At 41.7% G+C, this 113476-nt stretch overlaps 4 protein-coding genes across 4 annotated transcripts; 2 read left to right on the forward strand and 2 right to left on the reverse strand.

Annotated features, from left to right (window-relative positions):
• Positions 1 to 779: 779 nt before the first annotated feature.
• ABCC10 (ATP binding cassette subfamily C member 10) lies at positions 780 to 14587 on the reverse strand (the record flags this gene model as incomplete). Its single annotated transcript, XM_079532762.1, has 21 exons — positions 780 to 915; positions 2280 to 2392; positions 2583 to 2680; positions 3139 to 3284; positions 3592 to 3845; positions 4255 to 4415; positions 4725 to 4894; positions 5065 to 5408; positions 5573 to 5768; positions 6161 to 6296; positions 6733 to 6924; positions 7295 to 7372; positions 7739 to 7928; positions 8141 to 8239; positions 9197 to 9368; positions 9515 to 9594; positions 9792 to 9931; positions 10618 to 10774; positions 11018 to 11245; positions 12161 to 13529; positions 14427 to 14587. 21 exons carry the CDS (start codon positions 14585 to 14587, stop codon positions 780 to 782), a joined length of 4620 nt encoding a protein of 1539 aa, XP_079388888.1.
• Positions 14588 to 20963: 6376 nt separating this feature from the next.
• On the forward strand, positions 20964 to 45296 carry ZNF318 (zinc finger protein 318; the record flags this gene model as incomplete). The annotated part of the gene is made up of 10 exons (XM_079550808.1): positions 20964 to 21299; positions 25995 to 26140; positions 30972 to 31611; positions 32651 to 34078; positions 35750 to 35849; positions 36557 to 36843; positions 39698 to 39901; positions 40378 to 40477; positions 41357 to 41475; positions 41913 to 45296. The coding sequence occupies 10 exons, from the start codon at positions 20964 to 20966 to the stop codon at positions 45294 to 45296; spliced, it is 6744 nt and encodes a 2247-aa protein (XP_079406934.1).
• An 8306-nt stretch (positions 45297 to 53602) lies between these two features.
• Positions 53603 to 68411, forward strand: FAM98A (family with sequence similarity 98 member A; the record flags this gene model as incomplete). The annotated part of the gene is made up of 8 exons (XM_079550903.1): positions 53603 to 53661; positions 55907 to 56055; positions 57578 to 57712; positions 60506 to 60690; positions 63111 to 63191; positions 64457 to 64573; positions 66513 to 66680; positions 67626 to 68411. The coding sequence occupies exons 1-8, from the start codon at positions 53609 to 53611 to the stop codon at positions 68409 to 68411; spliced, it is 1674 nt and encodes a 557-aa protein (XP_079407029.1). The 5' UTR covers positions 53603 to 53608.
• A 9275-nt stretch (positions 68412 to 77686) lies between these two features.
• On the reverse strand, positions 77687 to 101425 carry RASGRP3 (RAS guanyl releasing protein 3; the record flags this gene model as incomplete). Its single annotated transcript, XM_079550302.1, has 16 exons — positions 77687 to 77695; positions 78091 to 78455; positions 78840 to 78965; positions 80383 to 80419; positions 83675 to 83822; positions 84876 to 84991; positions 86851 to 86967; positions 88914 to 88991; positions 94152 to 94427; positions 94727 to 94843; positions 95252 to 95425; positions 96379 to 96526; positions 97776 to 97907; positions 99158 to 99214; positions 99759 to 99897; positions 101356 to 101425. The coding sequence occupies 16 exons, from the start codon at positions 101423 to 101425 to the stop codon at positions 77687 to 77689; spliced, it is 2109 nt and encodes a 702-aa protein (XP_079406428.1).
• Between the last annotated feature and the right edge of the window lie 12051 nt (positions 101426 to 113476).

The following is a 113476-nucleotide window of genomic DNA, read 5'->3' on the forward strand; positions in this document are numbered from 1 at the left end:
TGCAAGGCACTGACTCAGAGTGCTGGAGAGCAAGGAAAAGACAAGACTAAGTGCAAGGGCAAGATGGGAAGAGTAAGCTGATTCTCTAATTGAAAGAAGCCAAGTGTTTGTGCAGCTGGGAGCAGGGGAGGAGTCAAGGGGAGTTTCCCTAGGAAAAATGGTGTTGGAATAAACTAGCCTTAAGGGGCCTTTAATGTCATTGCATTCTGGCCTTTGGGAAGGAAGGGTCTCCACTGCAAGCCAGAAAAAGAGCAGTAAGATCCCTGGTTGCAAACTTCTAGGGTATCTGGAGAGGTCAAAGTTCCCTGGCTGTTCTAGGAAGAAGGAAGGGTTATGTTAGTGCAGAGGGTACCACTTCTGCAGCTCACAAGCAAGTCTATGTCTGGAGGGCAAAGGGGAAAGGAACCCAAATAACACAACTTCACAAGAATGTTTCCATTTTATTCTAAATTGTATACATGAGACTGAGCCTCAGATTAGGAGTCACTGATTCTTCAGTGAGGAGTAAAGCCCTCTGTAATCTCAAAGGGAAGCTTTGGAGGGCAACAGTGCCCCACCAGCCAGGCTCACATGGCCCTAAGCACCAGTTCGCTTTTCCCTACTATAAGAAAGGCCATGCTTCCATTCCTGAGATACACAGTCATTGTCAGCAGGAGGCAATGACCCCTCCTCTCACTTCAGCAGCTCCTGGCCCTGCAGGGATGGAGCTGCCAGCTGAAGCAAGAGGAAAGGCAGACACAGACCCAGAAGGACTGCCTGACCTCAGCCCCAGAAGGAGGTCACTGCTGCCCACTGTGTAGCAGGCGCTGAAACAAGGAGCCGTCCCTTTTGCTTAGGCAGGCAGGTGAGTCCAGCTCCACCACTCTTCCAGCCTGCATCACTAACACACGATCCGAGTCCAAGATGGTGTTCAGCCTGTGGACAGCAGACACCAGGACACATTAGTGGAGCTGAGGAGGAAGAACTCTACCCACTGCTTTACCTGCTGTCAAGAACAGGCCCAAGACATGCCCAGCACTAATATTCACAGAGCCTCTCCTTATGCACTCCGAGGCATGCTACAGTCCAGTTCACCAGGCAACTTCTGTCCACCGCTGAAATACAAGATGTTTCCATCCTCACAGCAGAGTTATTGAGTTGCTTCTGTTTGCCCATCCAATTAATGGCTCACTCAAAACCGAATGGTGTGGAACAACCACAGATACAGAATCCCATCATTATTTCTCCCTCCTTAGTGCTCTACCCAATCTCAGTTCTAGTGGAAAAGAGGCTGGGGCCATTTCCAACCCAGTCTTGCTTTACCTTCTGTCACTCCCTCCTCTGTTGGTTCTCCTCAGTAATTGTCTCTTTCAAAGAGAGCTTGACCACACCCCAAACACACACCTCAGCCCACAGTGTGCTTACTTTTCTACTCTAGCTCTGCATTATCTCCCTAGCATTCAAATCCTATTCCCATCTCCTACCTCCTTATCTAATCCACTTAACAAGACCCACTCAATTCCCTTGCAAGGTCTGGCCCACCCTGCCTGTTATCCACCACTCCCACTTGACAACACCCCCTGTCACCTGCTTGCCTGATTTTTATTTTTGTGGTAAACCCGGTGCTGGGAAGCATTTCCCTTTAAAACACCCTACATACTACTGCATGACTTTCCTCCAAATTCTCTTCCATTTGGCAACAGTGGGAGCATTCAGGGCAGAGACCACTGCTTACCCATCCCTTCTCAGTATCCACAGCATTTGTGTTTTGTGCTCCTCTGTCACTGCTTTGACTCTTACATTAGCTCTCTTGGCTGTGGAGCAAGCACTGCTGCAGTGTACTGTCTGGGGAATGTCTAGCCTGTCAGGGTCAGATGCAGGCTGGAACCAACACTCGGAGGACTGGAAAACAGAATTAACAAGTGCTCTACCTCCCCTGGCCAGAAGCTGCCTGCAGCCCTTCACCTTTGGTTGTCCTGCAGTGCCCTCTACTGAGCCAGAGCCACCTGCTTCACTCATATGTCCAACTGCTGTTTTTGTGTAGGGTATTTCCCCACTGCTCCTTGCCCCATTAGCCAGAACCTCACGCCCAGTTCACCCCCTGGTCCCAGCAGGCAATGCCCAAGAGAGCCATCAGCCATACAGTATTTCCCTCTGCTGTCACCCAGTTTCTAGGTACAGCATTTTAACCGCCTTGTTCTGCTCAACCTTCAGGCATGGGAGGCACAGCCACTGCTTCCTCTGAGGGCATAACACTGCGTCAAAACGAATTTACACATGGAGCGATGGTTTCTCCCTACCTGTGAGCAATGGTCAAAACAGTTTTGTCAGCAAAGCGCTGGCGGATGGTTTGCTGCAGCAGCTGGTCTGTCTTCTGATCCACACTGGCTGTGGCCTCATCAATGCACAACACCTGCCAGGGACAGAGAGAAGGGGACACCCAAACATCACTGAGGAGACCCCAGTCTATGTCAAGGGATAGTGTGACAAGGTAGCACAGGTCATCCATCACCACCACACCCCACTCCTGGAGCACCCTGCCCTGTTGTGCCAACACAGCCATCAGCAACTCACTCCTCGCTTTGATGGAGGCAGGCACTCACCTTGGCCTGCGTCAGGAGGGCTCTTGCCAGACACACCAGCTGCCTCTGACCCACAGATAGACTCTTTCCTCTCTCTCCCAGCTCACTGTCCAATCCACCTGCAGAGGTCAAACTGAGCAGTTATCACATCACGCTCTGTGTAGACAGCTCTCCCAGTCTGCTTTTTTTTCCCCCGCAGCACTCAAAATTCCAATCCCAGTCAGTCCCAAGCCTTTGAAATCAAAGCCTTTCTGCTTGGATGCAAGCAACATCTGCCAGAGACATGAAATGTGCTGCTAGAACCAGGGCTATGGCATCTCTCTGAGGCTCTGCCTGAGCATCCACTGGTGCCTAGGCTGATCAGCAAGATTCTGCCATCCAATCCACCACCTGACTGTTTCTTGATACTAAATCTCTGGGAATGTCACTGGGCTCTCACTGGCGCTAGTGGGGCCTCATCTAACCAATTCCCTACCACATCTACCTGATCCCTTTTCATCAGCTTTCTGACTGGAAGCTTTCTTTCTACTCCCAGTAGCAGGGCCCACCAATCTCTCCACACTGACTCCAGACTCACCTATCTGGGTAACAGCATCCCGCAGGTGGCACTGCTCTAGCACTTCATGGAGTTCAGCATCTGTCCATTTTCCCTGAGGGTCCAAATTCTCTCGGATTGAGCCACTGAATAAAAACGGATCCTGGGGGATGATAGCCAGTCTAGATCTGCAAGCAAAGGATAGCTGAAGGCACATGGGGTAGGTTCTGCAGAAAAGCAATGGCCTCTTCCCCCCCCCCCCCCCCCGGCATGCCTTGGCTGCATATCTTAAAGACACAGAGATAGGGCTTAAGTCACATATTCAACTTGGTTTCCTCAGTACAGGTCTACAGAAACAACAAAGCAACTTATGAGAAACCACTACAGACAAGAGAGTAAGCCTTTTCCTCCTGACTCTTCTTTTTGGTATCCAACCAGTGGCTTCCAGACCCCCTCCACCCAGGCTGGCCCTTGCTCTGCTCAGACCCTCTGTACCTCAGCTCCTCCAAGCCCACCAGCTGGCTGTCAACACCATCCAGGAGAATACGGCCTGCTTTCAGCTCCAGCATGCGGAATAGTGCCAAGAAAAGGGTGGATTTTCCAGATCCTGTGCGACCCACAATCCCCACCTTCTCTCCAGGGTACACTGTGAAACTCACTCCATCAAGTGCATTGGGAAGGCCTGCTCGGTAGGCCAGGATCACTTGCTGGAACTCCACAAGCCCTTGGCTTGGCCAGTCAGCAGCAACCTAAGAGAAGCACCAGAGAAAGACAGAGGATGAATGTGACTGCCATCTTCAGCCCCATCTCCACATAGGCCAAGAGTCACACATCCTTTTGGATAATTGCTTGGCTTTTGAACAGACTGAAGGTGCAGCTCAGATCTGTCTCCTTCTACAACTTTTTTCCCCTCTCACAGTTTAGCCCTAACACCCCCTTCTGCTTTTCCATCCTTTTCCATCACTCTAGCCTTCAACAATTCCTGCCTGAGGTTTATCCTCCTGGGGGTGTATTGGTAAAGGATGAATAACTGAAGCAGATTCTCTGAGTGAGTGTTTCCAACCACTCATTGGAACCTTTTGACCTTCCCCAGGAAGAAACCACAAGGCACAGGGCCAGCAGATGGGCTGATCCCTGAAAACATACTTAAGGTTTTACCTGGACCAGTTTATCCTGGGGCTCCATGGGGATGTCTGTGGTATATTCCTCTGTCCGCTCCACGCTCACCATCATGGTTTCTGTTGTAGTGAAGCTGGAAATGAGGCCTGAGAGCAGGTTTGTAACAGACAGCGCATATGAGAGTGCCAGACCCACAAGTCCTGAGAGGACAAAAGCATACACAAGGATGTTAATGGCAGGGAAGGAGCTGGGATCTTGGAAGGACAAAGAAAAAACAACACAAAAGAAAAGAGAGAAGCCAGCACTCTGGAGTCTGGGATCTCACTGTTGCACAGGGATGTGTAAAAGCAGCAACAGGAGCCAAAGCATCACAATGTGGGCAACATACAGAGTGACAAGGAGCAGGAACTCTGGATTTTACTCTGGTATACAGAGACATGCAACTCTGGGCTGAGAGGAATCCCTGGACCACAGTCTCAGGGAGGCAAAGAAAAACCCCGACAGCCTACCTGGATTTCCTATCTGCTTCTGGTGCTGGATGATGGCAATTCCTGCAATAGCTGTAATCACAGCAACTCCAATCATTTGCAAGCGAATGTCCAGCCACTGCATTGCTGTGTTGCTGGCAAAGAGGCAGCGTTGATTGTGTTCTAGGCGCAGCTCATTCTCCAACTCAAACCTGGTGGAAGCATAACAGAAGTTCATAAAGGCTGTGCACCACTCAGCCCTCATTGCTACTGCCCAAAATCATGGGCATTCCTACCACCATGTAACTAGCTCCATGTTAGGATGACCCTGATCTATAAAGCCAAAACTCTGCCTCTCTAGGTGCTCTTTCCTTCCACTCACCTTTGTGTGGCCCGCATGGCTCTAATGCTGCTCAGTCCTGAGAGAGTCTCTGAGAAATGAGTGTAAATGGGAGACAGGGTGACACTGTAAAGACGCTTGAGTTCCCGGGATGTGCGCCGGTAATAGCGTTGGATGGAGAAGTAAATAGCAGCCAGAGGAAGTAAGACCAGGCCAATCCAAGGGAGACCGTAAGTGATTATCACCAGCATGCCCAAAAGCCCATACATGTTAGCCAAGAAAATGTTAAGGATAAATGGCAAGCTGTCATCCACACAGTACAGATCTGAGGAGAAGCGGTTCAGGATCCGGCCTGTTGGTGTGGTGTCAAAGAAGGTGACTGTGGCCTGGCAACAGAGGATTGAGAAAGCAAGTCAGCCAGAGGCAGCTAATCAGTTCATCAGATAAACACAGCAGAAATCTACTTCTCACACCCTTACTCCAAACTATTAAAAACACACCAGTGCAGAATGACTTGCAAGAACTCTGTACTGTATTTTCAGACCATTACCTTTATAACTCTCTGGAGCAGTCGTTTGTGAATGACAATGGCAGCACGGATAGTGCCATAGGCAAATAGGAAGGCCCGAAAAATGGTGAAGAGAGAGTTGGCCCCTGCAATGCCCCCATAAACTGCCAGGTAGAAATTCACATCCACCGAAGCATTGGAAGGGACTGGGGCTGTGTTCAGAACTTGAATCGGGGAGCTAGAACAGAGAAGGAGGAAGATTATGAACCTGCTTAGGTCCCCATAGCAGTAAAGTTACACTCAGGGCATCAGAACTGAAAAGCAGACTTGAGGGAAAATTGGGATACTTGAGCCGGATACTCCTCTTTTGCCCTGCTGAGATAAATACTGACTACTTATGCAGCCAGAGGCCTTCCATCAGCCTCTGGTTACAGGCTCTACAGACACCTCATAAATTCCCTGTCTGGCCAGAGATTTCAATTTTTTTTTTTTCCCTTTCTCAAAGCAGTCTTACAGATCCCCTGCCTGCAATGAGATGGTCTCAAGAAGGATACTCACAGGAAATGCACAAAGGCAAAATGAGTAAATGAGTGTGTTTCCTTCAGCATCTCCTGCTCAGCATTCACTTACACAAGCCCAACAACGGAGAAGAGAAGCAGCTTTGTGGAAGGTAGGGAAGCTGAAGAGACCATCACAGATGTATTTGCTGCTTGGGATATGCTGGAGATCCAGTGTGAGAGCCACCAATCTGAGATATTTCTGGATGCTACAGAGAGAGACAGACTGCATAAAGGATTCAATCTTCAAGTCAGCAAACACAAAGCAGAAAAATTGGAAGGGAAGCTGCTGGGAAATTTCAGTTATTGCGACTCAGCCTCATGCAGTCCCTGTCCTCATTCTGCATTGTTACTAGTAGAACAGAAGCAAGAGAACTGCCATGATCTGCAGCAGTGAAAGGAAACTGCTAAACAAACAGACACACAACTACAGCAGCAAATGAGAGGCCAGATCCTTTTTCCTTTTCCCCACATAATTCCCCCCTCATTCCCAACATACTATACTAGTTTGTGGAAAAGGGCTCTTCTTGGTGTGGGGAGAGCGATCAAACCTCTTACTATTTTCTTTCCCTGGACTCCACACAGCCAGGAAAAAAAAGGACAGGAACATTTAAAGAGAGATGTGTTCTTGGATCATTGCCTCACCTTGCATCAGGAGCAGTGAGAGAAGGATAGATAATGCTAAGCAGCTTCCCATTGCCAACCAATATGCCTTGTAGACCTGAAAATCCAGAGCCCCTTCTTTCTTTTCCTCCTCCTTGTGGAGGAGACATTTGTCCTGCGATGATTCTTCTGCCTCTATCTCTATAACTTCTTCCTGGTCCTGCTCATCAGAGTCTGTTGGGACAGAAGGAAACACAAAAGTCAGTGTGACGTTGGTACCTCCTGCAGCTGCTCCTTGATGACAACAGAGCAAGGCCATGAGGAAGATTTATTTCCTCCTCTCTGCCCTTTTGCGATAGGTGCACCAATGCTGGCAGATTCCTATCCAGATCTGAGCCACGAATGGAAAAGCAGATCCAAACACTGTATCAGACCAATAGCAGATAGCCTTCTCTTCCCCTTTGAACACAATACCCATAGATCAGCTCTGCCATAGGTAGTGAGAGCTCTGCTTCAAGGCCAAAAGCCATCAAATATAGGTTCTCTCTGGGTGCTCGGATGATCCGTACTGTCCCAGCCACCCCCAAGCTTGCCAGGTGCAGACCTTTATCATTCCGCCTCTTGTTCATATCCTTGAATTTGGGGACAGATTCCACAAGAGGCAGGATATCAGCTGGTGGGCCTGCAAAGAAACACACGCACATGTTTCAGAGCCTGAGATAAATAGATGATTCTTCCTGATTATTGTTATGAAATGGACCAGGTTTGTTCTCATGACATTTCCTATTTTCTCCCACAGCAACTGCTTTCTTTAAAGTTCTTCTTCATCTATCCCTGCCATGGCCTTCTGTGTTATCATCTTTCTATGTCTATATCTGTGAGTCTGTATGCTCCCTTCCACACAGTCTTCTTCACTCACCTGCAGTGTCCTCAAACTCTTTATCCTTCCTTGTGTTCCCCACTAGTTACTCCTACTCCCTAACGGCCGTCTTTGCTCCAGCCACTCCAAACTGGCACAAATGGGTGCCTATGAAGACAGCCACTGTACCTGTCTTGATTATCCTGCCATTGTCCATCAACAACAAGGCATCGGCCTTCTCCAAAAATTCTGTCCTATGGGTGCAAAGGATTCTGGTCTTGTGTTGGAGAATTCCAAGAATGCACTTCTGCATAAGATGATTAGCTACATCCGCATCAACTGCAGCCAGGGGATCATCAAGAAGGTAAAACTCTTTTTCCTAAGAAAAAGACAAGAGACAAGGATATAGCTGTTGGCCCTGCCTGAGCAGGCAATGCTGGAGAGAAGTGTCTCAGCGTGGCACACTGCCAGAAACTTTAGGCCAGCATGAAGTGGTTTAAGGCATGCAGCCAGAGCACACTGTACATCTGCATGCTTCCAACTTTACAATCAACTTGGCACAAGGCACAGCAGAACTGCTTTGCTATTTACCTGGTAAACAGCCCTGGCAAGGGCTATTCGAGCCTTCTGACCCCCACTGAGTGTCACACCATTTTCACCCACCTCTGTCTGGTCACCTGCAGGTAAGACCTGAAACATTCAAGGAAATCTGTTTAAAAAGGATAGGAAACCACTGTGGACTAAAGATGAGAACACTGAGATCCCTCTCCTGACTCTGTCAGCAACTCTTTGGATGATAACTTACAAAACAATGAAACAATGCAACAATACATACAGTGGTTCTGCAGGCAACTGGCAAGCTTGGCAATATTCATGCCACTAGACTCTTATATTCCAAAATAGGTGGCCACATATAAACTACCCACTGAGTGACTTCTGGTCCGAGACAACTCCAGAACTGTGCCCAAGGTTTATCTGGGAAAGCAATAGCTGTGCCTACAACAGAATAATGCCAGGGCCCGTTCCCAGCTTAGCAGGAAGAAAAAAAAAAAAAAAAACACTAAATTTCAGCAGCCAGAAATACTTCCCATAGGCATAGGCTACCACTTGTCAAATAAATACCTTGCCCTTGTACAGTACTCACTGCTTCTCCTGAAGCAAATAGGAGCTTCTAGTACCTGGCACTTCAGAAATTCACTGTCTAGGTTATAAACTCAGAAGAGGAGGCTAGCTTCTCACCAGGTCTAACAGCAAATTTATTGGCTAATATAGCCACGAGCTTCAAACGTATAATACATGCATTATTGATGGAAGGACTCAGCATCTCTGATCCAAAAAAGCATCAGCTGCTGACAGATTCTGTTGAAAAACCTGGCAGTCAATGTTCTGATAGAATATCTTTCATCAGAATCAAGAGTTTTTGGCTTAGCACCAAGGAAACCATCCAAAGTGCTAACGGAGCGATCTCACATCTTAAAGAAAACTGGTGCTGAGTACAATCTCGGACTGCTAATCATAGTAAAGCTGAGTGACTGTGACACCAGAAAAGCAGGTTAAAGCCTGCAAGAATGAGAACTCCTCCCAGTGAATATCAGGCAGAATGTATGGCTGAGGAAGCCCAAGAAGTTTTGCAGTTCGGGCACTCACATTCAGGTCCTCAGAGAGGGCACAGGCCTCTACCACCTCCTCATACAGCCTGGCATCATATTGTCGCCCAAAAAGGATGTTTTCACGGACAGTGGCAAATTGGATCCAAGGCTCCTGTGTGGCCAGGCCAAATCCTTGCTCCAGGTCACAAATATATACTTGCCCACCTTGTCTGCAACACACCAGAGATAAGCAGAAAGACAGCAAAGGTAAACTGTCAGTAGATCAAAATGACCAAGAAATACAAGTAGCACTCAATGGTCCCCTCCTGCCATGGTGTGGGAGGACTAGGCAAGGAGAAGTCTTAATATTACTTACTTAATGAGTTCTCCAGTGATAGCTGCAAGCAGAGAGCTCTTTCCAGATCCAACCTTCCCAACAACTCCCAGGAGCATTCCCTGTAAAGGGAATTGAAAAGGACCAACCTGATATGTTAATACACAGCACAGACTTCCTCCAGTCCATCTCAACTCTGAGAGACATTATATGTGTCCTGTACCACTGAGCCAAGAGAAAATCTTCACATGTAGCTCGTAAAACCAGGAAAATGTGCCACTCTAGTGCCATCTTTGTTTCCTCCTGCATTCCTGCTCACCTTTCTCACTGAGAGGTTCTCAATGTGCAGTTGCAGACTGCCAGTAGATAAGGGCTGGCTGGTGCTTCCTTGTATGGCTGGCACCCATGAAAAATCTGCACCTCTTATATCTATGGCAGAAGCTGTTCCTGAAGTGCTACCTACAAGGAAGAAGTAGCATTACAGTGAGAATGCCATAGGGCAACAAGAACCTGGCATCATGAATACTATCAGCTTGGCTCCCAAATGCAAGAGGCAGAAACAGAGCATGGCCAGAATGCCCTGAACCCAACCTCAAAATAAGAAAGACACTTGCTTACTGACTTGTCCTTAAACTTACACCTCATTTTCTCCAATCCTCCGTTCTCCAACTCCCAGAGAACACACAGGCTGACCTGCTGGCTCTCAGTGAGACACTGTGAGGATAATCTGGTTTTATTGTTGAAGGTGAAACAATGGCAGAGAACTAGCATAAGGCAAGGAAGGAGAAAAATGGAACTGTGATGACTCAGGAGAGGTACTCATGCCTTCTTGCCAAGGCAAAATTGGGGTTTTTGATGGCTTCATTATCAGAAGACTTTGGATGGAGGAGGGAGCAGCTTCTTTTAAAGGCACACTAGCGGTGGGATTCTTTGAGGACAAGCAATGGCCTATGTTTGGTAAAGAAAAATGTTGTAGCCTTGTATTCTGTTTTTACAGAAATGAAGTGCCAGTACTCTGACAACTTGAGTGGTGAGTCATGGTGTGACAGATGGCTGCCCTCCAGCGCTGCCTTTCACACCTCAGCTCTCTGCTCCAAATGTCTCCTGCCCAGGGTCCCAACCCTGCCAGCATCCTTTGCCATTACCTAGGGCATAATAAGCTTCCAAATCCTGGTCCATGAGTTCAAGGAAACGCTGAATTCGATCCAGGGAAACTTTGGCTTCCAAAGTCCCATTCAACACCCATGGGAAGCTGTTGAGGGGGAGAATGAGCATCCCCACAAGGGCCAATGCTGTGAACACCTGCATGGGTAAGAAAACAACCATGAACCAAAGGCAGTACCTCCTCTGCATCTTGTATTCTCCAAACGGCTTCAAGAGTGAGAGACAAAAAAGCTATGGAGAGACACAGGGTGAGATCATTTCCTAGAAAAGATGTCTCAGGGATGCAGTCCCACTGCAGACTGTCCTCTGCAAGAGACAAATTTGAAGCTCTACTACCTACAGTGAGCAGTGCTGTCAATTGGGACCTCCTCCTTCACTCACCTTTGTGGCAGTGAGTTGGTGACCCATCAGGACATAGGTGATAAAGATGACAATGGAGACAACAACCGGCAGTGCTGCCCACAGATAAACACACACAGCATCCAAGTACTTGATGGCTCGCAACTTCTGCAGCTCTTTAGCTCGGCAGGCATTTATCCTGGTGCTGAAGTGCTTCTCCCAGGCATAAAACTTGATAACACGGATGCCACTTAGGAACTCCGTCATTAGCTGCAGGCATAGAGAAAAAGCACACAATATCTGCTTAACACACCAAATGCCAGTTAGGCATCTGGGCTGTGCTCAGGTTTGCATTTGACTCCTGCTTAAGGGCCAGGCTACAGATACCAGGAGCCATTTTTTGCTAACAGAAATATAAACTCAAGTGGCAGCTGCTGAGAACTTTGCTCTCATTCATTCCACCAGCTTGCTCAGCTACCTGTGCCTGAAAGGCTCACGAAAAGACAAAATACTATACAACTTCCCAGTTAGCCTGCGTCCAAAGCCAAGCAGGCTCACATCTAACAGCTCAGGTATCCCTGCAACATGTTCCCCTTTCACTCTTGCTCTCACATCAGCATGAACAGAGCAAGCTGAAATATGCCTGTGCCTGACATGAAAGGCAAGAAAGATGCCTAGCAAACTCATCTTGAAAGACCTGGAAGAGGTCCAACACATCCTGTACTACTACATGCATCTTCTGTCAGGAAGATAAATATTTCAGTAGTTCCAAACAGCTGTGGAAAAGCTGACTGAGGGTGCCAAACTAGAGTGAAATAAAACCACCACATCCACAATCACTGCATTTGTCCAGACTGCAAGATACCTCAACTACTGACAGCATTACCGAAGTAATGGGATGGAAGCATCTCTAAAGGAAGCAATCTTCTGCATGCAGAAGAGGAACCTTGCAAAGGAACTTCAGTTTGCCCAGAGGGCAAAACAAGCATTAGAGATTCACTATCTTGCGGGTGGGGAATGTACTTTACACTGAAACACTTTCGAACCCTCTAGCACTTTTCCCAACACTGATTATTCAGTACAGCCTCTTGAAATGCACATCAAGTAGCTAAAAAGCCAATGTTCCAGGGACAAATGGGGAGAAAACCTAACAACAAATTCATAAAGCCACCACCTTCCCCTCACCTTGACCCGTGTATCCTTGTGCTTCAGCATCTCTGTGTTGCTCATCATGATGCGGTTGGCTATGACCTTGTTGATGGGCACAAGCAGTAGTGCCAGGGCCAGGCCTCCCAGAAAGGCTACACCCACTTGCTGGTAGAGAAGATAGAGCGTAATGGCAAACTGGAAGGGCAGGCTCCACACCTCGTGGAAGCTGAGACAGAAGTTGACCAACCTACTGGTGTCTGTGCTCATGAAGTTGACGATTTCACCCACAGTGAAGCGGGAAAGGCTGGTGCTGCCAACACGCAGAGCCTTGCGGTAAATGGCAGAGATGACAGCAGCTCGCACCATCAGCATCACCTTCTGCACCTCGTAGCTGAACTGGTTCCGTAAAAGCGCACCCACAAAGGAGCCAGCAAAGAGCCCAAGAGCATAGAGCACTCCGTGGCTCAAGGGCTCCTGCTGTGACTCCATGAAGTTCACCAGCAGGTTCAGAAGCAGAGGGCCTGAGAAGCCGAGCAGGCTACCAGCCAGCTTGAGAAATCCCAGGGAGTAGAAACGAAGCCCAAATGCTGCATGAAGCACTGAGAGGAGTCGCACGGCCTCCTGGGCATGGTGCGACCTGTCCAGGGCATTGCTACTGCCACTGTCTCCAGCAATGATTGGGCTAGTAAGAGACACTGTCTCCTCCTCTACTTGGTGCACAGTTGCTTTCTTCTGCCAGCAGGCATAGAATTGATCGCACACCCTGGCAGCCTGAAGCTTTCGAGGAAGCAGACAGACATCTTGTGGTTGGTTCAGCTTCCACTGATAGCCACGTTTCATAAGAGGGTTCATCCAAGCATAAAAGAAGCGTGAGAGCCAGCTCTCACCATCTTCTGCCACTCCCTGCTGATCTGACACTGAGATCCCAGGCTCTGAAATGAGCTGATCCTGCTGCCAGGAGCTGTTGATGGAGAGGAATTCATGCCTATCAGCAGCAGGTAAGAGATAGCTAATCACATACGTCAGCAGAGAGGCCAGCTTCAGACAGAGAATGGTGAACCTGGAGGAGACAGCAGGGTGGGCAGGAGACCAAGCTGTCCCACTTTGGCAATACCACACCAGTGTGATGAGGAGGGAAGGCAGCGGTAAGAGAGCGAGGAGAGCCAGGGCTGCAGGGCCCCTAGCAGAGCCGTGAATGGACCTGCAGAGCATGATGAGTGCGAGGCCATGAGTGAGCCACGTCAGTGCAGTAATGCCACTGGCTAACACTTCCAGGTATACAGGGCCCAGCTCCTGCTGAGAAATGGCGGCTGGGATTATATCAGCAAGGAGCAAGCCAGCAAGTACAAATGACATGGCAATTCTGCATCTCCAGCCTCGCCTGTGAGACATCCCAGAGCCAGATCTAGAGGAGGAAAGAGCAGATAAAATCTTCACAGTTGATATTCCATCATGTCTCAGTCAGCACTCACCTTTCTTCCTCTGCTCATCCTTCCTTCATCCATTCATTCTTACTTCACCTCTTTTTATTCAGTTCCCTAGATATCTAACTTAGGCTGTGGACATTGATGAACTAGATCAGGTCAATAAAAACCAATATCTGATCAATACCAGAGGTTCAGATGCTATAGAAAATAACTTTTCTCTGCACAAATTTGTTTGCAAACTGATATTTTGTGGTCAAATGAGGCTCCATCCTTGAGGATTAACAGAAAAGTATATTTAACCTTTGGATGATCAAATTCTGTTAGATTTCCCTCATACTTGTGATACTTTCTCCGGAACAATTATCTTCTCAAATCTGCTTTCAATAATGCTGCCTAAGTAAAGTCCAATCTCAGTTGCTTAGCAAAAGATTTCATTATTATTTGGGGCCTTTCAGTATCAGTGAACATTGACATACTTACAAATTCATGATAACAGTAAACAGGAAAACTATTTTTGATTTAGCTGAACTCTTTATTACCTCACATACATCTTCCATGCCACCTCGTATTTAGATCCCTGTCAAGAAAACTTCCAGTTTTCACAACCCTCATTCACTGAAATTCTTTTCACTTTTCTCTGTTATTTTATTCTCAATACCCTCTGTTCTTTCTGGATACCTTTCTGCAAAGGATCAATCAGAGCTAAACACAGTACTTGGAATTAGGACAGATACTGACAAATGTAACGGCATCATAACATTGTGTCTTTCTCTAATGACATATGTGGTACATTCCAGGAGAACTAATTTCCAGCCCTTCCATCCTGCCTCCAGTCCTGCCTAATAATCAAGTGCCAGACAAGTGAGTTGTCATACCTTGGAGTGCCAAGGAAGCAGGCGCTGACCGCAGCAAGGATCACATGAGGAAACACATTCAATGCCAGCTGATTAAAGCAATGGCCAACTCTGCCATGAACCCACACAGGGAGTGGATCTTCTGGGCTGGTCCCACACAAACCAGCCAGGATGTTTTCCATCCTTCAGTGGGAACTGAACACGAGAGATGGAGCTCCTGAGGTTGAAAAGAGCAAACAGCATGAGGCACGGGACAAGCACAGCCCCGCTCAGGGTGGACTGTGATAAGGAATGAACATAGGACCAGAAACAGCTTCCTGGATCAGGCAGTCCAGGGCTATTGCACACCTGGTGTCTTATCAGCTGCCCTGCAAACCAAGCAAGCTCCAGCTGGAGCTACGCTGCCTCCTGCAGCCACCCCACAGCCTCACTGCTCTGGGAATGCTGTACTTGCTGCACCGCCAGGTCGAGCGCTTGCTTGGCCAGCTCATCCTGCCAAATTAACATCAGGAAACAGTGGCATGCTTGTATCCCGCCTCAAAATACCTTGAGCTGCTTAAACTACCACATACCAGTTATACTTCTACACATCCTCAAAGGGGTGCGGACAAAGGTGCTCCTTAAAGCAGCACGTAACGCCACGCACCCTCCAGCTCACACAAGCGTGCCGGCGGGCTGGAAAGCGGCAGAATTCGGGGGCTCCGCGCTGTGCTTTGCAGACTGAAATACACGCGAACCGTTTCGAGCCTTACACCGTCCGACCAAACTCAGCCGAGCACCGAGTCTTCCGGGCCTCCCCCGGCCCGCACCAACGCCGCTCCGAGGCAGGCAGCTCCCCCGAGGGGCCGGCATAGCGACGCGCTGCTGCCGCCGCATGCCCAACTTTGACCCCTACCCCCCGCCGTACCTCGGCAAGGCTCGGCCCTCCCCCGGCTCCGTGCTGCCCACGTGGAAGAGAGAGGCAAGGAGAGCCTCGCGCGCCCCCTTGCGGTCCGGAGGACGCGCTGCTACCGCTGACTTCGCAGCAGGTGCTCGAGATACTCAATTTCCCCAAACCGTCCCTCAGTACTCCCTCTTACCAGGGAAAATTAGCGCATCTCTGACAATAATTCATCACCGGTAGCCAATTTTACTTTCAACTCACAGCTCTTCAGAAAGGCAATAAAGCATTCTCTGAGCTAGCAAGCGTTATCAGCAGGGTGCTGAGGTAGCAGAATGCCACTGACATTCCTGTCCCGGAACACAGAGCAATCTGGCCAGAGGAGTTAGGCAGCAGAGATAAGAGCACGTACTTGGAGGACACAGTACTCTCTAATGATAGTTTCCTGGAAAGAAGTATGAGGAGACAAAGACGTAGCAGCTGGCATCACCACAAGGATTTCTGCTGTGGGTTTATGAAGAAGGACAAAGCATGAGAAGACCCATCTGAGTGTCTGCCATCCCTACAGGAATCCCATACAAGTTCAGAAACTCCTTCCATGCCACACTGTTCTCTAATCTTCTTGCCATGTGAGAAAAGATTTTTTTTTTCTTTTGGTCAAGCTTTACTGGCTCTCTGTCCTCTCTGCAGATTTCAGGACCCTCTGGTCTCTGTATCCATCACATCAGAAAACTGGCTTCTGCATGGAGACTGAAGTCAGTGCTGACATACGGCTCCTGCTCACAGATGCACAGACTTAGCTGGAATGAAGACTGTCCTATAAAGCAGCACAAGGCAACATTCACTCTAGTATTCATTACTGAGAGTTTTTATTGCTTTAGAACATACAAATCCAAAGAGGGACAAAAATTTCTGCTCTGGTTCAGATCAACTTCTTGACATAGCACTATTTTCCTAAATGTCTGTACAACATTGTTTAATTTTTGTTTTTGAGGATTCTTATTTCTTAAGGTCCTTAAAGTGTCAGAGTTGCAAGGTTGCCTTTTCATGTCCAAGCAAGATACTAATCTGTACTGGTTAGGTACCTTTGGTCAAGCTGTGGATCCTCCCAAAGGCCATTTAGAGGTTTCTAGAATAAACTTTTCTGTAGAGGCCTTGATAATTAGTTTACATCCTCTGCAGTCAAGGAAGCTTCCCTTCAAAAAATGAAATAAGCACGTTCTCAAGACAGCAAATAGAGACACAAGAGGCTGAAGCATGAGCTGCACCCAAGTGAAACTTTCAGATTTCACAGTTCAAACATCTTATTTTAATTTCAAATTAAAAAAATAAATAATAACAAACTTTTGTAAGACACCAAACAAGTCCTCAGATACCAGGAAAAAGGATCATATTCTCTCCTTTGAATTTTTCCACCTGGGCTGAAAGACTATCAGCTTTCAGATGCCTCTGAGAATACTAATCCACCCCAACTAATCTGAAATCACTGGTGCCTGCTCTGCCTAAGCACATTTAAGTAGAAGCAAAACCAGAATCTAAACATTCCTCCTTTTCATGCTTCCTTTCAGCTATTTCACCTTCCTGAATACTGCTATGTGTTGGACTTGCTTAAAATATGTATGTGGAATATAGGCCTGTGGGTGTACTGCTCACAAGTACTTCGTGCTCTATGGAGATACACCTGACATATGTGATTATCAAATAACCACAGCATTCAAACAAACAAGTCAGGCTTAATAACCCTCCCCACAGGCCAACATAGTCCAGATTTTATTAACTGTATATTAGTCAGTTTTTCCAACCATCTAGATTGAATATTTACAGTGAAGAAAAATAATTTGGCCAATAGAGACTATCCCCACACCTTTTCTTATGAGTTCATTCTGTAACAGATTATTTAACACATTATTAACCTTTCCCAGGACTTGAGTCAGAGAAAGAGCATAGGCTCCATATTTATTCCACTACCCAGCTAAAAGTAAATACTGAACTGAAACAGAAGCCAGTCTAGACAAGCCTTAAATCCAGAAATACCAACCTTGTGATTATAGACGTAAAATCTCTGAAAACAAGTTATCTATTTGGATGCTTTTTCTGTGCTTGCAGCCAGGACTTCTGTATCAGCTGAACTATCTTCAAATTCCATGACATAGGTTGATTTGGTTCAGACCAAAATCTTCCAGGAATGGGTTACTTTGCCTGGACACGAAGATAGAACATACCTATTTCACACTGCTTTCCAAGGGAAAAATTAATGCAAAGTTCAAAAGACAGAGTAATATTATCCACTACAATTTCTCAAAAGGAAATATTCACAGAACTGCCTCTCTTCTTAGTAGTAACTCAGAATTTTAGCATTAGAGGAAGTGCTGTACGGCTGCCTCACAGACCTATATCTATTCTCAGCTCAAACAAATGAAGGCAAAAAACAGTAATTAAGATATGTCTTTCTCTACATTGTTTTTTACTTGCGGCCTAATCTGAATTAACATCAGTTCTGACTTGTTTACTCATTCATACACTGCTACTGCTGACTTTTCTTACTCTGTTGTTTCACTTCTCAATGTCATTTGCTCCTGTGACTTTGAGGCTTCACAAGAATTCAGACACCTTATTACCTCAACTTTGCCCTCAGCATCCAATTAGCTAGCACCTCACCAAGCAACAGCTAATTGCAAGTTCCTCTAACCAAGATGAGTTCTATAACTCCAAATCGCAGTTTGGGAGCTGAACTGGTAGCAGAGCAGACTGGTACCTCCTTTATCCAGTATGGGTCTGGACCATTCATCACAGAGTACTACAAACCTTTAAGAAGCAGGTCAACTCTGCTCAACTTTTGCCCTGAATGCTTTCTCTTGCAAAGAGCTGAGAACTTCAAATTTCCTCTGACCCAAACTTCAGCATTAATCTTAATTTAACTGAATCCTACCATGGGTGCCCAGTCTCCTTAAAAACTTGCTTCACTGAGGCACATGACTGTAAAGTGACACTACAGTAAATACAGAATGAGTTCAGAAGGTGTAAGGTTACATTCAGTAAAATATGAGGGTGCTATAAAACATTATTAAGCACAAGTCATGCATTACCCACCAATCAATGGATTTTTCTCGTTTGAACTTGTTTTTAATGCCATAGTGAATATCCTGTTTACTTTTTTCCCTTCTCTCCATTCTTCCCTTAAGCAGCTTACTTGCTAACTTGAAGTTTTAGTGAAATTCTTGACCAGTTTGTGGCATCTGGATTCCTTCAAGGTCCAAACAGCATTTAAATCTATCACTATAAACCACCAGGCTGCTCTTTAGAGCTCTTTTGGATACGAGGTCAAAAGCAAGCTAGCAAATATTTTAATGTTTTAGAATTATGCAAAGTTTATTAAATATTATACGTGAAAAATTGTACCAAAGCCTGATAGAAACAAAAAATGACACTTTACTGGGCTTCTTGGTTATTTATTTACCTTTGACTGTTTTGAAACTAAAGTTAAAAGCATTTTTTTTTTTTAAACTGATGTAAAGAAAGCAACAGTACAGAAAAGGTGTCCAAAAGCAAATAAGTACTTTTTCTTTTTTTTTTTTTTAAGCTATTTTCACTATTTCAGTTAACGCAACTGAATGCTTGACACAGACACTCAACACTGAGGCAAGAAGGCTTGCTATTTCTTTCAACGAAGAATCAGAATGTATCTGAGACAACAGTATACTCCTTATAGTAAGTAACTAGTTTTATATTATGTCATCCAAACAGAAGAGAGATCTCCAAATATACATCAGCTCTGTAGTTATCAGGAAGAACAACCTTGTGTCTCTTCAAGTATAATGATGTTTGCTGCTTAGGGGTACTCAGCTGGAAGAAGTTCAGCATTAATTACCTCTACTACCATTATGCCCTCCTTGCACAGGAGGCAGACTTGCAGTACCCTGGGAATCTTCAAAGAAATCTATATCCCAAGACACCTGTAATCCAATTAAGGTCACAAATTAAACATTATCAACCATAGGAGAGAAGGAAAGGAGCAAATAACAGTAATGCAAAGTAATAGCTTCCGCTATTGATTGGCATTAACTGAGCATATTTCCTTAGTGTGGTGGTTCAACTGTCCCCCACCTTTATAATAGGCCTCTCCATGCTTGGTGCAATTCCTTTCCTTACACAACAAGCCAGTCTTGGCAATAAAATGTGAAAGGTAGAGGACCAGCACATGAAGGCATTCCTTGTGCCTGGCCCCTGCTATCCTGTAAACTGCAATAAGCAGCAGATGACAGTGCAAAGGCATCCCCTTACTATATCCAGGCACTTGCTTTTTCCTCCCACCACCTGGGAAGGATCATCTCCTGACAGCCCAATCCATCTGTACCTAGGTCAAAGCCTAAAACAGGTAGTGCAGAACTCACGAACCCAACAAGATCTGGGGGTTACATAACTGGTGAGAAGTACCAGAATATTTCTGCCACCCAAGGGGGTGATAAGGAAAAGTACCTTACAAGAGTCAAAATAACTACTTATGCTTCCAAGATAAGTGAAACCCTTAGAACTCTTCCTGGATCACAACAAGCTGTGATCAGCATCTCCCCCAGATTGGGTCCTCCAGATCCTCAAGACCATCCATGGATGGATACAAACATGAAGTCATCCTGCTGTAGCCAGCCTCAATTAGTGCCTGTAGGAGAATAACAGTATATTGCAAGTATTTGCTCTAAATTTGAGTAGAAGAAAGTTTTAACTATAAGCTAAGCTCATTCTTCTTCCAGCCACCTCATTTCTTATATATGTTTTAATGAGACATTTGTTTCACAAGCATGGGTGCTGAGATATTTTACAGCCACATACTTCATTGCATCTGTAAGAGCATGCTTTGCCCCTTACACACACATCAAAGATACCCTGTTATTTAGTGTGAATCTTGTCATCCACAAATCTATAATCAAGTCACTCTTTAGTTATCACATATTTCACTAACTCACTTCATTAATCTTCAAAGTGAGTAACAATGAAGTTCTGTTAAAATCCAACCCTTTTATTTACCTAATGGCACCAAGAAATCATAAGCTGCTGCTCAACATAACTTAAAGTCTATTTTTATTTGCAGTGACAACACCGAGCCTGTGCGGTGGAGCACTCCCTGGGAAAACCCCAAGGCTGGGGAGTCAGCTGTGGCTGCGCCGACCCACTGCCAGCAGAAACGCACAGGACTACCAGACAGACCTCCACCCGCAACAGAACCCGTGCTCTGTTTAGCTGCTGCCTGTCACAGGACATCAGCACTCCTCCTGAGAAATTTCTCCTCGTACCCAACCTGAACCTGGTGCGACTCCAAGCCGTTATCTCTCATCCTACAGCTGCCACCCGGCAGAAGAGGTAAACTCACGACACAAATACCTGAGCGCAGCGCCACCCCTACCTAGCGCTACCCGCCCCGCCGCGGGGCGCACGTGACCATCGGCTGGCGGCCGCCATTTTGTGGGGGCGTCCCTGGAGTCCCGCCTCTTGTCCCCCGCCCCCTGCCGCGCTCACCCCGCCCCCCCCCGTGCCCGCGAGACTGGGAGGTGGGGGGGGCGGCTCGGGAGCGCGCCCAGAGTGGTCGGCGGCGCGCACGCGCGGGGGACGGGGGGGGACCCGGGTCAGAAGGAGTCGGGGCGCCCGCGCAGGCCGCCGGGACCCCCCGGGCCGCCGCCGCCATCATGTACCGCTCTGGCAGCGGCCGCTCCGGCCCGTCGTCCTCCTCGTACTCTCACCGGCTCAAAGAGAGTGGCTCGGCGGGGTCCCGCGCCTCTCGCTCCAGCACATCGGGGCCGGGGCCGGGCCGCGGCCGGCCTCCCCCGCCGCCGTCCCCTACCGCCGCCGCTACCAGCGCTTCGCCGCCGCGCCGCCACCGCTCTCCGTCGGGCCACCGCGGCGCTTCCCGCCGCTCCCCGTCGCCGCATCGCAGCCGGAGGCCGCCGTCGCCGCCGGGAGGAACGGGATCCGGCGGGACGCGGGGCCGCCGGGGGAGCGAGCACGGAGACAGCGGCAGCCGGGTAACTGCCGCCGGGCTGCGGGCGGGCTGCGGGCGGGGGGCGGCTGTCAGGCCTCGGTACCCGATCCCGGCACGGCAGGGCCGCGGGGCAGGGCCTCACCCCGTCCTGGGCCGGGAAGGGAGCGGGGCCCCCCCGCGTCCTGAGGAGCTCCGCGGGGAGATCGGTTATGTAAGTTTTAAATAATGGGGTTTTTTTTCGTTTGTTTGTTTGTTTTCCCCCGTTATATCTCTCTTTTAACGGCCCGAGCCGTTTTAGCTAAGTCTGGAAGATGATGTGTTCACTAAGGGAAGGGATGCAGCTGATCTGTTTCCTCCAGCTGTCACAGTGCTGTGTTATTGTGTAAACCTTCTATGGGTGGGAAGGTAACTTTCTTAGTAAGGTGTTGAGTGAGTGTTTTGTCAGAGCGCTTTCTGCTGTCACTAATGTACAAAGGAGGCTCTGCTATAGCTACTGATCTTGAGATAGGCACTGTTTTGTGGCTGGGGCTGCACCACCAGGTGTGCCACTCTTCTTATTCAACCCACGCAAAATCTGACGTGGATATGTGAAGCTGTGATATTGCAGCTGAAATTACACCACCTTGGGTGCTCATGGTTGTACCTTGTTCTTTGCAAATGGCATTCACTCACTCAGGCTGTCTGTTGCCTTTGGTGCAGCACTTGTCCAATAGCTGCTGTCTTTGTAAGTCATAGCTTTGCTGTGTGCTCGCGTTGCTCTGAAATAAAAGACTTCTGTGCTGTGATGTTTTAGGTTCCCTGGTCACTTAACCTGGCATATGTACAATTAAATGGAAAGGTGCGCTTAAGTTTTCCTTTTGCTCTGCAGTATATTCTGTACTCATACTTGTGTTTGTGAAGTTGCAAAAGTGAGTTGCTTCAAGAGATTGATTTGGCTGAAAGTTAATTCAGCCAGCATCTGTTGTCTGCTGTGACTGATTCACTGCATGGTAGGACCCTGAGAGAGCAGGATTGCCCTTTGTGATGGTGGTGGTTGTTCTTACAAGATTTCCTTGGAGCTGCATCTGTGGAAGAGATGGCAGGTGACTGTGGTGGAGTTAAAAGTCAGCTGTTGGTAGGTGCTGGAGTAACCCATCCTGAAGGCATGGAAAGATAATACTGTGTTTGACAGTGAAGCTGGGCTGAGAAGCTTGCCTCTGGCCATTTACTTTTAGGTGTTGTTCACTATTATCTTAGCCCTATAGATTGTTGAGGGAGTAGCCTTGCAACTTATCTTGCTAATGAGATCCAAGTGGAAAAAGCTATGGTTTTTTTAGTAGAATGTATTTTTAGTATGATTCTTGTCATTTTACATCGTAGCCTGATGTACAGTGACACGGTCACAACAGAGGCGATGGTAAATAGGAATACCGCAGTGGGACTTTGTAAGCTTGGCATTATCATCACTCAGTCTGTCTTTTTGCTGTGTCTGCAGTAGGGTGGCAATGTGAATGGGCTGTCACAAAACTTCTGATGCTGAATGCATTGGTTCAGACTTGGAGAAATTTGAATCAGAAGTGTTTGATTTGCAGCTTCTCATTTCTCCTTCAGAAAGCAAATGAGCAAAACCTTACTTTATACTAACACTGAAATAAATAGTGTTCATCAAGAACAGTGTTATTTTACACCCTTCTGGCTCAAGTTGCAGGAGTCATTGCAGCAAATTGTTACACATTCATGATGTTTTTCTTGCCTGTTCTAATTTCAGGGAGAAGGATTGAAAAAATGATGAATTCTAGAAATTAGGCTCCAGTAAATTAGCCAGTGCTGAACTGATAATCCCAGTAGGTTTGTTGTTTGTTTACAAGAATGCTACTGTGCTTAGGGAAAAAAACTTTCTCTAGGAGGCAGCTCTCACTGTATGAGTCAAAATGAGATGATTTAATACAACTCTTTAACCCGAATCTGTCATGTGCTGAAGCACAGTGTAGCTAATTCTCAGAATATATAGCGTGATTATTTTTTCCGTTGAAGTTTTTGCTCTCCAAGAGGTGTTCAGCCAGCACTCCTCCTTATCTAAAAGTGATGTTAATGCATAAGATGTATGTCTGTATTCTTTTTTAGAAAGGCTATTTACAAATTCAAAGAAAGATAGAAGCTGGGATTATGCTGATGTTTTCCAAACAGTGGAGCTAAGTGTAATCAAAATAAAATCAACAGCAGATTCATTGGGTCAGCATGCTCTGCTAAAGTTTTAACAAAGTGTTTCAACCCGTATGACTTGAGACCCCCTCCACAGAAGCTGAGGAAAAGTGGAGAGATACACAGTAGTGTTAACAAGTGGCATTTTGGAACTGTCACTGAGAGAAAGAGAGGTTTAAGCTGCAGTGAGGAAGGAGGACTTGAAGGAGGGGAATGTAAGTGTAGAAAATGTAGTACATGAAATGTAGACATTGATAGGATAAGGGCACAAGGTTGAAGAGTGGAAAAGTTACCATCCCTATGCTTCATATGAATTGAAATATAAAAGGAGCATCCTTTGAGATTTCTTGTTCCCTTGTCTTGATTCTGGGCATTGTGTTTTTGAGATGATGGGCATGCATTCCCAAGGTATCAGCATTGGTCTTGTGTGTAACAGAGATGCTGACTGCGTGTCAGATGCTGGAAGTGTGGATGTTGTAAGTTTCTTAGTAGCTGGGGTATGGGAATTGGAAGAGCAGAGGATGGAGTGACAGGTAAGGCTTGGGTGAGTACTGAAAAATGTAATGAGGGGAGAGGAAGGTCAGGGCTGTTCAGTGAGAGTTTGGCAGACTGTACATCTTGCATGGCTGACACATCGTAGTGTTTGTATTTTTGCCACTGACATGCGTGCTTTTCTTTTTATAGTCTTTGTCAGCTCCTTTGCTTTCATATAAGAAAGTTAGCTGAAAGTGAAGAAATGGGATATTTTGGGTCAGCAGAGAAAGAAGAAATTAAGAGCTGATATGCAACTGGTGTGTTTTGTATGGTAATGGTAACTGCTGTTCTAGAGCCTGAAGAGGAAGGGAAGAAATCACAGTGCAGGGCTTTGGTAGGAGTGACTGGTGGTGGCACTCCACCGTGCAAGTGCTCTTAAAACTTGAATTTTTCTGTCATAACAAAAGGTTCAAATACCTTATGTACCTCCAGTGCAGTCTCTAGATGGTGGTCATATACATCCTGAATTAACTAAATGTAAACTATTTCCTTCTTTTGTCCAAAAGTTCCTTTACATAAGTAAGACATAATTGTCACTTCTCTGTCTCCAGTTTCTGGAGATATTGTCATATACGTGCCCAACTTACAGTGAGCCTTGATGGTGAAAAGGTGCCTTTCAAGATAATTGCATCTCCAGAAAACCCTCAGAAGTTAGTGTTAAACAGGGCACATTTGAGCCTTCCAGGTGCATTTGTGTGAGATGCATGCAGCTTGTTTGTGTTGTATTTCAGCCTGACTGGTCCTGGATGGTGTTGTACTATATAAAAGAGAATATCATTAGTGTGTTCTGATCAGTGCTGGGATTCAGATTAATGGAGAAAAGCAAAAATCAGTTTGATTTTATCTTAGAACAATGACATGCAAGAGAGTTCTAGTCCACATTTGTACTGCAAGTAAATTTTGTTAGATGAATTTGTGAGGCAATCCTACTTTTTTGTTGGAAGTTATGTAATGTTCTTCTTTTGTTCTCTTGGAGGATTGAGCTCAGTCTGCTGCACCTTCCCAGGGCAGACAGCATGGATGCAGCCAATGTAGTGCATCTGCAGCTTGCTACTGCTGTGAAAGCAATATGAAGCACATGAGTGGTTTGGCAGAACTGAAGCAGGCTCTTTGTTTTCTGTTAACAGGAATATAAACCACGGTTGTTTCAAAACACGGATAAAGTACCTCTGCTTTTAGTCGGCTTCTTACGGAACTCCCCTTACTTTGATCATTCCCAAATTTTAGTACCATGTTCTAAAAGGATACAAAGCACAACTTAACAGTTATGGCATTTGCTGTATTGGACATGTCTCCAAATGGAGATCTGTGCTGAGCAGTTAGCTCAGGTCTTCTCTGCTGTAGTTCTTTGAAGGATAACTTAAATGTGGTTTGGTTCTACTGGCGATAATGGGGTGATGGAGTTTCTGCAGCCACTGACATTTTTAGTATTAGGGTATGCATTGTATATGTATTAGGTTAGTATTAGGTTATTGGGCTATTGCACTGAAAACGTCATGAGATGAGGAAAACTACTGAAAACATCACTGTGAGGAAAATCTGTGTTTACACTGGTATATTCTTTGCTTCGTGCTGTTATTAGAGCTGCAAAGGGCCAGAAATCCAGGCACTTTTATTAAGATACTCCTGGCTCTGTTTTCATGCGCTGTTGGTTTAGCTGCTTCTGCTCTAATGAAGAAAAGAGCGCAGGAGTGAATGTGGGACTTACTGAACTTATTGATTTTCCACTTTCCGAAATGGTAGCTTATTAAAGGTAATCTTTTCCCTTTTAGATTATGTAAATATAGAGCTTATTGTTGGCAGTTGGGGTGAGAAATTAAATGCATTTAGTACCCTCCCTTTTCTTTAGTGGCTATTAGCAATTGAAATACTTGGAACAAATGCTCGTCTAATTTTTGTTGTTGTTTTTTTTAATCGATCCATCCACCCCACTTCTCATGTATTGAGCAGAGTCTCTTGCCTTTCTGTAGCTGAGATTAAAACTCCCTGATTGATGGGCTTGCACTCTTTCTTCAATTTACAGAGACGTTCACCGAGTCTCCGCTCTGAGTCTTCACTGGAACAGAGTTTGCGGATTACTGTTGGTAATGACCGGTATTGCATTGGCACACCAGAGAGAAGGAGGCTGCCTGATAGACTGGGCTCACCAATTGATAACCTGAGTGACAGGTATGGTCCTCCACAGATGGGAACTCAAGCGTGTGAAACAGTAAGAGTATGAGAATGGCTGTACTGAGTGAGGCCAAACATCTCATTGGCCCAGTAGTCTGTCTGTAGTGGGGACTGACAGCGAGTGTGTAGGGAACAAGGGTAACAGGGTAACGTGTAGTGACGCCTCCTTGGAATACTTCCCCAGTCTCCAGCATGTTTTCACATGGGGAGTTTCTGAAGAAGCATTGTTGCCTGTGTTCACATAGTCCTGGACTGAACAAACAAATGTTTGTTCTCTGACTTTTGTCAGCTGTTTCTTGAACCTATATCAACTAAAGTGCCTAGAGGATCTTGCAGGAAGGAGATGCTTCATTTGACATATCACAGCTTCAGTCACCTTCTGTTTCTTATGAAGCAACCTAGTCTTGACATAAAGTAAGGTTGTTTATGGATAGTGTAAATCTTTGATTTCCTAATTTACTGGGAGGAATAACATATTTTCTTGATTTTAGAGTATAATCCAGAAGACAGCACTAGCATAGCTTGTAGAAAGCCTATTATTTTGGCTTCAGAAATCCTGCGGAGGGGAAGTGAGCACGGTTATACAATCTCATACATGATAAAATGTTAGAATTCTTAGGGTTCCTTCATTGGAACTGAAGTGGAACAGTTAATGGAGAGAAGTCAGTTGTGTTATAAGTACTGCTGTGAACACTGAAGTTTAAATATTAGTAGGTACTGTTAGAAAATCTTTGCCTTCAGTGGAAGAACAGGTAGAACCTGGCAGAAGAAGTAAACTAAGATCATCCTGTTGAGCAGAAATTGTTTGCTTTACCTTGAGTTGCAAACTCAAGCTGGAGTAGCTTGTGCCTGAGAGCAGCCATACTGTAATTTTAAATCAAGCTCAGGTATACAAAACAAAAGGAACAGTAACATCACTTTTTGATGCAAAAATCCCCCAGCTGTTTAAAAAGAAAAAGTAAAAAAAAGTGGGCAGAATAAGTCAATTTCCTGTCTCAGGGGTAAGGGTAAGTTTCTGCAGGTGCAGAAAAGCAAATGAGAGTTTAGTTTTCAGTACTGTCACTTTTATGGCTTTACTTCAGTTCTTCTGAAATCAGTTTTGACTTGTAAATTCCTTGTACGGTCTGCAGTCTTCAAAACAAGATGAGTGAATATGCCTGGGGAGAGTACGGTGGTTGGAAGGAGCAGGAAATTGTATATAGGAGAACTGGCACTGTGCTGCTCTGGCAAATTAAAAACCTGGTGGTGGTAGAGTTGTCCCATTGCTTCATTTTCTCCAGTGAGGTTTTATATGTAACCTGTTTTGTGGTTATACTTCCTGGTTAGGAGTAGCACAGCAGAGTTTATTTTAAGATGAGAAGGAAAATCACTACTGTGGGCATCTTTACGCTCTCGATAAGCAAATCACTTTCACTTTATCTCTCTTACTGGATGAAAAATGGTAGCAGAATAATTAAAGAAAAAAAAAACAAGGTCAGAATCAACTCCTAAGAACGTACTGAGGTACTGAAGTGATGAATTGGAATAAGAAGTCAGACAGTGTAGATGTCGGTTTTTAAGTGACTTGCCATTTAAGCATACGTGTGCAGGAGCTCCATGTGGTTAAGTTTACTTTTTGTTTCATTTTGTATTTTATTTTATTTTTTTCCTTTCATACTATTTGTGTTGGCTGTGCTTGACTGAGTGGTACAACTGTCCAGAAGCTTAGCATGACAACATCTGTTAGCTTTCCTAAATCTTACTTCTTATGGTTTGCAGATTTATTTACTATTTGTTATTTTGGTTGTTTTAAAAAGGTGGTTGATAGTTGTTTGCTAGGATATTGTATATCATGTATTTTTTCCTTCTGTGGTATTGCCTTGGTTCAGAGACACTGACTTTATCACTGCGCTTTAGAGTGTGGCCCTTACTGGTGATCATCATTTGCTTTAATACTGGCCACATCAGATTCTTATTGTACACACAATCCCTTCTCTTTCTCATTAAAAGAAAAAAAAAAAGTATTTTGTGAAGTTGTGTTTTTTGGATTTTGAAGTAATTGGAACAAATAATTCTGATTTTTGTTATTCTCAGCTATTTTTCCTACCTACTTGGGTTTGAAGCAATCACTTCTACGAAGGGTTTCAGAATGGCAGAAAGAGTCATTAAAATAAAAAGGAAATAAAATACCAGAGGGTAGAAATCAGGTATGCTTTTGGATTCTCCTGCAGACATAGATTTTTATGATGCCCTAGGAGAATTTCCCGGGCTGTGTGTCCATGTGCAGGTCCATCCTGAAACATCTGTAAGAATTTGTTCCAAGTTTTTAGGGCAGCTGGCCCCCTGTGCATGTCTAAGTAAAATGGCGGAATGCTGCTGGTCTGTGACTTTGAGGTGACTAAAGCAGTTTGTCTTCTTTATCAGATTAATACTTTTTTGTTTCCTGGAATCTTGCTTTATCAAAGTGAAGTGTGTATCTTGTTTACCCTCCCTACCTTTCATCTCTTTTTCTGTCAGTGTTGTTAAGATATTTACTGCTATCTGAGCTGGCATAAGCTATACAGAGCATCCACCAATTCTTTCGTCTGAGATTAGTGCTGGGGATTAGAACATATCACTGCAGAGAGTTGGTCTGCATTAAGCTGTGTTCTGAAATAGCAAATTTTGGCTTAATATCAGAAGTGACAGCTGGCTTGAATGTAAACAGCTCGTCGAACTTCCAATTCAAAGGCTGTTAAGGCGGAGCCCTATTGGTTGCTCACAGCAGAATACCATTGTTTATTTCTGTTTCAATGTACATAAATACACAAATATGATAAAAAGTAAACTTCCTTACTTCAGTTTTCATTCTTTGAAGCATCATCTCTATGTCATCTATGGTCTGTTCTTCTCTGATACTGCGATTTCCAGTAATTCTTAGATTCTACAGCAGGGAAGGAATTGGGATGCTCAGCGTGGTATCCTCTGCCAGGGATGCAACATACTTAGTAGACTTTGCTGACTGAAAATTGAATTATGTTTACAGAGTACATATTTCAAAGAGCTGTAGTTTCTATAAGGCAAATAAGTCTTTTTCTCATACCTGTATTTAATCTTTGGGTTTTAAATCTGTGTCCTTGCTATTCATGGTGTATTTAGAACATTCTTTTTGTTTAAAGTATAGTAGGATTTGCTGTTCCTGTATTTCCAAAGAATGATTTAGTACTCCTTCCCTTTGTTACTACAGTCAGAGTGTTTGGCAAGCATGGGTGCAAACTATTTGCTCAAAAATCAACTGAAGGTGTATGGTGATATACATCTGTTACTCGACCAGCATGTTTATGTATAGCAGGCTCTAATGGAAGCTCATGGTGACACTAAAGAGAGACATTTGCTTTTAAATAAATTGTTTTATGGACAGCAACATTTATGTACAAAACTTAGTTAGGTCATATGTAGATGTTTTTGTGTGTTTAGAAGAGTGAAGGTGTATGGTTTGTTATGGAAGAGGTAACATCTGATATCACAGATACTGGTGTATGACATATCTTTGAAGACGTGTCAGGTCAGTAAAGCATCTAATAATTTAGAAATTGCTTTGCAATGATGCAAGTCAGAGATGCGGTGAAATTTCATGTTGGTTTTGTTCTTGAATATGCATGTGTAAACTATGAAGATAAAAAAGAAAAAGATTTATCTTGTCACATTAGTTATTTCTTGGTCTGGTGACTTAAAAAATAGAGTCTGTAAATTATCTGCAGGATTGTTATTTTGGTTTTGGTGGATTCTTAACATTTATTTATTTATTTGTTTGTTTGTTTTGGAAATGTTGTCTCTTAAATCTGTTGAGGCTGTTTTCTTAGGAGGAGGATGAAGATTCAGGCAGACATACCTAGTTTATCTCATGCTGACATCTTAATCACGCAGGGGAGACATTTTCTAAGGTTCTGTCTCATTGATTTCCCTTAATTGAGCACATTTGCTTCCCGTTCTTGGAGGATCTTGCTAGATTTCTGAAGTATCTGAAAATAAAGACAGCAGTTGGCAATTTTAAAGTGGTTTGGTTTGTTTCTGTCTGCTGTAAATGACAGTGGCAGAGAAGTTCTCAGGGGCTGAGGGGAAAAGGAGTTGGTTAAAATAGTACTCCTGATTGGAAGTGTCTGTTGGAGTTGGTCCAAAAAAGGATAAGCCAAGAATTATAGCTCGCTATTTCCAGGTTGTGCTAGTTGTAGTTCGCTGTGTATAATAATGCAGGGGCTGACACAAAGGAGTGATGCTCTTACATTTACTGTTCCTGATTCGTAGATACCATGTAAAAAAAACTGTGCTGCTTTTTTAGGTAAAGGAGATTGTGATTTCGACAATCCTGTCTACAGATCTTTTGCAACAAAATACATTGCTAGAATTCGTGGTCTTTTTCCACAACTGAAGTTAGAAAGAGGATCTGGTTACCTCTGCTAGCCTGAAACACATTGAATAATTCATATGAAATGGGACCGTAGCATCTTGCTGGGAGAGGTGAGGAAAGGGATTGTGGCCTGAAATACAATAGTAATGTTTGTTTTTTTTTTAAATTGTGCAGTCTCTCTGCAGAAATAAGTCCATCCTGTCAATTTTTCAAGGCTCGGCTGCAGTGTGAATTGAATTGTTTCTGTATTTGCAAGTGACTTCATAGGAGAGAAGCGTAACACTGTTAAAAACAGCAATCCCTTCTGTCCCCTGCTGCTTGAATATTTAAAATGTTGCTTCTGTTTAGTGATGGAGATCACTATTCTGAATTTGATTTGGAAATTTCTTACTCTTGAGTGAGAATAAGACACAGTTACTCTGACTGAAGCACTTATGTTTTTGCTGTGCTTCTCTTATGCAGGGATGATATGGCTGATGGTCCCATATTCACCAGAGGCCTCTCAGGCCCTCGGGGCTTAGAGAGATACCTGTCACATGAAGATCAACCTTCAAGTCCCTTCAGCATGAGACACGATGAAGACTACCGCAACCGAGATGTTTTTCTTCATCGTTCAGATTATAGCCCACATTATGGTCGTCGAGAAGAGCTGCCTCGCGGATCTGACAGAGATGGTGACAAATTTAGGAAATCTTTCTACCCATCGAGACCAGAAGAGAGGGGACGAGAAATAAAGCGTCCATGGTATGAAAAAGATGAGAAATTGCACTGTATGAGTGGAGAGCATCAAGGTTTCTCATCAGGAACACGAAACTATCGCAGACGAAGCCGCAGCCTTAGCCGCAGTCGAAGTCCAAGCCCGTCATACCTAAATGAAGAATTCCGAGAGCTCGACCGCGCCAGGAGAAAAAGAGAAGAGGAAGAACGTAATAGAAACTTGAATCATGATGTTTCAGACAGTGGTTATGTGATCCCGGGCTTGACTAATGCACTACAGACTTCTGAGCCTCGTTATACATATAGGCCTGAGGAAATACCATCCATGCCTAAAAAATCTATCTTGAAGAAGAGAGTAGAGATGGAAGTAGAGTCTCCTATTCAGGTTTGATCTCTTTCTATGTCTGTCTCCTCATTACTCCTTTCCAAAAGTCACTTCCTGATACAGATTTCAAAAATAGAAAAGTCAGATGCTTACATTCTCCTGTCTTGGAAAGGACAGGTATCTTTTGGTAGGCCTGTACAATTTAGAATTGCATTGGAAATTTTAAATGGTGAAGGCAATCAATCAAGGATTATATATGTATAAAATCTGAGGCAGAATGAAATGTTCTTGTTGAAATTTGTCCCAAAACGCTGAGATTGTGCTGAAAAGCTGAGTCTGAGCTGAGTACATGCCATCAGGGCACTGATAGAAGCTATGACTGTCACAGTGCCTTTCTGCTTCTTTATAGACTAAAAACTGCCTGATGAATCCTCAGTGTCTTTGACTGCAAATTTCTTTCTTTGAGTGTCCTTAATTTTTCTCTTTAGACTGTAGGCTGATGTTAACCATACTTAAATTGTACCCAAGCCATACCTCTTGAGTTTGAAAATCAGAGTATCAGCAAAGTTGGGACTGCTGCAATAAATTTATTTTCTTGTGTTTTAGCACATTGCTTTTGGTCTGCTTAGTTGACAGTGTCATCTTTGTATCACAGGGCACCAAAGATCCTGCTCAATGCCCATGTCTATTTCATATGATATTAATTATGCATATCTGAAGAAGTGACTGGAAATATTCCCAGTACAGTTACTCTTACTTGTCTTCAAGTGTTATATCCTAATTGTCTGTGATTAAACTGAAAGCATAGCTGAATTTATGTCAGTGTTTCAGCTTAAAAGTTTCATTTATTAAGTTTGTCAAAAAGTTGGTTAAATATAATTCTGATCTTGTGTGTTCTCTAGGGTGAGCTTTCATTGCTGGACGTTCTAGAATCACAACTTTTTTTTTTTATCTTCTCTATTTCTCTTTCAACTGTGAACTGTCTTTTTTAACTCTTCAAATATGATCTTGAAGAGAAATGATCATGTTCATTTGTTCTACAAGGTACATAGTCCCCTCAGAGGGTGCTGTAGTAAATAATAACTTCTCTGTCTTTCAGCCCGAGGAGTTTTCTAGCAGCCCTGCTCCCAGCAAGGATCTTCCTCTTCTTTCTAGTCATTCACCTTTGCCCCAGAGCAACAACACAGCTCCGTTTTCCTCTGAAGTGGAGAACTTTCTCAAGCGGTTTAACAAAGACTCTGTGATGGAGCCTGCAAACAAAGAGTTACATGATGGTTTATATGAGTGGAACCCACTTTCTGCGGTTCCCAAAGACACTTTTACCTATGAAGAAAAGTTTGGAAGCTTCTTAAGTCACAAGGAGAAAATAGAACCCAAATCAGAGCCTGCTGATCGCCATACTGACTTCCTGCTGCCTCATGAGAGGGCCAGTCAGGATGGCAGTGGTTTCTCCCGAATTCTGGGCATGATGGCTGATTCTGTCAGTGCTCAGGAGAAGAGGAGGCGTAGCTTTCCTGACATCGAGGATGAAGAGAAATTTCTTTATGGTGATGAGGATGAAGACACTAATAGTGAATCACACCTTGTTCAAAAGCCTCCTGTGAGTTGTAGCAGTGAGGTAATGAACCAGAAGGTGAGCCTACCTCCTCCTTCTCCTGCTCCAGCTGTCAAGCTGGATCCTTTAGAAGAGCCTAATGCTGAGTATGCCAAGATCCATGACTTACTCAAAACCATTGGACTTGACATTGGTGTTGCTGAAATTGGGAGACTAGCCATTCGTACTCAGGAACGCCTTCATGGCAAAAAGTTGGCATCCCGTTCTCCCGATCGTCGCTCTTCAGATACTCGCAGAACAGACCGCTGGGACTTACGTCGCAGCCGAAGTGACACTCGTTCTCCAGAGTCAGGCCAGCAGCACTCAGCATCACCTCCCATTTCTTTCCAGCAGTCTAAAGATCCATCCTCTCTTCAGAAATCAGAATATACGAAGAACAAGCCAGGAGGACAGGACGTACCTCCATGTGCACCAGAACAACCTCTTCCTTCCGTTTCTCTCATTCCCTCAGTTCCACCAGCTCCTGCTAGTTTGCCACCTACACCTACTTCTGTTTCCCAATACCAGATTCCCAACTATTCCCAGTTCACTACCACTCAGATGCCCCCGAACTATCCACCTCCCACACTGGCCCCTCCAGGATATGATGCTTATGGGCATTATATGGCTTACGCAGCTCCTGGCTGGACCATGTATCCCCCTACCCAGCAGCCTAATCCTGCATTGCCAGAGGCTCATGGGCTTCTTACTATGGCCATGTCAGCAAACCCTACGCGTCCCAACCTCCGGGTTATTGAGACAGTCTCTATGAGAAAGGATGCCACTGATGTAAAAAGAGACGGTTCTGTGCTTGTTCGTGTCCCTACTACTCCTACTCATTCCAAAGTGCCCCTTCGTCCATCTTCACACCCTCTCAAAAGTACCCCAGAAAAGATATCAGATGAAAAAAATCGAGCAGCTCAAAAGCAGAAGGTATGCTGTATATTCTAATGTATCCAAATATGTCAGACTGCTTGTCTACTGGGCTAGAAACTTTTCCTCTTTAAATGCACTGATTTTAGCCTGAGTGGTTCCGGTTTAGCAGTAGTTAGATTTGCTTTTGTTAAAGATTTCTAGGCACCTGTCTGTTTATTCTGTAACAGTTTAAAAAATATATTAAAAATCCCCCCAAATCACACATTAGTAGGTTATTGATTAGGGCCAAACAAAAGCTTACAGAAAGATACTTGGTAGCTACATCTCAACTTTATTCCACTGAGCTTTAGATATTCGAATCATTGAAGATTTGTAGGTACATAGATACCTGAAAGGATGGTGTGAAAAAGACAGAGCCAGTCTCTTTTCCATAGTGCCCAGTGACAGGGCAAGATGGTCACAAACTGAAAAACATCTGAACATGGGAAAATGCATTCTTTACCGTGAGAATGACTGAGCACTGGCACAAATTGCCAAGAGAGGTTTTGGGGATAAACAAAGTTATAGTCTGATATATTCCCTTTGCTTTTAGTTTGAAATGATTTAAATAGAAGTACTTAGACAAAAAGCTATTTGAGCAGATGAGTACATTTTAACTGTTTGCAGGAATAATAATTTCTTCAGCTGATGATGTTGAATTTTTGTTGTTAATGGAACTTAGGTACTTCTGAAAGAGCTGTTAGTTAAAGGTGTGGGGGTTTCCTCCTGTTCTGACATGCACTGGTAGCTCAGCTATGTGTCTTGGCTGGACTTCCAAGTCTTTGTCTGCACTGTGGAGTTCTTTGGTATGGGTTTAGTCCAGTTCTTTGCTAAATGCCTTGGAACATGGCAACCTTTGTGCGTCATTTGATGCCCTGTGCTGCCAGAAAAGCCCAAATGATAAAATGATGCTTTGATAATTTAAAAATAATAAAAATCTTATGACATTCAAGAAGCTGCCTGGCTGTTGGTAGAAATTCTCCCATTGGTGTATGCAAGATTTATTCGAGGCAGGAATCCTGCCAACACTTACACTGACATAGTAGTAGTGGTTCTCTAGTGAGGACTAATTTCTGGATCAATTTTTGCTTGTTCAAGGGAGGAGTCAGTAGCAGTGCTCATGAGTATTGTGAAGGTAAGAAATTGGGACTTGTGTCTTGGAAAATTAGTTAGAAAAAATTTAGGGTGGAAATGGAAAGAACTTCTCATGTTTCAATTCAGCATATTGGCTGGTTTTCTTCAGTGGGAGTCAGTTCAAACTAGTGAAAAGCAAATGTATGAGCTCCTCCTGCTAGACTTGACTGAGCAAGAAACAAACTTCATGCACGTTTAATTTCAGACACTGATGCTTGCAGAATGTTCTTGGTGATACAGTTAAGATCACATTGAGGCAGAATCCTAAATGATGGCTAAAATTGGGCAAAGTGAAATTAGGAGAGAAGCTGGTGGGCTGTAAGGTCTTTTGTCAGTTATATGCTGTCTGTAGAGGTTATGTGTGAGTTTTGAAGAGCTGTTCAACATTAGACTTCATGAGCTCTGTAAGAAGATAGTCAGCCAGTCTCAATGCCTTGAGAAATGATCAAACCAGGCAGTTTTGACTGACAAACTGAGTTCTTGCTGTCTTTTCACAAGTCTGATTAACTTACGGTAGGTGGAGAAGAAAATCCAATCTTCTTGCAATCTGTTTAGGTGATAGAAGAGAGAGAAAAACTGAAGAATGAGCGAGAAGCACGGCAGAAGAAGCTTTATTATCTGAAGACTGAACTGGACAGGCTTCGTAAACAGCAAGGTATGGCACATCTCCCCCACTTTTTTTTTTTTCCCCCCACCAACAGTACCTGCTAAAAGTGAAGACCAAAGTATATAGGCAGAACTCTTGAGAAAGCAATGACCTAATAACTATACTAAAATTAATTATGTCAAAATCTGACTGTTACACTGAAGCAAACAGCTGCTCTTCAATCTTCTTTAGTAGCTTGGTAGGTTAAAAGAATTGCAGTTTATGTATTCTAGTGTTTTTTTAGAAGAAATGAGAAATAGCAACTGGAGACGTCAACATGTCTTTTAATTTTTATGAGATTTATAATTTTTATGGAGAAGAACAAGTCCTCTCTATCTTAATAACTTACGTTATTTTAAAAGTTTTGTTTTTATCAGAAGTAAATACCTTCACCACTGGAAAGTGATCATTTCAGATTATAATGTATGATTAACATGAAAAATAATTTTGCTTGCTTGATCATACAGTAATTATTAAGTTGATTCTTTCTCTTGAGGACTGTGCTGCCTTTGAGAGGGGTGTATATTAAGAAACCCCTACAGAGGTAGATAATTCAGATTTAGTGATGTATCTACGAGTTGGTTCCATCTTTCCCAGTAAAAATTTAAGTGTAGTATTTTGTATGGGTATTTTACTCGTTGCTGGAATAGGCATATCGATTTTAAGACAATTTTCTTGTTGCATTTCCAACTCTTCTGTTTCCTTGATTGGCTCAGGAGAGATGCTGAGGAAAAAACGACGTGAGAAGGATGGTCACAAAGACCCCTTGTTGGTTGAGGTGAACAGACTTCAAGAGAATATTATGAAGGAGATTTCAGAGCTCCATAAAGAATCTGATGCAGCAGATAAGAAGCAATCTGAGCTTGACAAAGTAGCACAGATCTTGGGGATTAACATATTTGAAAAGCCCCGGAAACCATCTGTGGAAACCAAAGATTCCTCAGAGAAGAACAGCAAGTCAGAAAACACAAAAGGTCTGGAGAAGGCAACTTCTTCCAATAAGGTAAAATCTTCTAGGTTATATACTGATGATTTTTCCATTAAGACAGGAGGGCATTGGGGAGCAGCTGCTCCCAAACATTCAAACCTTCAAGAAGGTTTATTTGATGGCATTTGTTACCACATCTCATATGCTGTTTTTGATTGTGTATGCAGGTGAGAGTAAATGTAATCGGAGTTTATATTTTCCCACGGAGTTTGTGCAATTCAGTACCACTTTCTGTTTTTTATCTTGATTTTGTGAGGTGTTGGATGGATTGAACAGGAGCATAAGTGTTTGTAGCTGTTAGGTCTCAACTCCATATTGAGAACGACAGACTTCTTTTCTGTACAATATTTCCAGTATGGTCTGCCAAAAAGGGATATTTGTCCAAGCTCTTTGTAAGTTTGGAGTGTGTCATTTTTCTCACCAGGTGATGATGTTAATAAATCATGGCAAGAGTTAAACATGATTGTCAGCTTAACACGATTGTTACATATGTGCTGTATGTTCTTTCTTAAGAAATGTGGGTGTGTGTCATGATGGTCTCTCTGACTTGGTCTCTGAGTGGTGAATACACTAGAAGAGGCTTATCAAGTTCTAGAATTTTTTTTTTACTCTGGAAGTAGTGTATGATGATAGTAGCATGTGAGAGGTTGTACCTGCATTCAGGACAATAATGATGTCACTTTCTGCTGTGTTACCAATTACATCACTGGTACAGATGGTGGGAGATAGTAGATGCTTTTTGCGTACACCTGACTTTACAGTGTATTTTTTTTTTTCAGAAATTAAAGTGTTATTAGGGTAAGAGGTGAATCTTGTAAACTTTTCCTTATGTTTCATCTTGGTCTGGTTCAGGGAAGTCATTAGACGTCTTTCATTTTAAGGCTTGTTTTTGCGTTTTATTTTTGTATCAAAATCTAGTATCCACTTATTTTTACAAATTATTTGCGTCAAACACCACATGGAACAAATGAGTAGACAAGAACATCTGTTAAATCCTACATTGCATTAAGTTGTATTGCTTTCTTTTCTTGAGATAAAGTATGTGTGAATGTGTCTTTCATTATTTTTACTTCCATTGTTTACATTGTCTGAACACATAATGACTTGCTCCCTGTTCATAGTTCCTTATTTTAACATGGAACATAGGATGCTGACCTTAGACTCTGAGATTCACCTTATAATTCTGATTGTTAACTTTCGTTTTTGTGAAAAGAAAGATAGTGCAGACTTTCAGACGCTGAGACCAGTTTACTTGGCCAATCAAGGGGCAAAAACATTTATGTTTTTCTGCATCTTTGCAAGCTGTTTTGTGGTCTTTTGCTGCTGAGCTCGTGTTTGTGTGTTGTAGTCACTAGTCTTGTGCTAAAGAGATATCCCTGAGCTTTACCCCAAGTTTCTGTTGATGTGGAGGTAAGATACCGTGGTCTGAAAGTTGTTTATGTTTTGTTAATTGCAGAAGCACGAACGGGTTAGAGTTGGTTGTCATTCATCTATTTGACAAGTACTGTGTTTTGTAAAGCTCCGGTTGAGATAGTATTTTATAGGATACGTATTGTATGGGTCTGTAAATAACATAAAAGATAGCACTTCTTAGACATTCTGAACATCCTTCCATGCATTTCTTACTGATCGTAAGTTGATCTTCTCATTGTTTAAGAGAATGTCAGCTTTGCTATGTTCTTGCACGTAGAATATATGCAAATATTCACTGGACCACTTCTTACTCTAAACCAAGAACTAAATTGTATTGGGATGTGGAAATTTCTGGAGTGCACAGTGGCAAGGATGTCTCTTCATTGTTTGTGTTACTGCTTGTGTTGCATGGAATGGTATTAGGAGAGAACCTGTTCCTGTTTATCAGAAGGAATTTCAAGTAAGATGTTGTTTGTTGGTTTTGAATCTGCTTAAGTAAATTTGTTTGACACCACTACCAAATTACTTGGAAATCATGCAACTGGTTTGGACCTGCTAAGTTTGGAAAGATGCTGTTCTTCCCAGAATGCCACGCAGATGAGAAATAATAACATGGTGGGCCATTGTTACATTGGAACGTAAATGAAGACTCAAAATACACTTAGCTCTATCCAGGAGAAGGATAATCTCAATTAGCAGGGCTTGTTCATTATTTGTTTCAGGAATTACTTGTTTTGCTGCTCACAGTGTTAGCATACAACAAGATTCTGAGCAAAATGTATTGATTTTGGCTACTGTCCTGAAAGGTCTGTGCATTATTGTATGGCATCTTTCTGTACAAATCAGTGTAAGTATCACATGCTTAAATCACAAGATGCTTCTATGTATGTACTTAGGTAATTAACAGAACTTTATTACTGTTAAGCAATGAGTCCGTTAGAGAATTCAGGCGCTCTCAAATAATCTGATTAAATGATTGATTTAATTACTTTTAGTCAACTAATTTTTACTTCCTTTTCCATTCTACTTTCATCCAACCTACTTTTACGGTAACTTCTAGATGTTCCTAGCAGAACTTCTAAGTGCTTTTAAGTGTTCCAGGTACTGCTGGCTAGTATTATAAATTGAAACTATTGAGATCCTTGTGTGAAACCCATAAAATGGGAACGGTGCATGCCTTAGGGGATTTGTTCATTTCGTTCCTTGATTACAACCTACAACCATCCAGCCATTACATCCAGGAGTCTTACTGGAAGTTCTTCACTGTGACCACGCTGCATCTTAATCGGCAATACCAGCTTTCTGAAAGAGTGGATTTAGCCTGGGCGCTGAAAAGCAGGTGATATATACTTTTTTTTGTGTGCGTGTGGCTTCTACTGGAGGCAAGATCTGAGTTCCAGAGCATTATGTCTGTCCTACCTTGTCTTAGATAAATATTTCCTTTTGTTCAATTTAGGAATCAAAACCAACTAATGAAAAATCCAGAGGCAGAAGCCCAAAGCCAGCAGAATCCTCTTCACAATCCTCCAAACATCCTTTCCAGTTGGCCAATATTTATGAATATTATGATGCAGGGAACCACTGGTGCAAAGACTGCAACACCATCTGCGGGACCATGTTTGATTTTTTCACACATATGCATAATAAGAAACACAGACAGGTATGTGACAGGCTTCCTTCACTACGTGCATTTCATTTTGCTGTAAATATTAGCCCTGAAACATACATCACAGAACTACATTTTACAAGAAAAACTGAAGTAATGAACGCAAGAAGCTGTTTATCAAATTCAAAGATATTGGACTCAAGCAGTTTGTACAGCTACTGGTGTGTTTCGACTAGTGTAAGCGGGGCTTGTATTCAGTTCACTTGGGACCTAGTGTTTGATATTTTTGTTTTGTGTTTGCCTGTCTTTCGATATTGTTTACGTCTTACCCTCTTCACCGGTTATTCTCACATAAATTACAAAAAGGGAGGGAAAAGTGAAAAACCTAGCTCCTTTGTATAATTGCACATTGATTTTAATGTTCAGAGTTCTGGAAGGATGTTAAAAAGGAAAAAAAAAACAAACAACAAGCATAGTTGCCTTGCTAGTGTAATATGTGAGCCTGTATACCTCTGTCACTGTGCAAATAGACCCTGGATCCTTACAACAGACCTTGGGCTTCGAAGACCCAGAGTGAGACCAAACAAGACTCCATAAAGCGCATTGATAAGATAACTGTTCCTGCCAAAGGTATGTTAATTTTTTTAAAACATGAATTTCTTCTCCCTTAGCCCTCCAGCAGGTTCCAGTTACTCAGAGAAGGGAATTTCAAAACTTTCTGTAGTTACAGGAGCACATATAGATACTGTATTATTAGTAAATGGCAGATGATTTAGTTTCCTGGTCGTTCTGTGGAAAAGGAGCAAGAATGTAGGAAAACATAGTATGGTTCCTTCTTTTCTCTTTAGAATTTAATTCCTTATTTTGAATACTGGTTGAATGCTGGTACTACTTTTTTCCAATGTAGTCCTAAAGTTGTTTTTACTAACATATTACAATTCAGATCAGAATATGACCACAAAGTCTTGCTGTGTTTGAGCACATCTTGTGGAGTACTCACACAGCCTTGCAGCAGACTCTTCCATTGAGCACATTTTGTGTAGAGGTGTCCCTGAAAACGTACTGATGAGTACTTGGTAGGATCTGCAGTATGTTAGATAACTGCAGCAGGTTCTGCAGACACAGGGATGCACTTTTACTAAACTTCAGTGTGTTCCTTTTATAAACCAGGTGTTTATTATTTGAGGAGACTATACCACAAAGATAGAAGATAGATGAAAACTACTGAAAGTATTAGCCTATTTGTATAGAGACTGGCTGTCACATTGTGAAGAGCACTGGTAATTTTGAATCACAATAGTCAAGCTTCTTCACTCTATATTATTGCTCCTACTAGTGGTATTTACCATACTGTAAGCATAAAATCCACCAAATTCAGTTTCAAAAATGTGAACAGGAACATTGCTGGAGGTTTTGCTGTTATTTTTTGATGCACTTATTTGTCTTTGTTAAAAACTTGGCGTCCTTTAAATTTTGCATCCTCTCAGTGTTTCCTTTGGCCTTTTTCAGGGTCTGAGTTTCTGATTCCCATCACTGGTTATTACTGCCAACTCTGTCATGAATTTTTTGGAGATCAAATCTCAGCTGAGCAACATGTGAAAAGTCATCCTCACAATGAAAAATATAAGGTTGGTAACTGACGTACCAGGAGTGAGTGATTCCTTTTGTTAGTTTTCATTTGCTCTGTCATCTTTTCCTGAAGAATTCCATTTGACATGGTGTATCCAGTTATTTTTTACTGTATTGCAGTGAACTAACTAAGCAGAACTTCCCACTACATAGAGATTAATCTTTCCTCTGCATAAGATTAAATTGTGTTTAAGTACCAGTGTTGATTTTCAAACTCTACAGAAGAATGACAGCACTGCTGGAAGCCACCATTCAATCTACATTAAACTACAGGATGTGGAGTTTGTGGCATCTCAGTTTCTCAGTGGGAGAAAGTTCTCAGCTCTCTCAGTGTTGAGAAGGCACTTACTTAACAAGGCAAAGCTGTTACAGAACTGACTTGATGTTATATTTTTGCTTGAAATAGTTGTTAAAACCGTGCCATTTATTTCCTTAGAAATACATAGATGAGAACCCGCTCTATGAAGAAAGGAGAAATCTAGACCGTCAGGCTGGACTGGCTGTAGTTCTGGAAACGGAGCGCAGGCGGCAGAATGAACTGAAGAGGAAACTAGTTGAGAAACAGAAAGAAGAGAAGGATGAGAAGAAAGCAAAAATAATAAAGAAAGAGGAAACAAAGAACACCCCAGAGCTTGGAGAAGGAGCTAGTGAAACTCAAGACAAAACAGATTCTTCTGGGCGAAAAATGGGTATTAAGCTTAAACTGAAGAAGGAAGAGAAGAAAGAGGACAAAAAAGAAGAAAAGAAGGAGGAATCTAAAAAGGAATCACCGAGTCAGACATCATTTGGGAAATTCAGCTGGAAAAAGGCAGAGAGAGAGGATAAAGCCCCAGGAGTAGCTATTCCAAAGGAGGAGAGCACGGAGGGAAACAAAGAGGAGAACAAGTTTCAGTCGGGGAAACTCCATGCCAAGTCCATTGAAATCAAGCTGTCTGGGAAAACTGTTATTCCACACACCAGCCCGTGGACACCAGTTGCTTATACATCAACGCAGTCAAAAATTCTACCCAACCTTCCAGTCCCCACTATGATTTTCAGGAAATCTACTACTGCAACAGTTAGCAAACCAGCACCTTTGAACACTTTTTTATCCATCAAATCCTCTGGAGCCACCACCAAACCACTACCCGTGGTAAAAGAAACAAATGCAGATCTTCTGCTGCCTCCAGATATCATCTCAAAAGCTTTTGGAGGAGAAGAGGTAATATTAAAAGGGCCAGAGGAGGATTTGAAAGCGCCAGAGAAAAGTGAATCTTCTCAGACTTCTGATATACCGCCTCCCCCACCTCCTCCACCTGCAGTCCAGCCCACTGCTGTCATTCCTGCAGATGAAGTAGCTCCAGGTGTGTCTGAAAGTGAACAGACGATGTTAGCGATGCCTGTAAGGCCTCCTCCTCCACCACCACCTTCAACCGCCTTTAGTGAGCAGGCAAAAAAAATAGAGAAGCGAAACTCTTGCCTGGCCACTGCCAATGCTAAAGATCTCTATGATATTTTCTACAGTAGTGGTGGAAAGGGTTCAGCTGACAGCAAGCTTGTAAGTTCTGCACTTCCAAATGGAGAAAACTCTAACCTAGCAAAACCTGCAGATTTTCCTGCGAACTCTAGAACAGACAGTAGCTTGTCCTCCTTTAAAGAGGAATCTCAGAATGTGGCTACTGAAGTTAGCCAGGCCCACTCAGCTGAGACAGGCTCAGTAATGGAGAAAACTGGTTTTCAGGAGGCTTTAATACCTAATTTTGAGATGAGTGCTGACACTGAAAGTGGTATTCAGAAGGATGTAGGTAAAAAATTCCAGGCTCTTACAACAGATATTCAGATTAAATTGAAAGATGGGGATTCTTTACAGTGTAGTAATCAAGTAATGGGCAGTTGGATTCTTGATGAGAATCACGCTGAAAGGAACAAGAAGATATTTCAGCCTCAGCTGTCAGAAATGTCAGTCACAGAACTGCTAGAAGCAAAACCTGCTTCTCATATTCAGATGCCTGCAGAGAAGGGACTTGTGGATATAGCAAGTCAAGTGCAAGCAGGCAGCAAGGAGTTCTGTGATCTGCAGAGAACAGAGATCCAAGAGAGAGTTGAACAGGACGATGCAAATGAAATTGCAGTTAGTAACTCAAATGCCTCTGGCATTTTGGAGAAAGACAAAGAGATGAAAGACAGGGAAATAAAAGCAGTAAAGCCTGAGCTTATGCTAGAACAGATTGAAATTCAAAATCTGGGAGATCCCCATTTGGAAGAGGAAAATTTAAGTGATAGCTGTAGAACTGTTTCAGAAACTCATAGTCCACACTTGCTCAGTGATTCTCAGAACATTTCAAAAGAAAAACCTTTACTAGCAGTACTGACAGAGCAAAATTCTATTGATGCCTCCTTAAAAGATGTGAACCCAAACAGTGTAGCTTTGGAAGTACCAGGAGTCCTTGGCAAAGCTCGCCAGATTTCAGAAACCCAAAATAAGATTTCAGAATTGACAAGAAGTCCTGCTGAGTGGGATGCTTCCAGAACCAGTAAAAGACAAGAACAGGTAATGGCAACCAGTTCTTGTTCTGAAAGTGGTTGGAAATTGTCAAACACTCCAAATGTAGAAAAGAAAAATAATTCTAATAAAATTAGTGCTTCAGAATTGACAGAAATAGAGCCAGAGACATCTCTTAGCAACACAAAATCTAGAAGTAGCACATTAGAAGCACAAGAAAAAGTTAGACCAGAACTGTCAGACCATGCAGTATTAGATAAGCAAACCCAAAGGCAGGAGGTTGCTTGGTTAGTCAATGCCTGCTCAGCAAGCATTGTTGAACTCAGATCCAGTGTAGAATTAGTAGTTGAAGTTGAAAAGAAGTCACTAGGACACACTGGATCTGATGAAATGTTAGGTGATATTTTTGCTAAGAGAGATGCAAAAGAAGGAATGGCGGGTTTTTCTGATCTTGTTCAAGAGTCAGCAGTTGCTTTATCAGCAGATTTCAATCAGCATTTTTCAGAAGAGGCTGTCAACAAGCAAGCAAAGTGTGAGGCTGTAAGAACCTCAGCAGCCAATGACTTTAGGCTGAATACCACTCACTCAGGATTTAATACCAAGCAGTCTGAAAGTCTCTCTCTAAGTGTTAGTGAGGATAACAAGAAAGATTCCTTGAGATCAGAAAATACAAAATGCAGTGAGACCCCCTCTGAGAAAGCAGAGCTAGAGTTCAAAAGCACAGGTTTTAATTTGGGAAATACTAAGACAGTACATGAAGACATCAGTATCCTTCCAGCAGGACTTTTAAATACGAATGTGAAAGAAGTTTCAAAACTAGAAACTATTGCATCCGTTAAACTGGAGTCAAACAAACTGAGCAAGCTGGGCATTGGAAAAACAGTGGATGAAACAGAGGTTACTGATTTTGCCACGCTTACTTCTGGTAGTTGGGAAGATAAATTTTGCACCCAGGTTTCTCAAACAGCTGCATCTCAGCTTGGATTGCAACCCTCAAACAATGACACTATGAAAGCAATCATGCCAGTTCCAGAAATGCAGGGCATTTCTACCATGTCTGAGAGCCTTCGGCAAGTGGAGGAGAGCAAAGGTGGTGCTGCTGAAATGCTATCACTGAGCTGTGATGGAGACAGCAGACAAAGTCCGGCATCTGGTTGTGTGGAAACGTTCCTTCCTGGACTCAAAGAAACTCATGGAAAGGAGGATGGCTTAGGAGGCAAGGGACTATGCGCTATCCAGAGTAAGAAGACTGAGCAAACAGAAACCACTGACAGTAGTTTGGAATCTACAACAAATTCAGGAATGACTGAAAGCTTAGCAGAAAGCCCAGTGGGTTGAAATGAACCCAGGCAGCCCCAGTATTTGAGGAGCCGGAGCCGGGATGATGTGTATGGGTTTTTTTGTTTGTTTTGTTCCAGTTGAGGTGTTTGGGCGCTCTTTGCATCACAAAATCACAGAATATCAGGGATTGGAAAGGACCTCAAAAGATCATCTAGTCTGATCCCCCTGCCTGAGCAGGAGCACCTAGGACATAGTAGCATCGTAGGACATGGCTAAATTGAAACTTAACACCATCAGAAACCAGACACGTATGTTATTCTGTACATAGTCAACTGTGTAAAATGTTTTTTCATGTGAATTTTTTTGCCAATTTCTTTTCTACACTTCTGCTATTAAAATGGAATCTCTCGTTTATAATGCGTGCGTCTTTGTTGTTTATTTTGGGGGCTTCTGTTCTTTGAACATTTCTGGATGATTTCCCGCTCACCTTGCTTCTGTCAGTAGCATCGCAAGTAGTCCGACCTCTGGGACAAGCTCAAGAACAGCAATTTAGAACTTGAGGAAATGGAGACTTGCAGAAGAACTAAAAGTGAACATTGTTTTAAACTGTAATGCATGGTTTTGTTTACTTTCATTGTTTGAAATGCAAGAAATGTGATTAATCTTTTGTTTGTTTATCTGTCTTTGTGATTTGTAATCGCTGCTGTGTTACATCTGTACTTAAGCTGTTCCATTGTATTGTATAAACACGTTTATGGATGCCACATCACTAATCAAGGGGAGAAAATCTGTCCGACTGGCTTTTGGAGAAGAAGACTAATCGGTAAGGCTCTGTGGCCTGACACCTGGACCAGACATATTGAGGTCACTTACATGTTTTGAAATGGGCTCTTTCATTGTATTGTGATCCAGTAACTGTTTGTGTTAAATCGTTTAGCAGCTGACCAGCTCTGAAGAAGTAGAAGATCAGAACCCTGGTGTCAGGAATTGGACTCGCTTCATGTGATAGAGACACATGCATGCCTACCCTGAACGATCCTAGAGCTAGCAAAAGCTCTGGAGTAGTGGTTTTCATTTGTATAGCTTGTTAAAAACTGAAGTATTAAATGTATTTGCTTGGATAAATTGCACATTTTTATTTGTAAATTGTTTAAAAAATAAACATATTGTGTTCAACAAGACTTTTTTTTTTTTTTTTTTTTTTGTAGCTCTAGGAAAGTGCTTAATTTCAAGTACATTCTGCCTCCTGTGGTAGTTCATAAAATTGAGAAGCTGTAGAGAATGAAGATACTCAACAGTTAGCCTGCTCAGTAAAAACATGATTTATTCCCAGCTGAAGCCAGTGGAAGAACTTCTGTCAACATCATCGTGGAATTTTGTTTGAAATCTTAAGCCTTTTGTAAAGGAGGGAGGGAAACAAGCAGAGTTCATTCATATGTCTGTAATCACTACCAGCACGTGAACTTTCAGAGGGAGGAAAATGGCATTTTTTCTTCTGTTTCCATGACTGTGTAAAGATGATATTAAACATTTTTCAGAGTTGTTATTGTGCTTTTTATATTAGAAATATAAGAGTGCAGCCTGAATTTGTAAAGCTAGGTTATGTAGTCAAATAAACCCCACCCAAAAACATAATTAAGAAAGGAGGAACTTTTGAGAGCCTTTTTGACTGCTTTTCACAATTTTAAGCAGTTCCGCATTAAATGTAAGGAGAATTTGTTAGTATCATTGCCCTACTTTCTTCAAATAACCATTTGCTGTCAAAAACAAAGAAAACAAGGTTTGATCTGCTTTTGATAATTGGAAGTTTGGTGATGGGTAGAGATTGTTAAAACTCCATTCTTTTTTAAAGTTCTTTGTAGTTGTTTCTCGTTTTTCTATAAATGTCTGATTATATATCTGAGCTTGTTTGTTCACAGTTGACAGCTGAATATTCTACTTTTGTCTTCTTATCAGTTTCCTCAGTGAAGTGCCTGGTTCCTTGTAAATCTAACGTGGCAGAGAGGGAATCTAAGGTTGCCTGCCTTGTATTGAAGGATGTCAGTGCAGGGAGGGGAGATAGGAAGGGAAGGCTGGTGGTTTTTTTTGTTTTCTTTTCCTGCAGATCTGCATTTAAATGATGATGTTTTGGAATACAGACTAGCTGGCTGGTTTCATTTCTCAGATCCATTTTCAAGAAGGTCTCAGTATATGCAGTGGTAGAAAAACTCATTTGTACGATCTACTTCAGACATCCTCATTCAATACTGTCTTACCTGTGTGGGAAGTGCTGTTGATTAACTTTATTTTGGTGGAAAGGACATCAACACGAATCCAATAGCATTGGTGTTCAGCACACAGCTCTGCTGGCCAGTAATGAAGCTCCAAAGGAAAGCAAGAACTTTGCAAATGAGAAAGGAAGAGTCGTTAGCTTGTATTTGCCTTCAGCTTTCCAGAAGCTAAGTGTTCATTTGTTACAAGTTAAATAATACTTCTTTTCATGCCCTTTGGTCAAATAGTTGTTCTGTGCCTGAGTGGACTGACAGTATTCCACATTGAAAGGTTTATTTGTGGTTTCTTTTTTTTTTTTTTTTTTTTAAGGTAGGAGTAAAAAATACTCCTAGAACTGCTGGGATGTGTAGGAACAAAATGAATGGTGGTAGACTGACATGTAGGCATATAGGTGGAGGTGTTTGTTGTTTTTATTAAGGTTTTGTGAAATGGCATGTATATATATATCTATCTGTTCTGTATATGTATCTATTTATTTATTTATTTTTGCTGTGGTTTTCAGAGGCATGCAGTAAATGATTATCTACCGTACTGGTCCCCTGTGCTGGCAGAGCTGTAGCATAGTGCACTGACTGGGAAGCCTTAAGTTCTAGGCTGGCTTTGGATGCTTGACTTCAGATCCTGAGGAGGAGGGGTGAGTTAATGGAGGGGAATTTATTTATGTGTTTGAATAGTGCAATATAACATGATCTCTCCTTCCTGGACTAGTTCTTTACAAGCTGCATAAGGGAGAAGTGCCTTTCTCTTGATTTTTAGAAAGCTGCTGATAGGAAATAAAGAAGTCTACTTGAATTTTTCTGTTTTTACGCATCTTCAAAGCCAGCACAAATACCTAGTAAATTACAAGGGTGATGAATCAACTCCAGGCATTTATTTTATACTGCAACTTTTACTTTGCCATGTTGGAGGCTGGCAGAAAGAACGTTCTCTTGGGTGAAGTCTTTGGCAGAACAGTTTTTTTATTAAGAGGCAGCAGAAGAGTGGAAAAGCTGCTGGCATTCTATGTATTGTAAGTTATTTTTGCAGGTTTCTTCTAACATCTGTGGCTCTATTTGGAATGTAGAAACGGCCTTCAAATATTTAAATTTTGCTGAAAACTTTAAAAACAAAAGTTTTCATGGTTTAGACAAAATACTGTATGTTATTATTATTGTTATTATTATTATTCTGGTAGTCCCTTGAGCAGGTAAATCTTGTTTCCAGCTTGCTGGAATCATTTCTTTGAGATTTTACTAAGCAGCGTATGGGCTTTTGGGAGGGTTGTATGTTTATTTTAAATGGCGACTCTGCTGGGGAAGTAATGTATCAACCAGTGTTCTGTTACTAGTTTTTTCAAATATGTGTCTATCTTACTGGTAGAAATTACAAGTAGCAGATTGAGATATAGGGTCACTGCCACTTCTTAATTCTTGGTAGGAGCAGAAATAAATTCGTATCTAAGTGAAGCTGCACCAAGATCTTAATTTTTCCCCATTAACACAGATAATTTGTATCTGCCTACTTTCTTAGCTATTTTCTTAGACTGGTAAATCCCAAGTGTTTTTGTTTTTTTTTTTCTTCTTTTTTTTTCTTCAAAATATCAAGGGAAAGTAATGATGATGGAAGTTATTTCTTTAAAGAGACAACTTTCCACCAACCCAGTACATCGCAAGGCATGCTAAAATTATACTTCTTTAGTGTAGTGAAAGGTTTAGAGTTGCAAACTTATTTCTTCTGAGACTATAATTACATGAGCAAGAATGTCTGCATAGCGTGTTGCAGAACACAGACATTTTTCCCCTGAAAAAATGCAGAAGATACCACTTGAGATAGGTTTTTCTGGGGCACTTAATGTAGTATTGTGTTGGTTTATTACTCTTTCAGAACGTTACAGAAAGGCGAAGGGAGCAAAATCATTATCTGGGAAAGAATTCATTCCTCTTTTGCCCCCTACACAGAATAAGTACAAAAAGGGTGTGTGACCACGCTGGGAATACAGAACAACTTGAAGAGAGATGCAAGTTTATAGTTGCTAGGCCACTTTTTCTGTTAACCAGCATAGATGTATTCTTGGCTGTAACCAACCTGAGCAAAATAAAGCACAAAATAAAGCAAAACAGCTACAGGCTGTTACTTTGTCTTAAAGTAGAAAATGAAGACTCTGTATGTAGTGTTAATTCTTGGGTTTTGGTTTCTGATCCTACCACCACTTCTTCTTAGGCTCTTCTTGGAGTGAGAAGGCTGAATACTTTTAAGTTAGCAATTCTGGTTAAGTTGCTGTAATTGTTCCCAGAATGCTCCTATAGCAACTGGGGATGCAGAGAGCTGAGCCATGAAAATTATTAGAGTAGATGTTGGAGGATGGTTGAGTAGCTACAGCAAATAAAAGCTGTATCAGAGCTACTTCATTTCTTTTACCAGTAGGCTGACTGTACAATATTCAGTTTAGAGAGAGCAAAGCACATATATAAGGTATTGTTTTCAATTCTTAATAAAATACTTTGAGAAACTTCTTTGTGAAGGAGCTTGAGCTAGCTTCTAAGCAGCAGTGAAATAGTTGAAATACAACCCTGTTAGTGTGATTGGTGAATGTAAAACTTGAAGCAAAGTAACATTTCAGTGGTAGCGGTAGCTGTGAAGACTAGTAAAAAAACGCAAAAGCCTGGTAGCAGCTAGCCAATAAAGAAACAGTAGGCATGATCCTCACATCAGGAAACACATTAGGCTATTCATCTGTCAGATATGAAAAGCAGAAAGGAAAGAAAAATACCAGATGATCAGCTGAGAGGACTCAATTTCTATGTACTTGAAAGGTAGGTATCTAGAAATACCTGGTTTGCAGAAGAACAGGACAACAAAGTCCATTAGCAAAGGATTGTTGGTGACTGCTTTTTCTTACAAGAACTGAAGGCTTAATGCAATTATATCCATTTAATATGGTGCTTTTCAAGGACTTTGTACAGTTCATGTCCTTTGGCAGTTAGTTTCAAAGATTATATTACTTCACCAAGTATACAAGAGAGGTTTAAAACCAGTATCTTGATTGTACCTCTAGCCAAAACATCCAAGATAAAATTACAAAAATAATTCATCCTTGTATTTCATGCATTCAGTGCAATAAATGCAATGGATTCAATTTGGCTACTGGGGAGAAATTCCATATCTACATTTGCTACAGTACTTTATATAATGCACATTTGATGTGTTTGGCATTTGGTGGAAGACAGATGTGGACAGCCTTCTTGAGGCTGGCTGCAGTGTCTATAGAAGAGAGATCATCAAAGATATTAATATACCTGTTTTCTTCCTCTGAGAGTTAAATCTGTGTTTCAGAACTCAAAGATGTAAGATAAGGTTAAACACTGTACTTAAAAGGTTAGCATGCAAGACCAAAGCATCAAATGCATAAGTTCTGGTATCCTAGTTCTTAAAAAGCCTGGTGTGATACCTGCATTCACTGTATGTTCAACCATAGCTGTTTTCATTCCGTTTTAAGCTTCTTCCTGACTATTTTAAATGATTTGGGGTTTGAAAAATTTTAATACAGATGGGGAAAGCATCAGAAAGGCCTCAGACTTGGGAATATAACAGCCAAACTCACCAGATGGTCAGAAAGAGGGATTTTGCTATGAACACTGAATTTGCTTTAACAAGCACATTATTCCCTTTTTTGGCTTTTGGTTAATTTCCACAGGAGCAATGAAAATGTTATCTGGAGCTTCTGGGCTTTTGGAGTCTTCTTCTGAGAAGGTGGGTACACATTTGCATGCCTGGAATAGTATCTCTTTGCTTTGGTATGAGAGCACATTCTTTTCATTATTAAAATGGTTAGTCAATATTAAGATTTTCTGTATTCCTGAATGTTGAACGTGGTGTTCATGGGTCTGTCTGTAATGTAAGTTCTTTTGCCAGTGTCCAAGGAGACCGTGTATGTGTAGATACTTTTTTCTCTTGTTTAAAAAGTACTATTTTAAAAACAAACATTAAACATTTATGAAACAACAGTGGACCCTGAGTGCTTTTTGTTTAAAAACTTTTCTCTGAAGAGGATGAACAGTGTGCAGACTACTTCAGGATTTAATCGTTGCAAGAGAAGGAGCTTGTTTCTGAAGCTTTTTGATTCACTAGGCTTTCTGGCTCTACAGTATCTCTTGGAAGAGCTGCTCAAAGGAGGAAAAATGGCTTTTTAAAACTACCTTAATCTGGAATCTTAATGTTATTTTTGCAACTCAGCAACCGTGCTGAATTGCTCATGCAAACTTTTTTCCTCATATGTTCACAGAAGTCTTAACCCTTTCCACAGTTACTCTATCTGAGAGAAATACTGCTGTGTTTCACCAACAAAAATGTCCTAGCAGGAGCTATCAAGTATGTAAAAGAACAAACACAACAGACAGCCTGATTTTTTGCAGGTTTATCATAGTGGTTGATTATCCTAGAAAAAAAATGTGTGGTTAATTTCTTTACCGTGTACAGATACACTCATTCTGTTTTATCACTGTGATGAGAAAACATTAGTTTGCTGCTGTTGTTCAGAGAAAGCACTTCAGAAATAGTTGTATTCCCTATACAAGCCCCATGTAACACTAATGTGATTCCTAGCAGCAGTGCTAGTAAGACCTTCCCATCTGTATAATATGAAGTATTGAATGGCCCAGTCTCTGCTTGCTGCTGCATTAATTTGCTGCTGCAGAGGCTGTTTTGTAAACTTATTTTCATAGTACTGATATCCTGTAGTAGAGGAGTAATGTGAAGGTAGATTCAAACACCATGTCTAGAAGAGATTGCAAGTATTTTTATCTCTTCCTTTAGTAACCAAAGCTGGAGAGCAGAAGAGATCCAGCTACTCTAGAAAATGAGTTTATGTTTTTGCTGATAGTATACAGATGGCCAGAAAACAGCACTTGTGCAACATCACCAATACCATCCTCTTCCAATCACTGGCAAACTGGGATGAAGATCCTTAGTGGCAAATTGAGACATATGTACACTCCCTGCAGTAACAGGCTTTGGCCTTGAGATGCTCAGTTTCTCCAGGATCTGGCCCCTGCACACAAGAACTGCACAAAGAAGCTGCACAAAACCCTTGCATCAGTGAAGCGTCACAAGTCTTCAGCCGCAGTGTTGAACCTGGGAGGAAAAAACCAGCCCCCCAAGTCCCAATCACAGAATAGCTAAACAGAGCATCTCAGATGAATGGACTGAAGGAAAAGCAGGACATCTTTATAGACAAATTCAGCCTAGCCATGGTAAGGCACCTTGCTGGGAGCCTTAGCTGCGTGAGCCAGTTCTTTTTGAAGTTGTAATAGCCCGTGGCTACTCTTTATCATGTTATCTAACTAGAAGCAAATAAATGCTCTCATTGCTCCTTTCTCATTAAGCTGTTGGTCCTGAGGAGATGTTTCTCCCCTCAATCAGCAGTTTGACCTGCCTTTAATAGCAGAAGCAGCGATTAGCGAGTTAGCGAGGAATTCTTTCCAGCCCCTTGAGGCACTTCAGCTGGGGAGGCAGCCCAGAGAAGGATGCTGGGAGTTGGAGTCCCCGCAGCACGCTCTCTCGCTGAGGCGTTTTGTCCCTCGTGCCGTCCCGTCTCTCTCCGCCCGGCGCCGCTCGTCCCAATGCCTTCCAGCGTGGTTCCGCGGCGGGATGAGGGGTCCTTCGTTCAGGGTTGCCTTCGTCGGAGCCTGAATAGAATCATTGCCTCCTCGGCTCCTCTCGCGCTTCCGCCCCACAAAAGCAGCCAGACGTTTCTCTCACACCCTCGTCTCCTTTGCGCACCGCGGTCTGACGCTGCGGATGGGTGAAGAATGCCGCGGAAGGAGGTCGCGCCTGTCAGGCACATATACGGACAGCCCGGAGGCTTTCCACCGCCCGCCCGCCTCCCCCTCTACCCTGACACGCCAACCCGGCAGTCAGCGGCGTAGCGGCGTGTGAGCGGCGTACGTGGGGCGGTGGCGCGTGCCGGGGGGTTGCTTGCCTCGCTGTGGTGCGCGGCCGTTGTTCCTCAGAGGGGCAGGGAACGGGGCCGGGCGGTTAACGGGTCTGCCGCGGGTAACGGGGCGCCGAGTCCAGCCGTCGTGCCGCTGTCGTGTGGGATTCCCCCCGCTCCCCGCCGCAGGATGGAGTTCGAGCTGCTGGAGAGCGACGTGCTGGAGTCGCTGGAGGACCTTGGGTAGGTGCGGAGTCCCGGGGGCGGGGATACCGGCGGTACGCCCGGCACGTCGGGCCTTCGGCCGAGTTGGTAGCCCCGCCGGCAGGCCGAGCGGAGAGGCGCGGCGCCCAGCGGCGGGGCTGCAGCTGCGCGGGCGTTCTGGCGCTCTTCCCGCGCGTTGAGTTGTGGCGGTGCCGTCTGCTCACGAACCTCGGTGTGACTGAGGCCGGAGGAGAGGAGGGGGGAAGTCGGGGGGCAGGAAAACTCTTAGTTTTTTTGTATTTTGGACAAATAACGACAACCGAAAAACCGCTCGTGACTTAGCGCTTTTTCTTTGCTGCTTTTTTTTTAAACTAATATAGCACAGGAAGCTTCTCTAGCTTAAACTTTTTATTCCAGCAGAGTCTGTAAAGGTTATATAAATATGAAGGAGAGCGAGTAGAGCGTGTCCTGCTATAAGCTTGCACTGCTGGGAGCTCAGGGAGCGGCAGTCGTGACTTCACTGCTGCTGGTTCTGTGCAAACAGCTGTATTTATTCACGTTGGCCGTGTTCCCATAAATCACTTTGTTGGAGTGTGACCCGAGCCACAAAGATTATATTTCCAGGCTAAGTTGGTGATGATAGTTCCCCAGCTTGACAAATAGGCTTCTGTTTTGGCAGGTATTGCAGGCACTGAAATGTGAAAAGGTCCCAGCCATGATGCACATGACATGGTCAGCTTCTTTTTTTGCCGTATGTTGGAAAGGGTATTCCTGGCTTCAAGGAGCAGGCAGACCTGGCAGTGTAGCACTACTAAGAGAATGTGGAGCACAGGCAGCTCTGGGAACGTGAACAGAAGTAAGAGGCTGCTCACAGTCACAAGTCTGCACATTGGACCGCTAGCCAAGGAGTTGTGTAGCTGAAATCATAGCTAGCATCAATATTACAGTTAAGATGTCGTATCTATCAACAGAAAATACTAGCAAAAAGGACCTTTAACCTGAGAGATGTTTTAAATGCAGATCCTGCCGAAGCAAAAGGCTTGTCATCTCTTCACTTCTACTTGAATCTATAACTTGATGTTTCCACTGAGTCATGCACACTCCCGTGTATGTGTGGGACAGGACTTAAACTTGCTTCGGTTAGTGTGTTGGAATTGTCTGCCCTGCTGTGGTGAGGTAATCTCACCACATTATGTCCCTGCTACAACTTCTCATCAGCTGCTAGTAGGTTAACTCTCTGTCACTTGTTAAACTGCTCTGTGGGGGAAAGTTATTTCTGAGTGTAACTCCTTCATTTTGGTTGGATGCTAACAAACTGTTGTGAAGACACACCCTTTATGTGTGACATTAAGCATAACAACAAAGTGAAAGTAACACTTAAATTTGCTCTTTGCGAGATGTTTTTCCACTGAGATTTGCCAAGAGTTGACTGAACTCACTAGGTTGCTGTGACGTTCTGGGTGAATTTACTCTGGAAGTTCAAAAGAATGATTTTGGTTGATTATTCTTGCTCTTGGCAGTTTCTGTTTTGGGTATGGTATACAGAAAAATCCTATGTGTTTTCAGCACACTCTGATAAGCTCTGGCTTTGTGCTTCTGCCTGATTCATAGGGCTGTCTTCTCCTTACTTTTCTCTCTCCTCCAATAGGATGTTACTACACAGGTGACCTCAAAACTGATCTTCTGAAACTGGTTCTCTAGAATTGTGCTTTCTTACACATAGGCCTGGTTCTGCTTTATTTTATTATGCAGAGAGCAGTGGTCTCCTGTGCATTTTTCTTGTACCCTTTTAAGAATGTAACATTCCCAAGGAGGGTATTTAGAATTGCTTTGGTAAGATTTGTATCCAAGTCCTTCCCTACTTTAACACTTAATGGGAAGTGGCAGAAAAGATGCACCAATCTAGTAGTAGTTGTTCAACATACTATAAAGCAGCATTCAGAAACGATATTTTAGAACTGCAGTTGCCAAAGGTAAGTATAATGTCTCCAAGAGCTGGAGACAAAGAATTTGCAGCTGTATATGGTAGCTTTCTCCAGGATGAAGCACTCGATTGTAATGTCTTGTGACATGATCTCAGTGCCATTAAGCTAATGTACACGGACAGATTGGGCTTACTCAGACATTTACAGCACAGTACAGGAATTTATCTTACAGTTTTAGATGTTCAGCATTTCATATCTGATGCGGGTGTAGCTCTCAGTATATATAGAGCATAAAATAAATGTGCAACAAATTGGTCGCTGTCAACTTTAATGAATTGTGCTTTTGTTTTGCTTGTCAGTTACAAAGGCCCATTGTTAGATGATGGAGCACTGGCTCAGGCAGTCTCTCGTGGAGCCAGTTCCCCTGAGTTCACCAAACTCTGTGCTTGGTTGGTATCTGAGTTACGGCTGTTCTGTAAACTAGAGGAAAATGTGCAAGCAACTAACAGTAAGTAGCCGTAACTCTAGCACAAATGTGCACTTTGTGTGTTCTTGCCTGTTGTGTTTGGGTTGATAACTGCTAAATCTAATGTACCAGCGAGTACTGTCTGTATGCTGTCAGATTTTCGGTTGTTCTCCACCTCAGATTTCAGGCTTGCCTAGTAAGTGGCCCGTAGAGGCTGAAGTAATAGCAGGGATCAAACAGTATTCTGGTAATAGGTTTGTTTAATGGTACAAATGTAGATGTTTCTTAAATTTTGGGAATGGATTTAAGGAAAAATTAGTTGTTTTTTATTAGAGGCTTATTTCAAGCCTGCTGTTTGTAATTAGGATGTAGGAAATATTTACTGTTCAAGGAAACATTCTCATGACTACAGCAGCTGTATTTTCGTGTTATTATTGGTTACCATAACTCTGTCCATGCCATGTATTTTTTCTCCCTTTATGAAATACTCTGCAGAAAAGAGTTTGCAGATGTTTCCTCCACCAAAATAAGAAACAAACCCCCATTTTCCAGAAACATTATTTTCGGTCAACAAGTTGTGACATTCTGAGGATTAAATTGTTGAATTGTTGTGATAACCCATACTTCTGATTTTCTAGCATATTAACCCCAAATGTGAATTTGGTTTTCAGTCTACTCGGTTCCCAAAGATAGCTGTCTTTTACCTCCGTGTGCTATTTTTCTTATTGCTCTTGATATTTGCATCCCTTCTTCTGGGAGTGTAATGGACTCCGTATCACTAATAACATCGCTTTTCTCCACCTGTAGGGGTGTAAGTTTCTTCCTGTACATCTTGTATAAAAATACAGTTTGGCAGTATTCTTAACACCTATTTCAAATTGTCAACATTTTATTTGTCATATATAAACAAGTCCTTCCTTCATTTCCCGTGACTCAAGTTTATCCCAGGACAGTCTGTAATCTGTGCAGTCTCTCTTCAAAAGAAGACTGTTACTTTATCCCTTTTTTTTTTTTTGCCCATAATTTGGCATAATGAATTCAGGCTTGTTTCACCAGTAGCACTTAGGTTGATACTTGTATCAGAAACAAAACTTTGGCTTAAATGACTTAATTGTTTTTAAAGGATTTTAGTACAAAATAAGATCAGTTGACAAATGTTAGTTGAAATGTTGACATGTTAGGAAATGCAAACATAAGCACTCATAAACCGTATTTTTCATGACCATCTGAGGCTTATTTAACATGCTTGTAGTGGGAGCAATTAGTCTACTTAAAATACCCTGTAAAATTTATGTTGTTTTTAGTGTCCCTTTTCACTGTACGATTTGCCAGCAGCTGTCTGTTGTAGCTGGGTTAAGTTTTCAGTGAATAATTTTACAGTAATGAGGGACATCAAGCCTCTGAAGAGGTTGTGCTCTGTCCTTGAAAAACCCTAAGAACGCATTTGGCTTCCATTGCAAGTAGAATTTTCATGTTAGAAAGCAACTGAAGCAAAGCAGTATTATTTTTAAGAGTTAACTTACTTTAATCATAGCTGTAAACAAATCATTATTTTTCTTCTAAGGTCCAAATGAAGCTGAAGAATTTCAACTCGAAGTGAGTGGGTTGCTGGCTGAAATGAACTGTCCATACACATCGTTAACAACGGGAGATGTGACAAAACGCCTTCTTAACCAAAAGAACTGTCTCTTGCTGCTTAGTAAGTTGAAATTGCAAGTAAATATAGTTTCTGTGCAAAGACTCATATTCTTACACTTAGTGAGATGCTGTGACAAGGTGCTTTGTTTCCCATAGTGTATCAAAGCAGCTTCCTAAAATTAATAATTATTTTTTCCCTGTAATGTCTGGTGTCAGAGTATTACACTTCAGGGTCTGGTAAATTTACCAGTCGCTCTGTAGCCAGTGCATGAAGATATTTTGCGTTAACTCTTCTTGCATTCACTAGCAAAAAGCTTCTCCTGCTTCTCAAAAGCTGCTCTGAAGTAGGAGTCATGTGAGACTTCTGGCAGGATTTAGCTACTGAGCTTTGTTCAGAAAGGACTAAAAACGTCCACTAGTATCAGATGAATCATCCTTTTAGTGCCCCCATCAGGATGACTTGCAAGGTGCAGTAGGACTTGTGTTTTCCTACACTCCAACAGTAATTGAAACTGCTGTGGAAAAGATCCCAGCTCAAGTTCTTTTGATTATCTCCCTTAACAAACACTCTCAATGTTACTTTCTGCTGCTCCAAAAGAAATGAACGGTATCAAGAGTGATGTCCTCCTATCACTCTTCCATCCTGTGCATCTGAAAATCTAACTTGCTTTTATTCCTGTTCAGGAATTTTAAGTGTGGAAGAAATAGCACTGAAATTTGGAAAAAGTGTGTGATGTTGATGCACATTAAATAAATAAATAAATAAATTGCCAGTGTCAGAGTTAAGAATTTTAATATTAATTTTAATCTAGTCTTAAATTCAGCATTTGTTTTGTTTCTTCACTATCTGCTGATTCTATAACTATGCAAAGCAGGAATATCATTCTACCTCCAGCTGAGATGTGGGGAATGAATTACAGTGTAGGTTCCTGCATTGCAGCAGCTGGAGAAGAACAGGTAGTAAGGCTTAAATCTGAACTTGATTTGATAATATATTCAAAAATATCAGGTGAAGTGAGGCAATCACAGCATTTAAACCATTTTGTAGTTCAAATGCGTCTGGCCTTTGGCTTGTTCTCTGTGAGCTAAGCCTTCAGGAAATTTGGCTTGTGTGTGACTGGGCTTATCCCAGAGGTCTTCAGTGATGTACACGTTGGTAATATAAAGTTATGTTCAGAAGTTGCAGTCTAGTGTTCCATCTGGCAGGAATACTTTGTTTACTGTTAAATGTGGATTTGAAATTGATGCCACAGTCCTTCTGTTTAACATAATCCTAGTACCTAGAACATTTGCACAGCTTTCATTACCTGCATCAAACTAACTTACTAGGTGTTCTTTTTTTATGTGAGCCATAAACTCATTTTCTTTTCTTCTTTTTTTTTTTTTTTTTTTTTTTCCTCCACAAAAAGATTTATGCTCTGTGTGTGAATGCCAGGGTATTTTATATTAAAAAAAAAAAAAAAAAAAGGCAAAAACACAGCATAGCTTATGTCAGTTGAAAGGCAGAACAGTATTCTTATCAAAAGCACCAGCTAAACATAAGTAAGTAGGACTGCCTCGGTGAGCAGCATCACTGGAATTCAGTGCAGTATTGGCATATGCAAAAAGAAATTCCAGTTTTGGAGGTATTAAGCTGGTTTTTTAATATTAGAGTTTTATATATCCACAAGTCTCTTTTTTTCACTGTAGCATCCAATCTTTCAATCCTTATTTGAAGAACTAATTATTTAAATTGATGTTAAAGACACCCAGTGTGATTCAAGACAAAAATATTGTTAAATGTATTTGGTTTTTTTAATTCAGACCCTAAAACTGTGAAAGCTGCAGCTAAAGGCTGTACGCTAGCTTTTTATTACTGTAACCTACATCACAATGCTGCAATTACAGATGCAGACAATGTTCAGAAATCCTGTGATTTTTCATGGAATGGTTTGGGTTGGAGGGGACCTTTAAGATCATGTAGTTCCAACCCCCTGCTGCAGGCAGGGACACCTCCCTCTAGAGCAGGCTCCTCACAGCCTCATCCAGCCTGGCCTTGAGAACATCTCCAGGGAGGGGGCATCTACAACCTCTCTGGGCAACCTGTTCCAGTGTCTCCCCACTCTCACAGTAAAGAATTTCTTCCTAGTGTTTAGTCTAAATCTACTCTCTTCCAGTTTAAAACCATTTCATCTCATCCTGTCACTATTTTTTTTTTTTTTATTTTTATTTTTTTTTTTTTGACAAAGGAGTTCAGATGTGATGATAAGCTCTCACAGTTCTAATGTTGGGGAGCTGTGCATGCATTCTAGCTTCAACTTTATCAGCTGCTGTTTTCTTTTCTGGAATGGTAAACTTGAGTTCTCAATGGTACTTTAAAAAGTGAGGTTGTTTCTCCACTCTGCATCTTTCCTGGGAAAAGCAGAAGGGATTCATCCAGCATTTCACTTTTATTTACTCATGTCCTTGTATCATTTACCAGAACTTCAAGCAGTGTTTGCATGTTTAGCTTAAAATGCATGTCTGAGTCTCTCATACTGCTTATTTTCTTGTTCCTAATCTCCTGTCCTTGCTGGACAAAGCCTGAAGGAAAAGAGTTGTGCACTGAAATCTGTAATACCTGTCAGAATTTTAGGGATTTTTTTTTTTTCCAGGCTTTAATTCATTGCATTGAGCTTTTCTTCTGCTTACGTGTATCTAGCACTGGGCTTAGTGGTGGTTAGAAATATGAGCATTGTGTGGATACCTGAATCATAGCTTTAACTAAGCCATGCCATTTGCACATTAGTTGATTGTGAGCACTTGAGTTATGGTTGGTTCTAAAATATTTTCCTCGGCTATATCTGATGCTGAAATCTAATTTTTCTTGCCCCAGCATACCTCATCTCAGAACTGGAAGCTGCCAGAATGCTGTGTGTGAACGCCCCTCCTAAAAAAGCACAGGAAGGAGGTGGCAGTGAAGTCTTTCAGGAGCTAAAAGGCATATGTATTGCTTTAGGCATGTCCAAGCCTCCAGCCAACATAACGATGTTCCAGTTCTTCAGTGGAATTGAAAAAAAAGTAAGGACCAAAGGAACAAAACTAGAGTGCTTACTGTGTTGCTGTTTCAATGGAAAATAGTTCTGCTACCAAGGAGAGATTTGTCTCTCTTGAAATTCCAGAGCTTGAATTGTGGTGGTTTACTGGGTATGCCAAGAGTCAGAATTTGGAAAATGAGTTTAAAGGCTTTTTCCATGCCAAGGCATGGGGTCACGGACTACCGTATCGTTGCCTTAAAGGGTGAGGTGTTTCTTACTCTGCTCTAGGTTTTAATGTCATGACCTGTTGCAGGAGACACAGAAAATGCTGAGCTTAGACCTCGGGAAGAATATTAAAGAGAAATCTATTACAAGATACAGACAGAAGAACAAACTTCTACAGGAACCTCCTGTTAAAAATGTTTAGGTTAAAAGGTGTTGTTGTAACTAAAGTCAAGTTTACTCCTTTTCCCTGAGGCTTTATCAGTTCTTGTGGTTCCATTTTTGTTTCTTTACATGTATGCGTTCTCCAGGTTGCTCTTTGTTTTCTTAAAGTTTTCCTTTTGGTCAAGCAATCCTTACAAAGTTGAAAATAAAAAAAGTGGAATAGTGAAAAGTGGAATAGACTATCCTGTGTGCAGACACACAGCTTTTCTTTTGCAGGGAAATACAGAACAGCAGCAAAGAAACTCTGTGAACTTTAAAGAACAGACGTATTTATGTAGCTCCACAGAGCACTCTCTGAGAAGTTAACTCTTTAGTTGCATTGCACTTAACCAAACTTAAGCAGCTGAAACCAGTGCTCCGTTTCTTGCCCCCTACTCCCCTCAAGAAAACCAATCATTGGTTTGACTTGTTGAAGAAGGGAATGGTGATTTTTTTTTTTTTTTTCATTTTTTTTTTTTTCATCAGTCCAACATGTGGAATGGAAGCAGTTTGTTTTTGTTTCTGGTTTCGGTATTGTCATGGGCATTTGTCAGTTAGATATATCTGTGCTTCCATTTTCAATGAAAGGTAAAAAAAATACTCATAAAAATGTACAGCGCTAACAAGCTTTGAGAGAGGCTGTAAAAATACAAATTATACAATCAGTCTTTTAAATCTAATGCTTTGTTTTACCCTGTCACTGAATTTCCTTGTACGCTGTCTTGCTTTAAAGCCGAACTTGCATATACCTTGCAAAATCATTAAGGCTACATTAATGTTATCTTTATGATTTGTATCCATAGGTTCTGTTATTCAAACTAAACTGTCTTTACAGTTTAATGAAGTAAAAAATTTAACCTGCAGATCAGGCTCCGAGCAATCTGATCTAACCCTGTTCATTGCAGGAGAGTTGGGCTGGGTGACCTTTAAGGACCCCTTCCAACTCAAAAGATTCTATGATTCTGTGATGTGTCAGAAATACTGTACAGCTTATAGCCCAAACATTTCAGATGTTTGCAGTGTTTGAGGACAAAGTAAAGCTATCTAATTAATGGAAAACATCATTTTCTATCATTTTCACATTTCATTTCTAATTTTCATTTTCTAATGAAAAAATATTGAGTAGTTGAAAAGAATGTGAAAACTTAGTCAAGTAAAATTTTCACTTTAAGGAGATAGCTACAGCAAGAAATCACCCTCATGTTTACTTGCTCTTAAAAAGGGAGCCTTGCAATGACAGTGCTTTGTACTGGAGTATGAAAATCAAGCTATGTTTTAATTTGTGTTTGGTTTGGGATACCATCTTTGTGTAATTGTCTTGTTGTTAATGATCCACCAACACTCAGCTGTTCTGTTTAAAATGTTTGTTAAACAAATGGGACTCAACACCTGTTGGAAGACAGGGTCACCACACATGTTAAATTAACTGCTAGAATGAACAGCTGAAAAGGTTGAAAAATGTGGTTTGCAGTGGAAAAGGGAAGCTTCCTAATTCCAATGTACTTTGATCAAAGTCTTTATCCTTGCTGCTCCATTTCTTCCTCACAAAGTCCTTAGGTTATCTTTCTCAAAACTTCTAACAATATTACCCAAATTTTTAAAATCCAAATGAAATATTGAATCATATTGAATACTTCTTCCTTTTGATTGAAAAGAGAGGTCACTTCTTAGGTTCTGTTTCCTGTAGTCCAAACCTTTTTGATACAAGCTTTTCTGTTTTTTCCTAATTAAGAGGATGATATATAGAGTATCTGTATTCAAGGGGAGCTGTAGCTCATGGAAACTTATTATTTGAAGTGTGTATTTCTGTAATTCTCTCTTTTAATTTTTAGATAATTGTAGCCAGGACTATCAGAGATACTAAAATAATGTTGCTTTACAAAATAGGTATACTTTGTTCTCTGTCTCAAAGAAAACAACTTGATAGTGGAAGCTGCTTTGTTTTGTCTGCGACCATTTAATAGTCTTCTGCTGTAAGCTGAATCTTGAAAAGCTGTTTTTCAGGCAATGCTTACATTTTTGTATGTCTTCTAACAGCTGAAAGAAACCCTAGCAAAGGTTCCACCTAATCATGTTGGAAAACCTCTCTTGAAGAAGCAGCTGGGACCAGCTCACTGGGTAAGCAGTTGCAGGTGTTAGAGCCTGTTTCCCTTGTTCTCTTATATAAAGATGAAAAGACAATTTTTTTGCAGTATTTTAAAATGTATGCTGATACAGTGAGCTCATGAATCTGTATGAACAGATGTGTACAAATGTTTTCCAAAATAAGGGAGAAAGCTACTGTTTATGGTGGGATTCTCTGCTGAGCTGTGTGCTTGTGCCTTCCTCTCCTGCTGCTTTTCAGTGCTGGATGATGTAGCTTTGCTGAAATAATGTAACGCCCCTTTCTGTAGCTTCTTTTTAGCTAAGCTGTGGGTCCTCCTCTCATTTATTTCTCTCCTTCTGTGCTGCTGGAGTAGTCTTTTTCCTTCATAGTCTCTTCCCCATGAAGCAGTGGGTGCACAGGTAGAAGCTGAGAAAGGCTGTACACCCAGGTAGCCGAACCATGATCATCTCCAATCAGGACTTGGTTTTGTCATCTGCTGCTCTAAAAGGATGTTGCCTTGGTGAGGTGCTGCTGCTGAGCAGCACAAAGCTATAACAAGACTGAGTCTCTTTTGAACCTCTTTCTCAAAGACTTGAAGACTTTCTATTTCTAACAGTCTATGTCCTCAAATACTTGTATTGCCTGGGCTGAAAATGGGCATCCACCACTTCCCTTCAGCCAGGCTTCAATCTATACAAAAATCATCTCCTTACTGGAACATATTTCAACTGTTGCTCTGACTAGAGCATTATGTGCTACCACGTGTATTTCTGGTGATGACTTCTACCTGTAGGGCACTTAGTTGTCATGTCTGTATGTGTATTGTGTTTTAATCAAGATCCTCTTACAGTACTTTACTTTTAGTGCTCTATCTTCAGCCTTAAGCTTGCTTCTTTTTAAACAGGCAAGGGCACTGTGGTCCCTAGGACTTAGGTTGTCCTTGCATCTCCTTCAGTTTGTTGCATCTAGTCTTTTCTCACTTTGTTTCTCTGTCCTGGGAGTATTGAGAAATGCATCAACAGTGTGCAGCTTTATGTCTCTTATGAGCCACAGACAACTGTGTCTGTTAGAATAGTACAAGACTGAATATGGAGGTAGCAGCCTATGAAGCCTTTGGGAAAACAGTGTCAGCAGACATAGCTTATGTGGACCCATTTGACAAGATAGTTGATTGCAGGCTTAAGACCTGGTTAATGTCTGTGTGTGTCTGGTTCTCTTTTATCCATGTAATTTATTGTCTGAACTAGAAATGTTTTATCTCTAATCTATAGGTTATATTTGCAAATTTTTGTTTCAGGAAAAAATTGAAGCAATTAATCAAGCCATAGTCAACGAATATGAAGTCCGAAGAAAACTGTTAGTCAAACGTTTGGATGTTACCGTGCAGTCCTTTGGCTGGTCAGACAGAGCTAAGGTACAAATAACGTGCTGTGAAGTCCTGGTTTATGGTGATTCTTTATCTTAAGTAACACTGGAAAACTGCTTTGTTGTTTTATCCTTTGAGCAGGAGACGACCAGAGGAGTTATCTGGTTTTGGTTTAAGTTTCATAAAGGATTTTCTGACAATGTAAGATGATCACCAAATTTTACTCAAAACTGATTTGTTGGATTTAAAAGCAGCATGAGAGACAAGAAGATGGACCATGTATAACATACAAGAAAGCCAGAAAGTACAGAAAGTTACTGTATGTACTGGCTGCTAGAAAAATAGTAACAAAAGATTGTGGATACAACCATTTGCATTGAGAGGACCTGAGTGCAAATCTCTAAGTGCTGTGTCTGTGCAATGGTACAACAGCATCTTTCTTTTTATGACCCTTTAGCTTTGTGCTGTTTACAGTGATCAGATTTCCTCAAAGTGTCTGCAAGCACAGCTCAACAGATGCCCCATGTGAAAAGCTGCTAAGGCACTACTTGCACTTTTACCTCATGGTCAGGGTAACATTTTATATGCTGTTCTCATCTTCGAACTGTGCAAGTGGCTGTGACATGAGCTGTGTTTTCTCTAAGTAATGTGATTGTTCTTTTAAAAGTAATTACATGCTTTCCCTGTTTTCTATGTTTTATAGTTTAAAAAAAACCAGATGTGTAAAGTATGTCATGATCTTAAAAATGGTATGTAACTTCTGTTTTCTAGCGCTAAACCAAATCTGCTAACACACTGCTAGCAGTTTTGAGACTGAGGTTTGTTATTAGCCGTAGTTTGTGGTCTAGAAGTGTCAAATGCTTTACTTTTTGGGTATGTGATTTATATAAAAGCAACTGCATTTTAATTGTAAAATGTGAGCTGTAAGGTAACGAAGTTAATGTTTTCCTTCACTTTGAATAAATGATTCAGTTGTAATGTAAAATACAAGCTCTTGGTTCTAAAAACTTACTCTGGAGCCACTTGGAAATGCATACCTCCCCTCTTACCAGTTCCAGTCTTCTGCTTTTAGATGGAAAAATAGAATTTTAGTATTTTAAAACTTGTTCTTAAATTCTTGCCCTGTTGAGAAATCTGTTGAAAACCTCCCTTGCCTGTTCCCACTGCTGTCAATAGAGGTCCAGCTGTCTCTGCAGCCATTTTGGCTGAGTTTGGATTGCAATCTGTTTTATTTTAACTGCGTCCTCCATTATGCTTTAACCACACATAGAGACATAACTAACAAGTGCAGGTTTCTGTTACCTCTGTCAACAGGGTAACTGCTATTGTGCCTTAAGGTATTTGAAATATGAATACTGTAATGAAGTAGAGGAAGAGAGATTAATTGCAAAGCAAAGTTGAGTCTGAAGATCCAGTTTCTAGCGTGGGCTGTACAGTATGCAAGACAGAACTGAACTGAGAGTAGTTGAGAGATTTAGTTATGCCAATACCTCTTGATGGATTGACTCTGTGATGATGCTGATTGGAAGAAAGACTCCAAAAGAGTGATTGCAACCTTTTTCTAGTGATGCAGGGCTGGGGACTTGGTGATACTATTGTAAGTGGAATGGATGTGGGGTAGAGATTTGTGCAGGCTTAAGAGGAGGGCTTGAAATGACTTCCAAATTTGTTCCACTTTTGGTACCACATTAGTGGTAGTTTATATACCTATATGACCCTCCTATCCTGTGTTTGCCTGAGAACTAAGTCTGTATGTACTTGGTTGCTGTTAAGATTGTCAGAAAGCCAGTGTCTCTTCAGTTGATTTAGAGTAGTGTTAATATGACAAATGTTAGCATTAATTATGGTGATTCTTGGCTACACAGTGATTATTACTACTTTTATATTCACTTTTTTTTCTACTTGCAGTGACATCTTTTGCAGTTGATTCTTCATGGCTTTTCCATGTCTTTAGCTGACTGAGTTTTGTTTTTCTTTTCTTCAACAGAGTCAGACAGAAAAGCTGGCTAAAGTCTACCAGCCAAAACGTGCCCTCTTATCCACTAAGTGCACTATTTCTGTTGCAAATCTCTTGGCAGCTCGGCAAGATCTGTCAAAAATTATGAGAACAAGCAGTGGATCCATCCGAGAAAAGACTGCATGTGCCATTAATAAGGTACCCTTGGTGACAAGTAGCTAACATCACTTTTTCTGTCATGAATATTAAAGTTACTTGAATGCAGTAATAAATCGTACTTTCTTTTTATGATTGTAAATGGGAGTTGGAAATAAGGGATAAGAAACTCGACATCTGTGTACTCTAAATTGCACATCAGTGCATTACAAGGAACTGTAGCTTTACTTGTTAAGGTTCAGAGTGCCCCTTCTTAGGGGCACTGGAAAAAAAAAAGGAAAGTTGAAACATTTGATTATTTTCAGCAGGAGTTGCCTGCTCTGTCTTATCAGCATTACTGATGTTCTTGCATTGCTGTTGCCTAATTCTGTCATGATATCCAAAATAACACCTACATAGTAACTTTCTGTACTATATAAATAAAATCTATTAAAATCTTTGAATGTGTCAGATTCTCCTCTGCACACAAATGAGAGATTCTAGTCTAGTGTGTACTTTTAGTAATGATATAGTAGAAATATGATTTGGACTGAACAGTTTCCATGTTTCAAGAATTAGGTTTTTACAGGCTCACAAAAGTACACTTATCGAACTTGAAGATCAGGAGCTGTGCACCAAAGTGTACTTTTAAAATTGTGTATTCATACATGCTTTTCTCCATTTTGTAGCTCAGGTAATGTTCTAGTTCATTTAGAATGGAATAGTGGCATAATTTAACCTCCCACTGCAAATAATTTTTGCACCTTTTAGTGTAGTTGGAGTGTGAAATTTAAAAGGAAGGAAAGTGGGAAGACAGATGTGATTATCATCAGATTATATATACACCTTACTAGGAATGCGGCACTGCCCTGCTGCTGATTTGTATTCTGTTGACTTAATTCCATTATCAGTATTAAGTGTCTTTCAAGACAGTAACAAAAATTAACAAAATAACCTGCTTCTGTGAGATCTTACAACTCCTAAGGCAGTTTCCCTTTCCCTTTGCAGGTTCTTATGGGTAGAGTGCCTGACAGAGGAGGAAGGCCCAATGAAATTGAACCGCCACCTCCTGAGATGCCACCCTGGCAGAAAAGACCAGAGGCTGGTCCACAACAAAGTGGTGGCCGAGGAGGAAGAGGTGGCTATGAATCCCCATATGGAGGGCGAGGAGGTTATGACCATGGGGGTCACAGCCATGGTGGTCATGAGCGAGGAGGAAGAGGAGGCTATGACTCATCATATGGAGGACGAGGAGGTCATGAACGAGGAGGTCATGATCAAGGAGGCCATGATCGAGGAGGGCGAGGAGGACGTGGTGGCTATGATCATGGTGGCAGAGGAGGTGGAAGAGGAAACAAACTTCAAGGAGGGTGGACAGATGGTGGAGGTGGTGGCTACCAGGATGGCAACTACAGGGATAGCAACTACAGAGATGCAGGTTTTCAAACGGGTGGCTACCATGGTGGTGGTGGCGGTGGCGGCGGCTACCAAGGAGGAGGCTATGGTGGCTACCAGTCATCTTCATACACAGGAAGTGGCTACCAAGGGGGTGGTGGCTACCAGCAAGACAACAGATACCAAGATGGTGGGTCCCACAGTGACCGAGGGGGTGGGCGTGGAGGAGGCAGAGGTGGCCGTGGTGGTCGTGGTGGCCGTGGAGGTCAAGGAGGCGGCTGGGGAGGCAGAGGTGGACAGAATTTTAATCCAGGTGGGCAATTCGAGCAGCACTTCCAACATGGAGGCTATCAGTATAATCAGTCTGGTTTTGGACAAGGAAGGCACTTCACAAGCTGAGGTTGCTAAAAACTTTTGCTTCAGCAGAGCTCAAATAATAAAAACCTGGTTTCAGAGTCTTGGTTTAATCACTTTTGAATCAGTACAGGTTTGTACATATGAGGCAGAATCTTTTGGGGTAGGATATTTTGTATTGAACTAAGTATAGCTTTCTATACTTTCCTTCCCCCCCAGTCTATCAGAATTGAATGCATCGTAACTACTCACTGCACTTCACTTAATCGTAAACTAATAGTCATGCTTTTTTGATGTTGGATTGACATCTGCTCAAAACACATTGATTCCAAAACTACCTGCTTGACGCTTCAAATGGAAAAATTATGAAGACTTGTCTAGTCAGAATTATATGTTTCAGTATACAATGGAACTTCTGCATCCCCTAGCCATTGTTCAGTTATATGACCTAAAATCAGTGCTAAATATTGCTTCTGGATTGCTGTCCTCTTCTTTTAATTGAAGTTGCACACATACGCAGGTCCCCACAGCAATTTCCCTCTAACAGACAGGTTTGTTATCTATTATATGAGCTCTGCTGTAGATGTCATGTTTGGTAGCCTTATCTTCCATTAAACAAATTTTTTCCCACCTGCTCAAGTCTGAAGACTTACCGCCGCCAAAATCTGCAAAGATTATTTAAAACTAAGCTAAATTGTGAACTGGTAGTGTACATAGGCCTGTAGTTAGGTGTAGCAATTCAAACTGACCTGCATCCATCCAAAACAAGTTGCTCCTCCTTCAAACTTAATTTTTACTTGAAATCAGCTAGAAAAAAAAAAAAGGAAGACAAGTTGAAATTATTTTATTTGCAAGTTAATACCACTGGCTCAGCAGATCTAGGGCAATTTGTTTTGGGGGTTGTCTTTTTAAAGAAATGCACTACGGCCTGGGAAGTTTAGTTCCTGCCTGGAGGAAGCCCTTTTATTATTGCTGCAGAAAATAAAGCCTGGCTGAGTTTGATGTTCTAATGCATTGGTTTGTTTTTTGTTTTTTTTTTTTTTTCCTTTACTGAAAGCCACATAATGCTTCTTGCTGGGTTTTTTGTGTACATAAACATTGTCAAGCTGTGAAAGAAAATGGCTGAAGGTTTGCTGTTGTATAAAAGGTGAGCAATAAAAGTATCTGTATGTTCCCCTTTGCTTTGGTTTCTTTTCCTTCTGGTGATGAGTAAAAAGCAGTTTCTACAGTAGGTGGGAACTCTTAGGTATTTCTGATTGCTTCATCAATTTTTTTTTGTTTTAATCTCTTAGGTGATCTAATCATCTCAGATGTACTGTGCATTTTGCCTCCTTAAAAGCTGTCAGGACAGGAGTGAGTGGGAGGAGTGGATCTTCATTGTTTTCGGTTTGTCCTCTTCCTTTCTGATTTGGTGTAGCAGCACAGTCTCCCTTGCTGGAGGTTTCCATGTGAGCTAAGCTCTGCCATCATCAGGCTGTGGCTCCTTCCTATTCCACATGAACATGGTATGCTTCTGGGAGCTCTACTGATGTTGTCTGGGCTTGTGGGAAGGTTAGGTTCTTACCTGGGTAGCTGTAGTAGAGACTAACCTGATGGCAGTCCTTGGGCTACTTGAAATATCCAGAAGTCTGAATTCTGTATGGATACAGATAGAAGTTCCTTGGATTACAGAAATAATATGAGCATTTGAGGAGTGTGTGCAACACTGGCCTTACTGAAATTCACTGGTCCTGTAAATAAGCTGATAAAATGTTATAATCGGTCTCCCTATGTTTCATTACCTGACCAATCTGAAAAGACCCTATTTATTCTGTATTTATTCTGACCACTAGGTGCTGCTAGTGGTTCACAAGCAAGAAGTGAAGGTCTCTAAAGGCACTTGGGAATCTGTTGATGTCTATTGAAGGTTTTTTAATGCTTCAAACAAATCTAATGAGGCTAACAAGGGAAAAGTTTCTGTACTGAATTCATGTCATTGGGATCACTGAAATAGATTGATCTCAGTTTAACTACAGTTCAAATCATAAACTTCATCTAAAATGAGTGTTTCTTCATGAAGGTGTTGGTTTCTTGCAGCAACATACATTGCAACTACAGATAATGCATCTCTGTTGTTGAGAGAGTAATACCTTGTTGTGAACATTAGCTGGTGACTAGTTGCGTTCATGTAAGAATAATCAGTTTTTAATTACAATATTTATTTATTTTTAAGAAATAGGATTCTTGCAGCTGGGATAGTCTTAGACTGATACAGATAGATTGACAGAAGTAAACAGCCTTTGTCTGGGAATGTAATGGCTTCAAGTTGACAGATTCTGCTTTTTCTCATACAGCTTTTCATGTAAGGAGACCAGTGTTCTCTGCCAGCACTGCAAACCTGTATCTAGGGAGAGGGAATCCAGTAGGCTCTTTAGAGAGCCTCTGGTTGAGTTGCATCAGCACCTTCAGAGAACTTCCTGTGGCAGAGCTGCCAGTTTCTCTGCATGGCTGTGACTTGCTGTACTGGGTGTTCTCAGCTCTGCATGCTGAGATGGTGTGGTGAAATGCTGGGGATGAGGCGACACAGATTCCCTTCCCTCTGGTTTTACCCAACTTGTTCTCAAAATACACAATTTCTCCTCCTCCTTCCAGGACCTAGGGTGAGCTTACCCCAATTTTACTGTTGTTTGAGGGGGAGCAATCTGTGGGGGGAGGGGGAGGGAAGAGGGTGAAAAAGGCAAAACAGGAGGCTTCAGTCTTCCAACAGGAAAGAAAATGCTTTGCTTTTGCCAGCTGTTGTTGTTTTCCTTACTCTGTTGTTTCCTCCCAGTGTGCTGTGACTTCTTTGTTCTCTGGAGAAAACAAACTTTGTGGGGAGAGCAGCCTTTATTAATGAAAGCAAACAGCCGCTGCTTTGTTATTGTCTGTATGATGCCCTGATAATGTTTTGCAAACATAATTCCTGCTATGCTGGAAGGAGTCTCGTGACTGGACGTTGGGAGAGCAGCGATGGTTTGTGGAGGTTATTGGGCTTATGGTAGTTTGGATATATGTGCTGCATTTCATTGTGCAACGATCGAAAGCAGAACTCCAGGAGATCAAGAAGGCAACTAAGTAAGCAAGTGTTATGTAGTGGAACAAAGTGTTTTTCTTTTAAAGATGGTTGTGTTTGACACTCCTTTTTCTTCCACAAGTTTTGGGCATTGTGCTCTGTTCTTCCCTTGGCCTTTCTTTTTCTCCAGTAGCTCTTATTCCCTGATGTTTCACTTGCATTGCTTTCCTACTGTCTCTTAGGATGACCCTCTCAAGTGTTGTCATAGTGCAATGAAATGACCATGGGGAGCAGGATGTAGTCCTGGACACACTCTTGCTTCCCACATTAGGATGTTGGTACATGTTCTATTTGCAGTGTGGTCACAGCTGGATTTTCCTTGCAGCTCTAAGAAGCCAATAAAAGTTCATTCCTTATTGTGTGCAAACCTGTAATGCAGCAAGGGAAAGAACATCAAGCTGAGCTTTCACCTGCCCTAGGGAGACTTTTGTAGCTGTTTCCTGGCTGGTTTATCATTCAGGATTGGTGTTGGTTGACCAGACAAAGCCCTGAGGTGTGCAGCTTCATGGTGGTGTGTGCCATTACGAGTAGTGGCACCAGAAGAGCTCCCTAGCTACAGGTTGGATTTCTCAGCTGTACCATACAGGTTATTTGTTCTAACATGATGGGGTCTTTATGAAAATGCTGTTCACTTATGAATTATTTAGTGCGGCAAGTGCCCCAAACACTGGGCTGTGTTTCTTACTTCTCTACTCTACTTAGTTTCTCTACTAAGAAGTCAGTCTTATCAGCCATGTACTTCAAATGGGACTGGGAAGAGGCGGGGGGCGAAGCAAGATTCGTGCCAGTATACTGGAGCATGAAATGTTCTGTGGTGTGAATGTGTTCCCTGTGATGGGTCGTGCACCTGGGAAATAAAAATTAAACACTGCTGATTTGAGGAGAGTTGCAGAGGGATTAGATGGCTCTTACTAAGGCCTGACGACTCTGTCAGGTGTCCAGGAGACTTGTGTGGGTTCTGGGAGCACAGGTGTTAGCTCAGTTCCCTGTTAGGCCAATGGAGGCCAGCACTAAGTCTTGACTGTACTCATTTCATGTGGCTTAGCCTTAGTTCTGCCATGTTTAAGACTGCGATGTTGTTACTGCTAAAAACTTCCAGGCCTTTAATCCTGCTGCCAGTTTTTGATCCTGCTATCTCTCATCTTCTGATTCCTTTGGGCGAAAGGCATGCTACAAAAACATGTCTGTATTTGAAGAAGTTGAGCGTGATTTAGCAATCTCGAATAAGGTGGTTTATGATCAACTCCAAGCTTAATTTATCAGTCTCTTAATGTACCCTTATGTTAGGATCACATCAGTACTATGACCAGCAAGCAGTACGTGATGTGAATGTGAACTTCTGTTTCCTCTGTGCAGGCTCTCAAAATATTGATGTGTTTTTTTTTCTTTTCAGATAACGTGTTTTCAAAGGGACGTAAACTGAAAAAGCAAGTGCCATTGCCAGCTGTAAACACTGCCTTCTCCTCTCTTTGGCTGAAAAAAGTAGTACCTCTAATGACTAAACAAACAAGGTTAGAAGGGAAAAAATATTTTTTCTTTTGTGTTTACTTTGTGCTTTTTACAGCTCAGAGTGCTGTCAGTGTCATTGTTTTCCCCTTTATTGTCCAGTAATTTCCCTTCTTGTCCACGTGGGTTTTTCCCACAAAAGAGGAGAGAAAAACAAGTACAGAAAGTAGGAAAACACTATTGTAAAACCAGAGAAAGAGTGAGTCTGCCTGTACTGTGGGCAGGTGGAAGGTCATAACTCGTTTTCACACATGAAGCAGAGATGAAGGTGATAAGGACTCTTTAAACTTTCCGGCATTGGCTTAACTCATGGAAAAAGCAGACTCTGGCTAAATAGAACAGTGCCCCAGCAGTAGCCTTTTGCTGATGGCTTTTCTTTCACCTAAGACTGGGCTGTCAGCAGCTGTAAATAGCAATTTGGAGTTCAGCACAGATTTTCCAATGAGTTTAGCCTGAGAGAGACATGTTGGCTGCAGTGTTTATTTTGAAAATCCAGTTCAGTTGGTGCTGATAACTAAAAAATTTGTTCCAAAATTACATCTGTTTCTCTGGTGTCCCTGTGTTGGCGAGCTCTATCGGGACTCTTGAGAAGTACTTGGAGCAGTTTTCTGTGCTGTGTCAAAGCCCATCAGTTAGGCTGATGCTGAGTGAAGCAAACCTTGAGCAGATATATATATATATCTATATATATATATATATATCTATATATATATATATATTTTTTTTTTTTTTCTGTGATATTCACAGAACAAACAAGCCCCAGTTTCTCCTGCCTCTTGTCTCCCTGAAATCTGCATTTGGATCTCCTTCCTTCCTTCCTTCCTTCCTTCCCCTTCCCCTTGGTCTCCATTGGGATCCCCTTCCATTCTTGGTGTCACGTAAAGAGGGAGAGCACTCCTAGCACTCTTCTTCCCACACTCAGTCTCCATCTGTCTGTTCTTTGTTCTCTGTGGTGTTGTTTTTCCTGTGTCTAAGTTTCCTCACATGTAGATATTTCACATAAGCGACACCTGAAACATCTGGATCTTGGGTCCCAAGTGGGAAGGATCCCCATCTGGCTGCTCAGGATGCCCAGGCAGGGCTGTTCAGTTCCCTGTGGGGAAAGCACTGGTGGCTTCACCAGGATCTGTGTTCACTTTGGCTTGTGCAGAGGAGTCCCTGAGCCATGGGGGTGACAGCTCACTCCATTTCAGAAATGTGAAACTTCAGGCAGCAGCTATTCCGGAACCTGACTCTGCAGCTCAGATTTTTATCCTCTGTATTAAAAGGAAAAAGGCTTTTAGAAGTTAACTAGTCTAGGAATTTTATTTATTTATTTATTTTTAATGGAGCTGGAATTATTCCTTTAAATTCCAAAGGCTGACTAAGGTGTGGAGGAAGGAGGGGCAAGACCTGGAGCAAGAGACAGCTGAAATACTGACATTGTTTTATGGTTCGCTCAGAGCTAGTTGTTCCCTTGACTCCTTACACAGCGGTCAGGGCTACTTAATAAAGCTGATGGCAAAGCTGAAACTCCTTTATTGATAACACAGGATGTTGTCTAGGTTTTGTGGAAGCACAAATTCCTGGTGGGTTTGGCATAAAGAGCCACATCATCTCTTACAGGGTCTACCCTACGCATTTGTATTTCTCACCTGCTCTCATTGCTTGTATTCTTTGTCTTTCACAGATAAAAGCTGTAAATACAACTTGGCGTATAAGTAAGGTTTGGTGTAGTGTTTCTTCTTCCCATTCTTTCAAAAAAAAAAAAAAGAATCCCCCCTCTTTCCACCTGGAGATTGAGGCAGGGAAGAATGGTGGCTGAGGAAGTATCCAGCATCATCTGGATTCTTCTCACTTCAGCTACTTCATTAATCCAATGCACCTGACACTACTGCACCTTCTCCTTGAACTGCTCTCTTTGCAGACAGGATTTCCAAGAACAGCGGTGGTGTATAGCGCAGTTGGGAATGGTAATGGCTGGCAGGTTTTGCCTTTTGTGAAATCAGGAGAATCAAACAAGAAATTCTTTGTTGCCGTGGCCAGGTTAGGAACTAAAGTTGTTTTTTGTGAGATGAAGAAAATTCTTGCCCCTGCTCAGGAGAAGACATTGACTGTACAGCAGGAGAGAAAAAAGACTTTTTATTTTATGTATTCAGGCTTCCTTCAACGTGAAGAGCTCGTCTTACACCAGCTTCTTAAAATGTTTGCTCCTGCCCTGTGAACTCTTCCTGCTCTCAATTGTTTGTAGTGGAACTAAAAAATCAGGATTTTGCTGCGAACAGCCTGTTAATGCATTTTTTGTTGAAAGATTATGTTGACTGACAAGTCCAGCTTTTTTTCGGAGCTGGCTATATATATTTCTACCCAATGTCTTTCTTCTTAACACACTTCTTGAGATGCTTAAAGCAAAGGGTTTCCAGCAAGAACCTCAAAATTCTCATGAGCCTTTCTTGGACATCCTAATGCTCTTCTTTGAAGGATCAGTTGTGTGTATGTGTGTGTGCATGCGCGTAACCTGTGCTTGATCTACAACTTAACTCCAGCTACTGCTGCCCAAAGCATGTAGCTTCCCAAAGGTGCTGGGCTTTTAGGAGGTGCATTGATGAGATTTTGCAGCGGACAGAAACTCAAGCAGTCTAATTGCGAGTGGAAAGTTGCCCAGCAGTGAGAGCTGCTTCTGTAGAGAATGTGACTTTTTGCTTAAGAGCGAGTTTCTCTCTTGATGATGGTATGCATAGGAAAAATGTGTCCTTTAGAAAGCCTTCTTGGAAGGACATAGAACACCATGTCTTTTAACCAACTTAGACAAGAAGCCTGTAAATAGCTTGAGGAATTACTAAGGTTGTGTACTAGAAACTTTCTTGTCTAACAAAGAAAAACAGATGGGGGTGTGGATTGTGGGCCTGACAGAATAGGAGAGCAAATACATTTCAGACCAAGAGCTACCACTGACTTTAGAAGCCTGTGAGAAATGGTATGAGCATTGGCTAGAACTCTTGCATGACTGGAGAATGAGTGAAGAATGGAGTTTCACAAGAACATTTCATTTATGAAGTGTTAAAAGGCTTATCTCAACAGATCCATCAGCAACCTGGATAGCAACTGAATTTCTCTATTCAAATGTTCTACCACATCATTTTCATTGTGTGCAAGCTGCGTGCTGTAACGGTGCCTGAGCAGTCAGTGTGTGGTGACCCATCACCTGACCCATCACAGACAGCACAGAATGCATTTCTGCTAGTCTCTGCTCTTTGCCCACAGCAGGAGAGAGAGAGCTAAGGATGCTTCTAGCCCCACAGTTTGCTGTAGTGCTTATTTCTGAGTTTCAAGCAGTAAGAGCACATTCTGCATTTTCTCCTCAGATTTTTACCATCATTACTGGGAGGGGTGTGAAACAAAGGAAACCTGCACAGCTGAGCAGGCCCCATGTTGGCACAGCACAGTGTACAGTTGGATTACCACAGAGGAGTCAGTCAGGTTTGGTTAGGGAAGCCAATGGAAACCCAATGAGGCCTTGACCCCTTGGTAAAGCGTGTAATGACTTGAATTTTGTTGGACATCTTATACTCGGGTTGCTTTGATTCAGAGCCTGAGTTCCCCATACACATCTATTTCTGTGGGGAGGCAAAGGGAGAAGAAGACGACAACTTATCTGCTAATTTGGACCATGCTGTTCAGGTATGAGCTTTGTCTTGGGCTTTATTTTCCTTGCTTTCTCCATGTGAAGGCTGTACTTTTCAGGCAACTTAATGCTTCTGAGAAATCCCACTTCAAACCTGCTTCTCCAGTCACTGCAGATGGAGGAGTTAGAGCCTACCTTAACAAACTTAATTTGGATGTATGCTTAGTGTCATATTTTAGTCTTAACGTGTGACTTGCTATCCTGAGGAAAAATGTGAAGTATTATATGCACATCCAGACACATACTTAAAACTAAGACATTTATTACACGCTAATTCTACCCATAACCAGTGCTGGCAGAGAGGACACCTCTCCTTTGCAGTATCACCAAACACCTGCACGATGTCCTGGAACTTCCTCACTCCCAGCCACATGCTTGAAGGAGCCTCCCTCTGGTAACAGCTATTGCTGTGCTGGATGTGTGCTCATTGTAGCAATGTAAATGTGTCCAAAATTCAAAACCCCAGGTGTGCAAGGGATTTCACTGTAGAGGACTTTATGAAAGGAGTTGTGGGTTTTTCATTTTTGGTGGTTTGTTGTTGGTGGTGGGTTTTTTTTTGTTTGTTTGTGTTTTTTTTTTTGGTTTTTTTTTTTTTTTTTTGAGATTTAATCAACATCCACACCTACTTCTTTCCTTAAGAGATCATTACAAGCCTCTGAAAAAGGAGTCTTATCAAATGAATGCGGATGGTTGGCTTCTGTCCTCACCGTTGTTGTTGCTGGCAGGCATGCTGAGATGATGCAGTACTTTTAAAGGATGCCAAATATATCCTCACTGGCATGGAGGGGAAGTTTCCACAAAATCATACAAGAGAAAACACTGAGTGCAGAGATCTGTTCTGCTGTGTCTGTGCAATGTTCTTCCAAATGGCTTAATCGTGTGCGAAAATAAATAGTGCTTTTTTTAACACCTATCAGCTAGGAAAACAGGGTGATGGCTGAATTTAGAAGTATGAGGTACAGGAAAACTTCCCATGACCAAAAGTGGTCTATGGCAGTCTGTCAACTTTTGCTGTATTACTATTGCCATCTCTGATTTTTGGTGTTTCGGGGTGAGCAGTCAGCTGTCCTGTAACCAAAAGAAAACAAACACTTACATTCTAGCAAAAATGATCAATCAAAACATGAGGCCATGAAAGCACAAACTGTGGGTGGAAACAGGTGGAAACCAGGCCCCTAACCTGGACACACATGTTTATCAGAATGCTCCTTCTTATGGACCTTGTGCAGAGTACAAGAGGATTTGGCCAGATGTGTTAATGATTCTCAAAAATAAAGGATTCCAACTCATAACAGCACTGTAACTCCAAGCCAAAACCCCATTTGCAATGCTACAGTAAGTACAAGCCACTGTGTAAAAAAAAAAAAATATATATTCTATGGGTGATTTGGTATTATGACTTACAAGGCTATGGTCTTATGGGTTAGCAGAATGTAATCTGTCCTGACCTCTGTTCTGCTCACCTCAGATTCCTGTCTTTCAGGAAGCGTTTCTATGCCGTTGTGCTCCAGGATGTGCTGAGGAGCCTCAGCATCTATGTCTACGTTGGCCTGCATGCTGGGCTTTTCATTCTCCCACTTTGCAAAGCCTTTGTTCTTCCCAGCTTTGCCGTGGAACTTGGACTTCATTTTTGGGAAAGTGTGAGACCCTGAATCACTCCAGCCCGGTTCGTGCCACAGCGGTTCTGTCTGCGTTGCTTGGCTGGCTGTCGCCCTCTGCAGCCGCACTGAAATCTTCCGGGAGGAGCCGGTGACAAGAGTGATGGCTCTGCCATCGAGGTCCTGCTGTTCTGCATCGACGCTGGGAAACTCAAACACTTCATCCTGGGCTGAACAAGAAGGTAAATTCTTTTCTTTTTAAATATTCTCTTTCAAGATCTTTATAAAGAGATATCTTAAAACTTGGTTAAGGGGAAGGGAAGAAGGGATTTAAGGGTTCAGAAGAAAATGTTTGTTATTCTGGAATGCTTATGGAAGCTTTTAGTAGTCAGATCTCTTTCAAGACTAGGGCTCTATGTGCCACTGTATGCAATTGTATGATGGTTTGCAGTGGTGCGTTGGTACAAAGGGAAAATGACAAGCGGCAAATAAGGACACTGCCTTTGAAGAGTCATCATAGAATCGTTTATGTTGGAAGGGACCCTCAAAGGTTATCTAGCCCAACTCCCCTGCATAAGCAGGGAAAGAAAATAGAAACAAAAGGGTGCTCTCACCTGGTGGCAGGGAAGGGCTGCTGGGCAGGGAGCCGTGGTTGCTGCCCACAGAGGTTCCTCGGGAGAATTTCCTGCAGGCAAGCACGAGTAGGTCCCTGCACTGCTTGTGGCAGTTGGCACCGCAGTCTGTAGGAGGGGGACAGTAAAGTCACAGCCACTGGGTGATCCCTCGGGGCTGTCAGCACATGTGTGCTGGAGGGACTTAGCCAAACAAATATGGTTACAAAAGTGGATCATTTATTGTGTTTAAAAACAGTAATATTATGGCATTCCAGCAGCAGAAGGAAAGAGGGAGATGATATTGTCATCAGAAATGATGACTTCACAAGTGCACAAAGAGCAGTGGTTAAGAGTTCTCATTTCTCCCATCAGTTTGTTGCTTTGAGTGGCACTGAAGGACCCTCCCTACTGTGGTTTTGCAGTGGGTGGTACAGATGGGAACAGGCACTGGCTGCACTTGTTGACCACCAAGATCTGAGCAAGAAGCTCAGCTCTTACCCTCATGCTTCACTGCCTGTTAGTTTTGATTCTGCAGAGCCGCTTTTGCTCTCTCCTCCCTGGGCCGTGGTTACAAGCAATGATGCAGGACAGCGCTTAGCTTTGAGATCTCAAGTTGAGTTTACAGAGCTGCTGTGGCAAAACTTTACTTTTACCTTCCTTCCTGCAGCCTGATGGTAAGAGCATAGCCCACAGCTGGCTCTGTTGTAGTTGCTCAGACCATGGGCAAGTTCCCCACCCCTGCAAAGGAGAAGTTCACGTGTGGGATAAGGAGACAGGAACAGGGAGTGTCCTAAAAAAAACCATCCTGTCAATCCTTCACCCTTCTCCTAGGAGCCAGGCTAAGACTAACGGGAAGGAGCTTGCCTATAAACATGATCATGAAGCCCCAGCATTGTGCATAACAGAGCTGCAGCCAGAGAAATAAATAGGGTTGGGCTTTTGGGGTCAATGGACCACTACAGCTTTCTTGTTCTCATCTGCTTGTTACAGTGTGAGCAGTTAAAAAATTTAGTGAAGGAAAGTGAGAGATATGAGAGTTCTGGGACTTTTTTTTAAGCTGAACTTCTGCAGAAGATCTTGCAATGACATCTGCTAGGCAGTCCAAGAATTAAATATTTGTTTATTTCTAGCTCAGCCACTGATGCATTGCATGGACAGCAAGCCTGCAGTACAGGCATGGGGATGTACATGATATGGACAGTGCTGCCAGCAGACCTTTTCCTGACCCCAGGGTATGTATTTCAGGATGTCTCCCTGCTAGGATAACGACACTCGGCTTTCCAAGATGCCACTTCTTGTTGGCACAAACTGACACCTTGCAGATCCCTTGAAGATCCCAGGGGCTGCTGAGGGGGGGGGGCCTTCAGCACTGGTGTTCTCCTGTTACAGTGAGGCTTTGTGGGATGCAGCAACCACTTGCTGGTCAAAGCCAGTACGGGCTACTCAAGCAAAATCTGGCTGCCACTTCAGTGAAAAAGACAGTTGACTTCTGCTAAAACCCACCACCTGAATTGTGAAAAATCCATGCAGTATATTTATTTACCTTTACATTTGTAGCCTTGTTTGATTATACCCCAGAGCTGCAAAGACAAAAAAAAAAAAAAAAAGAAAAAAAAAAAGGTCAAGGAATCAGAAAAGAAAGCCGGACGGAAAGCGAGGTCACAATGAGGAAGTACCAATGGCTACAGAAGCACAAACAGGATACAACTGCTCTTAACACCCTTCCTGTCAGGCAGACCTCCACCTCTAAATGTGATAAGCCTTGTGTGGCTTCCCCCTTACTTCTGCCTGCAGTGGGACTACCGGAGAAGCAGCGGCACAGCTGATGCATACTGCCAGGAATGGGTAAAAGAATCACAGTCCTATCAGGCTTACCAAATCCAGCAAAGCACATTCTGCTTCTGGCTTGTTTTGAGCCATCTGAGGGATCATTCCCATGATACATCTGGTCTCCAGCCACATGAATGGGCCTGTACTCTACAAGCATGGCAGACAAAAACACCACTGGGGACAAAGTCACTTTGTGGCTTTGGAGCTGGTTCCCAAACATGGACTGATCCATTCACCTGACTTCTTCCATTAAGAATGGTCGAAGCCCAAAACAGACAGACAATTCACTGAACTCCTCTTTGCCTCCTCCCAGAGGCTGTCCTTATTGAATGTTGGCCTTCCACGTGGCAGCATGTGTGTGTTCTGCTTTTGGGAAGCTGTCACTGTGATGTGAACTTGGAAGTAGAAAAAAAGATCCCCTGCAAACTGTTATCTGTATGCTCAGAAGAAAGGTAACTACAACAATGGCATTATAAAAACAAATATTTTCACTCTGAACAGCAGAGGGAGGAGAGTATAGTCCAGTTCTAAAGGAAAAAGATGAGAGACTGTAGTGTTTATTTATCCTGCATTCCCTCAAAACATAAATAGGGAGGGTAAGCACAACTAGACAGTTGAAGCTGTATGTGGCTCCTCTATGAAAGTATGCAGTGTGTGGGAGAAATGTGCTGAGTAAAAGAATGGCCAACAGGAAGAGCCACAGTCCATATGGAGCACAAAAGAAAGAGTAAAAAAAACCTGCCTATTGTGTAAGACAGAACTGCTTGCGTTTTTCCAATTAGAGACAAGGATATTGTGTGGAACCATATAAAAAGCCTTGCTGAAGCCCAGGTAGATTACATGAGTTGCTCTTCATCTACTACTGCCATCCCTCCTTTGCAGAAGGCTGCCAAGCTGGTCTTTTCCTGCAGATGCTGTAGATGTGCAGTGACTGTGGAGCTGTGGTTGGCCCCTCCTGGAAAAGTCACCCCTGGCTATGCTTTCCCCAGCTCTTTGCCAGATCCACTTGATGGGGTGTGGATTACTTTTCCTGTTGTCAAAGCTCTGCTCTGTTCCCTCTGGAGAGCTTTCTCCTTAATGTAACATGAATCCTGACCTAAAACTTTGAATCCACCTGACACGGCTCTATGACAAAGCTGCCTTCAGCCAGGCCCAGGGTAAGAGGTGCAAATGTGGACGGCCAAGCTGGAGGGGATGGCTGCTCACTCACCCTGACATGGGGTGCAAGTCAAGCTGTGGGTCGGAACTGAGACTGGTAGCGAGAGTATTGATTTCACTCTGTGAATGGCATTAGATTGTAGCTTGACCTTTAAAGTTCATCTTATTTTAATATTAGATGTTTGACCGGTACTGGAGCCAGTGTGCTGTCACATCCATTCATCCTGCTGCACGGTCAGTTCACATTTTTTTGACAGTGAATCACTGCATCAGTTCAAAACAGTTTCCACCCATGGTTGTTGTGCATTTCAGCACTCTCCAACCAAACACACAGTGGCTGGTGCCTGTCCTATCAGCCCAGCTCATCCACAGGACAATGCTAGTGAATGCAGTGAGCTGGCAGGAAAAATGACCTTATTTCCATTTCCTCTACAATCCCTTACTTATTTTTGTTCCTGTGCCAGTTGTAATCATGAAGACATGGAAAAAGCCAGCAAGCAAACTGATAAGGGAGAAAAATATCTGGTGAAGAGGACATTGCAGGACACTCCTCAGCCCAACTTGGCGACGGAAGCCTTCCAAGCATGAACTAAGTGTCACGAATGCAATGACGTCTTCCTAAGGCAGCAGGCAGCCCAAAACAATAGGCTCAGGCCAGTTCCCAATGTTCTTTCTTCTGGAGTGGAGCTGCAGAGCCTGCCTGCAGGCTTCTGAATCAGCACTGACTCCCATCTCTGAGCCTTCTGCAGTTCCAGTGGAAATGGGCAGAATTCCTTCTTCCCCAGCCTTGATCAGCAGCTGCGATAGGGAACACAAAGGTCCTGGTGTGATGGGTGCCAAGCAGAAGTGAGGGAAAAGGGCCAGTCTGAGATGAGGTATGTTTTTGTACTTGGTGGTGCTGTCATTGTAACTTTCAGCCATGAAGAAGTATGACTGAGTGGGAAAGTTCACATAGCAGAAGCAGGATATTTTGCTGCTGCTATATGCAGCAGGCTAGCATGGAGCAGCAGGGACATGTTCTGGCTTCACACCCTGAGCTGGGCCACACGTGGGCAGAGAGCAGGAGCCTCTGCCCTGGTGGCCTCCAGCCTTTCTCACTCCTCTGGGTGGCTGCATGCAGATGTGCACAAACATGCACATCTGCTGCATCCGTAAGTGACATCTAAACTATAATAATTCATGTTTCTGTATGGCACTTGAAGTGGAAAAAGTTGGGAGAGGTTTGCAAGCTACACAAGTGCTCACATTTTGTATACAACACTCCAATAAATGGCTTCTTATAAGCCATAAGCAGCTTAAAAAAAACCCAAAACATTCAAAAGTTTCTCATGTTATAGAACTGCTGGCAGCCAGTTTCTTGACAAAAATAGAAGTTCTGTTAATTCAGTAGAGAAAGGATAAAGGCTGTTATGGCTGTTCAGAAAACTATGAGTGGAGGTATGATGCCATGTGCATGTCCTGAGACAGAATGGCTTTTGCTTCACCTACATCTACCGTTCCAGACATCCATTTTCCCTGGAGTTTGTTTACATGAGAAATCAAGCTGAATTAAAGAAATTAAGACAAACCACACGAGGCCATTCATACAGTCCCTAATGTCCCTTAGCTAACGTAGTTTATCTTTTTACCTGCAACAGCAATTCTTACAAATGTCAGTGTACAGGAACCACCAAAACACAAGTGGGTTCTGCAGCTACAACAGGAGGAAATACCTTGTGCTTCTAAATGCAATGAGACATTTGACTAAGCTGAAGAAACTTCAACAGTGCATGGAGTCAGGTTCACCCCATCTACGCTGGAGTATAAGAAATTATGAGTAAGATTTACGATTACAAAAACATACTTACAAAACCTGCGCAGTGTTCACAGAAAGTTGGCTTAAGATAGGTCATCTCCTGGAAGTTGTGAATAAACCCAGGTCCCATTTTACACTGGAACTGGGATTTAGCTCTCAGAAAATAAGCCATCATTTCTTCTTTGCTTATGAGTCCATCTCTGTTATGAAGAAAGTAGAGCTGATCTGTTACTGCTAATGACACTGAACCCAGCAGTATGTTCTCGCTACAAAAAGCATGCAGCACGCAAAGGATGTTCTTGGAAAATGCTAGAACAGTCCTGGCAGAAGAAACAAGCTTTCCCTTAGAACCCTTGTGGTTCTTATTCTTCATTAAACTTCAAACACCGAATTCATAGCATGGGCCTTGGTCCTTCAGTTGTTCAGGATATCAGAATTTGGTGGCACAGAGCAGGCCATCGTGTGAAGGAGACTCCTAAGGCCTATGGCCGCCACTGCCTCAGCCAGCCGTGCAGAGCTTATAGGTTGGTGTTAGTCACCAGTCTACCAAATAGCAAATGGAGTGCTCGATGGCTATAGAACAAGAGGCCATGAGATATGGGAAGGTATCTAGACAGGACCTGCATGCTAAGTACTGGATCCAAGTTCCCAAGTAACCCAAGGTTTTACCAAACACTGTTCAACAAAACAAACAAAAAAACCTTTGTATGTTATTTAAACAGAGCTTTTAGCTACTTCCCAGGCTGTGAAGATCCCCAGCTCTGGTAAGCTGTAAGCCTTGGCTGGAGGCATTCAGCAGCCAGACGTATCCACAGATTCATGCAGAGCACTGCAAGGGAACAACAAACCAGGCAGCCTGGAGAATTCAAAATGAAGGGACTGCCCAAACACATCCTCTTGCTGCTCAGTCTTTTGGATCACATCCTTACATCACAACTGACTACACTCAGTCTTTCCCTTGGCAGACGGGGCTGCATCTATTTGAATAGATGCTTTTTAAAGCATCAGATAAAGTAGGACTCCAGTCTGAGTGAAAGTATAGGACCTACTTAACATAAGAAGTTAAATGAGAATAGAATTCAACATTCAGTGATACTAATTTCCTTAAGAGAGAAGACAGACATGAGAGGGTTGGAGGTCTGGAAGACATTGCCTCTTCAACATTTTGTTTTGAAGCATTTGTAAATTAAGAAAAGAAAAAAAAAAAAGCAAAAAGAAAACAAACTAACAAACCAAGAGAGCTCCAAACTTACTGGTCTTTGTCCAACACACAGAAAGAGTCCAAAAAGGGGAAGTTTGCAGCTATACTTTCAAAGTCTTCCTGAGAAATGTAGCCATCATGGTCATGATCATAGTTTCTAAAGACAGACTGGAAACAGAAGGAATTTATTGTCATACCACCCAGACTGTCCTGAATCTGTACTATCTCTTCAACCTCAATCACATTTATATTAATATTCAACTTTACTAATCACATGTTCTATCCATTGTTTTATTACTATCAATGCTAATTGGCACTTTAATATGCATATTTATTGGACTGCAGAGGGGAAAAAAAAGGCTAATTTGTAAAGAAAACTTGACCTCAGTACTTAACTACTGGAACTCCTCTACACCTCCTCAGTCATAGTTGTGCATGGTATTATTTCTTCTTTTTTTGGAAATGTCACTAAAATTCTGCCCCGGGTGACATACTCCCTTTGTTTTATTAAGAATATCACAAAAAGGAAACCAAGCACAAAACAACCCAACAGCAGATTTCTCTTAGAATTGTCGGCATTTTTGGATTCACTTTGCCTTCAGTCAGTCACTTCTGCTCTGCCACAGTGCTGTTTCAGTCCTATTTTCTTACTAATACTTTGACATCCAGATCACAAGTACTTTCCATCTAACAACTACTTCCTCCCTCAACCAGCTCCCTCTGATCACAGGACCTCAGCTACACCAAGTAGAGATAGATATGGGACCAAATTTAAAGGATTGCATGAACTTTTGCAAGCCCTCTTTAGCTGCTGAAGAATTCCTATATCCTGTCTTACAATAATTGAGGAGATCTGTAAGGGACATTAAAGCATTTTATACTGAGACCAACACATTGAAGCACAACCCAAGGCAGCTAGCAAATGACAAAGACTGGAAAAATGCTGACAGTTGTACAGGGTGATGTGGGTCTCTTTGTGAGCTGTATCTATAACCAGTCTGTGTTTTAATTCTGCGAGACTCAATATCGTGTGTCCTGAACAAGGCTAAAGTTGTGGAACAGGGGCCTGCATTTCCCTTGGCCACCATGTTCAGAAAAGATGAAGGAGTTGCAACGGATGTGGTTTAAACAAGGAGAATTTTGGGTGATTTTTATCAACACATGACAATGGCAACAACAACATAGGAACACCACGTGCAGTTCTGGCATCTTTCTAAGAAAGAAGAAAACTTTTTTCTGTTTTTTTGAAAGAGCACCTACAAAGAGGAAACCAAAAAATATATGTGTAGTCTGGTTGAGTGACTAAAGACTTTAATTTACCTTAACTACATAATCCCATTTATTGACCTCTAATATGGACGAGATCAGAATTTAATAGTTCCCCCCAGAGTTAGTTATTAATTTGTGAAAAGCAGAAGGAGGTCTTGCTTCATTATCTACAGCGCATTCCTGGTTCCTCACCAAAAGTCCCTCACACGCCAACACAACAGGGCTCTGTCTCTCCAACGGGACCTTCCACTGTGTAGCTTTGTTTGCATTATTCATCATGCCTCCTTCATTCTGTAGCTGCAAGACCACAGCTGGAACTCTTTGTGACCTCGTACCAGATTTTCAAAGTGACACCAAGACTGTACTGTCTTTACTATGCATAATACACTTCGGACAGCTTGGCCACTAGGCACTGACATACTGACACCAAGAAACCAGCCTCTTGCCAGCAGATAAGCACAGTAGAACACTTGGTCCAGGGGAGGCTTTCCAGAGACCTTCTCTGGGCTTAGTGATTTGTGAGTCCTTGAAAATTTGCCATTTTTGCCTCTGGAAACCTGCTTAATAAGTGTTAGCTCTGATTTCTGTACTAAAATAGAAATAGTTCTGAAAGTATCAGCCAGAGCTCAAATTTGTTAACAGATATTTAAAATTTATCCCCGTCACAATAATTGCTCAAAAACCTCGAATGAAATTGTTTACAATGATTACAGTATCAAAAGGAACGTTCCCTTTGATATATTCATTTGAGTACTTACATCCACTAACTTTCTTATGTGCTTGTTGATGACGGTTGGGTCAGGCTTAGGTACCACTCCAGATGCCCACTCCAGTGGCACCACTGGTTTGCTTGGGGTTGTTGGGGAGGTAGGCTGCTGGGAGACCAATCAAACACAACGATGTTAGAATTTGAATTATGAAATGTGAGTTCTCATAACAAGCAGCACCATATGGCAGCACTGCAGCCAACTTCAACAGCAGTGAAACTTGGGGGCAGGAAGGAGAGTCTCTGGACACAATGAGAATCAGGAATAGCATAGAAACCTACTTTTCTTCATCTTGAGAGAGCCCCTAAGGAGCCCGCCATCACGAGAAGGAGATAAACAAGCCTAATGAAAAATGTTTTATTATTGTGATAATAAGGATATTGTAGACTTTCACACTGAGATGAAAAAGGGTCACAAGGTCATACCATACTGTGTTTGGTAGGAAAAAAAAAAGAAAGGATGTGCTCTTGACTCACCATATTAGTGTGCTCAGGTGAGTTTAAGAAGAAAATAATCCCTATATCCACAGAACTGAATTCCAACAAGAAACACTCAACACTCAACTCACTTATGGAACATTTTTAATCCTAAGATTAATGTCACTATACGGTGATGAAACAACCTGCTGGCAAATATTTTTGCTCTAAAAACACACAGGAATGCAGCAATCTTTTAGAGACAACGTGTTATACGATAACACAAAACATGCCAGTATTGTGACATCTGTGGTTTGATGTGTTCCTTCTCTCAAAAAATATTTAGGTTAATGGGACTCAAAGAATTAGCACACTGGTGCTGGACTACTACAGACTCACAGAGAGCTCCTGCTGCTCTGAGTATACACAGTGGCAGAAAGAAACCAAACCCACTGGAGCATTCCTCTTTCTTCTGAACAATCAAACTCTCTCTCTCTCTCTTTCTCTATCTATATATATTTGATATATATATTTGGTGCCAATGCTTGTATGTTGGCATTGAAATCCATCTTACACTGAAGCAAAAAATATCTATGCTAGTTCACCCTCAGTGGCAGAATTGTGCTGAGCAGAGATGCCCACTAGCCATTGGCTGTACAAACAAAAAAAAAACCAACAAACTAGGTATTCCCTGGGTATTCATTGAACACAGCATCAAAGTCTCCAATAACAGCTGGGTACTCATACTGCTTTGTAATTCTCTTCACTTACAGTGGTGACCCACTCCTTCCACAGCACAGAGCTGTAATTGCCCAACTTTACTGGCAATGAAGGAAGCATGAGGGAGCCAGAATAACTGTGGCAAAGGGAACAGTTGTGGTCAAATTACATCCAATGCGGACAGGAGACTCATCAGCGAAATTCCAGGTATTCAGACTGAATTAGTGCTGACTGTGGAACTACTCAATATTGCCCATCATCCTCCATTGAAACCACACACATGCAGTCTTCAAGCTGGTCTCCAAAAGTGATGAACTATTCTTAAAGTCAGGTAAGTCCTATACTTAATAGCTAAGGGCTTTTGCATCCTTGTTTCTCCTTTTATGAAGATACAAAAGCATAAAAAGCACTGAAAAGAAAGACCTCCCAGTACTGGTCTCCCCCTCTCACACCCCACTGTGCATTTCCAGCCACCCTTATTTTCAGCTGGTGTCAGAGTGAGAGCTCAGCTTGTGAGGATCATGTGCTGGATGTGACAGGCAGTGAGGGTGCTGAAATGCTCACAGGACAGAGGAAGTCCCAAAAGCTGGTAGCTGGAGAGAGAGCAATACTTTAAACAAAATGTCAACTATTAAGATGTTTATCTCTAACTTAAAAAGCATAATACAAAGTGTACCAATGCAGCCTTATCTTGATAGGCGCTTATAAAGGTTATCTTCACATAAAGCAGAACTCTGCTTTCTAGAGACTTCATTAAACTCTGGCTTGTTTCATTCTTCTTTACGTATAGAATCATACACAATAAAAAGTTTAAGGTGAATATGAAAGAAACTGACTAATGGACATTCAAAAAATACAAAAAAACTTCATGCAGAAATACTAAATAATATGAAAAAAATGTGGTAAAAGATGACCTACAGATTTGGAGTTCCTTGGTTCTAGCACCAGTGAGAGCTTGTAGATGTCGTCCTCCGTGTGATAGAGGTCCAGGGACAGCTATGGGTAAGAAAGAGAGAAAGACAGTAACATTTATTAGACAGGGTCAGATACAACAGGTTTGTTAGCAGAAAGGTATCTCCCCCTGGTACTAAACACCAGAGCAGGTGCCCAGGGCCATGCCCAGGAGGGTGCCTGGTGTTCAGAGGGAGCCTCCTGTGCTCTGGTTTGGCCCACTGTCTTTTTTACTGGTTCTGGCTCTATCCTCATATCCAAGGATACTTCAGTAGTCCAGTTTGGCCCATTCCTGGTCCCCTCATGCTGAGCAACACAAATTCCCTTTCAGCTTCTGTTTCTAGGTAAAATTAAAGATTTTTCTTTCATGTACTGATCCTTTTCGCTAGAGGATTTGCTGAGGGAAAAGAAGGGACTTAAATACAGTGGAAGTAAAATGAACATTTTTGCTTTTGCTTTGGCAGCTGTGGTCGTGCAGTGGCACATGTCTTCAGTGAACTCTTCCTTGCTGAGGTGATCCCCGCTGTGGCCAGTTTTATGCAATGAGATGAGCATTGCATGCTTCCTGTGGTCATCTCCTTGCATCAATTGGCTTTGGATTAATTGGCTTGATTTGAAGTTATCATCCATCTTTCAAATCCCCAGTTAAGCTGGAATGTTCCACAGCAGGCAGATGGAATTACTACTGTATAAACAGCTGTAACAGATGATTATTTTCAGAGAACTTGAAGAGCAGACTTAGTAAGGAGCAGAACCAGGCCCAATAACTATCTTTCCTTAGGCAAGGTGATTACATATTGGTTAAATAAGCTGTCTTTTGTATTTAGGCTACAGTTTTGTGCCAACAGATGAAATGCAATGAGTCTTCTTAGGACAGCCTTTACAGTGGCAGTTTCCAGTCTAGTTTGACTCCTTGCTGTCCTGTTCTCCTTAGTAATTTGGCAGGGAGGGGTGTGAGGAAAACAGAGGGGGATCAGAAAGGCATGGCTTTGTTCACATGTGGAACTTACTGAAGAAAAGTTGGGGAGGGTGACTTTCAATTTAGCTGTTTAGGCATTTCTCATTCTCTTCACTAGACTGTACAAGCGATGGGGACTTTCCAGCCATTTGCATACAGTCTTAGAACAGGTTGGTTAAATAGCCATGGAGACCTAAAAATAGCCGGGGGGAAAATAGTGGCACCAAATAAGCTGTAACTCAGTATAAATCCACTGTGGACTAATGAAGAGACTGAAGTCCTCTTCCTATCCACAGAAAATGATGGGACATTTACCCTCAGGCTTTTATTTCATATAGTGAAATAAAAACAATGTGGAAATACTGCACAAAAGGTAAGAAAATCATAGAACCATAGAATTGTTTCAGTTGGAAAGGGCACTTACAGGTCATCTAGTCCAACTCCCCTATGTTCTAATTATGAACCTGTCCCTAGAGCCATTAATCCTCTTGGTTGCACTGCCGAGCTTGTGCTTAGGTTTGTTTTTACCACTTTTGCTCCTTTGTTCCTGTCAGAATGTAGAATGGGTGCAGTCAGTGAGAACAGAGCAAGTGTGGGCAATAGCTCAGGAAAGGGGATTGAGGAGCACAGACTAAGAGTAAGCATGTAACATGCTCCCAGGCAGCCAACTCATGCTACATTCAGGTCTCTTGTCCAAGTAACTTGCCCTTACTTACACACAGCCAAATGAGAATTCACATCATTAAAGCTTGCTCTCAGCCTTTGCAGCCTCCTGCGCGACTAAACCTGGTGTTTGCCTCAATTGCCTACCAAACAACAAACCACTGCCTTATTTGTGGAGAGAACTCCAGTTCCCCCTGAAAAATGGTCATGCAGCAGCTAATACTGAAAACAGAGAGATTCAAATTCTCTTTTCACCCGTTCACCTTTATCAAGGAGTCTGAGGTTTACTACCACGTTCTCTGGCCCAGCTTTTAAGCCAGTAATCACTCAATAGCTCTTAACACAGCCTCCATGATAACCATTTCCAAAACACTTGAAAGGCTCAGCTTCTCCAAAGAAGACAGATTTTCATCACTGTGGAAAAGAAACACCAAGGCAAATTCCCATATGCCCACTTAGCTGATGAAATGCCCTTTTTATTGCACTGTGCAACCTGTGGCCCAGGAAGCCAGCACCCAGAGATGTACTTGTCATGCCAGCACAGCCCAGATTGGTGGCACTTGCTAAGTGTGATGTAAAAGGATGCAGCGCAAGGGACAGAGGCCAGACAAGAGATTTACACATTGCTTATCAGGATGAAACACCTACTAAAAGCTCTCCTAGATAGAAACGGCTTCTGCTGAGAAAACAGCAAAAGTAAACAAATAGCTGAGCCAGCTGATTGATGTACAAATGAAGAGCGCAGCACAAACAATGCATTTACGTGCATTTACCAGTTTTGGAATTAACTAAAAGATGTATTAGAGCAGAAAGACATAGCAATAAACTGAATAATTACTTTCTCTGGCTCTGAAAACTGAGGTTGACTTTGGCAGCAAGGGAGGCTAAATCTGCTAAAGACTGTTTGCGCATCCCAAGGTCAGCTATTTTCAGCCTGCAGTTCTTGTCAGCTTTGGGCTGAGACTCCAGCTTTTCTTCTCTTTCTTTGACCCCAGCCTGTAATTTATAACTTTCTTATTAACAAAAGGATTGTTAGAAATGTTTCATCTGCCACATAAGTTTGTTAATACCGTTCAAGAGACAACTGTAAGTAAAGGGACTGAAATGTATTCATATGGTACAAAGGAGGACCAAACATAACACACTGGAAGAGAAGTTGGAATATTCAAATAGTATGAGGTCTTCCAAAATTCAAGTCCAGGTGGTATCTGGTACAAATTTATTTCTAACCTTCCAGAAGTAGGTGTCTTTAGTGAAAACTCTCACACTACTCAACAAACAGACAGAATTATCCTGGAAAAGTCTTAGGACGCCTATGGCCATCTTCATCACTACTGAACAGTTACAACTATGGAATCATGACAGTAGACAAAAAGTGGCACAAGTTAATTTTAACCCCTGACCAGGCCTGGGATTAACACTGCAGCATGCAACTTCAATTATCTACAGTCAGATTGGCTCAACTATTAGAAAGCCAGCAGTGCAATATGAGGAACAAATACATCAGAGCATCATGAATGAAGTAGTACTCTTCTTATGCTCAATTACTCTTCCTGGTAAATGAAATACAGATTGGAAAAAATATTATATAAATATAAATAAAATCTCATTTTGCTGAAAACAAAAGAAATATTTTTAAAATGGAAAAATGGGTAAAATACAAGAACTTGTACAACGACGGGTATCAAACTGCAAGTCTTAGAAAAATCTGATGCTTTCAGCACCTTTTGAAATGCAGACCGTTACCCAAAAGAGAGTGGCAGCTAATCAAAATGACAGCAGTAGTTCAGCTTCCATTTCTCACTTCACATTGTCTAATTTGTGCCCTTGGGTGCTCAGTTTCTTATTCCTCAGTTCTCTAAAATCTGATGTTCCACTTCCCCCTACTTGCAGCCAAATCTGTCAGAAACTGTGAACTCGAGATGAGAAACAACGCTCAATCCCTACTGAAACAAAACAAGATGATAAATATCTGTGTATGATCAAATTAGAGAGGCATTACCGTGGGCTATAATGTGGCCCCTTCTCTTCACTGCCCCACCAGCTGTGATTAAGATGTGCTCCCGTTTGCTTCATACAAAGTGCAACAGAAAAAGTTTGTCCTATTCCTTAATGAAGTGACACCAGATTGGTAGCTCCAAGCTCAGGCTCATTTTTGTCAGTCACTGTACCTGATCAGTTCCAGAACAAATCCACCACAAAGTACAAACTGCATAATTTCTGATAAATGTATCTTTGAGCATTTTAAAGTAAAGTGAAAGGAAAAAATCTAAGCTCCTGCTCAATAGTGCCCACTCAAGGAATTCACATAGAAGGAGACAAGTAATGAAATTCATCTGAGGTCCATGACCTGACAGAAGAGAAGCTGGAATTCAGCTCCTACCTCTCCAGGCAGCGATGAGCACAGCAATTCAGAGCCAAATTCATTCCCTGGCTTTGATCTAGCTTTTGTCTGTCATTTAAAAGAGACAAGAGAAATCTGGAGAAAAAGTTGATCTAGAAAAGTTCATGCTAGCCAATAAAATAAACAGAATCACTGGAAAAGTTCTCAAATCTATCTTATTCTGTCTCAGACAGACCTTGTTTGATTTTAAGTTTACTTAGAAAAGAATTCTACTGACTTAATGACAGAAGTCAGCTTCTCTTTCAGTCTGGATTAGAGATCTGATGGACAAAGTGAAATAAGAATAGAAACAGCATAAAATGATCACACATCGGGAGAGTCCTTTTTTCTAAAGTGACATCTTTAAAGAACAGCTCTCAGATGAGTAGATGGCTTGCTTTTATCTGCAACATGAACTGTTTTAACGAACAACATTCCTTTCCTCCAAGTTTCACTGCTCCTGTCTTTAATTCCAACTGGTTTTTGCCCCTAATCAAACCATGGTGCTGGATCAAAAGCTGCTGCAGTTAAGATCAATGCTAATTTGAAAAAATTTCAGCAGAAGCAGAATTTGGTCAGTAGATTCAGGGGGCACGCTTCAGTATCTTTTGAAGTTAAGCATCGTATTTATTATCAAATGACACTAATTGTCTACATATTAAAAAAAAAGGGGACTTAAAATAAATCCCTTTCAGCACTGACACTTGTGGATGTTTTTTCAGCAACTATTTAACATCACATAGGAATACATTTATTTACAGTACAGGAAGAACACTGTATCATTTACAAAGCACAGAGGAGAAGGAAAAAAGTTACTCCCAAGTTAGAATTTCACTGATGTAAGTATGCCAACACATAGCCCAAACTTTGCAAAAGCCTAAATTCTAAGTAGTCAGAACGTTTTCCTTTTAATACAGAAGCATCTCTCTCTCCATTGTTTTTTTTTAATAAATGAATCAATGCAACTGCTTTCAGTATCCAGCTGCTTTCTGTATCCAGCTGCTTTCAGTATCCAGCTGCTTTCTGTATCCAGCCATCACATACTCTCTGAATACATTCGCATCTCACATGAACTTGTTTCTATTCTGCATTGCCTCTTTTTTAAAATTAAAAAAAAATGTTATAACAATGTACACTCAACTTTGTATTGGTATTCAACATCTAAATAACAGAAGTAAATTGGGAGTTGCACAATACTTACTGTTAGCAGGTTAATTAAATCCATATTAGGCTCTAAGTGATGAGAAGCAGTTTGCAGGGAAACTAGTTCGTTCAAGGTGATGGAAAGCTGCTGCATTTTCACTATGTTTACTTTATTTTCATCTATCCAGTCAGGAAAAATGACATGGACAGCAATCAAGTCTTTCAAATGAACTCCTAAAATAGGAATTTTGAAGCCAACACAGTCAGCAAAAGCCTTGCGGTAGTTGCAGTAGTTTCCATTGGAAGAGACCAGCTCTGTCATTTCATTCCAGTCCTACAAATAGCCAAAGAAGCAAGTTCTTGTGAAAGCATTCTTAGCATTTCTTTAATCTGTTTTAATGAGCATAACTTGTGGCTGAGTCAACAGAGTTAATTTTCTCTCTAATACAGGCAATCAAGCAGAGAATCTCTGTGAGTCGATTCTTCTCCACTGTGAGAAACCCAAGCCCAGTCCCCTAGGATACCCTGCAAAGATCCAAGTACTGTGCTGGTGAGACCTGAACTGCAGAACTCATCAGACCTTCAAGAAGGGATGTTCTGCTCAATATCTTTACATTTGGTTGTCCACCATACCTTTGTGACTTCCGAAGACAGATGAGAATGAGTCTCTTTCAGGCGAGAAATAGAGCTATGGCTAAGACCTCCCACAACTGCCATCAGTGTGTTGAAGTTCTGGAGATGAAGGAGCTTCTGTAGAAGAGATGGATCATGAAAAAATAAAAATAAGGGTATGTATGGCAGCTATCCAGTATATCACAGAAGACAAGCTAAAGGAAACGTCTTACCATTGCTGCATAGGAAACAACTAAGCCAAGGGATATAAGGGAATTCAGCAATTATTTTTTAAATTAGATTAGTTCCACAAGAAACACGTGATAATGACAGTTGGGAAACAGAATACAACAAAGAAAAAGTACATTTTATTTTTTGTCTTCTAAAAAATGCAGATGTGCCACACCTGGAAGAAATAACTAGCAGTTATGTTGAACGGACTTTTCACTCAGGAAACAGCCCAAAGAGCACCCAGTTCACTTGTTTCCTGTGATCTCTATATTGTTGCTTTATATCGGAGGAAGGAGACTCATAAACAAGACATACCTGTGCAACATTGATGAACTTTGTGATCACTTCTGCCCTTTGCAGGGGTGTCGGCTTGCTGAGAACCATGAGCTGGACCCACTTGGAGATACCATTAAACAAAGCAATAGATCTCTCCAAAGTAGGATTGTTCTCCAGGCAGCCATGGATCACATAGCTTTGGTAATCTGTGAACTAACAAGGAAAGGGAAAGACATTTTCAGTAAAATGGTGGACAACCTCAGAGTCAAATTGAAACTTTGATATTTTTTCCCCGTCAAAGCTGTTCTTGTTTAGAAAGTGACTACAACTGATGCTCAGCAGACCTGCTGCACATCAGTACTTTCTTAAAATATTTTCTTTTGTCTTATTTACAGGTCTTGCTGTATCACTTAAAACTTCAGTATTTGAATGCCAGGTAATACTAAGGCATGCATGATGAGTATGATTACTACTTCTATGGAATCATTTTTCCCCACGATTTACTCAACACTTAAGACATTTTATTTTGTACAGTTTTACTTGACATCCTCATACAATGATACTGTATAGGAATGACCTAGTGCTACAAGCAAGAAGCGTATAAAAAGGAGCTTTCACTTCACTCCAATACCTGATCAACAGCATTACTGATGTAAAGAGCAAAATCTGGGCGCTGCTGAAGTCAACAGGAGCTCCTAACAAGAGTCTGAACTGCAACTCAAGAAGCTAACTATGCATCAGTTTTCCTATGTCTTCCTCCTACATCAACTCATCAATTTGTAGCACAAGCAGCTAGTTCTGCTAAATCTTGCTCATTCTGATATTGTTCATTCCTGTGTGTTCATGGATATCGTTCCACACAGATGGCTACCACTAGTATTAGATTTTCCGAGAACTTCTGGAAAGTATTCTTCAGCTCTCCCTTAAATTTGGATTTTCAGAAGCTTATGATGGAATTTCAGCTTCTGTAGGGAGCTGTAGCAATACCAGCCAACACTGACTTCTTGGTCATCTTAGCTGCTAGAACTGCCTGCTAGAAGACAATATGACAGCATATTCTCTTACACAGTAAATGAAATGTAAAAAAAATGTTTTGTTAAACAATATGAACGCCCTTTCCTAGGACAGGGTCCTAGCTGCAAACAACAAAGTTGGAGGCTTCTTACAGAAATTCTCCTAAAAGATTTATGCTCCAGAAAAGTGAGATGTTCAGCTAGTTCAATGGGCTCCAGATGATCAAAAAGTAGGCAGGCTTTTCCTTTCTTAGAAATCTTCTTCCTTTGTGTAACTCTTCTCATCCAGTCATAGGAAGGTCTGCAAGAGAAAATTAGACACAATTCTCATTTCTTTTGGGGAGTAGCCATCAGTATACATAAAATTATCAAGAGATCTATCTGTGGCTTCTAGCAGACAACACTCAGCATAAGATAACATTCAGATGTATAATGAGGAGTAAGGATTTCAGAGATCTCCTTTCTGCATAAGATCATGATATCAGGTTTCCATTGGAAGAAAAGGACAATGTACAGGAGGCTGTAATTCAAAAGTGCCTTGGAAATACAAGAAAAATAAGTCAAATTCTGAATAAGATAAAACAAAAAAATAATAATAAAAAAAAGCCACCTTCAATAACATCAAGAATTAATTTTAACTCTGTAAGACCACAAGTCCATAAAATAACAGAATGGTAGAAATGCCATCAGTTGAACAACCACAGTAAGGTGTTTGTGCATAACTATGTAAACCGTTTGCTTACAAGTAATGGAATAACTCCTACCCAAATACAGCAAAGGCACTTCATAGAGCAGAAAGAGGTTCCCAAGTTAAAATTTTAAAACTAAGATAGAAGAGCTAATATTCATGTGATTTCACTGGCATTCGTGCACAAAATTTTGTAGCCTTCACTGAGATTAGTTGGGCCATCCTTCCAGGTTGCTATGCTGATTTTTAAATAAGGAAGAACAATTTTGACTCTGCCATATTTTAAAAGAAAATCTACAATATCAGGTGAGATATAAGAGCCTGTTTGGTGATGTTTAGAAGGCAACTTCTTAGAAGTCATGGTAATAGTAGTATAAGCACTTCAATGCAAGAAAATTACACATGTCAGTGCTAAAGATTATTGAATTAAATAATAGAAAATAGCACACAGAGAGGCATTGGAAAAAACAGGCAGGTTACAGATAAGAGAACAAAAAAGCTTCCATAAGAAAATACAAGATTTACACGATGTGCCAATCACTGCGTTGCTTATCATTCTGTATGAAAAGTAACAGGAAGAAAGTAATATTAATCATTTAATTAGCACTAGCTTTTTCAAAAGAATCAGGAAAATTATTTCTTTACCATTTATATTGAATACTTATGCACAGATAAGAGACTTCAGTGTCAAACTACATGTAGAATTCCAAATTTAGATGGTAAGAGAATTTTTTTTTTGTAAATGATTGTTTGCTCTCTCAATATTAGGATGGCCCTTAATACTTTCATATTTTGGACAGAATTAGAATTCTGCTGCTACAGAGAACAGAGGTAAAGATGATAAAGCTCATGACATTCTTACATGCTGGAGATATCAATGAGATCGATGTGATCCTCATAGCCAAGCTGGCTGGCTAATTCTCGAAATTCTTCAGTCAAACGAATCAGCCCGAGATCCAAGTTAAATTCTGCAGGAAATTCCAGAATCCAGTATCTGAAATTGACATAAATAAGTTCAGAGACACCTAGGGATTCAGGTGTAATATTTAGTGGCTGTACAGAGATACTCACATTTTAATCAACAGAACTTTAGAATATTTCAGACTGAGTGGTTTTGGGGCAGAGAGGGTGTGCAACCCCAGCCTGTTGATGCTGTACTTCTCTCTGAATTAATGACAAAGGCTTTAAAAATAAACAGTCACGGACCTAGAAAAACAGGGGCTGTACCACTGCTCTCTTAGTAGCTGAATCAACAGCCTCAAGTAACTCCAAAATATTCTAGCTTATAACTGACAACAGGATTGTTGACATCATGCAATAAATTATCATATAATTTCCTTCATTTAATTCACCGAAGTACCATACAAGAGCACTCTTTTGAAATGTCAAATTAAAAGATGCATGGGGTGACACACAAAAGGCAGCCACATCACACCTGCCCCAACTCACACTGCCAGGGCACCCAAATGACTTGCATTTGTCCCTTGTTTAAGTGAGACACTGTGCTCAGAAAAAGATTTTCCAGTGAAAATGAAAACATGAAGTTAAAGTGGCAGCACTACCACGATAACCATGTAAACAAGGCAATTCCTCTTCTATTTAAGAGGGCAGGAAAAAGGCTTTGTCAGTGCTACTTTCAGTACCTCTCTCCCATTCCAACACAGTGATATAATTTAGTCATTTGTTTGAGGGAAGCAGGTTGTAGCGTGTTAGCTTAAAAATTCATACTTTCTATTTTATGGAGAAATGCTCCTAACCAAGCACAGCCTAACCAGGGACAGCTTTCCTGTAGAAACAAAGTCAGAGACAATTAGGTGCAAAGATCAGAACAAATCTGATCTGTAAAAGCTTTGACATCTCTAACATACTCGTGTCATCATAAATTACGCACAGATTATTTGAACCGAAGCCAACAGCCCAGAGATAAACTTCCTCCACCAAAATAGATGATATATGGAAGTAAAAAGTGTCACTGTTCTGTGTGGCACTGACCTCACCTCCCTGTAAGAGGTGTCATGCTCAAACACCAGGTAATACACGGCACAAGGTTTCAATCAGCTGTACAGTACATGCACAGTTACATGTCTTAAGCACTGGTTCTGCTGAAACCATTGTTTTCAAAGCACAGTAATTCACACTTTACTACAGACTAGAGATCAAATAAAACAATAACTTTTTTAAACATTAGGAAAATAAATTACAATTATAGTATTCACAGCAAATAGAAAACAGAAGCGTGCCTACCTCATGAAGTAGCAGATTTTTAGTCTGAATTCATTGCAGTTCTCCCCACTGGCATCTCTATATGTATTCTAGTTAAAGAAAGCTTTAGGTGACTTGATTCAGTAATGTGGTTTTTATCTACATCAGACAGTGACTCTAGACCAGTTGAACAAAACCAGTATTAAAAGCTTTCCTTCAACAGACAACTACAGCATCATCCGATATTCATTCACTTACACAGTATCTTAAGACAACGACAATTTCTTGGCTGCCATTTTGGTTTTTGCCCTAGCAAAAATGCCTCTATTGCACTGTTCTGAGTACTCTGCTGAACAATTTTGAGGACACGTAGGTACTGAGCTACCACTGAAAGCTCGTATTGGTCCAATACCAGCCTGCCACTATAAATTTGAAAAATTATCTTGGCAACATTTTTCCATTTATGCAAAGATAATTCAAAGCATGCCTCAGCAAACTTGTTCTTATGGAAAATATCTACAACCAAAAGCCGAATGAAGCTCCCGGATTTCCATGTTTTAGGGTGAAAGAGTCAAACTCTGTTTGTTACTAATTAAGTAACAAATTCTTACATGCAGTCGCAGAAACAATCTGCTTTCAACACTGTAATGCTGACTTGCAAGACTTCCTGAAAGGATATGTAGACAGAAGCTTGACAGCCAGCTCTGTGGAAGGCAGGTACCAGCGATGCATTAGAAGAAAGATTCTCGGCAAATGGCTGGAGCATTGATTTCCTCTGTCATCTGAAAAAGAGCAACAAGGGAATGAACTTCTTAGTTCGGAACAGAGAAACATATATCGTTCAAGTGGAGATAAAAAAATATCAGAAGTTAAAATCTTGGGCCATTATTTACCAAACAGACAGGACACAAAAGCAAAGCACACAAATCCTCCTTTAGAGGAAACTATTGCTAGACTGTAGTGCTGTGGGGAAAAGAAAGTCCAGACAACAGGCATGGACATGTCTAGCATATAAGCTAAATGAGTGCAATGAGACAGTGGGTTATACAAATAACAAATCTAAAGTTAGTCCACTGAAACGGCAGGGAGATGGTTTATCCAAAACCACTTACAAGGTTTGTTTAGGTGCAGCTGCATATTAACCACTAGATTGTTTAAAAAGAGGGATCAAAAGCAACACTTCAGTCCGTATGCGGATCACACCTCCAGCTGCTGTACAGACTCTCCCAGTTTCTGCAGTGTAGCCACTGAGGCTATGGAAGTTACTCCCTGGCTGATTGCCTGGCTGTTCACACTCCATAGCACCCACAATCCTATGTTATTTTCTCACTGTTGCTATTTCAGTAGACAGTAGTCTACATGTGTGTATGAAACAGGAACCACATACAGACTAGAGCTGTCAAAAGAGCATGCATACATGGAAGAGAGATATTACTCCCAAGAGACATGAAGTATATTGGTTCTGCTACCTCTCACTAGGTATACAGGACAGCAGGTCTGATCATGGTCTACAAAAAATGGATATACAGAGATACACTATGCTCAGGAACCAAATCTGGCCCTTAAATATTTAATTCCTCTCATCTTCGGATGCTTCCTTCTCTCCAAAAGGGAAAAAAACCCCAAACCAACAGCCCTCAATCAAATCAAAGCCTGTCTTGTGTTCCAAGAGACTTTAAATGTAGCTTTGTGAATTAAGAACCCATTTCAAAGCATATTAGTATATTCATGAACTCATCTCATCTGGCTATAGGGAGACATAATTCTTGATAAATGGCACTGTGGATCAAGGTCTACTTCATCACTTCTTTCCTTCAGACCTGGTACACTACATTTAAATAAGAGTAAAATGATTACATGAGCCTTGAGTCATATTATTTCCAGTTATTGCATGATGATTTGAAAAATGTGTCAGAGTAAGAACTGGTCAGAAAAGCAGCTGTGTAACCACTCAAGACAATGCCAGAAATAACTCCTTGAATCATTCAATTAAACATTTGTTTAGTTTTAAAACCACTATACACAACATTGCGCTTTACCTGTATTAAATTTTCTTAACACAATATGCATATGACTAAAATTCTGGCCTGCATAATTCTGGGACTAAATGAAACATGGAAAATTTTACAGAATGGAAATGTTTGCCAAGGGAAAGACTGCCTAAATCAGAGAACAGCGGGGGTTATGCTATAAGATGAATTCAAAGAACAACAGCAAAGCAAAGTATTGAGAACACTTACCAAACATTTCAATACAAGCGTTCAAAAGCTCATCTAATGTTGCAGCCTTCCCAAGTGTGTTTGACCCCATTGTTCTTTAATCGTTGTCAAAAAATAAGAGGCATTTTCACCAAGTAGAAAAATGCTTCTTCAGTTCCTCAGCTGCACAGTTTTTTCATTTTATTGTGGTTGTGTTCTTATCTGGGCTTCCAGGAAAACCTGCAGAGAGAAAGTAAAGGAAATCATAGCTATATGGCTACATGAGAGAGTTATCAGGATGCAGCGTTTACAGTTCAATTCATCTTTTCTGCAAACTGTTTTTATCCCCTCACATGACACAGACCATGTGAAAGACTGCTGTAAGACTTCTATACATTCCAGCTTGTGTTTTTAAGTGTTTTCCAATTGTCCACTAGCACAAAACACATCCCTAGCAGGGGTCATAACACAAACCAGATGGCAAATGAGGACATGCATGTATGCTGACGCACGCTTTGTTCAGGTCATTCTATTTACACTTGATAAGTCACTTTTTGTTAATAACGCTGCTTTTGTGTTCAAAACATAAACATTTGCTTTTCCTAAGGTTACAGGCTCATAGCTGATAGCTTTTTATGCTAATGGTTTTAATTGGCATAGGCCACATAGAATGTTTAATGAAGGTCATAACAAACACTAAACTTGGAGGCAATTTTTCAAGGAACCTGGAGATTGAATGCTGCAGCTTTTTAAAATAGATCTTTCTATAGGAGCTGAGCATGCACAGAAGGCTGAATGTGTACAGAAACTTCTAGAATGTACCATACATCTACTATGCATTTAATTAGCAGATATCCATTTACGCCTGAAAGATGCAAAAAGTACTAATCCGAGATTTCAGAAATAATTACAGATCATGTTTAAAGAGTTGGCATTTCAAAATAATTTAGTCGACACCAAAAATAGGATTGAGGAAAGCCATTGAAGATTCTGTCTATCCCTTGAAAATTGCTGCACATGAAATGTAGGAGGGGAAGTAATTTGATCAGATTTCTTTAACCATTCCCTATAACATATAGCATAGGGCAGCACCATCCCTATCTTCTGTTAACAGCGTTAAGGCACCCTTATAGCAATCAACAAATAACACTCCATGTAGAATAGCAGTACTTTTATTTTCAATTGTATGACAGCTATTTAACTAGTAGATACCTAGATTCTAACACTACAGCCTACTCCCTATCTGACCACTAATGGGTTTTATGCTCATAATATTGCTAAAAGAAGGATGTAACATTTCCACTGGAGGAAGAATTGGCTGACTGGGGCTAAGCCACATATCCTCAGCTGAGCCAAAACATTATATCATATCTCTTGATCACAGCCTCCAACAACCACAACCATTACATCATTATTTGTGTGATTAAGCACTGTTGTTCTATTAGAATGAGAAATGTCTAGATTGTGCCATAAATAGTATCCAACCACAACACCACATCTAGAGATGGATGAGAAGAGCTCACTCAGCAGCTGCTCCATGTCAGAGCAGTCAGGTCCAACTGCTCTGTAAAGGACCCAGTGATGGACAGAACTGAGCCATGAGCAGTGCTGGTTTTGACTCTGAGAGAGAAGATTTAAGAATGGGAAAAAAACTGTTGCACTACAGCAGCTGGGGGAGAGGAGTGAGAGATGTGAGAGAAACAGCCCTGAAGGCACCAAGGTCAGTGCAGGAGGAGGGCAGGAGGTACTCGAAGGAGTTTCCTGCAGCCTAGAAGCAGCCCATGGAAGAACAGGCTGTACCCCTACAGCCTGTGGGCACCACACAGGACAGATCTCCACCTGCAGCCAAGGAGGAGCCCAAGGTGCTGCAGTGGATGAGGCCTGAAGGACGACACAGCCCTTGGAAAGCCCCTGCAGGAACAGCCCTGGGTCAGAGCTACAGCCTGTGGAGAGGAACCTGTGGCGGGGCAGGAGTTTCACCAGTCCTGTAGCACTTGCCTATGAACCAAACTGTGTTGTTAAGCATGTCATGCTTTATTTGATGACATATTACCATTATGAGAGGCAAAATTCCTTAATAAGTGAAAAGCAAAAATGTCTGCAGCAGTGTGTCCAGAGGTTAAAAGTTTTTAATGGACTGACCTACTAAATGCAGACTCCCTTACAAGTCTCAACCTCACCACAACCACCACATTGAACAGTCATTTGAACAGAAAGCTTTCCTTAACATTCTCATGCAGCCTAATTATATTTTTTATTCAACATTTTGGAAGTGCTAAGATGACACTGTGGACTGTCCTGAAAGATGTGTTTAAAATGAACATGCAGGCTGTGAGCTCCTGAGGCAGATGCAGTCAGGTGTAATGCCTTATTTTTTAAAGAAACAGGATACACTGTCAGCTAACTCGTGGTCTCATGCAAAAGCATTGAAGGGCAAGAACAGAGCTGGTGGTGCTAGTCAAGTTTTAACTGTTGGTATTATTAGTAGTATAAACAGAAGTCATCACTTTTATTGCTGGAGGCTACTAAGGGGAGGTCCTCACCTGGAAGCTGCAGGGGTTTAACATAAAACCCTGATGTCAAGCCAATACAAATCACTGCACAGGCACTTTCACATGAGTCCCATACAAGCTACATTGGTTACAGGTGCAAGCTAACCCAATAAGCTGGGTTTAAATAGGCTTACATTTGACAAATGGGGTAATATTTATTTAGCTGAACTGAATTAAAACAGCTTTTTAGCCAAACCAAAGTAAACGTAGATGTAACATTTTCCCCCATCAGTTAAAAATGTGTTATTTTTCTTCTGCCTAGGGACAACAAATAGAGCCACGTGTAAATAGTTCAACTTTGACACACAGGCACCTCTATTGGTCTCAGTAAACTTTCCAGAGACCTGCATACAGGAAACTCACATTCTTTACAAGATTAGGACACTCTTTGGAAGTTTAAGTAAGTTAGACTTCTCCTCTTCTTCCCCTCCTCAAATGAATGCTTGCATTAGATGATTTCCACCACCTGGCTGCTGGGCAGAAACTGCTGAACGTGAGCAGCTGAACAAGGAAATCAAATCAGTAGCAGTGCACAGAAAAATAAGCTGGAAAAAAAAAATCAAGAATCTCATGAGAATGTTTATGGTAACTGCCCTTACTGCACTTTTTTTTGCTTTACCTTGTCTTGTTCACATCCATGGGAAGCTCTTCAGGACAGACCTCATCTACCATCCTTTAGTTGTAGGGGAGGATCTCAGTAGGAGGGCTTTCTTGCTATTAGTCTCCAATAGATTAGTGCAAATACCATAATAGGAATCCAAAATGGGACACATAAGGCTACACCTTTGCCTACACTGGTGCAGTCCAGACATCTGTCTGGGCTCAAATTGATACAAGTTGCCTAATGCATGGTTCCTTAAGTTTATGCTACCGCACAAGCAATTAAATATTTCTTGTAGGTTATCAGTACTGGTTTATTTATTACAGTACATGCAACTCCATGTCTAGAAAACTCTAAGGAAGTGACATTCTTGGTCAAGTTTTCTCCAGCTGACACATGCAAAAATTGTTCTAAGCAGGAAAGCACAGTGATAGTGTGGGCTGTCAGGCAGCCTAATGCCACTGTTTCTGTTACAGTCCATGACTTCAAGCATCACATGCTTCAGAATGGCACATTGGCTTACCAATGACATTTGTCATGTGGCGTGGAAACACAGAACAAGGGGAAGATTGTTGCACTGCCCCTTGCATGCAGGATATGAGCCTTGCTGGGAGCAGGAGAGGAAAGAAAAGTAAATCTGAAAGTCCTGGGTTCTTCCAGTGTGATTCACCAGTATTTATTCACCTTTGCTACACACCTTCAGACAGTAGTAGTCCAATTAACCAGGAGATCCTTGATAATCGCCTCCACCTTATTACTTTAACTCACTTTTTCTGGATCAAAGTGGAACTTCAAAATACACTAAACAGAATGTTTAGTCCACCTTTCAAAGGAGGAGAGGACGGGACATGGCTAAATGCATACTGCTGATGAGTAGCTAGAGCCAAACCTCATATTAACAAGAGACATCCCCTGCACAGGGGATGTTAGTGATTCTATGCCTCTACGAGCTCTACAGGATAAAGATTCAACTTCTCCACTTCATTCACCTACTGCAAACTAGCCAGACTGTCCCCAGCTAGCAGCCAGGCACCCATATCCACTTGCACTCCATTCCCTGCTGTGCAGATTACACTTGGTGCTTTCAGTGAGATATTGAACAGCGTGGGAAGTCAGGATCAATGCAGAACAGTTTCTACCTGCTGCTTTTTCTCTTTCACTCTTGTCTTATGCTCCACTGTGGCTCTTTTATTGGCTGTAGCCCCTTCACAAGAGTACCGGCTCCATCATGAGCTTATCCATGGTCTCAGTTCTTTCAGGGATGTACCTGCTCTGCCACAGAGCATCTTCCAGTTCTCTAACCTCGCTATTCTCTCTGTTCTTTCCTCCTCTTCATGTTTTCTGTCCCTGCTCAGACTTTTTCACCAAGAGCCTGGCTGATGGGCTCAGCTGTGGCCCAGAGTATGTCCTGGCTGGAACAGCTATGTCTGGCACAGGGCAGCCTCTGGCCTCTTCCTCCCACAGAGATCCCATCTGCAGCCCCCCCTGCTGCCAAGCCTTTCCATTGGCATCTAACACATCCTCTAAGGGATGAGCTTTTGCGGCTCTAAGATAAGAGCAAGCAAGTTAAAAATTGTGAAATGTATTTCATTGTGTTCAGTTCTGAGAGAAGAGTCCTTTGGGCTAACTACTTTCAAGTCATTGCATGCCACTTAATTAACACAGATAGGTGTTATAAACAATTTGGAGGCTTTCTGAAGGAACAGGGGTTAAATGAATTGGACCATAGTTGAGAAACCAAGTGGCAATATAGATCTGCTCATAGGCGTTACCGAACTACTAGTTCAGAGCCACGTAATACCTTGTAGACATTCATAAATTAGAGTACGGAGTACAATACATACTGACCTAAAACAAAAGAGAAGCTTACAGAAATCACGAGGAATGCTAATGGATAGTCACAGGACCAAATACTTTCAGTAATCAGAAAGTCACTTGATCAAGACCCAAGCTGCTTAGACATCATTTTGTTTAGCATTCTTACCTCTTACTGGGAAATGTAACCAAGATTTCTGACATAACAGAAATAAAAATAGGTTTCTTCATATATAAGCTCTGCAAAATAATGGGTAAATTGATAACTGGATTTCTAAAAACAAAGATTTCATTCTCAATTGCAATTTTAGTGTTATGCAATGTCATCTAGTATACAATTATCTACCATACTTGGGCTTTTTCCCATTCACTTCTCTATTTGCTTCTGCAATTTACTGTGTTGGCCTTTGTCTCTGTAGCTGTAAGTCCAGCTTATAACAGCAGTAAAATCTGAACGTGCATCCTTGAATTATTTAATGTGCTGGAATACTACCTTATTTCCCCTCTCCATAGGTCAAGGTACTACAATTGCCCAGGAAGGCATTGGGTTCAAAGAAAGATCCAAAAGTGGACTTTATTTCACCTTCAAAATGAAGAAAACTTCTAGCCACACTTCTCAGTAGATAGTCATTAAAAGGTGTTCTGCTGTACCCAGTAAAGCAAAAATAAAATTTCAAATATCAGACATTTCATTAATGTGCATGACACGAGGGGACAGAGATTTTCTGAGAATATTTGCCCTCCAGACATGTTAGAGATCTCCACCACCAAAGCATAACTCATCAAGAGGGGAGAGCTAACAGCACTAAGAATCCATATGCTTCTATACCCTTTTTTTTTTTTCTTCCCAGAAACTGAATCAATACACTATCAGTACTTCTTACAAGTTATGTTTTTACTTGTATGCCTCAAGAAAAACTCTTAGCAATTACCTTTATTACTGACAGACTTGCTTACAACTTTTGACAGCCTTTTGTGAATAAGCTTGTTTTGTTAACCTAGTCAAGACGGGGGGGGGGAAAGGAAGCCTATATTCTTGACTGATCACACTGTTGTACGCTTTTAGCAGACTGGTTTTTCTTTTCCCAAGAGAAAACATTTATTTTAAGCTATTTTAAAACATACGGGGAAATAATCATATCTTCAGTTCTGAAAGATAAAGAGTCAGTATTCATTTCCATTTATCTGTAACAAAATAATATTTTACCATTATTTACTACTGCCAGTTTTATTCTCTTGAAACCAAGATAGAAAATCAGACAGACCTATTAAATAGCTCACTAAGAAATCCTAGGTCCTATTTTCCTATGTCTTCTGTTATATTCAGTGTGGAGATTTCCTTTTTCCCTCACTAGATAATTTTTTCTTATTTTTAACTAAGTCAAAATTCTCATACAGTAGTACAGTTCCTGAGCAGTGTCTTTTATGAAGCTGTTATATCTTCCAAGATTTATGACAGGTTTAAGAGTCAACACTACTCCCAGTTTCAGGCTAGTATTCGAACAATGTTAAAGCAAAGGGAATTATAAGAAGCTGTAACGTTGAATATAAGTCAGTCAATTTGGTATCAAAATTTTTGTCTGACAAACCCATGGTTTGCAAAGCTTTTTTTTTTTTTTTTTTTCTTTCGAATAAGCTTTCTCCCTACACCAAATTTAGTAACTTCCAGTTATTTTCTTTCCCGCTGTAGATGGACTATCTGTTCCTGGCTCAAAACATTCTAAAGCCCACACTGACAGCTGCATTGTAGATTGTGTGTATATATATATACATATACACACACACACACACATAATGCTCATACATTATAATGATGCCAAAGGAATTACAGCCATTTATGGAGTATCTCAAGCATGTAAATCTCAGCAGAGTTGCAGTGGTCACTCAGACAAAGAGATTATTGCTAAGTGCCCTGGAAAGCAAGATGTTCAAACATATTCTCTCTCCCCTCTTCCATCTCTGCAGCAACACTGATATCAAGAGAAGAAATCTGTAATCACAGATACCAGTAAAGGGAAACTTCCACGCCCACCTGTCTCCCATCTTTCCAGCATCAATGATTGTACCTGATTTTTCCCTCTTCTTGTTTCTGGCATTTTCCTAGCTGAAGAACAACTGCAGTTACTTTACATCTAATAAAAACAAGGCCAACGCCTTATGAAGAGATGCTAAGCATGCCTTTATTTTTATCTCTTGAGCACTGTTATCCCATACATCACATTTCTCCCTGCAAATTCACAACCTGTGCTCATCCCAGTGTGAGGAGTGATCTCCTCCTGTGAACACAGTGAAAATACGGGGCAACTTCAGAAATATCTTGACCACATGGCCTGGAAAGTACTTACTAGTGTGCTAAATTGAAGGTAGCAGCTGGCAAAAAAAATAAAGGCAGGAAGAGGCGTTCAGGGACTTAAGTAAAAGGAAACTGGATGACTGAGATGGAGCAAGACAGTTATGAGGACAGAGGGGCAGGACAGGACTTTGGCTCCCTTTTATCATTTGGCTGTTACAATGATCTTATGCTGAAATCATCCTTTTCTTTTGCCTTTGATGTAGAGAGTAGTTCACATGTAACTGCTATTTCCCCACAGATATGCTAACAGGTCCCAGACAAGAAGAGAAGACTGAACCGGTTGCTAACAGTCAGTAAATCTTCTCATTCCCTAATGGCAGCATCCCATTTATTTAAGAGCAATTGCTCTTTGAAGAAAAAAAGCAAATCGAAATGGCACACAAGAAAACAGTAACAGACACACATGACAGCAGTCAGTAAGTGCACAATCCCAGGAACTCATGCAAATTGCTGTCTGTTCCATGCTCACATGAACGGGGGATGCCTGCCTGCTACAATGCTGTGGCTCTGCACCCACAAAAGTTGATGACAACTCAAAGCTCACAATGAAGCAGGCGTGTGAAAAGCTGGTGGAATAAAAACACAGCCTGGAGGTCAAGAGGGATACAGCACCTTCCTTTGGCGAGCTGTCAGCAGATGCTGGACAGCTAAATACACGAGTGGTTCCTTACATCTAGGCATTTTCTGTAAGTTTCTCCTGGGAAGAAGTGGCAGAAGTGAAACAGTGGTAGGCTTCTGACTTCTTAATGGTGCAGAGAGAATAATTTAAACGCATACATATAGTGTTAAAGCAGTTCAGAGGTTTTAATAATAGTAAGCTTCTGACAGAGAAGGGCAGAGGAGAGACTATTGTCACTTCCTAGTGTGTCTGATCAGACTTGGAACTTATTTTCAGAGGTAACAAAGCAATGAGCAGATGATTGACTAAACACTGTTTCCTTAATGAGAAACACACTGGTTAGCATGATCCTAGGAAGACATGCAACAAACTTCTCAAACTCTTTATGACACCAGAAGAAATCCACAGAGCACAGGATATGAGAACAGCATCACTACAGTTAATGGCGACAGCTATGCTTTTGGAACAGTGGGTTTTATTAATAACCATGCACTTTCCTAACAACAGGACAATTTGCAGCCAACAAGTTAAATACTTTATTTAAAAAAAAAAAAAAAAAAAAAAAAAAAAAAAAAAAAGGCAACACAGGCATTTCTCATCAAAAGGCCTGAAACACAAACAAGCTCATACCTGTCTCAAATTAAATAAGAGTAAAAAGCATCTTACAAATCCAGCTTTAATAAGTAACACATTCAGCAAGTACCTTTTAACTTCAGTACGCTAAGTTCCTTTTGGTAATTAACTATTTATTATAACAAGGAATATTTAACCCAGGATTGCATCTAGACAACTATCACCCCTCTTGAAGCCACAGATCACACTGCTACTATGGACTTCAGAGGAACACATCTCACCAGGAATTCCAAAAGAAGACTGAACTGGAAAAGGGATGCAGAGCCCAAATCCATGCTCCCTCTCACTTCCAGGACCATAATTCTCAGCCTGGTCTCTGCCTTCTCACCTCCTCACTCAAGCAGGTGACTGCCCATAGAACTTCTGGCCTCTTTCTGCTTTTTCAGCACTAAAAATACCAAATGCTTTTCTATGGCCTTGAGAAACATATCAGAGTCAGTAAAACCAAGCAGCTCTCCAACTAGGACATCATTTTAAATCTTTTCAGGATTTGTACACCAGAAACTTCTCTGCCTTGCCAATATTAGGTAACACTGGTCACACCTAGATTGCACTTCCCATACTGAACAGGCACAGCAGCAATGCTGAAGCTCTCTAAGACCTCTGAACACATTAAAACTGTGAAAGACACAAGATCTGTTACTGTTTTTAGTGGAAGGATTGTAGTCCCCCACTTGGCTGAGACAACAGAGTGGATTTGCCAGAGTAGGTTCTTCCTGCCCCAGAACATTAACAAACAAAATTCCATATTAAATGAAATGAAATATCTTTGGGCTTTAGAGAGAAAGCAAGTAAGAGGGTGACTAATTAAAGAATACTTGTTCTAGAAGAGAAAAAAAATATTGCAAATTATAGTTCTTGTTCCACTGCCTAGTTGAGATAAAAATATATGGACAGTCATAAGGGCAGAGCCTGGAAACCAAGAGTTTTAGGAAGGGTGGCATCTGTTCCAGGAAGTACGTGCTCATGCGTTTGGTAAAGTAGAGCATGAGTAAGCAAGCTAAAGTAGGCAAGACATCTTTAACAGATGAGACTTTTTTGAGTGTTTTAAGGAAGATATTTCATGAACAGTGTGATAAAACCAGAAAGTCAGGGCTATTCTGATTTGAACAGAAGAAAAAAAAAAAAAACAGTTGGTAAACTGACTCAAGCTCTAATCCAGCAAAGATTTTCTGATGCAATTTGCACCACTGGCAATCTATTACATCATAATATCATGTGCACAAACTGCTTTTCTGCCTTCCCACTAGCAAAACCAGAAATTTCTGAGCAAGCTCTGGGTTCAAACACTGAGTTGCCGCAAAAAAGGAGTTCACTGATGCATGTTATATGAACCAGATTATGGACTGGGCTGAGCTAATTAAATGATGAGTTATGAATGGAAGCCCATCTATAATAACAATATTACAGACTGAGGAGATTAAATTTGGTGAGACCAGAGCCTGTGCTGGAGAAATATTAAGCCTTTTCAAAGACTACAAAGAAGAATGGAAGAATGTAGCATCACAACAAAGAAAATATGCAACCTTGAGTCATTTATCAAAGGAATCAGTGTGTGTAAGCAAGCATGCAAATGTACCCACTCTAAGTCAAATTCAATCTGCTCTACTGTATCATCTACTATTTACTTAAATAACGGACCCTAAGGCTGTTTTCTACTTGGGAATCATCAACAACCTTCAGGTACAGTAAGCAGAATACACATCAATAGGAATGGAAAATTCTTGTTCATCAAGAAGAGACTTTTCCTGCACACATTTCCCATACTTCAGGTTCTCATGCACAAGCCCACCACTACTCTGAGTGAAACACCTGTTTCCATAGTAAAGGCTGAAAGAGAAGCAGTTTTAACAGTGACTGACAGAGTTGTATATGGAAATGCAATTATATTTAACATAACATGTAGTATAGTATGTATCTACTGTTATATACTAAGCTTGGTACAACCTGGGTGGTAGACTAAAGCAGATGTACTGTTGAGTCACCAATTAATTTTAGATGATATGGTTATTTTCTGTTTGCAGGAACTAAATATATTAGGTATGTGAACAGGAATAGCTCAAGTTTCACTAATTTTGCACAGTTTAGTAGGTCTGGTGTTATTCTTCAGCTACTGAAGCCTTCCTCACTAGCCGGAGAAATTCCAGATCATTAATAAAGATAATATGCACTAATCACAGGTGTGAGAATACAGTGCAGAGAGAGTCAAACCATTTCACCTATTTGAATGCGGTCAGAGGACACAGCAACAAGGGGAGCGGCTACTCAGAGTGAGACAGCAGATGGCCACCAAAACAACCCAAGTAATTCTCAGGGGAGACAGAATTTTCTGCTGAGCAGTAAACATCAGTTGTGTGGGTATTTCCACACACCCACACTTTGATCCTGACCACATACACACTTATTGTAAGCCAAACTTTCTGATGGGACCACTCATGACTTCTGGTCAGCAAATATCCATGTGTTTTCAGAATGGCCCCTGTAGCTGAACTGGACTTGCCAAGTCAGTGTGTTGATCTTGCTTGTAGCTGACATTCTTTTAACTTCACTGCAAGAAAAAAGTTTGCCCCTGCCTCAGTGCTTCTGATCTGGTAATCAGGTGGCTTTCAGACAGGCCATTCCAGTAAGCAATTGAAAAAGTAACACTGCATTGACTATTCACATTGAATAGAAAACCCACACTGAAGAGCAATGATCAGAAAAATCTGAAGACCTGGGATTTTTCTATCAGCTTTTTTGATTCAAAAGCTTGGGAATTAGATACTGCCATTCGTGAATTAAAAGAGAGGGTCAACATGAAAACATTTCTATCAACTCCAGCAATGAAAAGCGATTGCACTACAAACATGTTAACAGAAAGCATTCTTTGGAAGATGTTTGGAGTACCTATAAAAACGTTGCATAATCAGACTCAAACAGCTTAGCAAAAAAGAAGACCACAAATACCCCTACAGTATTTTTAAAAGTAGTTTCCTCTCTTTATTCAGGAACATCCTGGGAGTGGCTCCTGTGCATAATAGCATTTTCAACTACAGCAAGGAGCTGGCAAAACTGTGGTTACTCTAGATGTTTTCTTGTAGAGCACAAACATGCCCATTCAGAGAACTGCTCTAATAATTTCCTTGGAGTAAAGGAAAAGAATTTAATAGGAATCTTGAAAAAGGCTCTAAGTGATATGCATATGCACTGAACTTCTGCAGAGGTACAGAAATGCTCAGGCTGTTATCAAATCTCCTCTACTGTGTAATTAAAAAAAAATAATCATCCAGGATGAAGATTTCTGCTAGGTATCAGACTTTCTAGATACGTACCTATGTCAGTAGTCAGTCTAGATCTGTCAAAGGCAAATGCAAAGGCTGGGCACTTCCCATAACAAAGGATGCAGAAATCCAATCTATGTGCTATATCATGCCTATGCAGAACTGCCTTGACTTACACAAGCATAATTTGGGGGTGTGAGTGTGATATTCAAAAAGCTGAGCACATGTGTTTCTGGGAGATCATTATACTAAGCTATAAAAGTTATAAAAGAGTGGTAGTACAGTGGCTATGTCTTTCACTCAAGTGTAAAATCAGTATGTGCCCCAACA

The sequence above is a fragment of the Tetrao urogallus genome (genome assembly GCF_951394365.1).
Source record: "Tetrao urogallus genome assembly, chromosome: 2".
NCBI classification, from domain to species: Eukaryota; Metazoa; Chordata; class Aves; order Galliformes; family Phasianidae; genus Tetrao; species Tetrao urogallus.